We start from the raw sequence: 123,142 nt of genomic DNA, 5'->3' as shown, positions 1-123,142 counted from the left end.
GCAAAATGAAACAGCGCTTTCTTTAAAGAGTAGAATTAGGGATCCCTGGGTGGCGCAGCGGTTTAGCGCCTGTCTTTGGCCCAGGGCGCGATCCTGGAGACCCGGGATCGAATCCCACGTCAGGCTCCCGGTGCATGGAGCCTGCTTCTCCCTCTGCCTGTGTCTCTGCCTCTCTCTCTCTCTCACTGTGTGCCTATCATAAATAAATAAAAAAATTTAAAAAAAAATAAAGAGTAGAATTATAGTTTGCAAAATTACAAGGAAAAGGGAAGGATTTGTTCAAAATAATTGTGGTTGGTTGTGGTTGGTAATCTCAGAGCTGGGAATTGAGGTGGGGATGAGCTCAGTGAGGAATGGTTAACAGCAGCTTCCAAGATTTGGGTTCTTTTTCTTAGCCAGGGTTCTGAGAAAGTGAACGTTTTTTATTCTGATTCTTTAAATGGGATGTTGGGTTCTTACACACGCTCTTGCATATATGATGCATCCCACATTTAAAAATAAACATTTTCCGAATTTCAAAAAGACTCCTTTGGATGTAGGGTAAAATGTTACCAACGGGAAACCTGCATGAAGAGTATATGGGTCTTCTGTGCGTTCTGTGGAGTTCTTGCAACTTCTCTATAACTTTGAAATTATGCTCAAAAAGTCTTAAGATGTATTTAAAAAGGACAGAATCACAGGTTTCAAGAAGCTGCTATTTTCCTTTACTGCAAAAAGTATACGGTGAAGAGACGCAAGTAAATGTTTCAGCAAATTATCCCGCAGCGTGATGAGGTTCCAGTTACTGGTCTTTGGTGGGTCTCTATTCCCTTCCCCCATCTCTGAGAAGTCCACTCAGACCCTGAGTAGGAAAGAGGTGCAGAGTGCAGGTCCCTCACACAAAGAGCCATTCCCAAGACCAGAGGACTCTTCCCCTGAAGCAGACATCTCTGACATCTCTCAGGGCCTCATGGAGCCAGCTGCGTACCAAGTCAAGTAGGGAAAAAAAAATGTTGCTGATCCCTTTCTCTGGCTCTTGTCTGAGTTTATAATTACATGTTCATTAGTTGATTATGTGATTAATATCTATTTCCATCGCCAGCCTATCAGCTCTTCAGGGGTCCCTTTTTGCACTCTACTGTATGCCAGGCCCAAAGTGCCACTCAATAAATAATAAGAGCAGCAGGGCTGATGTAGGCATGCCCGCGTTCCAGGGCTCTGCAAGAATGAGGATGGCATTACTCCGGCAATAGCTCCAGGAGTGAAGCACCAAGAGGAACTCTTTTTTTTATTTATTTATTTTTTTATTTTTATTTTTTTTTTTTTTTCGAGAGGAACTCTCTTAAGTGATGAAGAAGTAGAGATCAGAGGTCCAGCAAGTTGCTCGGGCTGAGGAAAGCAGAGTTAGGGTTTCCCCAGTCCCTGCCCCAAGCCTCCCCTACTTGTTCAAGGAGACAGGAACTCCTCATCCTCAGCCCGATGCTGACTTTAGTACATAAAGAAATGAAGAGAATGTCCTGCCAAAAAGGGCCCCCACTCTGAGACGGAGTGCAGTCTCAGCGAATCCACAGAAGGATACCCCACATTTCCTGGGTGACAAAACTCTCTCTCCAGTGACAAGGCTGCTGGGAGCCCTGGGACAATTTGTAATTATGTATACATAATTGTTTATGTCCTATAACATGTCGTGTTATATAAATATGTTACACATTATATTATAAATATTATGGTATCTATAAACTACAATATGCTACATTATATATTATGTTCTGTATATAATATTATGAATGCTATTTTTATATAACATGATAGGCTATTTTTATATAAAGATTACTATAATGTATAATGTTATCTTATATAGTTTTTTCTTATTAGTTATATAATATATAATCATTTGTGGGGTTTTTTTTTAATGATTTATTTATTTATTCATTCAGAGAGAGCGAGAGAGAGGCAGAGACACAGGTAGAGGGAGAAGCAGGCAGAGGGAGAAGCAGGCTCCATGCAGGGAGCCCGATGTGGGACTCGATCCCGGGTCTCCAGGATCACACCCCAGGCTGCAGGCAGCGCTAAACTGCTGTGCCACCGGGGCTGCCCATAATATATAATCATTTGTAATGTATGATGAAATACAGAAATGTATAATAAAATATAGAAATGTTTAGGAGAATATATTAAAGTGTTAAATAGATTTAATAACATTAAATTGAAATAATTTATTAAAATGATAAATAATTATTATTGAAATAATATTATTAATATAGGAGTGTCTGGGTGGCTTAATTGTTGAGCATCTGCCTTTGGCTTAGGTCATGATCCTGGGATCCTGGGATTGAGTTCCACATCAGGCTCCCCACAGGAAGCCTGCTTCTCCCTCTGCCTATGTCTCTGCCTCTCTTTGTGTCTCTCATGAATAAATAAAATCTTTAAATTATAAATTTTAAATATAATAACCGATTCATTATAAAAGAACCATATGCTATATATAATGCTGGTATAATATATAATATTATATTTGTAATTACATTTATAATTTATAATTAAATATAGCAACATTTAAGAGAATCAAACTCAGAATATTAACACATTTATATTCATAAGCCAGCACAAAGTCCCCATTTAAAACTTTGTTTTGAGATCTTATTTTTAAGTAATCTCTACACTCAATGTGGAGCTTAACTCACAACTCCCAAGATCTAGAGTCACATGCTCTACCCATTGAGCCAGCCAGGGACCCCTAACTTTGAACATTTTTAAATGTTTGAGAGACTGGCCTTTGAGAAGTAACGGATAGGGTTCAGCTTTTCCTACATACCTGAAGAATGCACTCAAGTTGTGATTTGGGGGTTGAAGTAAGTACTTGGGTCTTCAGGAGGCACAAGGCCAGCCCTTTGGCCCAGGGGATGAGAGCCCTCCACCCAGGTCTTCACTCCCCAGGTGTCATCTGCTGCTGTTCTCCAGCTCCTACCAGCATTCTGTTTACAGTGAGAGGACAGGGGCTTTCCAACTGGTCTCTGGCCTCCTTCTGGAACCCTCAGGGTGCACATCCCCTCCCACGGTCTCCTGGAGGCAATGGAGGCTTTTCCAGGCATGAACCTGGGAAGTCCTTAGCCTCTCCCTGACCCCCTGCCCCAGAGCCACATGCTCTTCTTTAGGAGCATGCTCCAACAGCACCTGTTCCCAGGTCCTGCACTCTGTGCCAGTCTGCTGGCTGCCCTAACAAAGCACCACACACCGCACTCTGAGGGTTCTGGAGGCGGGAAGTGCAGGGTCAGGTGTCTCAGAGCTGTTTCCTTCCAAGGACTGAGGGAAAATCTGTGCCAGGCTCTCTCCTGGGCTCACAGGTGACTGGCCACTGTCTCCCTGTCTCCTCCTTCATCCTTGCCTGTGTCCTGATCCCCCATCCTCTAAGGACACCAGTCACTGAATGAGGGCCCACCCCATGACCTCATTTCCACTTCACCACCTCCATACAGACTCTCTCCCAATCAGGTCTCGCATTGAGGTCCTGGGGGTTAGGATTCCAACACAGACATTTGGGAGGGATGTGGTTCGACCCACAATGTTTGTGTTCAAAACTGCTATGTTTTCCTGTCACCTTCTGTGGGTTTGTTGATATGTGACTTTAGGGCTGCTTAAGTAGCCTGCCACAGGTTTTTAGAGAGCATGAGGCAGTCACTTTTCTCTCTACCTCAGGGCGCACAATCACATCCAAACAGACTCCAGATCAAAGCTGTTAAATTTCCAAATCTTTAATCCCGCACCGACCGTAGCAAGGTCAGACCCAAAGGTCTCCCCTCCCCCCTCCCCCATATCCCCAAGATTCAAATCAATTGGAAGAAGTCTCTCCCACAAGTGAATACATCCAGATCTGGGAAATGAATCGGTCCAACTCCCTCCCAAGACCCCCGATTTCATCCCTCCACTCCACCCCCTAGGTACCCCATCAGTCCCCTCCCAGCCTTCCCTGGGGACCCTCTTTTGCAAAAAGCCTCTCCCCATCCTACCCCCCCACCAGCATCCCAATTCAGCTATAGTAAAGAACATGTTCACAAAGGGAAACAATGAGGCAGAAGAGGCAGGTTTGTGCAAACCACGTGAGCCCCACAACAAGGAGAACACAGTTTTTCCAGGGGGTGGGGGTTGAGGGATAAAATGGAGAAAAGGAAGAGTTTAGAAGGAGCTTTGAGAAGGCACAGTGGTTGCTCTAGGTGTCCCGGGGCCCCTGCTTAAGACAGAGTGAACCCCAGGGCCAGGTCGGCAAGGTGAGCAGGAGAAAGCAGCCAGCTCCCAGCAGCAGAACGAGGCTGGCCCCCACGCCACAGCCCAGGGACCAGGAGTAGTCATAGGTCAGGGCAGGGGCTGGGGGGTTCTCATCGCTGACTCTCTGCAGCAGGGCTTGCACGGCATGCCGAAATACCTCCAGGCTGACCAGGAGCAGCAGGCCTGTGGGGAGAGGATGGACATGGTGCTCAGGGGCCCTCAGGATCCCTGACACACCCCATCTTGTGCTTGCTCGAACGGAACCCGGGGGTCACCCCAGGACTGCCCCCACCTCATTCATTTAACAGCTTCTTATGAAATACCTACTGTATAACACGCACAGTTTGGGAAGCTGGAGGTAAATAAGGGAACCCAGCACAAATGTTAGAGACGGAGGGAGGATGGTGGCCACCAGGGGTGGACGGGCCAGGGGAACGGAGGCTGAGTTTCAGCTGGGGAAACAGAGAAGTCAAAGAGTCGTGGAGATGGGTGGTGGAGATGGCTGCACTACAGTGTGGACGCACCAAATGCCACAGAACCAAGCACAAAAATGGCTAATGGTAAATTTCATGTTATGTGTCTATTGCTTAAAAACAAAAACAAAAACAAAAAAAACAAGCAGGGGTGCCTGGGTGGCTCAGTTGGTCAAGTGTCCAGCTTGATTTAAGCTCAGGTCTTGATCTCAGGGTTGTGGGGATGGAACCCTGTGTTGGGCTCCATAAGGCATGGAATCTGCTTAAGATTCTCTCTCCATCTGTCCCTCCCCACCGCAAATACATACATACATACATACATACCCCGGAATCAAGAATAGCAAAAATCAATTAAAGACTCCATTTAAAAAATGTTTAAAGAGGGATCCCTGGGTGGCGCAGCGGTTTGGCGCCTGCCTTTGGCCCAGGGCGCGATCCTGGAGACCCGGGATCGAATCCCACGTCAGGCTCCCGGTGCATGGAGCCTGCTTCTCCCTCCGCCTGTGTCTCTGCCCCTCTCTCTCTCTCTCTGTGACTATCATAAATAAATAAATAATTTAAAAAAATGTTTAAAGAAATAAATAAATAAAAGGGGTGCCCGGCTGACTCAGTCAGTAGAGCATGTGACTCAATCTCAGGGTCATGATTTCAAGCTCCACATTGGGAGTAGAGCCTACTTAAACAAACAACAAACAGACAAAAACAAAAATAAAAAATTCCAGCAAGGCTTTGGAAAGAGTGATGGTGGAATCTGAAATAGTCAAATTCATGGAAGCACAGAGGGAGTGATTGCCAAGGTCTGGAGGGAGAAGAAACAGGGAGATGTAGGGCAAAGGGCACAGAATTCAACTATGCAAGGTGAATGAGTTGAGGGGATCTGATGTACAACAAGGTGACTATAGTTAGCAACACTGCATTGCACACTCAAAATCTGTTACAGACTGGATCTCAGAGTTCCCATCACACACACAAAGACAGCCATGTGGGGTGATGGATAGGTGGTGTTAGCTAAGCTGACTGTGGTGATCATTTCACAACATGCATGTATATCAACACTTCAGATTGCCCACTCAAAGATCTACAATTTCCACTCATCAATCACACCCCAGTAAAGCCTATTAGTCATACCCCAATAAAGGTGAGGGATCACAAAACAAAAAGAAAAGCAGTCAAGTTGCCGTGCAGTTTGATTGAAAACAACAAAAGCCAGAAAAGAGGAAAGAACAAGACAGACAAAGACCCTAACCTCACAGAGCTTATATTCTACTTGGAGGAGACAGGTGGGAAGCAAATAAACCAAGGCTTGTAAAACTCAAATTCCATGCAGGAGACTATGAGAAAGCATAAATCAACGAGGCAGGTGAGCATGGTGGAAAACATGACAAGGAGTAGCCAAAACTCAGCTTTGGCTGACAGCTTTCAGACATGGGGGCTTCAATTGCCAAACCTTCTGATTTTTCAAGGATAGCTGGAATTTTTTTTAATGATTAGTATTTTATAGAAATTTACCCAACCTTTAAATATTCGCTCAGAGAACTCTTTTTGCACTGTCCACCAAAGTGCATTTGTGGGTCACTGCTGGTTATGGGCTGCCAGGTTGTAACTTCCAAATAAACACATGAGAGGACAAGATAATTTCAGAGAGTGATGTGTGCCGGGAAAGGAGATAAAAACAGGGTGATGGGAAGGGGAATGACACCCAAGGGGGGGGGGGCAGGGACTTTAAGATGATGTCATCAGGAAACACCATTTAAGCTACGACCTAGATGATGAAAAGAAGCCAGCCATGCACAAAACTAAGTGATGGCTGTTTCAAGCAGAGGGAACGCCTGGTGCAAAGGCCCTATGGTAGAATAAGTATAGTGTGTTTGGGGGAAAAAAAGAAGGTCAGTACACCTAGAGCAGAGGATGGGAAGGGGAGAGTAGTGGATAACAGAAATACAAAGACAGTTTGGGGACAGATCACATAGGACCATCTGATGGTCATCCATGAGTCATGAGTCCTATATGCCTCGTCTCTCAGACCCTGGGGTCCGGCCCCAACCTAAGTTCTAGACTCTCCTGCATCACAGCAGTCCACTTCCCTATGCAGTTTTTAATCAAGGGCCTGGAGAATGCAGCCAGGAGTTGTGTCCTGTGAGTCAGTGGCTCCCTCTGAGGCCTCCTTGGCCCCATGCAGCTCAGCTTAGGACACTGGAGGTGAAGAGCATCCTGACAAGGGGGAGATACTCTCCAGTCCCCTTTATTCCTTTGCTAATTCATGCATCTTTGATTCATTCAACAGATCTCAATTGAGCTCTCATTATAAAATACATAAATAAGACTAACAAAGGCCTGTCCTCCTGGAGCTTCATCCCAGAAGGAGAATTGGACAATAATCAGGTAAATGTATTGCTGTGGGCTGAATTGTGCCCCCAAAGGTTCATACATTGGCATCCTGACCCCGTAGTTTCTCAGAATGCGACCATATTTGAAGATAGTCTTTAAAGCAAGAATTAAATGTAAATGAAGTCAATAGGGCTCTAACCCAATATGTAGGGCAAAATGGCTGGTGTCCTTACAAGAAGAGGTGACCATGACACAGACACCCAGAGTGATGACCACTTGAGGACATGGGGAGACGATGGCCATTTACAAGCCAAGGAGAGAGGCCCTGGGGGGGAAAACGGTCCTGCCCTAACCTGGATCTCAGACTTCCAGCCTTCAGAACTGTGAAAAAATACATTTCTCATCTTTAAGCCCCCAGTCTGTGGCAGCCTGAGCAAATGAATACACATACAAATATGTAATTTGGGGTAGTGATTGATTCTATAGGGAAAAAAAAAGGCAAGGTAGGGACACAGCAGGTACTGGACCTACTCTAGACAGGTGGTCAACAGTGGTCTCTCTGAGGAGGTAATATTTGATCAGAGACTTAAATGATATGAAGAAATAAAATGTGGGAAGCAGTGCAAAATGCTCTGAGGAGGAAATGAGCTTGGGTTGTCTAAGGAATAGCAGAGAAACCAATGTGGCCAGAACAGAGGGAACAAGTGGTAAGAGATGAAGTCCCATGTAGCCAGGAACCAGGCCACATAAGACCCTGGAGTCATGTTATTTTAGTGGTAGTAATTTATTGTTAATTTATTGGCCTTTTTTTTAAAGATTTTATTTATTTACTCATGGGAGACACAGAGAGAGAGAGAGAGAGGCAGAGACACAGGCAGAGGGAGAAGCAGGCTCCATGCAGGGAGCCCAACGTGAGACTCGATCCCGGGTCTCCAGGATCACACCCTGGGCTGAAGGCGGCACTAAACCACCGAGCCACCCAAGCTGCCCTTGGCCTTTGAATCAAGTAGGAACCACAATATGATTTATGGTTTTAAAAGATTACTAACCCCAAAGCATAGAAAGGTAGGATTTGGCCATGGGCTGTAGTCTGAGGACCCCTGGCCTTGACACACTAGCTTTGCGCCAAGAATCTAACTAGATGCTCTCACTTCTCATCTCTTCCCACCAGACCTTGTGAGGTATGTATTATCATCATTCCCACTTTATGGATGGGAACATTAAAGACTGGAGAAAAGGAGCTTGGGTTTGAGCACAGCCTGGCCTACTCTATAGACTATTCCATTAGGTATGTCACTATACCTCCTCCCTGATCAAGCCTGACATCGTTTGTATGACCTAGAAGGGCCCACGTGACCTGGCCCCTGACTGCTTCTTTATCCTCTTCTTGGCTGCTCTATAATAGTAGGGAGTGGAACTTCCTTCAGTCTTTAAATGCACCAAATTCTTTCAAGCCTAGAGACCTTTATGCATCCCTATTTATGTTACACTTCATCTGAGAAGCCTTCCCTGAGTGCTGCCACTGAAGTCAATATCAGATCTCCCAATTATACATTTCCCTCATACTCTTTTCATTTATAGCTTTTATCACAATTGATAATTATTAATATATATTAATTTATATATTAGTATTGCCTGTTTGTCCAATTTCTGTCTCCCTCACTAAACTACAAATCCACAAGGGCAGGAAGCTTGTCTATCTCATATTTCTAAAACATGAACAATGCCTGATGTATTTATTTTATGGAGAGAAACAATATAACCCAAATCTGTCCCTTTATCTAAGGATAACTTAAAAACACAATCTGCCCAGTCCTTGATACCCAATATAACCAAGGTACTTACAACATCAAATCCACTCCCTCACTTTCATTTGGTTGCACAATTTGCAGAAAAACTTCATGCCTGAGACTTCTATAAAACACTTTTATATCCACACCTTCATGGTACCCCCTGGAATAACCCAAGTATGAGTTCAATAATAACAGCAGCACCAAATTCCTACCAAACTATAAATTCCACAAGAACAGAGACCATCGTACTCTTATTATTCATAATTTTATCCCCAGTGGTACCTAGCACAGCATCTAGCATTTACTAGATATAAAAATATACTTGTTGAATGATTAGATGGATGAACAGATGGAAAACAGATGGAGGGAGAGAGGGAGAAAAGGAAGGAGAATGGAAAAGGAAGAAGAGAAGGCAGTGGGAGGGAATTAATGAATCAGTGGATGGATGGATGGGATGGATACCTGACAAATGGATTCTTGGATGAGTGAGTTCATGGACATAAGAATACTTGAGTTCAAAGATCAAAAATTTTTTTGCCTAAGATCACATAACTCTTCAGAAGTTGGGAATTCAACATAGATCTTTTGATTCCCTGTTGATTCCCTGATCCATCTTTTTAAAAAGATTTTATTTATTTATTTGAGAGAGAGAGAGAATGATCAGGGAAGAGGGTCAGAGAGAGAGAGAATCAGACTTCCCACTGAGCAAGGAGCCTGACGTGGGGCTTGATCCCAGGACCTGGAGATTGTGATCTGAGCCAAAGGCAGACACTTAACCAACTGAGCCACCCAGGCACCCCTCTGATCCATGTTTTAGACCAGTATCCTCCTTACTCTCCATGCTCCAGCCACTCTGGCTTTCTTTCAAGACCTTAAATTCACCAAACTCTGTCTAACTTGGTAACTCATGGACACCTTCTCTAACTCTCTGCTCTAAATCAAGTGCTTTCATTATGCACTCTCACAGAAATCTACTTTTCTTTTTCCTTTATATTACCTAGAAGTTTGTAATTGTTGGTGATATTTCTGTGTCCTTAAATTTTTTTTAAATTTTTTATTTATGATAGTCACAGAAAGAGAGAGAGAGAGAGAGCGCGCGCGGCAGAGACATAGGCAGAGGGAGAGGGAGAAGCAGGCTCCATGCACGGGAGCCGGACGTGGGATTCGATCCTGGGTCTCCAGGATCGCGCCCTGGGCCAAAGGCAGGCGCCAAACCGCTGCGCTACCCAGGGATCCCGATATTTCTGTGTCCTTAAACAGATGATAATCTCCATAAGGGAAAGCACTTTTCTATCTTATACACTCAGGTGATATTACATATACATATATGTACAAATATGTTGTGTATAATGTGTCTGTGTATCAATGAATAAAATGACCACATGAATTAATGAGAGAAAGGGAAGGAAATGACTGAATTTTTTCCTTTATTTAGGAAGATCTCTAAAGCAACAAAATAATAAGACTTGGCCATTATTGTTTTCCATTCATATGTTCATGCTCTTGAAGACTCATTATGTCTCTCTTATCTTGCATCAGGCTCTATCTCACTTGTTAGTTAAGACTATGATCTACATTTGTACAAGAGTTGGCCTGCTTTATGCTGTGATTTTCATTCTGTTCCTCAAATGTGTCAAGTCTTTTACAGCCTCTATATATCCTATTCCATCATCATCACCATCATCACTACCATCACCACCAACATCATCACTACTATCACTACCATCATTGTCACCATCACCACCACCATCGCTGCCACCACAACAAACATCACCAATACTGCCACCTCCACTGTCACCACCACACTTTGATTGGATGATTCCTATTCATTCTTCAATTACCAGCTTAAATATCACCTTCCCTGAGTTTCTCTGACACACCTTCACTGCTATGCATACTCTTAATATGCTTTATCATAACTCTCACCACAATTACAGTTGAATTATTGTACGTGTAATTACTGGTTACTGTCTAATTCTGCCAGAATCTAGACTCTGTGAGGGCAGACACTATTGTCTTGTTGTTAGTCTTATATCTCCAGCCCTTAGCACAGGGCATGGAACATACACAAAGGTGCTCAGTAAATACACAAAGGATAAATAAAGAAAGCTTATATAGTTAATGACCTTTCTATCTACCTTAGAAAACATTGATCCAATGAGGACTACATTAACAAGATGTCCTATATCTGTGGACCACTAACTCCAAGAATGCAACAGTCCTTGAAGACCTCAGTTCCAAAAAAAAAAAAAAGAAAGAAAGAAAAGAAAAAGAAGACCTCAGTTCCAAATCTAAGAGCATTTGGAGACCTTCCAATTCCCAGCTAATAACAGGCCTTAGAACCCCCACATTGAACCTGCTACAGCCCTTGTGCTTTCTAGCATGCAACAGTGGTTGGTGATGTCCTTCAACTTCCCAGCATGCAACAGTGCTTCAAGGTCCCAGGTTCAAACTGGAAACCCCCCAATTCCCAACCAACAACAGGGCTCAGAATTCTCCTATATTTGAGACCTGTATAACCCTTGAGCTTCCTCCAACCACCAGCATACAACCCAGCATGCAACAATCCTTGGAGACCCTTGGTCCAAATTTAAAATCGTGTTTGGAGATACTTTAATCCCTAGGCAACAACAAAGCTTGGAATTCTCCCATTTTTGAGCCTATTATAGCCCATGGGTTTCCCGCAGCTCTCAGCATGCAACAGTGCCTGGACATCTTATCTCCCAGCATGCAACAGTACCTGGAGATTCAATCTCCCAGCATGCAACAGTGCCTGGAGATCTAACCTCCCAGCATGCAAAAGTACCCGGACACCTTACCTCCCAGCATGTAATTCCCTCAGTCTCCAGGCTCCCAACCCTCACCTGAGAGGCCAAAGCAGACAGCTCCAACTCGGAGTAGGAACTCTGCGCCTTTGCTGAGCACCATGATGATACAAAGGCACCCCAGGGCCATGACTGCCAAGCCTAGCACTGCTATCACCGCAGCTGCCAGATTCACCTCTGGAAGGAAGAAACAGAGAACATGGGATGTAGGAAGTGGGGAGAACTCTCCTGTAGGGACCCAGAGCCAGGAAGATGGAAGATTCAGAACTGGACAAGAATTTTCAGGTAGATCATCCAGTCCAATTTTGCTTACACTGATGAAAGAACTAAGACTCAGAGAGGGCCAGTGCTTTGCCTGAGGCCACAGAGCAAAGAGGAGACACAGCCAGGATTAGAAGGTAATGGAAACTGCCCATCATTACTTATGATCCGGTCCCTGTTTGCTTACAGGTGAAGCAGATGAGGCAGCAGGTGTGTGGGTGACAACAGAAAAGGAGGTATGTTAGAAATCACTTATATGAAGTGCCCAGTGCAGCATTTAGCACACAGCAGATGTGCCGAACAGGTGCATTGTGATTATTTACTCTCCCATAAAGGCACGGTGACTTGACCAAGCTCACTGAGCACAAAGAAAGAGAGAAAGGAGTGGAAAGGGTGGGAACCACTGTTTATTAAGGGCCTACTATGTGCTAGGCATCACACAGTCTGTTTTAGCTACATCATCTCATCAATTCCTTACAAAGACCAGATAAAAGTCATGACATGATCACAATACCTTTACTGGTGGGGAGGGATGCTAAGGTCCTGGGGTGACGGAGAGGCTGTGGTTATAGCAGAAAGGGTAAAGTCTTAAGAGTTGCACTATATGTGGCAACCATACTGGTTGCCACTAGCCACATGTGGTCTTTTAATTTTAAATGGATTACCACCTCACATCACACCAGTAAGAACGGTGAAAATTAACAAAACAGGAAACAAGTGTTGGAGAGGATGTGGAGAAAGGGGAACCCTCTTGCACTATTGGTGAGAATGTGAACTGGTGCAGTCACTCTTGAAAACTGCGTGGAGGTTCCTCAAAGAGTTAAAATTAGAACTGCCCTACGACCCAGCAATTGCACTGTTGGGGAGTCACCCCAAAGATACTGATGCAGTGTAACGCCAGGACACCTGCACCCCAGTGTTTATAGAAGCAATGTCCACAATAGCCAAACTATAGAAGGAGCCTCAGTGTCCATCAAAAGATGAATGGATAAAGAGGCTGTGGTCCATGTATACAATGGAATATTCCTCAGCCATTAGAAACGACAAGTACCCACCATTTGCTTCAATGTGGATGGAACTGGAGGTTATTATGCTGAGTGAAGTAAGTCAATCTTAGAAAGACTAACATTATATGGGTTCACTCATACGGAGAATATAAAAAATAGGGAAAGGGATTAAAGGGGAAAGGAGAGAAAATGAGTGGGGAAAATCAGAGAAGATGACAGAACATGAGAGACTCCTAACTCTGGGAAACGAACAAGGGGTAGTGGAAGGGGAGATGGGTGGGGGGATGGGGTGACTGGGTGACGGGCACTGAGGGTAGCACTTGACAGGATGAGCACTGGGTGTTATACTATATGTTGGCAAATCAAACTACAATTTAAAAATATATAATAAATAAATAAATAAATGGATTTAAATTAAAACAAAATTTAGGGGCGGGATGGCTGGGTGGTTCAGTGGTTGAGCATCTACCTTTGGCTTAGGGAGTGATCCTGGGGTCCTGAGATTGAGTCCCACATCGGGCTCCCCACAGGGAGCCTGCTTCTCCCTCTGCCTATGTCTCTGACTCTCTCTCTCATGAATAAATAAAATATATTTTTAAAAAACACAAAATTTAGGAGAGCCTGTATGGCTCAGTGAATTGAGCATCTGACTCTTGATCTCAGCTCAGGTCTTGATCTCAGGGTCTTGAGTTCAAGCCCCATATCGGGCTCCATGCTGGACAGAACAAACAAAAACCCCAAATTTAAAAAACAGTTTTTCCATCACACCAACCACATTCCAAGCACTCAGCAGCCACACTAGGCTAGTGGCTACCATATTGGTCAGCACAGAAATGGAGCATTTCCATTTCACAGAAGATTCTATAGGAGAGCATTGCTTTAGAGGCAGGATTATTTGGGTTTGAATTCTGCCTCTGCCACTTCCTGGGAAAAGTAAATGTAACCATTTCTGGGCTTCTGTTTTCTCACATGGGAGATGAAAATAAAGCCCCTGCCCTGTAGGGTCATGCAAAGGACTGGAGTTCTTATAAATGAAACAGGCAGCCCTATGCCTAGTCTGTGGCAGATGCACATGCTTAGGATGTTAAAGTGCTATCTACAGAAAGCGGTTGTGACTTGTCCAAAGCCACATAGCATGTGGCAAAGGTAGAGCTGGGGCAAGAGCATCAGGCATGGAGCTCTGGGGAACCACCTGCCCCCAAAGATGGGACCTCCCCAGGGCAAAACAGAGAAACCAAAGCCATTAAGAACTCCACTGGTACAGTCAGCATACCCCCCGCCCCGCCACCCCACTGCAGTGTAGAGTTCTCACCTTTCTTTGTGGTTCTCTGGAAGATGCGTGCATTCTCCCCCGTGGTAAAGAATTTAAAATAGGTACAGTTTGCTTCTATGGGAGTAGTAGAGAGAAAGAGGTTATGACATGGAAGTTGCTAGTGTAAGCTTGGGACTGGACATTTAACATACTCATACTCATTTAACAGTCACTAACATTTAACAGCTTAAAAATAGGACATCCACATCCCTGACAAACACAGCAGAAAAATGATGCTCAGAGAAGCAAAAACCATCTGCCGTCACCCAGTTATATAGGAGTTAGGATTCCAGTCTGGAGCTTTGAGGTCCATATCTGCAGCCTTGTGAGGGCTATTGACCTCTCTTGTGCCTCTGACTCTCTCTATAAAATGAGATAAGAGTCTCTTTCCTGGCTCCATCATATGAGTTTGCCAAGGGTCAAGTGGGATTAGAAACGATGATCCTCTTTATTCAACAAAGGACACCAAAATACAGGGAACAGAAGGCTACCAAACTCAGAAGAGATTGTCATCTCAGAGAGAATTCCGAACTAGAACACACAAAGAGCTTCTGCAGGTCAGCAAGAAAAGAGAGGGAAACCAATTGGGGAAAAAAAATGGGCAAAGGACGGCAATAGTCAATTCACAGAAGAAGTAGCCTGAATGACTTACAAGTATATGAAGAGATGCTCCACCTCACCAGGGATCATAGAAAAGCAACTTAAATCAGCAGGGAAGAGCCACTTTAGATCAATTAGATTGGAAAATATTAAAAGGATAATATCAAGCACGGGAAGGATAAGAAACAGCTGGAAGCATAAACTGGTACTAGTCTTTTTGGAAAGTGCTCTGATGTACTTTATGAAATAAAGTATGTATATACCCGATAACCCAACAATTTCTTCTCTGGGTATGCATCCAGGCAAAAACTACACGCAGGAACATATATGTGGATATTTGCTGCAACACTGTTTGTAAATAACAGGAAGTCAATCAACCCAAGGATCCATCTCTAGGGGAATCAAGTCGATGGGATGGATGCCCTCTTGTGCAAATCTCTGCAGCATGTGGTAGCCATGAACTAGAATAACAGAAAGCAGTATGCGGAGATCTGAGAAAGTGTTGAGGGGAAAAAATCGTAAAACAGGGGGAAAAATCCACAGCATGATATCATTTATGTAAATTAAAACACAGACAGATATAAAATAACGCTACATAATTTCCAAGTTAAAATATATATTCGTGGATGCATATCAGACACAAGTAAAGAGCCGAGTTAGAAAGGAAGGTGTGGGGCGGGGGGGGGGAGAATATCATGTAAAATAACTCACGAGAAGGCTCTTGGAAAGGCCGGTGACAATTATGATGGAAACCAAAGAAGAGTAAGAGTTGTCCAATTTTGTGAACGTGAAGTCTAAGGATACCTAAACCTTATAAAGACGAGGGCACTTCCTAAACCTCATTTTGCAACCAGAACTTCCTTTTTTTTTTAAGATTTATTTATTTGTTTTTATTGAGAGAGAGAGAGAGAAAGAGGCAGAGACACAGGAGGAGGGAGAAGCAGGCTCCATGCCGGGAGCCCAACGTGGGACTCGATCCTGGGACTCCAGGATAGCGCCCTGGGCCAAAGGCAGGTGCCAAACCGCTGAGCCACCCAGGGATCCCTGCAACCAGAACTTCCAAAAAATTCACCTAGCCCAATACTCTCTCTCCTTCTACAGATGGGGAAACTGAGGCATTAGAGGGGTGGAGGAGAGAGGTCAACAATAAGATGGGTACAAGAAGCAGAAGAGGGACCGGGTGGTGTGTCTGGAGAAGAAGAAAGGAACTTTCCACATTGAAGGAGGATGTGGAGGGGTGAGAAATAAAGTGCTGAGTCAGGGGAGGTGGTGGGATGCTGCATCCATGGCCCAAGGGAAGGCAAAGGACGTGAGGGGTCCCATCAAAAGCAGTGGGACGGGAATCCTTACCCTGCAACAGCAATCCTGCAGCAGCAAGAAGTAAAGGATGCTTCATGCAGAAGAGCAAAGGGTGAGGATGCTATTGGTAGCAGTCAGTGGGGGACACATGGTCTTCATCCATGAGGGAAATGTGAAGTCCCATCTAGAGAGTAAGAAGGTGTGGTACATCTTTCTGAGAGAGTGTGGGTGTCTGGCCTCCCATTTTGGCTAATAATGATTTAGAAAATCTCGTCTCTGACTCCAGATGGCATATCCCATTCGGGAAAAGAGTAGAATGGGTCACACACACCCTCCCTTCCCCTGTCCTTGCAGCCCAGGGTGGTATGGGATGTCCTTTGAGGCAGAGCAAAGTGTGGAATATTTCTGAGATAATGGAAGTGGTGATGAGCTTCTGGAGGGTCCTTTGGGGTCCCTTGGCAGCAGGGTCAGGAGTGTGGGATGATGGAGATGGTCCTCTGAAGACCCATAGGAGGATAACAAGGAATGTGAGGAGTCCTGCCTTATGCGGTGAGGTTGGAATGGGGGCAGCCTCTCCAGGGCAGCAAGGACCTTGTGAGATGCAAAGCAGTATAGTTGTTAAAAACAGAGACAATCAGGGCTCAAATCCCAGATGACTGGCCTGGGAACATAGATTAAGCCACTAAACATTCCTCACTCCTCATTTCTCACTTCTGTTAAAATGGGGATGATAATTAGTGACTATTGATAAGGTTGCTATGAGGATTAACGAGTTAATGCATATGAAATACTTTGAACAGAACCTAGGCACTACAGAAGCATCTCAGCAAATTACACAAGCATATGATGACCAGGGCATCCCATTTTGCAAAAGTTTGGGAACTTCCTGCTTCAGGCTCTGAGGAACAAAAAATTAGCCCGTCTGTAGAAGTGGTATTTAATCTGGATGCTGAGTGGGTGGGTGCCTCACACTACAGGGACATCCCACTTTGCTATCAAGGATTTGGGACATCCTATTGGGGATCCTATGGATGTAAGATGTCACATCTGGATAATTGAGGAGGGAAATCCCATCCACAGCCCAGGGATAGAAGATCTTCTTTGAGGGACACTGAGGTTATGGGATGTTGTTTGGAGAGCAGTGTTGGAGATCTCATCTGCGTGACCAAGCCTGTGACATCCTGGATGGACCATGAGGGGTGTTAGTTTCCTTGGGTCAGTAGATGTGGAGCAAGAGCCCATTCCCATTCCCAAGGGGTATAGGATGTCCCACTGGTATACGTAGAGGGCATGGCATGTCCTGTCAGGGAGAGTGAGAGGTATGGGATAGCTCTCTGGCATAGCCAGGGGTGAAAGTCCATTCTGCACAACAGTGACCGGTGTGGGGTATCTGGAGGAGAAAATAAGGAAGACTGAAGGGTTCAGTCTGGGCATTCAGAGGTGATGGGGCAGGAAATGAGCAGCACATTTCTTAGAAGCACAAGGTCTCTGGTGGGATGTTGAGGGGTGGTTGGCAAGAGGTCTGCTTGGTGGAATCAATAGTGGGGAACAGGCACAGATTCCATTTTGGGGAAGGCATCAAAATGGTCTGTCTCCCCAGGGCTCACAGGATGGGAGTGTGGCCTGCCTCCAGTGTGGGAGAAGCAAGCTGACCCCAGGAATCCAAACGCTCTCTCTTGGGGCACAGGCTGTCTCAATAAGTGCGGGTGCTTTTAGGGAATGCAGACTGAGGGCACCAGCTGAGTGTGGAGGACAGGCTGGGTCTCAGGACACAGGCTGCATGCAGAGGTACAAGATTTCTCTAGGGAACACGGGCTCTCTCGGGATACAGGCTGGTCTGGAGACGCAGAAATGACTGGGATCACATGCTGTGCTAGAGGTACAGGAGCTTTGGAGGTCAGAGCATGGTTTGGAGCACAGGCTGGCCTAGGGGTAAGGCTGGTCTAGGGACACAGGCGGGTCTAGGGCACAGGCTGGCTTCCAGCTACAAGTGAGTCTAGGGTACGGACGGGTCTAGGGGTACAGGCAGGTCTAGGGATACAGGCTGGTGTGGGGCACAGGCTGGCCTAAGGGTACAGGCTGGTCTAGGGGCACAGGCAGGTCTAGAGCACAGGCTGGCCTCCAGCTACAAGCCAGTCTAGCGTACAGGCAGGTCTAGGGATACAGGCAGATCTAGGGATACAGGCTGGTGTAGGGGTACAGGCAGGTCTGGGGCTACAGGCTATTCTGGGGGTACAAGCTGGTCTGAGGATACAGGCTGGTCTGAGAGTTACTGACTGTCTGGAGGCAGAAGCTGGTCTGGGGATGCAGGCTGATTTAAGGGTGGGCTAGCTTTAGGGTACTGACTAGTCTGGGGGTACAGGCAAGTTGAGGCACAGGATGTAGCTGGAACAGGCCACTTGTGGGGGGGTACAGGATGGTCAGTACAGACTAGTCTGGAAGTACAGACTGTCCTCTCTCTCCTTCCTACCTTCTACACCCCCACCCCCCCCAGCCAACACACACAGCTTGTGCCTGGGGCAAAGGATATTACAGGGAGCACGGGTTGATGTGGGTATGGGGGGGGGGGGGGTTCTAAGGGTCCAAGCTCTCTTCCTGGGACTCAGGCTCTCTCTGGGGTATGGGTTTCTCCTACCCCCACCACTCTCACTATCTTGGGGCACAACTCCCGGGCTGGGGGCGTGGCCTCTCACCTCCAGGCAGCTCTGCGGGGCCACAGGTATCTCTGCCCTCCGGCACGTCGGCCTGCCACAGCCGCTTGGTGCACATCTTCCACAGCCCCAGGTGGGCAGCCTCGCAGACGGCGCTGCCATTGGTCTTGTACGTGTTGAGCTCCACCCAGAACTCGGTGCCCACGGCCAGCACAGCCAGCGTGGCGCCCACGGCGCTCAGCAGGAGCCCCAGCTTGATCTTCCCCTCCCGCTCGGGGGTCAGCTGATGCTGCCCTTGAGCCCTCCGCCGGCCCGCAGCTTCCCGCCGCCTCCGGTCCTCCTCTTGCATGAAAAAGTTGGACCACATCATCATCCCAGAGGCTGTGGCCCCGGTGAGGCTCAGAACAGGTGCAAAGGAGGCAGAGCTGAGGAGGGGCCCTAAGGTGGGGAGTGGGGACAGGCTGGGGTCCTGAAGGAGATGAAGGGCTCAGTTTCCAATGGATTCCAAGAAAGGAAGATCTGAATCTTCCCTGGAACCTCCAGTGGGGGAGTCTAGGTGCCTCTGCAGCTTAGAAGAGGAAAAAACAGTGCCTCTGGCCGGGAAAGCCTCTAAATCAGTGGAGGGCCTGGGAGGCCACAGAAACTCAGCAATGAAGGTGGACCCAGAGGAAAAGCAAGGTACCCCAAAGGCCCAGAGCTAGAAGCTGGGTGTCTAGGAGGGGGACATGAGGGCTCCAGAGGAAGGAGGCCTGGGCACTAGCTGAGTCACCCCCTACTTGGGCTGCCACTGGGAGGAATCCCAGAGGGAAGCTGGGTGTCCTGGGGAAAGGGATCTGAGGACCCCACGAAAGCTTAGAGTTTGGGGTACCCAGGGAAGGTTGCTGAAATCCTCTGAGTGTTTGAGAGGAGATGCCTCCGGCTTCCTTTTGGGCTCAGAGTGTCTGGAGGGAGAAGGTGGGTCCCCTCTGGGGTACAGAAGAGGAGATCAGAACTCCTTTGGAGCCTCAAAAAGGCAGTGGAACCCCCACAATCACGGAAGGGGACAGCAGAGTCCTGGCTTGGCTTCAGGAAAAGGGGGTGGGTGTCTCCCCGGCCATTCAGAGGAGATCAGAGAAAGTCTCCTGGGTCTCAGAGAAGGGACTAGTGGCTCAGAGAGAGTGGGGTCCAGAAAAGGGCGCTGGGGGGATGCCCCCGGCTCAGGAGGGGGACCTGGAGTCCCTGCGGGGTCAGCGGGAGGGGCTGTGGTCCCCACTGAGGTTCAGGAAACAGGGGCAAGGCCCCCCCCAGGATTCACAGGACAACCAGGACCCCGGAAGGGACTCTGCGTCCGTCCCTCGGGGGTTCTTCGGCTCCCCTCCCCCGGGCTCCCAGGGCCTGCGGGGCCGGGACCGCTCCAGGCTCAGCCCCAGGCCCGCCGCCTCCCGCAGGCCGCCCACCTCGGGCTCCCGGGCAGGGCCCCCTCTGGCTCCCCTGGCTCCCCTGCCTCCGCGCCGCCCCGGCTCCAGCTCCGCGACGCCTCCGAGCCGCCGGGTCCTGCACGCAGCCGCCTGCTCCGCCCGGACGGCCGCTCGGCCCCTCTGCTCGCCTCTCCCGCCCACCCCCTGCCCTCCCCGGCTATTTCAGGCTTGACCCGTAAATAACACCCGCACCTGTCGCCCAGCGCCTGTTGCCATAGGGACCTCGGGTATTTTAAGGGGACGCGGGCGGAGGAGGGAGGCTGTCCCGGGAGGAGGGCCTGAGGGCGGGATCCTGACCCGACTAGAGCCTGAGCGCACTCTTATTTCCTTAAGGGGCAAGCGGGAGCCGAGGGTCCCATCTCCAGGGTGGCAGGAGACGGGGCAGGGCAGGGCACCTGGAGTTTCGGTCCGGAGCAGGCCTGGCTGGACGCCTGAATTGCTGGGTCTGAGGGAGGAGGGGCTGGGGCCTGGACTCCTGAGTCTGAAGGAGGAGGGGCTGGGGTTCAGGACTCCTGGTCCGAGGGATTTGGTGCTGGGGGCCCAAATCCCTGAGTCTGAGGGAGGAGGAGCTGGGGGCCCACAGACTCCTGGTCTGAGGAATGAGGCTGGGGGCCTGAACCCTTGGTCTGAGGGAGGAGGGGCTAGAAGCCCAACCCCTGGGGCAGAAGACTGGGGCCCAGATCCCTGGGTCTTGATGACTGGCAGAACTGATTCTGGTTTGGTGTCTTCAGCACCCCAGAGGTGAAAAGGGCAGGCGTCAGGGAGAAGCTGGGTGTCAGGGGTACTGGAACCAGAGTCACAGTCCTCGTCATCGAGTTTATTAGACAGGGCACCTCCGGGGGACCTTCCATGCAGTTTCAGCCCCCCCGGGGGCAGGGACGGGGACAGCCATGTGGAATGGCAGCAGGGCCTGACCTTCCCCCCCTTCACCCCCTCCCTCAGCCCTTGTGCAGACGGGCCAGGTGGGACCCACCTTCCACCACCTTCGTCTGTGGTCAGCTGCTCTGCTGCACCCTGGCCCTGTCCACCCTGCTCTGGACGCGCACAGCGCCCTGTGTGGCTTGCATTGGAGCATGAGTTGCCCTGGAATGTGACTGTGTGTGCAGCTCTCCCACCAGCCTGGGGCAGGGCCGGGGTACCAGAGGAACTCATCAATGTCCTCAACATTGCCCAGCCCAGGACTGGGTACACAAGAGCCTTGGGAGATGTGCATCAGGTGACTTAAAAGGGTGGACAGATGGATGAAATGGGATGTGACACACAGACACGTCCCCCCTCGCTGGGGAAGGTGCTCCCTTCAAAGCGCGCCTCCCTGTACATCCTACCTGGCCTCACTACCTGTCTCCTGACCAGCAGCTGTGAGATTGTATGGCCAGGCTCCTGGAAGGAGTGACACCTGTTCCTTCCTTCCCCCACTGGGACTTCCCAAACCTTAACGGGACCTAAAGGGGCACCAGAGTGTTCTGAGCAGACAAGGCTCCGTGCAGTACACTGCCTGTCTCCTAAATCCTTCCCCTCCTCACCCGCTTGCCCACCTGCACTGAGATGCAGGATTATCTTCCATCCTGTTGCTCTCTTTTCCCAGAAAAGGTATGAACTTTCTTTGGAATGAAAGCTCTCGTTATTTTCATGCCAAAAACATGGCTCCTACCTTTTTCTTTCTCCTTCCACACAAGCAGGGCTCTGGTCCCTACCATTGCACTGAAATGACCTCTCACCAGGTCAAACCTTGCTGTCCTCTGGCTCTTGGGCTCTCTGTCCAGTTCTCAGCACCTCTGGCTACTTCCTCCTGGCCTCTGCCTACCTCGTGGTCATCCCCTGTGACTCCCTCTGATACATCCTCTTCTCCTCTGCCACGGATGTGGGTGAGGCTCCTGCCAGGGTCACTTCCCTGTCAGCATTCTCCTCCTAGGTCACCTCATCCAGCCCCATGGCTTTCAATTCTCCTATATGCTGATGTTTCCAAAACTTACATTTCCAGCCATGGCTTCTCCCCGAAGCTCACATATCCGCCTAGTCACCGGATACCCCGCCTTGCTTTCTGGCAGGCATCTACAACTTGACGTGTCCAAAGGATGACTTGGTCCCTCCCGCCCAAATCCTGATCCCTTGCTCCGGGTGCCCTTCCAGGCAACACACTGCAGCTTGGTGCTGCACAAGCCTAAGAGTTCCTCTTTCCACCACTCTGGCTTCTCACTTCCTGTCCTGCTGCCTGTGCTCCACTTACCCCTGCTGTGGGTTCAGCCCCCAAGCCCCCAGACCTGTTCCTCCATTTCTCTCCATCCTCACCAACTCCACTTTGGTCCAGGCCACAATCAGCCCGGAGAGGACAAGGACACCAGCCCCTAACTCTTTATTTCCACTTTTTACTCATAATGTAGTCTCAGCACAACTATACAGTGCTGTTATTTTGTTGTTGTTGTTGTTAAAAATAAAAATATGATGTCGTGCCTGTGCTCAAAACCCTGCGAAGGCTTCACATGAGATCTAGAAAAATGTAAATTTCTTACCAGGACCCCCCCAATGGGCACTCAGCCTACACTCTGTCCTCACCCAGGTTTGCTCACCCCATTATTGTGCCTGCAACGGGGGCTCCTCCCAAACCCATGACTCCCACAGAGCTTTTATACTGCCTTTGGTGGCCCGAGTGCTTGTCCTGTCCCTTCTTTCCTTGTCACAAGTCCCATATCTGTTCAAACGTTGCCACTGTGGGGAGGTCTTCTTGGGACACCTCATCCAAAGCCATCTCTGCCCCATCACTGTTCACCGTCACCACATCCTGCCTAGTGTTAAAGCACTTCTCAGTAACTGAAATGTTTCTTATTTGTCTGTCCTGGGCTTCGAGAAGAGCAGGACCTTGACCGTCTGCCCACCGCCATGTTCGAGGCCCGGCCTGGGTCCAGACCAGGTTGGCATGGCACTCAATAAATACTTCTCGAATACTAATACTGAAAACAAACAAAAGAAGTGGGTCGTTCTTATCCTGTCCGTTGTGCTTGCTTCCGAGTCTCCAGGGTTCCCTCTGGGCAGATCTCTGAATCTTTCTCCATTTCTGCCTCTCCGGCACTATGCAGTCTTGTGTGTCTCTGAGACATCTCTCCTCTGATTTGTGCACCTCTGCTCCCTCTCTGCCCCTCTTCTTGTCCTCTCTGGGTCACCCACAGTGTCTTCAACTTTTCCTATTTTTGTAAGTCTCCCAGTTTTGGTCTCTTATGTCCTCATCCTTCTTCCCCTCCCTTTCCTCCCCCAGCTCCCTCTTCCCATTGCCCCTCCTCCCCAACTCCCCCTGCCTTGTACCCATCCTCCACCTCTTTCTTGCTCTCTGGCCTTTGGACTCTAGAATCCACTCCCCCCACCAGTTCTACCTCCTCCTCCACCAAAGAATCTCCCCTCCTACCCAACTTGTCTCTTCTGGCTCTGCCTCTCTTCTTCCTGTCTCTCCATTTAGCATCCCTACACTCAGTGCTCCTGTCTTGTATTCCTTCCCCCACATTTTCTACCCACGCTCCCTGAAACTGCCCCCAGGGGATTCCTCCCTGGTCCCTTGCCCTCCAGGCTCTCCCCATTTCTTGTCCACCCACAGGGCCCCTGAGGGGACCTCCCAACACCCAGTCAAATCCCATCCCCCCTCTGCTCTGCTCCTTTCTGCTGCCTCAAGTCACTAGGGCAGAGGCTACCAAAGCCCCTGTACCACCTTCCTTCCCATCTGTGTCTGCAGCTGTCTCCCCACCAGACTGGGGGCCCTAGAGGGCAGGGCAGGGTCTGAGGCATCTCCAACCCCCAGCATCACCAGGCACAGGGCCTGGCACACAGGAGACCTTGGGGAGTATTTACTGAGCAAATGAAGGGATGGCCACTATGCACCGCCCCTTCTGAATCTTCACTGGCCTTCAAAACCATCCCCCACCACCCCCACAGCCCTTGCTTTGCTCACCTACAACCTTCTTCTCCCCTATCCCACAGCATCAGCCCCGTTCACCACTTTCCCAAGTGGCTCCTTCTAACACCCACATCGGGTCCTGCACTTCTGCTGCTCAAAACTCTCCTGTCTCTCCTCACTAGCCTCAGAACAAAGCCCAAACTCCTGAGCCCAGAACTCCAGCACCTTTCAACTAGGTTAGGTTCTGCCCAAACCTCCCACCCTCACCCTGTCGTCTGGGGTCCCAGAACTGTGAAGCCTGTCCCAAATACAGCACGCTATGCCACTCCCCCTGGCCTTTGCCTGAGTCACCCCCTTCATCACTCAGCAGATTCCTATGCATTCTTTTTAAACCTTGGCTGGGCATTGTTCTCCAGAAAGTTTCCCTGAGTACAGCCCACTCCTGGAGCTCGGTTACTCTGTTCTCTGGTCAAGGTGTCCATCATGGTCCCTGTCAAGCACCAGTAGCCCTGCCTGGATTGCAGTTTTTGACTCCTCCTTCTCGAGAGCAGGGGTAAGGTCTGTTTCATCCCTAGGGGATCCTGATTCCAACACACTGCCTGATATGGTGCCAGAGGCACAAAAACGTCAATGAGTGAAGGGCTGAATGAATGAATGAATGAATGAACACAAATGCCTAAGTCCCACAGAGCTTCTCTTGCACACCAGACACCGGGCCTGTGCTTCAGTGTTTTATGTGATTATCTGCTTCCTCCCGGGGAATGTGGGTTTCAAGGGCCAGTGCCTGTATTTGATGCTGAATTTCAGCCTCTCTCATCTTTGATTTCCTGCCTCCCTTTTGTACCCTATTCACATTATGCTTCTGTGTAAAGCCATTCTGTGGCTCCCTGCTGCCCTCGGAATGAAATCCAAACTCCTGACCTAACCTACAAGTCCCTGGGCAGCCTGGCTCTGTCTACATCTCCAGCTTTGTATTGTCCCAGCTGCACCTGCCTCACTACACTTTAGCCCTCCCTGGAAGCTCTTCCTGCCCCAGGGCCTTTGCATATGCTGTTCTCTGGCTGAGACACTTCCCCCAGCTTCACTTGGCTGATGTCTGGTCATCCTTTCAATGTCAGCTAAAATATTCCTTCCTTTTAAACTGGGTTACACCTCCCTGACAGAGCATTTCGGATTTCTCTTGTGTCCGAACTGTTACTTGCTGTTTGTATATACTAGTTGCTGTTTGATTAATGTCTGTCTCCTGCACAAGATGCAAACTCTATGAGGACGTTGAGGACCCCGTCTGCAGGCTCCCTTCTGTAGGCTCGGGATCCAGCACAATGCCTAGTGCTTATGTACACAAATACATTTCAAATAATGAATGAACGAGTCACACTCAGTGCCCGTGATGTTCCCTCCCTGGGGCCCTCCTGGTACACAACAGGCACTTAATAAACCCTTGTGGAATAATGAATGAAAATGAATGAATGCCCACGTCCGTTCCTTGTTACTTTGCCTTTCCGCAAGCCTTCTCTTCACCTTTCCGCCTCTTTACATAGGGCATATATATAGTTTGTAGGTAGAACTATATATTCGTGTGTTAAGCGCCCCTCTCCAGGAGTTGGGCTGGGCTGGGAGTCCCTCCCTCCCCCCGCCCCGCCCCCACATGCACACAGCAAAACATTAAAAAGAAAACATCTCAAAACTGCAAAAAAACTCCACAGCCCTCCCCCTCCCCCCATCCCACAAAAAAAATAAAACACGACGCCCCCCCCAACGGCCCCCGCCCTGGGGGGTCCCGAGCCGAGCGCGGGGCGCGGGGCGCGGGGCGCGGGGCGCGGGGAAGGCTCAGCAGTCTCCAGCGCGCTCGCGGGGAGGGAGGGGCGCCCCGCCCCCCTCCCGGCAGCCTCGTTGCACGCGCGCCCGCGCACGCGCCCCGGACACGCCCCCTCGGCGCCCCACGGCGCGCCCCTACACCGGCGTGGTTTTCCTGTTGAGCGTGTTGGTGTTGGAGGCGGCGGCCTCCTTGGCCAGGGTCCCGGGGGCCGGCGCGGCGGGCGCGGGCGGGGCGGGCGCGGGCGCGGCCGGCGGCCCGGTGACCGTGACCGTGACGCCGCCGCCCGCCTCCTTGGGGAAGGCGTTGTGCAGCGTGAGGAAGCCGGGCGCCCCCCCGCGGTCCCGCTCGGCGCCCGCCCCGCCGCCGCCCGCGCCCGCGCCCGCGCCCGCGCCCGCGCCCGCGCCTCCGTACGCCGCCGCCCCGCCGCCGCCGCCGCCGCCGCCGCCGCCGCCGCCGCCGCCGCCGCCGGCCCCCGCCAGCCCCGCAGCCACGCTGCCCTTGGACGGGTCGCGGCTGAGCGTGTACATGGAGATGTCCGTGGAGGCGAAGCCCGGGCCCCCGGCGCCGCCGGGAGAGGCGTCCCGCGACGGCGACGGCTCGCTGGAGCGGGAGCTAGAGCGGGAGCGGCGGCGGTAGCGGAAGCGGTAACTGGGCAGACGGAGGATGGCCGAGGGGCCGCTCCCGCCACTGCCGCCCGCGCCCCCGCCGGCCTTGAGCAGGTCCGAGCGAGACTGGCAGTGCGCCTCGCGGCTGCGCTCGATGTAGATGTTGACGGCCAGCACGCCGATCACCTCGGCCAGGATGAACGACAGCCCGCCGAAGTAGAAGGACCAGCCGTACGAGTAGTGGTTCTTCTTCTCCTCGTCCCGCTTCGGGCCCGGCTCGCCCGCGTTGGCCGAGATGTACACGATCACGCCGATGATGTTGCTCAGGCCTGGGCGGGGACGGTCAGACGGGAGCCTGGAGGCCACCCCCGGCCCCGCCCCCGCCCGGCCCCGGCCCGCCCCGCGGCCCCGCCCCGCGGGTCAGAGCTGGGGCCCGGGGGCGCTAAGCACCTCCACAGCCGGCCCAGGCCGTGCCGAAGGGGTAGTCTAGGCTCCACCGCCGGCTGGTGGAAGCCCCACCAAGGCCTCCTGCCACGTCCCAGGTACTCCAGACTCCTCCCCCGCCGATCCAGCCTGAGCCCCAAGCGGGCCTAAGCTCCAGCTCTCGGTGGCATAGGCCACGCCCCAAATGCTCCCTGTCCCGCCCTGAATGGTCCACGTCCCACCCGAGACGGTCTAAACTCCTCTACAGCTGGCCCAGGTCCCGCCCCACGCGGGTCTGAGCTTCAACCCAGGGTGGTGAAAGCCCCGCCCCCAAGTGATCCTTGCCCCCCCATACGTCCTAGGTGCTCTAAACTCCTCACCAGCTGGCCTAGACCCCACCTCACACTGGTCTAAGCTCCACCCCTGGGTGGTGTAAGCTCCGCCCCAAGTGCTCCCCTTCCCACCTCAGGTGATCTAAACTCCCCCCCCAGCTGGCCCAGGCCCCGCACCATGTTGGTCTAAGCTCCACCCACGTGTGGTCTAGCCCCCTCCTAATGCTCCTTGTCCTGGCCTGGATGGTCCTTGTCTGGTACCAGGTGTTCTAAACTCCTCCGTGGCTAATCCAGCCCTGCCCCAAGATAGCATAGTCGGGACTACCCGCCCCCCTCATGGTCCAGGCCCTAGCTGGCCCAGACCTTGTCATGCACAGCCTAAAGTCCTTCCCAGTTGATCTAGGCCCCCTCCTAAATGGCCGAAGTCCCACTCCCAGCTGGCCCAGGCCCCACCTCCACCAGTCTGGTCTAAACCCGGACCCCGCTGGTCCAGATCCTGTTCGGTATGGTCTAAACCCTGACCGTGGGATCCTTGGGTGGCGCAGCGGATTGGCGCCTGCCTTTGGCCCAGGGCGCGATCCTGGAGACCCAGGATCGAATCCCACGTCGGGCTCCCGGTGCATGGAGCCTGCTTCTCCCTCTGCCTATGTCTCTGCCTCTCTCTCTCTCTGTGACTATCATAAATAAATAAAAAAATAAAAAATAAATAAACCCTGACCGTGATGAGTGATCCCCGCCTGGGTTTCCAAGCCCTACCCTGACTAGTCTAACTCGATCCTTAACGTTATAAACCTGGGCTTTCTCCCGGGTCCCACACTCGTTTCAACCCTATTAATGTGGAAATGTCGCTCTGATTCTCCAGGCTGGGTCCCTTGCTGATCTAAACTGTTCTTTCGGGTGGCTCAGTGGTTGAGCCTGCCTTTGGTGCAGGTCATGATCCCGGGTCCTGGGATGGAGTCCAGCATCAGGCTCACATCAGAGAGCCTGCTTCTCCCTCAGCCTATGTCTCTGTCTCTCTGTGTCTCTCATGAATAAATAAAATCTTTTTAAAAACCCAAAAATTAAAAAAAAAAAAACAACCCTCTTCTTTCATGACATCAATCCAGACTGGTCATCTAGTCTAGGCCCACCCCTGCTGGTCTAAAATTTGCCCTCACTAGATGGGGTCCCCCTTGTACCCTAACCCCACCTCCCTGCCGGTCCAGGCGCGGCTTCCCTGCTTGTTCGCCCGCCTTTGAGTCTGGGGATGGCTCAAACCCATCCCCAGAGCACCCCTAGCTCTTTATGCTAAATCCTTCTCCGGACTCCGCCCCCTGGAATTTCCCAGCACTACTCATTTCTTGTAGAAAAAGGGTGCGGGGGAGGGCACGGTGGGGAAACCTCACTTGAAGTTGGTCTGGATGGTTTCCCAGCACCAGCCTCCTCTTGGAACCACAGGGGTTCACGAGGCCCCGCCCCCTAAAACAAGTTCCTCCCTCCTTCTGCGGCCAAATCACTTTCTCCCTCTTCTACCTTCAAGACCTCAATTGTCTCGAGGCCCCACCCCTCCCAAGCCCCGCTCTTCCAGTCTGCGGAACCGCGGGCTTTGGAACCTAAGCTCCCGCATCCCGGAGAGCGCGCTACACACCTGTCAGGGCTCCTTTAGATCCCCGCGAAGACCGCGCGAGGGCGTCACCTACCTTGCCCAGAGGGTGGCGATGGAGCTTAGGAAGAGCCCGGGAAGGCTCCAGACCCCAGCAGGCGCCTGGGGCAGGATGGCTTTGCAAACGCGCAGGCACGAGCGCGCGCGCACACACCACACACACACCACACACACACACACACACCACACACACACACACACACACACACACACACGTGCGCCGGCGTAGGTGGGCCGCCCCAGAAGGCCGCCCCCTCCCTCTGCCTCTCACCTGCTGCCACGAACAGGATCCCTGCTCCCAGAATGATGTTCCTTTTGGACTTATAGACCCGGGAGGCGGCCACGCACACACCCCCGAGCAGCAGCAGGATGGCGCTGAGGATGGGGAAGATGCTGGAGGCCCGGACCACTCCTGCGAGGGAGAGGAGGAGGAGGGAAGGAAGGGTGGGAGCCAGGGCGTCAGGTGCGGCCCTTTCCGCCCCTCGCGCGCTGCGCCTCTGCCCGCTTTCCTCTCCGCTCCTCTCCCTAGAATCCTCCAGTCCCCCCGCTCTGCCTGTGTTCTGCCCATTTCATTTTTTGTTTCCTTCTCTCTCCTCTTTAAAATGTCTCTATTTTTGTCTGATCTCCTCTCCTCTCCCGCCTTTTTCTTCCTCTTTCTTCTCCCTCAGCTTATTTTTTTCTCTCTCCGGGCACACTTTTCCTTTTTATTTCTTAAAACCACTCTTTTTCCCTGAACTTCAGTGGACCCTCCCTCTTTTTCTCTTCTTCCTTCTCCTCTCCGTATTTTGTTCCTTCCTCTACATCAATCAAGTCTCCCGATATCTCACTCACCCCCTTTCTGCCTCGCTTCATCTAGCTGTCTGCGCCCCACCCCCTATCCTTCTGCCTGGCTCCATCTATTGCTCTGGGCTTAGCTAATGTGAGTGTGGCTGTCTGTCTGTCCGTCTTTCCCTCTGCAATCCTTGCCACCCACCGTCCAGACCCCAGCAAACGGATTTTGCGATTTCTGAGCCCCGCTGAGGCCGCAGCCAATCAGCACTCAGGATTTGCCGCGTTCTCGGGGTGGCTACCAATCGCACCGCCGGCTTCCCCAGCCAGCTCCAGGGAGTGCCCAGTCCGCGCTGCAGGTTGCCTCACAGCCCAGGGCGCAGTGGCCAATCACAGCCCAGAAACCGACAACCAGTCACGGAGCGGTGACTCTGCGAGCCCGGGCAGCAAGGCGCCCAACCACCTCCCGGGATACCCCCCCAACCTCAACCCGCCCCAAGGTGAGAGGAGGGGGCGGGTGAGGGATCACCGAACCAATTGGGGTCCAGAGGATCTCAGCATCTGGATGTGGATTTGCTGGCAAGTGCATCCCTGAGCGTCCATCTAAGTGCCTCTCTCCACTGTCCGCGCCCCGGCCCCCCGCCCTGGGCCCAGCAGTCTCCCCCACCCCACTCTGACTCAGACCCCCACGTACGGAGCAGATACTCCGCGCTGTCATGGTCATAGTCCGTGTCCTCCGGGAAATGGTTGATCTTCACGCAGACGCCTCTTTTCAACCCTGGAGGGGGATGGGGGGGATGGTGGGGGGGACTTAAGAGTTGGGGGAACCCCCAATGAGAGAAGACCCCCCCTTACCCAAACCTCTCCTCTTTTTGGGCCTATTGGGAGGTGGGAAATCCTGACTCCTGAGCCTGTCAACATCTGGGACAAACTTTAAGCTTCTCTGGCCTCGGTTTTCCCAACAGTTAAAAAAAAGAAAGGAAAAGAAAACAAAAACCAAAACCCATGCAATAGTCACTAAAAGGCCACAAAGGCCTTTGCCCTGTAACCCGGGCTAGGACACTCCACATCTCTGGCTTTGTTTCCCCCCGCTATAAGAAAAAAAAAAAAAAAAAAAAAGCGCTGGTTTCAGCAATGTCAGGGCGCTCTGCAACTCTGAACTCGTCAACCGGTCTGGAAATGCGTGGGAAACGAAGGCGCGCACAGAAGGCGAGGACTACATTTCCCATGAGGCCCATGACTTGTTGAGTTCAATTGTGAGTGCAGCCCGAGTGGACCATGGGAGTTGTAGTCTCTTCAGTTCTGCCTATAGAAAGAGGGATTCCCAGTCTCTTACCTGGAATTCTCTGGAAGGAGATGGAGTGGCTGGAGCAAGTAGAGGCATGCGAGGAGGTATACCTCTAGGCGTCATGCAGTCTTACCCCCTTCTTCCATCCCAGAATCCTCACATTTCTCACACCCTTTGGGGAACCCATCTTCTCACTTTTGGGGACAGTTCCTATTCTACTATCTCTACCATATAACTGGAGATTGAGATGTAAATAAATATAAATATAAATACATTTAGTTTCCTCGATTCTCCAGGCTCCTTCCAACCTGCAGGGTTTTGCCCATGCTGTGGATTCCGTTCACATTCTTCACTGATGAAAAACTTACCCTGCAAGTGGGCAGCTCACAGGGTACCTGCTTGAGGAAGCTTTCCCTGTGCACCCACGTGCACACACCTCCCATCAAAGTTAGGTCAGTTTCCCCCTCCAGAGTGGAGCAGCAACCTGTGGTAACCCCTACCCTTTGTGTGTTGGGGGTGGGGGGGAGTGCATAGGGTTGCTTTAGGAGTTTCTTCTTCCTCAGCAAGCTGGGAGTTCCTGCCACAGGAAGGCATGGAGTCTGATTCCTCTGTATGTCTCTAGCATTGCCTGGCACAAAGGAGGCCTTCAGAAAAGGATGTTGAACGAATGAATGAAATTAGGAATGAATAGAAGGATAGCAGAAGGGGAGGTTGGAGGCAGAAGATGACAGGGAAAGTAAAGGGGATAAAGGAAAGGATTGGGAAGAAGGAATTTAAGGCAGTGAGTGATTCCACTAACAGCTAACACTTGCTAAGTGCTTCCTAGGTGGATTAACTCATCCAGAGCTCCCAAGAGTCCCATGAAATAGATAATGTTATTGGTGTTGTGCAGTGGCCAAGCGTTGGGAATTAGACTCACACTGCTTGATAATAAAACCCAACTCCATCATGTCCTGATTCTGTGACCTTGTCGGTGTTACTTAGGCCAATTTGCTTCAGTCCTTTAACCTATAGAAAGTGGATAGGAGGGCCTACGTCATGGGGTTGTTGTGAGGATTGATTCCAGGTAAACAGATTTAGCACTTTGCCTAGAACATAATGAAGTGCTCAACTGATATCAGTGGAGCTACCCATTGTCCAGATGAGAAAACAGAGGCACAGAAGGGATTAATCAATGCACAGCTAATGTGTGGTGGAAGCAGAAATAAAATACACAGCAGTTTGCCCTATTGGAATATAAGATTATGGGCTGTTCACCACTGTATTCCAAGCATGTAGAGTAGAACAATGTCTAGCACTTAGTAAGTGCTTAATAAATATTTTTATGAGAGCATGATTGAATGAGTCAAGCACATGAAAAGATGCAAGACATCACTAGCCATTAGGGAAATCCAAATGAAAACCGCAATGAGATACCACCTCACACCCGGTAGGATGGCTACCATAAAAAGAAAGCAAAACAGAAAATAACAAGCATTTGACAAGGATGTGGAGAAACTGGAACCCTTGTGCGCTGTTGGTGGGGTTGTAAAATGGTGCAGCTGTTACCATTCTAAAAATTAATTAATTTTTAAAAAAGTTTTAAAATAAAAAATGTTACTAGATGACCCAGCAATTCCACTTCTGGGTATACACTCAAGAGAATCCAAAGCAAGTTCTCTATGAAACACATGCACACTCATTTTCATAGCAGTATTTTTCACAACAGCCGAAAACAACCCAAGTGTCTGTTAGTGAATGAACAGATAAACAGAATGTGGTCTATACATACAATGGAATATTGTTCAGCCTTAAAAAAGTAAGGGAATTCTGGCATTTTTAAAAATGAATGAATGAATGATTATACACCTCTCAAGGGCAAACTTTTATCCATCAGCACATCCTTTATGGTGTGGTCGGTAAGACTGTGGGTTCAAGTTCTCTCCTTTATTGAATGGGATCACAGTACTTCTCTCAAAACATTAACCATAATTAAATGAGATTGAGCATATAAAGCGCAAGGCACATAGACCCCCCTCAACAGATTAGTGATGATAGCAGTCATGATAACTAACACCTCCTGAGCACTAATCACACACCAGGCACCTCTCCGAGCATTTGACAGGGGTTAATGCACTGGGTAACTATGGCAAACTTAGGGATACTGGACAAAAATGAGAAAACTGAGCATAGAGTTGGAAGACACTCAGGCCCATGTAGATGACAAGTCATAGGGAGTAGATTCAGTGTAGCTGGGCTTCGGAGGTGAGCATATTTAAGGCAGTGGAGTAAGGTGGTTATGGTAGCCATGAGCATGGTCCCTGGAATCAAATTCTCTGGACTCACATGCCAGGACTGCCGCTTCCCAGCTGTGTGGCTTTGGGGCTTGAATGCTCCCGAGCCTCAGCTTCTTCATTTGGCAACTGAGGACAATATGACCTCATAGGGTCTGATAAGAGTTCAATGAAACAGAGACCAGTGCAGAATACAAGGGGACTATGCAACATGCTTCTGTGTATTATCTGACCTGACTAGGCTGAGCCAGGAGCTTATTATGTCCAGGGATAGCAGCGATGTGTCCCTGGGTCTCCCCAGAGCCTGCCTAGCACAGACCTGAGTAGGGGGGAGTGGAGGGAAGTGTGTGCAGCAGTGAGGGTGCACGTGGAAGTGAATTCCAGCCCACCCTGCTCCTCACATGCTGGCTGACCATGTGGCTGACTCCCTTCCTTTTCTGGCCATCAGCTTCCCTCTCAAACCGCTCCTTCACCCAGCACAATTGGGAGGACGATTGGGAGGATTTGGTGAGATAAGACGTGCTAAGTCCTGGGGCACCTGGGTGGATCAGTGGTTGAGCATCTGCCTTCTGCCTTCGGCTCAGGTCATGATTCCGGGGTCCTGGGATGTGGTCCCGCATTGGGGTCTCTGCAGGGAGCCTGCTTCTCCCTCTGCCTATGTGTCTGCCTCTCTCTGTGTTGTCTCTCATGAATAGATGAATAAAATCTCTAAGAAAAAAAGAATGTAAAAGTCCTGAGCACAGAGGCTTTAGATAACCGGCTTGACTAAATGGAGCTGAGTCCAGGGTCTTGATTCCTGAGGAGGGGGCTACACCCACATGGATGCCACCAGCCCCAGGTGGCTCTTGGGCACTTGAAACGTGACAATTGAGATGAGGTATAAGCGTAAAATACGCACCGAATTTCAGACATAGTACGAAAAAATGCATACTATTCCATCAATAATTTTTATATTGATTACATATTAAAATGATAATATTCTGGCTATGCTTGGTTAAATAAAACATATTATTAGCCTTTATATTGATTTTTTATATTGTATAAATTCTATGTATTAAACTATATTCGATGAACCTTCTCCTTTTTCCTTGTTTGAATGTAGCTACTGGAAAAATTTAAATCATACATGTGGTTTGTGTGATGTTTCTTTTGGGCAATGCTGGGTAGGAGGCTGGGATTTTTGGGCTCTCGAGGAAGGGGGAGCTCAAGGCAGTCACCTGAATTCTGAATAATTAGAACAACAACAACAAAATAGAAATGACATAATCTAGCTCTCGCTCTGTGCCCGTTAGTCTTTTAAATGCCTTACAGTTGCAGCTCATTGAATCCACACACAATCCCTGCGGGTTAGGGGCTATTGCCATCCCCAATCCTCGGATAATGGAAACGAGGCACAGAAAGCTTAAATGTGTGGCCCGAGGTCACCCGGCTGTGTGGGAGGTAAACCCAATTCCAATGGGTCTTGTCCCAAAGTCTGTGTCTCAGTCACTCCATCTACTGCGTCTGTTGGGGCAACTCACAGGGACATGGGGATGGAACCTGAAAACCCCAGGGACACAGTGCCCTTCAGGAGGCAATGGCTCAGGGGTCTCGGTTTCTACATTCCTGCGTCCCTTATGGGCTGCAGGCAGGTGGATACATTGCTTTATTCTCCTAGGAAATAAAACAGACCTGGATTCAAATCCAGACTCTACTACCTATTAGTTGTGTGACCTTGGGAAAGTCACTTCACTTTGTCTGAGCCTTTGCTTCCATCTCTAGAAGGAGGAGATAATAGTGGTGCATATTACACAAGGCCACTGTGCACATTCTGCAGCACATGCAGGACAATTACAATAATCAGGAAGCCGGCCTTCATTTTCACCCTCCTGACAACATTTCCTTTGGCTTCCAGGACACCCACTTACCTCATTTTCCCTAACTCTCATGGCTCCTGCTTTCTGAGCTCTTTTTGGTGGGTTCTCTCATCTCTCTTTTAATAATGGACTAGCTAAGGTTGTTCAACTAATTGTTTGGTATGTTTCTCTCTTTGCATTCTCTAGGTGACCTCATTCATCCATATGCAATAACACCCCCCCCCCCAATTTGTATCTGCAGCTCAGACTGTCCCCTGAACTCTGGCCTCATACATCATATCGCTCACAGCCTAGATCAGGGGCCAGCAAACTACAACCCGTGGGCCAGACCCAGCCTGCCAAATCCAGTTAAGAATGGGTTTTACATTTCCTAAGTGATTGAAAAAAATATCAAATGAGAGTATTTCATGGCACATGAGAAAGATACAGAATTCAAATATCGGTGTCTGAACACGAGTTTAACTGGAACACAGCCACGCTCATTCACTCATGTGTTGTCTTTAGTTGTTTTCAGGAGTGACTGTGACAGGGACAGGTCCACAAAGCCTGAAATATTGACTGCATGGCACTTTTCTATGTCCTAGGTGATATCCCTAATAGGCATTCTGAATTTAACGTGTCCAAAACTGAGCTCATGATACCTCTCCTCACAATAAATTAGACCAAGGAAAATAAAATAAAAAGCCCGCCGAGCCATCCTCCGGATGCCCCCTGCATCCCCACCCCTGGCATTCTCAGGCACTCAGGCCACAGCCTTGGGAGAAGTGACTCTCAACCAGGGGGGTGCGAATTTATTCCCAGACTAGAGACACTTGACAATTTTGGTTGTCACGACTTGGGGACTGCTCCTGGCATGGAGGCCAGGATGCTGCCAGGCACCGTACAACGCTCAGGCTGGCCCCCACGGCACAGAACTATCTGTGCCATGTCAGCAGCGCTGAGGTTGAAAGATGCTGTTTTAGAGACACCCTGACTCCAATCTCTCTCACATCCCGTAGCCACCCTGCCAGCAAAACCAGCAATCCCCACTGCCACTGTAGCTTTGGGACACACCCTGAATTCAAGTCACTTCTCCAGCTCTCCTGCTCCCAACTGCAGACTGGCCACGGCCTATTGTCCCTCTTGCCTGTCCCTTGAGTCCTATCCACAGAATGAGAGCACTCCTGTCCGCAATGCAAGTCAGCTCTTTCTACACCTCGGCTCAGCTCAGGAACTCTGGGCAGGAGAGTTGCATTCCAGCTCCAGCACCTAGAATGTGTGAAATCAGGGCCTGTTCTCTCTCGGATTACACTTCCCACCACGTCCCCCTCGCTCATTCTGCCAGTGGCCAGACACACGGGCTCCCACCTCAGGGCCTTCATGGTAGCTGTGACTTTCCTCCAGGGAGCCACATGGCTCCCTCTCTCACTTCCTTCAGACCTCCACTCTGAGGTCACCAGCCCAGTGAAACCCAACCTAGTCTCCTCACCTGCAACTTCACACATGTGTCCTAACGCATTCCATCTTCTCCCCTGTCCTTCTTAGCACCTAGTGCCAGCTAACACCCTGAAGGTTTTGTTTACTTATCTTTCCTATTATTTGTCTCTCCCTCTTGAATATAACACACACAAAAACAGGGATCTTTTGTTTTTTCACTGCCGTAGCCCTGCAATCAAAAACAGTCCCGGCACATAGTATAAAGTCAATAAATGTTGGGCATATGGAAGGATGGATGGATGGATGAATGAATGAATGAATGAATGAATGGCATTCTTATTATATGCCATACGCTAGGGGTCTCAGGATGCAAGCCCCCACATGCGGCTGGTGACTGGTGTTGGTCAGATCAGTGAATGGACATGGACTCGAATGCCCGCAGGAGGAAGGAAGTACCATAATGAAAGAGTGGACAGATAGGAGGCGATAGGGAGCAGAGGTGACTGTGGTGGACATGGAGACTGCATGCCTGATCTGAATGAGCAGCTGCTGCTTGGACTGGCCAATCGTAGACCCTGTAGAATGAGGACCTGCGTTGTCAGATCTTCCACTAGTTCAAAAGAAGCCGGAAATCAGATTTTCAATGTGAAGTCTCCCTATTTTTAAATGTTGGCAACGGATTCAGATTTTGGTTTCAGTTTTAAACACTTGGAACACCAGACAAAGCGTATCTGCACATCCCATCCTTCAGACCTGAGTTTTTGGCTCTGCCCCAGTCACAGCTGGGTGACCTTGGGCAAGTGGCTTAACCTCTCTGAGCCTTGGTTTCCTCATCCCCGCCAGGAGGGCATGCCTGGCCTCACAGGATTAAAGGAGACAATTGCACTCCTCACTCACCAGGAGTGCTCAGCAAAAGAGGAGGAAAGGATGGGAGAGACTGGATGGAGAGGAAGTGGAGGGATCTCGATCTTTTTGATGCTGGAGGAAAGATCTGGGATTGCGTTGTTGCAGATGAGAGCTGTGAGGCTCTGTGTGGGAAGTAACAGATAGCCATCACACAGGGGACAGACCCCAGGTGGGCCTGGGACCCAGGTTTCCTGCCTCCAGCTCAGCTGCCCAGGGCTGTGCAAAGACGCAGCAAAGATGAGTGGGAGGGAGGAGGAGCTGGGGAGGGAGAGGGCAGCAGTGGGCAGGTGAGCACAGGGCGGGGGCAGAGAACTGGAGCCAGAAGGGGGGCTGCAAGATGGACAGCAGGACCCAAGGACAGTGCAGGGATGGAGGCTGCAAGAGGCAGTGGCCTTAGGGTCCGGGAGGGAGGTATTGGAGGAGGGAGAGACGGAAGGAGGTGTGAGTGAGGGAAGATGAAGTAAAGCCGTCCAAAGAACAGAGGAGGCCTAGGGCCGGCAGTGGAGGCTGGAGGACATCCTAACATCCTAACGGAGAGAGGGGGAGAAGCAAACATGACTGGAGTCTGAAGGAGGGAAGACAGGGCAGCGTCAGGAGCTCTGACCAGACAGGGCACCATCATGACGTCTGGGGGATAAAGCCCCAAAGAGGAGGAAGAAGGGGCAGGGGAGCAGGGGACTAGGGGACTAGGGTAGGGTGTCCGTGGAGAGAAGGTGAGAGGGGGCCTGAAGGAGGAGAGACTGCCCAGGAGAGGAGGGGGGGTCCCCAGAAACGGTGAGAGGGAAGGAAGACGAATGCAGAGGGCTCCGTGGAGGGAGGAGGAGGCAGAGGGAGGGGTGGAAGGGCAGGGGGCGCCCAGGAGGCCGGACCAACGCGGCGGCGGAGGCCGGAGGGCCAGGGCGTGCAGAGGCCAGGGCAGTGTGCAGGGGTAAGGGGGACGCAGCGGGGATCGGGATCCGACGAGAGGGGAAGGGGAGGGGGAGGAGTTAGAGGGAGAGGTTTAAGGGGCAGGAGGCGCCCAGGCGGACTGGGCCGCGGAGTGTATGGGGCGGGGCGAGGGGGTTGGGGGGGCTCAGATAAGAGGGGACAGGGAAGGGGAGGGAAGCAGGTAGGAGGGGGAGGAGGAGGAGGTAGAGGGAGGGGTGGGAAGGGGCAGAGGGGGGTGCCCCCCGGAGGCCGGACTGGGCCGCGGAGGCAGGGGCAGAGGGCAGATGTGCGGGGCGAGGGGGGGACTCCGCGGGGCCGGGACCCGACGGGAGGGGAGGGGAGGGGAGGGGAGGGCGAGCAGCGAGCAGCGAGCAGCGAGGGCCACCTGGCCGCGGGGTCCGCAGGGGAGGAGGGGCGCGAGGCAGGGGCCCCCCGCACCCTACCTTCCAGGCAGCAGATCCTCCAGAGCCCCGAGTGCGTGAGGCCGCCCGGGTCCTTCTTCTCCGAGGAGCCGCTGCCCCCGCGGTGGGGCGGCGCGTCGTCGCTGGCGGTGAGGTTGGTGGTGTTGCAGATGAAGGCGCGCGTGTACAGCCAGTAGTCGGTGCTGATGGCGATGGTCATGAGGCCGAAGGCCGCGAAGGCGCCCACCGTGGTCAGCAGCACCTGCACCCCCTTCTCGCACCAGAGGCCTCGCTCTTCGTTCCAGCGTTTCAGCGACTCCAGCTTGACCACGGGCAGCCGGGGGGCCGTGGGCCACCACCGGGGCAGCGGGGGCGGGGCCGTGCCGGCGGCTGGGGGGGGCACAGCGCAGGCAGAAGTGGGGGCCCGGGGCCTGCCGGGCTGGGCGGGGGGCGGCGAGGAGGAGGAGGAGGAGGAGGCGCGGCCCGGGCGGGGGTCAGAGGGCGGCCATGGTCGCCGGCTGGTGGGGGCGGGGAGCAGATAAAGGAAGTCAAGAAAGACGGTGCCTCCCCCACCGCCCCCAACTCGCGAAGATCCCCACTATCTCCTGGGCTGAAGAAACTCCTTCCACTCCGGCTCTCCCGGCCTCCCTTGCTCTGAAAAAGTCTCCCTCTGCCCAGGGCAGTCTTCCCACTAAATCCCACTGGGAGAGATCCACCCCCCCTCCCACCACCGTGCCTGACACTGTAGACACTCCTCCTGTGCCCTCCCGCTCCTCCCCCTGGTCCTCACGTCTTCCCCACAGGGAAGGCCATTCCGCCCCCCCACTTCCAGCCCCAGGGCTTCCTCCTTCTGGAGCCTCGTCCTCCCCCTCGGTCCTACAAGACCTCTAACCTGTAAGACCCCCCCATCACCATTCTCATCTCTTACAGTTCTGCTGGTTCCCATGTCCCCTGCAAGTTTCCCCTCCTCACCTACTGTGTCCTCTACTCAAGAAAAATTTCTCAACCTCTCCTCAGCTAAGAAAAAAAAAAAAAAAAAAAAAAAGTCTTCCCATAGAATCCTTACTGTTTGCAGAACTAAGAACCACATGGTTACCACCACTACCATCCCCACCGCCCCCCCCCCAGTCTCTTCTAGAAAGGAACCCCCTTCCCCACTCAGACACCTCTGTCTCAACCTAAAACACATCTTGAAATCACCAAAAGATCTTAAAGATCAGGATACCTGATCTTCAGAACACCCCCCCCCTGAGCCCTACCTGAGAAATTCTGATCTCAATGGTCTGGGGTGTGACCCCCAGCATTTAGGTTTTTGAAAGTTCCCTGGGGGGGGGGGTGGTTCTAATGCGCAACCACCACGTCTGGTTTCAAAAGAATGCCCCCATCTCCCTCATACCCACTCTACAGCTTCCAACAGTCTCCCTTGGACCAACCCCCATCCCCTACTACATCTTGGACTCAAGCAAAATCCCCACCCTCTGCTTTGCTTAAAGAAGTCTTCCGAAATCTGGCCCCCACTGTCTCTACAACTTAGGCAAACTCGTCATAGCCATCACTTTCTCCTCCTCCATTAAGAAAATTTTCCTCCATGAGCTCCACAGAGGAGCTACTCCCAGGAATTCCTTTCCCCAGACCCTTAGTTCTTCCCCATTGAGAAATCTGATGTGTGACCAGGGAAACCCCCCACTCTGCCCAGCGTCTCCCGCATCCCACTCCTCTGCCCTTCCACTTTCTCCCAATGCCTACAAACCCCGCAATCGTAGCCCTGGTTCTGTTATCTCCATCACACCGATGAACCCCCCCCCCCCAACACTAGATCTCCCCAACTCACTTGGACCTCCTACTCTCTTTGACTTACAAGAACTTCCCCCTACCCCCTTTCCTGGCTTCCCTTTTGTCAGCAAGAATCCCCTTCCTCCACCAACCTCTACTCCTGAAGATTCCCTTCAGGAGCCTCCCCTCCAGCTACTCTTCTTGGGAACCCACCCAACTCCCCTTACTCTTTCACCTGTGCAGGAGCATGCTCTGCAGCCCTACTTTCTTCCCAATGTGAATGAAGCCCCCCATCATAGACAGTGCTCCTCAGAAAATTTTTATCCATGAGGCTGCAAACTCTCTTATTAGTTAGGAATAATTCCCCCTCTGCAACCCCCATGTCTGTTCATTCCCTCCCCAGAATCCCCACCACCACACCCCCAGCCCTGCCGTCTCCACCCCAACCCTCCTCCTTCCAGGCACTCGACCCTGAACAGCTTCCACCACTCACTGTTTCCTAGACTTCTGCCCCAAGCCCCCTGTTACTGTTCAGAGCCTGGAAGCCAACAGGAAACCACCCCCCAACTGGGTCCTGGTACCAGGGTGACCTTGGCCTTCTCCACCCTCATCAGCTGGCCCAGCCTGGGTCGGCTCCTATGAGGGGTGGCTGAGAAAGGTTGTCTATGGGGGGTGTCTCCATGGCAACTGGGCCTAGTGCCCCACACAAGTGTTCCCTCCCCCACCTCCACTAGCCTGCCCACATGCACCGCAACCCGGCCCCATTCATCAGCCCGCTGGACCCTGACATCCCCCAACCCCATCCCTGGGTCTGGCCCCTTCCTCTCCAGACTCTCCTCTCCTCCTCTGCTGGCTTCTTCTCCCCCATCTGTGCCCCTTGCCACCGGCACAACCGCCTCCACTGTCCTAGCAAACCTCTGCTTCCACCCAGGGACTGAGCCCGTGACCCCGAGGTGCACCCCTCCCCTGATGGGCCCCCCACGACCCAGGATAAGCAGGGGAGAGAAACGGATGAGTGAGGGAAATTCTCCATCAAAAAAAAGATTTGGAGATCTTTTCATTTTGTCGATTTGAGGGGCAATCTGTTTGGTTTTAGGGACTCTTCTTTTAGTCCATCTGTCAGCGGCAGCAAAGGAGGAGGGAGCAGGGGACCCCCAATTCTAAAGCTTCCGGATTTGAGAGGGGTCACCAGCCCTTCTCTCTCTGAAGGGGCTGCCTCCTTCCTCCAGAATTAGGGGGGGTCACAGAACCTTCCTTCTACATCCACCCACCTCCGATTAATAAAAAGATCTGTCTCACCTCTGTTAACGATAGGTCAACTCTCCGATGCACTGGGGAGGGGACGATGAGCCCCCCTGTCTGCACCCCCCCAGGAAAACCCTTGTGGCTCCCAGTTCTCACTGCTCCCCCTCCCCCAGCAGCGAGGGACCCAGGCGTCCGACCTGGTTGGGGGGTGGAGATGAGGAGGCGTATGGGGAATGAGGGTGCTGAGGTGGGAGGGGGGCTGAGGGGCAGCTCTGAGCTCGCGCCCCAAGGGAGTGGGGGTCGGGATGGGAAAAAAAAGGTGAGGAGACAATTTGGTTCTCGTGTCGCTGGGTAAAGTGCGGAGCTGGAGGACGGGAGAGGGAGGGAGGAGGGAAGGAGGGGGAGGGGAGACGCTGAGGATGGGGGAGCCACGGAGAGGAGGTGGGGGGAGGGAAAGGATTGGGGGGCAGGGTCTGGGTGGCAGAAGGAAGCTGAGGAAAAAGAGAGAGAGACCCAGAGAGGGAGGGAGAGAGACAGGGAGAGACAAGGAGAAGTGGAAAAAGAGAAGCCCAGAGACTGTGAAACAGAAATGGGGGAGGGAGAAATTTGGGGGAGGCAGCGGCTGGTGGCAGAAGGAAGTTGGAGAGAGACACACACACAGAGAAATAACCAGAGAGGGAAGGGGACAGAGACAGAGTCACAAAGAGAGAAACCCAGAGGCTGGGGGACTGATGGGGGATGGGGTACGGGAGCGGATGGGGGGTCAGAATGGGATAACAGAAGGAAAGAAGAGACAGGGACAGAGTCATCCAGAGAGGAGGAGGAGAGACAGATGGGAAGAGACAGAGACTGGGGAGGGGGGAGAGAAAGGAAGATAGAAATGGGGGGGTGGGGGCAAGGTCTTAATAAAGAGAAGGATGCTCTAGAGAGAGAAAAAGATGGAGAGAGAATGGACGAGAGTAAATAACAAGAGGATTTAGGGGAGAGGGCTCTGATGGGTAGAAGGTGGCTGGACATGGAAAAGCAGGTGCAGAAGGAGAGAGAGGCAGAGACCCAGAGAGAGAGAGATAGGTGGAGAGCGCCTGACTGGGAGAGACCCTGAGAACGAGACACAGAGACACACTGAGGAGGCATCAGAAGAAAGAGGGGCCAGGCTGCGATGGACGAAGAAGGTCAGAGATCTAGGACACCCGCACCCTCTCCCCCACCACAGCCCGCGCCCCTGCTCCCTGCCCCCATCCTCATTTCAAAGCCACCACCCCACCCCCACTAGCCTCCATCTCTCCACAGCATCGCCTGCCGCCGCCACCGCCTCTTCCTGTCGTCATAGCAACAGGATCCAGGCGCCCAGCCAAGGCTGGCAGCAGCGCCGGAAATGAGGGGAGGGCCTTTCCAAAAGGACCCCAGGAGCTGTCCCCTTTCCCCAAATCCAAGGGACAGCCCCACCTCCCCGGGCCTTCTCCCCCACCCCCTCCACCACTGCCAAGGGCAAAGAGCCCCTGAAAATGAAATTCTCTTCTATTCGAGTTAGGAGGATACAAGCTCTTAGTTTCACCAACATTTCCTCTCCCCCCTCACTCCAGGAGTTAGATTCCACCCCGAGATGGGGACGGGAAGGTGGGGGGCGGGGGGCACATAAACCGGAGGTGAGAGTCTTGGGTAGCAATAAGTCTTAAAAAAATCTGTCTAGGGCTGGGCAGGACAGCTCTGAAAGTTTTAAGACTAATGACTGTTGGAGTTCCAGAACTCGCCAATGGGCAGGGGGTGGAACAACTTGAAGTGGAAAATCTGAGATGAGAGTCAGAAGTTTGGTCTTGGATTCAAATCTTAGAGATGCCTGTAGCCAGTGTGTGACCTTGGGCAAAGCCTTTCCTCCTTTCTAGAGTCAGTCATTTATCATGGAAAATAAACTGCCTCCAATGAATCAAGAACACTGATGAGAAAAGGCCTAGAACACTGCTCTAGGCAGGCAGTTATTTCAGGACCCTGTCCTCCTGCAAATGCCATCCGAAACTAAAAGCTAGCCATGACCATAGACTTGGGCTAGGTAGTTTATATGTTTCAACGACTGGTCAAATTCTTGCAGAATCCTTGTAATGTGGGCACTGAAGTTCCCATATTACAGATGAGCAAACTGAGGTTTGGAGCAGTATCGCGATTTGCTCAAATTGCTCAGGGACTAAAAGGCAGAATTGGAGATGAAGCAGCCTCTTGGTGGGGCTTGATGGGACGGTCAGCAATAAATGAACTTCAGAGCCACTTAACATGCCATTTTGGGGCCAGCTGCTTCCTTTGGGGGACTGGCAGAGACAGAGAAGACCTATTTTCCCCACACACCCAATCCCCTCCTTCTGGAGGGGCCACATCCTTCTGTAGCCAGCATCTCACATTTCCACTGGAGTTTCTAGAGATCAGTTTACTTAATTCTCACCATGGCTCCCAGCATGGGGCGGGGGGACGTTTAGAGAAGCATTCTGACACCCCTTGTTTGGAAGCAAAGAAGCACCAGCCTCAAGGGAAGGGGCCTGGAATTCATTCATTTGAGAACTATTTGTTCCGCCTCTGCTCTTTTGCCAGGGAGAGGGACACAGCTGCGAACAGGCTCGGTAACCGATATACATTGAGCGCTGAACAGTACAGACTCCAAGTCATTTGTGTGTAGACTGAGGCAGAGAGAGGCAAGCACATCACCAAGGTAGGAGGTGATTACATCGGCAAACAGAGTCCAGGCTTCGGATCTCAGAGCCTGTGCTGTTTCCTCTGCTAAAAATAAACAACAAAACCGGAAACTTTCAAAGGGTGAAAACAAAACTCTGAAGATAATAAAACAAGCCAAGGTTTCTAAACTTGGGAACTAGTGACACTCTCTGGGTAATTCTCTGTGGTGGGGGTCATCTGGCGCGCACTTTGGGGTGTCCAGCAGCATCAGTGGACTCTACCCGCCAGATGGAGGGGGTCATAATAAGAATTCAGTCTGTCCTATCTCAAATCCTGTTCCTTTTCTTTTTTAAAGATTTTATTTATTTATTTGATAGAGAGCACTGGACAGAGCAAGCACAAGTGGGGGGCAGAGGGAGAGGGAGAAGCAGGCTCCCTGCTGAGTAGGGACTGGATCCTAGGACCCTGGGATCATGATCTAAGCCAAAGACAGATGCTTAATCAACTGATCCACCCAGGCACCCCTCAAATCCTTTTCCTTTTTGGAAAAGCCTCTTAACGTTTGTGTTTAGCTGTTTATTTTCTTACTTGCCTTTCCATCCCTAAATAATAATTATTTTCTGGATGTGTCAGCATTATACATTATAGATTCTTTTTCTCAGCAAGATAAGGATTTAGCTCATGTAGACCTCACTTTTCCCTCCCTGTCTCCCCATATAAATATTTTTAGTTCTTCTATCAGTTAATTTTGTGGCAGTAAGTGATAGACTTTACATCATGATTGCTTGTTTCAGAGGGCATATATCTGGTTTCTTTTTAGTAGCTTTATTGCAATAGGATCCACATACCATAAAATTCACCCATGTAAAGTGTACCACTCAGTGGCTTTTAGCTATAATCACAGAATGGGGGACCCATCGAGTTTAGATCCATTTCAGAGCATTCTTGTTAGCCTGAAGGGGATACCACACACCCCTTAGCTGGCCATCATCCCCCACCACTGAACTAAGCCCTAGGCCAGTCACAAATCTATTGATTTGACTATTCTGGACATTTCATACAAATGGAATTATAGTTTATTTGTATCTAGCTTCTTTTACTAAGCATAAAATCTTCAAGGTTCATCCATGTAATAATATGTATCAGTACTTCATTTCCTTTTATTGACGAATATCATCCCATTGTATGAAAATATTACATTTTACTTATCTGTTGTATATTTGGATCATTTCCCCATTTGGGCTATTGTACATAATGCTGCCATGAACATCTGTGTTTAAGTTTTTACATGGGCATATGTTTGGGTTTTCTTAATATTTTATTTTTTTAAAGGATTTACTTGTATTTTTTAAAAAGATCCTATTTATTTATTTGAGAGAGAGAAAGAACAGGGAATAAAAGGGTGGGGGCATGCAGAGGGAGAGGGAGAAGCAGATTCCCCACTGAGCAGGAAGACTGACATGGGGCTTGATCCCAAGACCCCAAGATCATGACCTGAACTGAAGGCAGGTGCTTAACTGACTGAGCCACCCAGGTGCCCCTAAAGGTTATACATTGTTAAGCAATCTCTATACCCAGTGTGGGGCTCAAACTCACAACCTTGGGATCAAGATGTCACATGTTCGTTCCACCAACTGAGTCAGCCAGGCACCTTGGACATATGTTTTCACATCTCTTGGGGATATACCTAGGAGTGAAATTTCTGGATCCTATATTTATCCTTTTGCGGAATGAGATAGCACCTCTGGACTTTGTGTTGTAAGACAGAAATGTTAGACCCACTGATCAACCCTTCAGTTCATAGAAGTACCTTCAGAAGGGACGTCATAGAAGGTATAGGTGATGACCCCTTTCAAATCTCATTCCTAGATTTGCTCATGAATTCATGTCACATTATCCAAAGTCTCCCATGGATTTGACCTAGAGACCTAGAGGCTGCAGACTCAGATAAGTCTGCTAAGCTCCTATGCTTGAGGAGGCCCTCCACCCTTACTTCTCCTGGTCCCATGTGGTTAGCAGAACTCTAAAATGACTCCCCAAATCTTCCCCCCACCTTGTACACACCCGTTGAATCCCCTCCTCTTGAGTATGGGCAAACTTGTGAATAGGGTAAGGTGTCATCCCCCTGAGTAAATTATATGGCAAGATGAAGAGATTTTGCATAAGTAACTAAGATCCCTAATCAACTGACTTGTAGTTAATCAAAAGGAAGGTTATCCTGGATGAGCCTAACCTAATCAGACAATATCTTTGAAAAGCGTCAAGAAGTGGCAGAGATTCAGAGCAAGTGATTCTCCTGCTGTCCTACAGAACCAAACTGCCCTGTTACAGAGAAGGCCATGTGGTGAAGACCGGAGGATGGCATCTGCTAGCAAGAACATGGGAATGTCAGTTGTGCAATCACAGGGAAATAATCTCTGTCTCCTGACAGTGGATCTCTCCCTAATCAAACTTCCAGATGAGAATGCGGCCAGCCAGCATCTTGACTGCAGCCTTGGGAAACCCTGGATCCCAGGGCACTTTATTAGGTTCCTGAGTCATGGAAAATGTGAGATAATAAGTACATGCTGCTTTAAGCCATGGCATCTGTGGTACTTTGTTACACAGCAGCAAATAACTGATAGACTCTGTACATCACATTGCACTGTGAAGGTCACACAGGTGCTGCTCAGCCAGTGTTGCATTAATGCCCCCTCTCCATGTCTCCCCCTCTCTCACTCCCACCACTAGCGTTCTTATGTGCGGGTTCCTCTCTTCTCCCTCTTGGATCCCTTTCATATCCATCTCCTTCCTTCTGTCCTCTTGCCGGGACTATGCCACCAGACAATGTCACTGGTCTCCCTCCAGCCTGATTTTCCCTCAGCCTCTAAAGACACTCTAACATTCAGAACTGACCTTTCCCTGTCCTCAAAATTCTCCTATGGCTCCCTATTGCCTTCAGGAGAAAATATAAGCTCTTCACCCCTGTTCTTTGCCAAGAGTACCAGTCTTGTCCTATGCCATCCCCACTGCTGCCTCCTGCAGACTGGAGTGGTTTTCCCCACTCTGCTCAGCTCCTTTGCACTTCTGAGGCTCCTGGGTGTGGCTCCCTCACCTGGAATCACCTTCTACCTCTTCTGTCTCTTGGGATCTTCTTCTATCTTTCACATAAAGACTCAACTAGAATGCTCCTTCCTCTGGGAAGCCTTCCCTGACCTCCCAAGGCTGCATCAGGGGCTAGAGCTGTAATTGCCATGCCCCTGTCAGAGCAGGGTAATACATAGCCTGCATAGTGATTGCATGTCAGTCTGTCTCCTCCAGCAGAATGGGGGCTGTTTGAGACAGGCACAGGGCTGGTTCACTTCCATATCCTCTAGTGCCCAGTTTTGGTAGATAAGAAGCCTCGGTCTGCAGGTGCTGAATGGATGGATGGAGATGGATGGAGAAAACATTGAAAGATTCAGGGAGCAAGTGGATACATATTCTAGAGTCCTTTGGCAGCCAATGACAACCTCCCATCCCTGTCCATCCTCTCCCGCCTCATATCCTGAGTGTGCGTTCTCCCAGGTGCTTGAGTGTATCTCATCAACAACAGCTGGGGCCTTTGTGTTTTCTCAAGAGGAACAGAGTGGTGGCGGCGTGTTTTCCCGCTGTACCAGGAAGAGAAGATCAGCGTTTCTAAAATGTCCTCATTCAGGGTGAAGTGGAAAGATTCCAGTGCTGAGAAATCAGGTGGTCTGAGTTCTAATCCTTGTTTTTCCTTGCCTCCCTAAGTGATCCAGAACCAAAAACCCCTGTGCTCTGGGCACTTTGTCCTGTTGTCTGTAAAGGGGATGGGGATGGGGATGGGGTATGGGTAGTGATCTCACTCCAGAGGGGGATGTCCTGGGACTATGATTCAGAATCATACATCCGGGGCAGCCCAGGTGGCTCAGCAGCTTAGGGCTGCCTTCAGCCCGGGGCGTGATCCTGGAGACCCGGGATCGAGTCCCACATGGCACCCTGCATGGAGCCTGCTTCTCCCTCTGCCTGTGTCTCTGCCTCTCTCTCTCTCTCTCTCTCTCTGTGTCTCTCATGAATAAATAAATAAAATCTTTTAAAAAAACAAAAACAAACAAAATCATACATTCCAGGAATTCTGGCAGGGTTTTGGGAGGGTGTCTGTGAAGCTCTGAAAATTGCCTTTGACATTTAGTGAATGTGGGTACTCTTTTCTGGAGGCCCATAGCTTTTATCTGGTTCTTTTTTCCTTTTTAAAGATTTTATTTATTTTTAATTAATGAGAGATACAGAGAGAGAGGCAGAGACACAGGCAGAGAGAGAGGCAGAGAGAGAGAAGCAGGCTCCATGCAGGGAGCCCAATGTGGGCCTCGATTCCGATTCCGGGTCTCCAGGATCACACCCTGGGCTGAAGGCAGGCGCCAAACCACTGAGCCACCCAGGTGTCCCTTATCTGGTTCTTAAAGGGGCTAGAAATCCCCTACCAGTTAAGAGTCACTGCCTATCGACAGATTTAACAAAATCTCATCCATGTCAATAAAAAACAAACAAAAAAGCCAGAGAGAGTGTGTGATTGCATATTGTCTAAGGCAGATTTCCTCAACCTGAGCACCAGTTAGTTACATCTTGGACCAGATCACTATTTGTGGTGGGCGTCATCCTGTGCATCAGAGGAGGACAGAGCAGCATCCCTGTCCTCTACCCACCAGAGGCCAACAGCATCCCCTCCCCAACTGTGATGCCCAAAAGTGTCCCCAACAGAGAGACATTGCCTGATGTTCCTCCCCCGCCCCCCTGGGGGCATAATCACCCCCATGAAGAACCACTGATCTAGAAGAAACTGAGAACAATCACTCTGTCTGGAAAATGAGGCTGGGGTTGGGATCCTTGAGAAGATGAAAGGCATTTTTTTTCTTTCCATCCTTCTCTGCTGCTTATTTTGAAATTTAAGGTTAGGTATTAAATTTTTTTTTAAGATTTTATTTATTTATTCATGATAGACACACACACAGAGAGAGGCAGAGACACAGGCAGAGAAAGAAGCAGGCTCCATGCCGGGAGCCCGATGCAGGACTCGATCCCGGAACTCCAGTATCGTGCCCCAGGCCAAAGGCAGGCACCAAACCGCTGAGCCACCCAGGGATCCCCAGGTATTAAATTTGTAATAAAAATGGGTTTATTGCTCCATTCAAGGCATACACACAGCTAATGAAAAAATGAGTTGAGTCCCTTTATCTGATGTGCTGCTGCCTCCGTGACAAACAGCAGCAATGCTTAACATGTCTGGTCTCAAAAAAGAAAAACAAAAACAAAAGGACATCTGGTCTCAGGACCCCTCTATATGCTTAAAAATTTGCAAGGGATCCCAATGGTGTTTGTTTATGTGTGTTACATCTATTGATATGTAACATATTCAAAATTCAAATAAAGGAGACTTAAAAATCTGTATTAATTTTGATAAAATGATAACAAACTCATTGCATGTTTACACAGACAACTTATTTAGTGAAAAATAATTGTATTTTCCCAAACATGCAAAAATAAAGTGGTGCTGACTTATAGTTTTGAGAATCTATTCAGTGTTTGGGCTACTAGAAGAAAGTAGGTTTCTCATATCTGCTTCTGCATTCAGTCTATTGTGGTACCCCCTGTTGTGAAGCCCCAAAAAGACTCTGGACCTTATACATTCAGTTCATGAGAGACTACAAGTGAAAAAGGCAAATGATATCTTAGTATTCTTGTAAAAGTGGTTTAGGCCTCATGAACCCCTTAAACAGGTCTCAGGCATGTCCCAGGGTCCCTAGGCCACACTTTGAGACCACTAACGTGTGTAGTATGATTCTATAAATAAATTAACTGAGTAACATGGTATAGAATGATGATAGTTGGGGCACCTTGCTGGCTCAATCGGTAGAGCATGCAACTCTCCATCTCAAGGTCTTCAGTTCAAGCTGGAGGCTTCTTAAACAAAAACTGATGATATGTAAATAGATGGAACTATGTGGCTTCAGCATACGTGGAGGCATTTAGCTTGGTGGTTAAGCATGGTAGGTTCGGAAGATGCCCAGGATTCAAATCTTAGCTTGACCACACTTACTAGCTGTGTGACCAGGAAATGATTAATTCACCTCTCTGTGCCTCTAGGATCTCATTTATAAAATAGGGATGAAAAGAAAAGCACCAACTTCCTTGGGTTATTGAATGAAAAGTGGCTGACACATAGGAAACAGTCAATAAGTTATGCAATTAATTTATGCAAACTGTCATTATTAAGCATCCTTGAAAAACAATAAGGTAGAATTATATAACTGATACTAAATACTCTCCATAATACATTGCCATGTGAAATTGGGAGGTGCAGAACTGTGTGTATACAATGATAAGTGCTGTGTCAAATAAACATATATGTGCTACATACTCACCTGTGTGTGGATTTAAACACACATGTATATACTTCATTATGCAAATAGATTCTTGAAATTGTGTATGGTAAGATGATAATATGTGAGGGTGATGGGGACTTCTGGATGTCAAGAGGTCAGAAGTAGGACTGACTCTTCACAGCATTTTTTTAAAAGATTTTATTTATTTATTCATGAGAGACAGAGAGAGAGAGAGAGAGGCAGAGACACAAGCAGAGGGAAACAGGCTCCATGCAGGGAGGCTGACGCGGGACTCGATCTCGGGTCTCCGGGATCATGCCCTAGGCTGAAGAAGGCACTAAGCCGCTGAGCCACCAGGGCTGCCCTTCACAGCATTTTTTTTTAATATAAACAAATTTTTAAGATCGCATTCCATTTTTGTTTTTTAATACTTTATTTATTTGAGAGAGAGAGAGAGAGAGAGTGAGAGCACAGAGGCAGAGGGAGAGGGAGAAGCATACTCCCCGCTGAGCAGAGAGCCCGATGTGGGGTGATCCCAGGACCCCGGGATCATGACCTGAGGTAAAGGCAGACACTTAACTGACTGAGCCACTCTGGCATATTCCCATTCCATTTTCAAAATGTAAAAAAGCAAAACACAACCAAACAGTAACAACAACAACACCCCAAAAAAACAATAAACCTAGGTTGATTCTTTTTTAAAAGAACATAGACTTTAGGACATTAGATTGCTAAATTCTGGAGAAATAAGCAGATGTCCAGCACTTGTACCAAAAGTGCCATTTCTGCAGGCAAGACAGACAGCACCAATTAATCAGGCTGGCAGACAGCACCAATCAACCCAAAAAATGGGGACATCCTCTTCCACTGAGCAGATAGATATTCAAAATCCATCTCAATATCATGCTCCAGGCAGCCACTAGGAATCGATTCGTCTTGACAAAGAAGCTGAAACATCTTTGCCATCCCAGATCTCAAGCATGACCTCCAGAAATTCCTGAAACCATTGGAAATGACTCAGAATATTTCCCTCAGGGAGTCAGTTCCTGCTGAATCTTATTCTTTCCTGCTAACCTGCCTCCACCACTCTTCTGGTTCCAGAGGGATTTGGAGTCCTTCTAGCCCATCCTCCCTCCTTTTTATAGAAAAAGAAACTAAAACCCCAGAGATTAAAAGACTTCTCAAGGTCACAGGATGAGTTTACATCAAAGTCATGGTGGCTGAAATATGGTGGCTGAGAGAGGAGGTTCTGGAATTGGACAGGCCTGGGTGGAAATTCTCCTTTGCATCTCACCAGCTGGGGGATCTTATCTCCCTGAGAGTGCCAGTTTCTTCATCTACAAGACGGGACTGTTTGCAATGCCTAGCTCACAGGTTTGGGAGAATCCAATGAACTAACAACATGGAAAGCGCTTAGCACAGTGTCTGACACCTAATAATAGCTTGGTGAATGTGGTCATGATTGTGGGAGCCGTTCTGATTACCCCCCAAGAGCCTAAATCCCAAAAAGGCAAAGAGCCAAAGGGCTAGCATTGTTTCCTTTTCAAGACACTTCAAGAAGCTTATTAAACACTCAGGCTGTTTCCAGCCCCTCAGTGGAGTAGGTGAGTTCTCAGATCTTAGGGCCTGCTTGGGAGCCTCTGATACCAGGCTGCTGGGAACATCTCGTGAGATCACGTTTGGGATGAAAGTGTGCAGCTCATAGTAGGTGTGCAATAAATGGAGCAGTGATTTCTCAACAGAGGGATGGATTCAAACATTAGGAGAACCACTGCTCTCCAGTGCAAAGGGGCGGAAGGGGGTTAGAAAGCTCAAGTTTTGGCACCAGATAAACCTACTTTCAGCTCTGCCTCTGCCAGTTTCTACCTATGTGACCCTGGGTGAGTCATTTCGCCTCCATGGCCCTATCTGCAAAATGACTTCAGTAAATTCAACACGTAAGCTTGGGGAGAAAATCAAATGAGGCAATAAATGTAGAAGGAAGGCAAGCAATAGTAAGAGTACTCTAAGTGGTCATGGTAACACCAACAGTTAATTTTTATTGATCCTGACGGGTGTCATTTGCTGTCCTACATGCTTTACACGGACTGAATTATAAAGTGCTGCTGTTAATAATTATGATGATTAAGCAACTTAACAAAGACCAATCTGACCTTATTCTGCAGGACTCAAGGCCCCCACCCCAGGGGCAGAGACCTGGACGGACCCAGTATCCAATCCCCTCTCCCTGGGCAGGCGGAGACGTGTTTGAAATAAAGTTTATTGAAGTTTCTGTCGGTATTTACATATGATACACGGCAAATAACAGAGCCAGGGCCCCCCACCCCACCCCACCCCTTCCCCACCCTCAAGCCCCCCTCCCCCCAGCCTCGTTAAAAATCGCTGCGTAAGGACAAGTTAACTGCTGCGGTCCCCCCTCCCCCCTCCCACCTAAGATGCAAACTAAAAGCCCCCGTCCCTCCCCTGCCCCCCTCCCCCCACCCCGGGGGCCTTTCCGGTTCCGTGTACAGCACTGTGCTACCTCACCCCCTCTGCCCTAATCAGGGGGAGGGCGAGTTTCCGGTGATCTTCCCCCCAAATCTGTCCCAGGGGGCGGACGGACCCTTGAAAGAGGCCAGAGTTGGGGGTCTGAGATGGGAAGAGGGACCTCAATGAGGGGGAGTGCCAGAAAATGGAAGACTTCGAGGTTTGGGGGGTTTCGACCCCCGCTACTACCTCTCCCTCCCCCGACGGGGCCTCGAGGGGGAAAAGGCCGGCACAGGTGTGGAAATGGCACGGAGGACTTTCCTCCACCCTAGGGTCTCCATCCCTGTCGCGGGTGTGCGGGGCTAGATGCACCTAGGGGCTTTGGATGAGCGGGTAGAAAGGAGGAAGAGGAAAAAGAGAAGAAGCCCAGGGCAGCTGAGAGAGGAAGGACATCCTTCCGACGGCGCCCCCTCAAAGGCAGGTGACCTTCAGAAGGCCAAGAGCCCAGCCGGCGAGGAAGAATGGGGCCTCCCGGGGAAGCAGAGAAGTGTGTGTGTGTGTGTGTGTGTGGTGGGGACACCAGGTTAAACCATGCCCGGGCCTCCAGCCCCTCACCCCACTCTGCAGCTGCGGACGCAGCAAGAACACTGTCCGCTGCACCCGAGGGCCCCCAGGCTCCGGAGAGGAGACTGGGCGGAGGAGAGACGTCGGGGCCGAGGGGAGAAGAGAACGGTTTGGCATTCCAGGCGGCTGCCGAACCTACTCTCCAGCCCGGAGCTCCCGCGGCGAGAGGGGAGGCCGTGGGGCGCAGCGTGGGAGCCCCCGGGCGCGGGGTGCGCACGGTGGAGAGGTCAGCCGCCCCGGATCCGCAGGGGAGGGGCTGTCTGCGAGGGACCGGACCGCGGAGGTCGAAAGGCCCGGAGGGGGGGAGGAGCCCTTGGAAAGTAGGAGGGGCTAGGGCGAGGGGCGGGGCCACAGGGAGGGGCGGGGCTAAAGCTTGCGAGGCATCCTCCAGTCGGGATGGAGAAGCCCCGAGGGAGGGAGCCCGGCTGGGGGCCCGGAGGCCCCTGAGGAGGAGGAGGAGGAGGAGGAGGAGGGGAGGAGGAGGAGGTGGAGGCGCTCCGAGGAGGGGCTGGCCTCAGCAGGGCGAGGTGGAGATGTGCAGGTGGTCCGGGTACTTGATGGCGGGAGGGTAGTTCTGCGTCATCTGGATGGAGACATCGCTGGAGATGTCGGAGGGGCTGCGGCCCCGGCGCCACGCCTCGGGCTGCAGAAACTGGCCCGAGTAGTCGGAGCAGTCGCTGAGACGCGGGCGGTAGAAGGCCGGGTGCGGGCGGTACATCTCCTCCTCTGCGTAGCGCTTGGTGAACAAGTACACCGACATCACGCCAGCCCCCTGTGGCAACGCAGGATCAGAGTCCCAGAGGCTGGCTCGAGCTCCCAAGGACGCCCAAGGCTCCAGACCCCCAGCCCCTCCTCTCTCAGACCCGGGAGTCCAGGCTATCAGCTCCTCCCCACACCCAGGACCCCGAAGTTGGGAGCTCCCAGACCGCTCCTCCAGGACCCAGAGGTGAGGCCCTCGACTACCACCTATCTCTAAAACCCGGAGTCTACACCCCCCAATTTCCTCTAACTCCTGGATCCAGGAATGAGACCCCTCCCCATTCATGTCTGGGCCCCACAGACATCACCTCTTTGAGTAGGAAGGATGAAGCAGCGAAGGCAAAAGACCACCCGTAGCGATAGTGGAAATACTGCTCAGAACTGCTGGGCCTGTTCATGACCTCATCATTGATGCTGGAAATGTAGAGAACCAAGCCCACCACCAAGGAAAGGCCTGGAGAGCAGAGGGTGCCCTTGATCCGTTAGCACTGGGTCCCTCTTGCCAGTCCCAGTCCCTCCCCCATTTCACAGCCATCCCCTCCCCTCTCCTCTCTGCTAGGTCTTGAACTAAATTCCATTTTTCGAAGCCCCTTGCGTGCTGGGCCTTGGCTGGGTGTAGAGACCCCAGAGATGAAACCACTTCCTCTGTTTTCCCCCCTTCCCTAATCTCCAGTTGGGGAGTCCACAGTGTAATTGGGGAAGGCAAATATGGACATTGGTCATTAGTCACATACATGGTGATATGTGCAGTAAGGAAAGTAGTAGCACAGTTCCAGAAGAGGCACCAACCCACCTAGGGGAGAGGCAGGGACAGGGACAGGGGGAGGGGCAGGGGAAGTCGGGAAGTCAAGGAAAGCTCCCTGGAAGAATGGCCTTCACCCAGGTCCTATAGGATGAGACCTGAGGAGAAGAGTACACAGTTATACCACCACAGGCAGAGGGAACAGCATGGTCGAAGGGTTGGACGGGGAGCACTGAACTGATCCATCTATACAGCCAAAATATGGGCCACAGCCACAAAACAGGTGCCCAGAGAAAGGGGCAGAGACAGAGCCATGATGGGCCTCAAATGCCAAGGGCACTAAGGAGCCATTGAAGGTCTGGAGCAGAGGAAGGACAGGGTCAGATTGGAGTGTTAGAAGAACACTTGGGGAATGGTGGATTCTGGGAAGAGATTGGAGGGAGAGACTAGTTGTGATCCTCCAGGGGGAAAAGGATGAGGCCTGAGTTGAGACTAATAATAACAGCAACAACATCAATAATAATATTAAAAATAATAATAGCAACTGCTTATACAGGTCTAGTCCTGTGCCAGGCACTGTTCTCAGGGTTGTATATGCATCAACTTATTCAAACCTCCCAATGATCCTTCCACATAGGTACCATTTTTATAAACTGACAGTTGAGGGAGCAGAGCCATTGGAGAAGGGGGATAGGAGACGTCTGATTTGAGAAACTTTAAGAGGCAAATATCACTTCCTCAAGATGAGCTTCTTTTAAACAGTTAAGCCATGTCAAGTGTGGCTTAAGGAGGTTATGAGGTCCCCTACCCTACATCAATCTAAGTCATCCTTATCAGCATCTTCCCCCAGAATCCTAGAAATACACATATGTGTGCCCATCACACCCAGAATAAATCTAAATTCCTTCCACTGCCTACCACAGGGGTCAGCAAACTATGGCCCATGGGCTCCATCCAGCCCACCTCCTGTGTTTGTAATGGCCTACTAGCTAAGAAAGGCGTTTACACAATTAAATTGTTGAAAAAAATTAAAAGAAGAATGATATTTTGTGGCATGTAAAAAGTATATGAATTTCATTTGGCAGCTCCTCCAAGTGTTAAAGATAGAATTACCACATGACCCAGCGATTCCACTGCTAGGTATCTCTACCCAAGAGAATAGGAAACATATGTTCACACAAAAACTTTGCATGAATGTTTGTAGCAGCATTTTTCATAATAGCCGAAAAGTGGAAACAACCCAAGTGTCTATCAACTAAATGGATAAACAAAATGTGGTATAGCCGTATAAAGGAATATTATTCAGCCAAAAAAAGGAATGAAATACTGATTTATACTGCCACATGGATGAACTTGGAAAATAAGCTAACAGAAAGAAGGCAGATACATACTGTACGATTCCATTTATATGCCATGTCGAAAATAGGCAAATCCATAGAGAGAGAAAAGTAGATTAGTGGTTGCCAAGGAGTGGGGTGGAAAAGGGAGATTCCCACTGGCTGTCGTTAAAGGGTATGAGGTTTCTTTCGGGGGTGATGAAAATGTTGCAGAATCAGGTAATGGGGTTGACTGCACAGCCTTGCAAATATACTAAAACCACTGAATTATATGAATTTTATGTTTTGTAATTTATAATATCTCAGTTTAAAAAGCACATGGATTCCTGATGTCAGGGTCTATAAATAAAATGTTATGGGCATCTAGCCACACCCCTTTGCTACTGTGTAGCCGACACCTGCAGTGGCAAGGTTCGAGAGTTGTGGCAGAAACTGTATAGCTGGTAAAGCTGAAAATGTTAATTATCTGGCCTTTTACAGAAAAACTTTGCCTACCTCTGGACTGCAATGCCTATGCAGTCTGAGCCCCACCAGATTCATCCCTGGTCAGTTTCTCCTTACTCTCTCTACTTAGATCACCCTTCCTCACCTTCCCTGAGCACCTCAAGCTTACTTCTGCCCCAGGGCCTTTGCTTCTGCTGTTCCCTCCAACTACAATGCTTTTCTTCCAGATTTCTCCATGTCTCTAACTTCATTTATATCTCTCCTCCTTTGTCTCTCCTTTAGAAAGGACTCCTTGTTTATCTTATTATTTTTTTAAAGATTTATTTATTTATTCATCAGAGACACAGAGAGAGAGGCAGAGACATACGAAGAAAGAGAAGCAGGCTTCCTGTGGGGACTGTAATGTGGGACTCGATCCCAGAACCCTGGGGTCACAACCTGAGCCTAAGGCAGACACTCAACCACTGAGCCACCCGAGCCACCCAGGTGCCCCTGAGCTCCTTGTTCAAAAAGAAAAATGTGAGGGCGTCTGGGTGGCTCAGTTAGTGAAGGGGTCAACTCTTAATTTTGGCTCAGGGTCCCGGGATCAAGCCTTGCCTCAGTCTCGCATTCAGCAGAAAGTCTACTTGAGGATTTTTTCTCTCCCTCTCCCTCTGCCCCTTCTTCTTCATGCTCCCCTCCCCCAAGTCTCTCTCTCTCTCTCTTAAACAAATAAATAAATCTTTAGAATAAGAAAACTGGGGGATCCCTGGGTGGCACAGCGGTTTGGCGCTGCCTGCAGTCCAGGGTGTGATCTTGGAGACCCTGGATCAAGTCCCACGTCTCTCTCTATGTCTATCACAAATAAATAAATAAATAAATCTCTTTTTAAAAATGATTTTATTTATTCATAGATATGCAGAGAGAGAGAGGCAGAGACACAGGCGGAGGGAGAAGCAGGCTCCATGCAGGGAGCCCGACGTGGGACTCGATCCAGGGTCTCCAGGATCGCACCCTGGGCCAAAGGCAGGCGCTCAACCGCTGCACCACCAGGGCTGCCCTAAATAAATAAATCTTAAAAAGAGAAGAAAAGGAAGAAGAAGAAGAAAGAAGAAGAAGAAGAAGAAGAAGAAGAAGAAGAAGAAGAAGAAGAAGAAGAAGAAGAAGAAGAAAACTGCTGATGGAAATTGTGAAGAGATATGATTTCTCATTGATCGGGTCATCAAAAGTTAAAAAGCTTCACATCGTATTCTTTTGGTGAGGCTGGGGAAACAGCAGCTCTTATGCGTTGCTGATGAGGATAAAAATGGCCCAGCCCCTGGCTGAATCTAACAAAACCACACATGTATCTGTCCTTTAGCTACACAATCTCATTCATTAGAATTTAAAACCCTGAAGCTGTCTGTCCAACCACACAAAAGCACACAGGCGCGTGTTAATTCACCGCATTACCGGTAACTGCAAAATATTGGAAATGACCTACATGAACTTACATAGAGGATTAGTGGGATAAACTGTAAAACATCACAGAACAGAGTCCTGTGCCACTGTGAAATAAGAATGAGGAAGTTCTCCATGAACTGGTATGGAGTTCAATGATAGTTCCAGACTATATCACTAAGTTTAAAAAAAAAAAATGCATAGGGGATCCCTGGGTGGCTCAGTGGTTTGGGGCCTGCCTTCAGCCCAGGGCGTGATCCTGGAGACCCAGGATCGAATCCCACATCGGGCTCCCTGCATGGAGCCTGCTTCTCCCTCTGCCTGTGTCTCTGCCTCTCTCTGTGTGTCTCTCACGAATAAATAAATAAAATCTTTTTAAAAAATGCATAGAAGAGTAGGCAGGATGTTAGCTTTTAACCAAAAATAAATAAATAAATAAATAAATAAATAAATAAATAAAATACATATATGCATCTGCTTATTTTTGCAAAAACAGACATAGTAAGGAAAACAGCAAATGAGGCTGATCACCTATAGGAGGTAAGTGAGGACAGGAAGGAACTGGCACTCCTCTGAATACATATATTTTTGCATGATTTAGACAATATTTTATATATTCAAAAGCTAAAATCAACAAGGATGGGGGAAAAACTAAAATTGAATACCAACAAAAATAAATGAAGTAACTTTATATCAGATGAATAATACAACCACAGGAGGGGGTAAAAGTAGTATTCCAAGTAACCTACAAATACAGTATTTTGATTATATATTTCACTCTAAAGACAAAAGATCTGCAAAGAAATCTTGAACTTTACTCAGTAAATTTTGGGGGGGGAGTGTTTGGAGGTAGTTCTTACTCAGTGTGGGGTTGAGTAAATTTGCAAATATACTGATATTTAGGGAGCTGGATTCTGGTTTTGAAAAGAGGAAGAAATGGATAGAATTGGGTAAGATGAAGAAGACCCAGGACATCAGCAAAAACTCCTGTTTTACAAGCACATAATTCCCCAGTTTGTGTCTTGAAACATCCCAGAGACAGTATGTATGACACCCCAGCAGCAATGAGCCAACCTAGCAACCAGCTTTTGGTCTCTGATACCATCTCCCACTAAATTAGAAGCTAGGGCTTCCAAAAGAAGTAGATAATTTGAAGCCTGGGGGAGAGGCAGTAAAAGTGTACTTGTGCCACAAAGGGAGGAAAAACTCAAAAAAATGATGGAGACAAATCAAAAAAGGATGCAGGGACTAGTTTGAAGGGGGTTCCTGATAGTCCAACTAAGGACAATTTGAACATTGAAATGAATAATATAAGTAATAGCATGTATTGGGACGCCTGGGTGGCTCAGGTGGGTGGCTGACTCTTGATTCTGGCTCAGGTCATGCTCTCAGGGTCATGGGGTCGAGCCCCAGGGTGGGCTCCATGCTTAGCAGGGAGTCTGCTTTTCTCCCTCTCCCTCTGCCCATCCCCTGGCCAGCGCAGATGCCCATCTGCATGCTGCACTGTCTCTAAAATAAATAAATAAATAAATCTTTTTTAAAAAGAGAGAAATGGCATATAATACGCTGAATTTTTCAAAACACAAATCCATACTGACATACATATTCTTTAATAAATAAACAAATAATAAAAGAAAAGAGAAAATTCTTCTTTTTGGTGGTATACATGTAGATGGAACAGCAGATTTAGAAAACCCCATTTTGGAACACTAGGAGTAGTATTAGGATACCGGCCAGTACCATCAGTGGCTGTTAAATCACTGCACGATAGAAACTCCTCCTGGAATATTTATTAATTACAAAGAGATTTTTTTAAAAAGCTTCCTTTTTTGTAAAGGAACCTAACATACTATCTCAAGCAAGTGCCCAGAACTAACATCACCAATAGCAGTGCGGATTGACACCATTACCTCCTCATGCAAGCATGCCACTACTCCATTTATGCAGGGTTCCTGCTGAAAATGTGTAACCTGAATCTACTCCTAAGGTAACTGTGGGCATTTTACTAGATGACTGGCTGCACTCTTCAAAAAAAGTCAACATGAAAGGTATTTCTTTTTTAAAAAGGCACAAGAACTACATAAAAGATAAAAGGCAATGAAAGAGACAGGACAAGGACATACAAAGCATGATCCTAGATTGGACACTGAATGGGGGGAAAGATGACTATAAAAGACAGTATTGGGACAATTGGTGAAATCTGAGTGTGGGCTGTGCTTTAGCTATAATATTGTATCAATGTCAAACTTCCTGAATTTGATTATTGTACTGTGGTTAGAAAAGGGAATGCACTTGTTTTTAGGAGACACTTGCTGAAGCAGGGTGAGGTGTTTGCAACTGATGTTCAAGTAGTCCATGTATTTATGTTTATAAATATCTCAGATACAATAAAGAGATACATATAGAGAGAAAGAAAGCAAATGTGGCAAAATATGAAAATTTGGTCCAGATGAAGCACACATGAGAGTTCACTGTGCTATTTTTGCAAATTTTCTTCAAGTTTACATTTTTTTCCAAAATAAAAAATTTCAATAAAATAGGTATCCCCAAAACAGGATTTTACCTCCCTAAGGTACCTAAGTATTACCCTGCAAATTACTTATTAATTGGAAAGAAGAAAATGTACCTTTTCAGTGAACAGCCCTGAAGCCCACCACTTTTATCAAGGGTTCAAACTTTGTCCCCCTCCCGGAGAACAACCTGACAGTATTTGCTATGGTACCACCACTGCCCTCTGCATCTGCTTACCAAACCCATTTGACCTGAATTTAATAAAGCCTCTAGTCTAGACAACTTCTGGGTTATAGAGAATTCAAGGAAGGAGGAACAAATCTAGGATGTAGGCATTCCACATGATACCCTGGCCTCCAGTCTTCAAAAGGACAGTGATGTGGGTCAAGCTGGTAACACCTGAATCAGTGGTCATCCTTAACATCTCAAGAAGAGAGACAACCAGGCGTTCTTATGTCTCTGGATGCAATGTGGTAGGATGTCAACAGCACCCCCTATCTATGAAGTATTTTTTGCCAAAAAAAGCAGAAACCAGAAACAAAATCCCACACACCTGGATGGGATTAATGACAGTTTTACAGGAAAACACAGGAATGAATGGATGAAACCACAACACGAGAGCATGGTGGGAAAAGTCAGTAGTGTGGGAATTCTATAAGACAAATGACCAGATTTCTTCAACAAATAAATGGCAAGGAAAAAATAGGAAAGACACTATTAGAGATTAAAAGAGGCTTCAGAGATCTATCAGCTAAGTGCACAAGTGGAATCTGAATCCTGATTTGCAATAAACTAACTATAAAAAAGCATTTATTTATGACACAAGGGGGGAAATTGAACACTGACTAGATATCAAATGATATTAAGTAGCCATTCTTAATTGTGTGGGCATGATGGTGATGTTAAATAACAAAGTACTTATTTCTCAGAGATATACTGAAATATTTGTGCATAAAATGATTTAATGGCTGAGTCTGTCTTAAAATAATGTACTGAAGTGCAGAAGGGAGATACGGCAGCACAACTAAAAAAAGATTCGCCATATGTTGATAACTACTGAAACTGAGGGAAGGATACATGGGATTTCATTTATTTATACTATTCTTTCTATATTTTTATAATGAAATACATTTTAGAAGTCAGTGTTGTAAAAAAAATAGTGGGGAACTAGAGTAAAAGAAACATGAACTAAATGCTGTGTGTGAAACAAGAATGAATCCCAATTTTTGGGGGGGAGAGCTATAAAAGGCATTCTTGAAACAATGGGACAGTTTGCAAATGGAATAGGTTATACTATGGAATACCTGTAAAATTTCTTGGTGTGGTAATGGTGTTGTGGTAGAGGAACATCCTTCCTCTTAAGAGATGCATACTACAGTGTTTACAGACAATCTATCATGATGCCTGTGACGTACTGTGAAATCGTAAAATCCCAAAAAAGTGTGTGTGTGTGGGGGGGGTTGTGGGGAGACTATGGCAAAAAAAAAATCACCAAAATGCAGGATTTAGGTGGAGGAATGTATACCAGTGCTCATTGCACTCTGCTATCAGTTTCAAAATTTTCATTAGAAACTGGAATGATTGAGATAAAATAGTGGCCCCCCATCACTCTCCTTCCCCTCAACCTGCTTTACTTTTTTCTGTAACTCTTATCATTCCTTAACATGTAATCTGTATCTGTGACTCTTCCCATCATACATTTCCCCCACCAGGATAAAAGAACTAGCCTACCTTGTTCCCTCTTGAACCCCTACCATCTAGCACAAGATCCAGGACATAATAAACACCAGTTGAATAGATAAGTATACTCACCAAGCAACTGGAGCTTCTTGAAAAGCTCATTAGTTGCTTCTCCTTTTTGAACCCCCCTCTTTTAAAAAAAAAATTTTTATTTATTCATGAGAGGCACATTGAGAGAGAGAGAGAGAGGCAGAGACACAGGCAGAGGGAGAAGCAGGCTCCACGCTGGGAACCCAACGTGGGACTAGATCCCGGGTCTCCAGGATCACACCCTGGGTCAAAGGTGGTGCTAAACCTCTGAGCCACCCAGGCTGCCCTTGAACCCCCTTCTAAATCCCACCATTCCTCCATTTCCTCAAAGAATCAACCTTTCATTGTTCTGAACTTCCGTGGCACTTTGAATTTCTAGTATTCCATAATTTGGATATTCAAAAGAGGGCCCACAAAATGTTACATAGTTGGAATCATCTGAGATAGGTGTAGAAAGATGAGTAGGCTTAAAGAAAAGAGATAGCAAAGGGCAAAGGAATCTCAAAATCCACACTCACTCAGGTACCCTAGTCAAATGCAGGGGAGTCATCCTGATTTTATTCTCTCTCATCCAGCAAAGATGCTCAATCATCAAGTCATGTCTATTTTACTTCTTGTATCTCTCATAAATCAAATCCCCTTCTTGCAATCAAAGTCCTCTGACCTTGTTAAGGCTTATTGTCTATGTTTGTACCATTGCCCTTAAATCCTCATCTCCCTGCTTTAGATCCTGGTTCTTTCTAAAACCCACACAAACTCCATCCTCCTGTTGTCGAAACTCTCCCTTAGCACCCTACTGTCCAGACGAGGTTTTCAGTTCTTCAGCCTGACATTCCAGACTGTGATCTGATTCCTGCTAACCACCCAACCTCACCTTTAGGTTCCACGTTTCACATTACAGTGCTAAGGCAAGTCAGGAGTAAGGATGGATAAGGAAACAAATATTTCCAAAGACAAAGAATCTTTTGCTGTTCCTTTTTGCTTTTGTTTTGTTTTCAGTAATTGGAAATCATGTAAAAATGATAGCAAGGAGCACCTGGGTGGCTCAGTTGGTTAAGCATCTGCCTTCAGCTCAGGTCATGATCCTGGGGTCCTAAGTCCAAGCCGTGAGTCAGGCTCCCTGCTCAGCAGGCAGCTGGCTTCTCTCTCTCCCTCTACCCTTCCCTCTGCTTGTGCTCTCTCTCTCTCCCTCTCAAATAAATAAATGAGGGATGCCTGGGTGACTCAGAGGTTGGACACTTACTTTCGGCCCAGGGAATGATCCTGGGGTCCTGGGATTGAGGCCCACATCAGGCTTCCTGTAAGGAGCCTGCTTCTGCCTCTGCCTATGTCTCTGCCTCTCTCTCTGAGTCTGTGTCTCTCATGAATAAATAAATAAATATTTAAAGAATAAATAAATAAATATATATATATATATATATATATATATATATATATATATATATATATATATATAATAAAAATTTTAAAGATAGCAAAAGGTTGTCTTCTGCTCAGGGTGTGATCCCGGGATCCGAGATCAAGTTGCATATCGGGCTCCTTGTAGGAAGCCTGCTTCTCCCTCTGCCTGTGTTTCTGCCTCTCTGTGTGTGTCTCTCATAAATAAATAAACAAGATATTTAAAAAATAGCAAAAGGTAAGTTATTCTTGTCATCTGTCTACTTCCTAGACATTTAATAGTGGCACTCTGGTTATCCAAAAACAATAGTCTTTTCCCCTTTATCTCCCTTCCTCTTTCTCTTCTTCCTTTCCCCTTTCCTTTCTCTGTAGTCCAACTCCCACTCCCTCTCCCTCCTCACCCCACATCTGTTTCAAGATTGCTCGGTAGGCAAGAATCACCTACATTCCAAGCTGGATAGAAATAACTGGGCCTTAGAACAATAGGGTTTCAGGACCATGGAGAGCTGCACGTGCCTCTACCTGTCTCAGCAGCTTTCTAGGGCATTAACACATGCTGTGAATTCCACCTCCATACAAGGCACTATTCTTTCTTCACTCTAAAAAGCCTCCCTCACTCACCCTTTCAACTTCATCTACTCAGATGTCACCTCCTCTTGGAAGCCCTCCCGGGTCATTCCCCTCCCCTTGCCACCACCCTACTGTGCCAAGCTAATGCATCTTCCCTTTCCCAAAATGCCCTAAGTTGTCCTTATTATTCCTCTCTTATACAAATATTTCAATGTGTACTTTGTACCAGCAACTCATCTAGGCTCTGCAGACAAAAATGAGAGCATGCTTGTAAAGGCCCATGTATTTTGTAGTTTACATTCTAGTAAGAGACAGAAAACGCGTAAGATGACGATAGCTATGAAACAAATATAAAGTGTGCAATGTTAATAGTATAGTGGGGACAAGGCAACATTACATACTGTTGTCAGAGAAGGAAACTCTGAAGAGAGAAAGTTGAAGCCCTTTGAGTATCAGGAAGAAGAGACTTCAAGCAGGGAGGGCTATTGAGTATAATGTCCTCATGTGGGGCTGAAATGAGCATTTTCAAGGAATAGCAGGAGGCCACTGTGGCTGAGGTTGTAAGCCATGGGGACAGTGTTAGTGGGTTAGGAAATGAGGTCAGAGATCTGAGCAGTAGCCAAATCACAGAAAACCTTGTAGACTAGCATGGAGACTTTGGATGTACTCTATGTGCAAATGGGAATCCACTGAGCATGGAAGGGAATGAAGCAGGTGTGTATTTTTGATTGACAGGAAATTGAGGTTGTTTTGTAATTGACTGGATATAAGCTCCCACTTAGGATTCAGCTACATCTTTAGTGCTCAGTGCAGGGCCTGGCATGTAGGATGTCTGTGTAAATGCTTGATGAGCAAATGGATGAGCATATGTATAGAACATGTTGAGGATCAAGGGTTAGCATGGGCTTTGTATGGGAAGCATGCTTCTTGGGATCCCTGGGTGGCGCAGCGGTTTGGCGCCTGCCTTTGGCCCAGGGCACGATCCTGGAGTCCCGGGATCAAGTCCCACGTTGGGCTCCCGGCATGGAGCCCGCTTCTTCCTCCTCCTCTGTCTCTGCCTCTCTCTCAATCTCTGTGTCTATCATGAATAAATAAATAAATAAATCTTAAAAAAAAAAAAAAAGGAAGCATGCTTCTTATGGCCTGGATTCTTCCAGGAATGAAAATCAATTATCATTCCAGCCTCCTCCCTGCTTCTCTCACCAACCATATCCAGTCAGTCATCTGGTTCCATTGATTGTTCTGTCGATATCCTTCTCTGTCAAAGCCATCCACTTGACTTTATCTTTCCATCACCAGCCCCAGCTCAAGCACCAGCTGCTCTTGCCCAGACCACTGCATAAGCTTCTTCCTTGGTTTGCCCATTTCCCATGTTTCCTGCTAGTCCATCCGTGAAGGATGCTTATGACCCTTTCCCTCCTCTGCCCCAACCCTCCCCCTGCTTTCTCCAGAATTGAATGCCAATGTCACTATTCACCAGCCCTTAGGCAACTCCTGTCTCTCTCTCCAAGTCTTGGGACATGAAGTAGTTGGACCAAATTATTCTGTTCCCAGATCTAAGATGCTTCACCTTCCCTCTCCTTTTAAATCCCCTCATGTTTATGATTTTTTTTAAGATTTTATTTACTTATTCATGACAGAGAGAGAGAGAGAGAGAGAGAGAGAGAGGCAGAGACACAGGCAGAGGGAGAAGCAGGCTCCATGCAGGGAGCCTGACATGGGACTCGATCTGAGGTCTCCAGGATCACACCCCAGGCTGAAAGCGGCACTAAACCGCTGGGCCACCAGGGCTGACCTATGATTTTTTTTTAAGTAGGCCCCACCCAGCATGGAGCCCAGTTCAAGACTTAAACTCACAACCCTGAGATCAAGACCTGAGCTGAGGTGGCTCAGTCAGTTGAATGTCTGCCTTGGGCTCAGATCATGATCCCAGGCTCCTGGGATCCAGCCCCACATCGAGCTCCAGGCTAAGTGGGGGGCGGGGGGGGGTCTGCTTCTCCCTCTTCCTCTCCTCCTGCTCATGCTCTCTCTCTCACTCACTCACTCATTCTCTCTCTCAAGTAAGTAAATAAAATCTTAAAAAAAAAAGACCTGAGCTGAGATCAAGAGTTGGATGCTCAACCTACTAAGCTACCCATGCACCACCGTTTTTATGATTTTTTAAAGTTTTTCATAAAAATTAATTAAAAAAAAAAGTTTTTCATTTTTTACTTATTGTCCTATTTTTTAAAGTAATCTCTATGCCTAATGTGGGGCTCAAACTCACAACTCTGAGATCAAGAGTCACATGCTCTACCACCTGAGCCAACCAGGCATCCCATTTTTGTGTGATTTTCAATTGTGGTGGGGCAGTATACTGCCACGGTGAAAGCCTCAGTGGGAATTCTGCTTCACCTTTGGAAAAACTTCACCCCTGGGTCCTTCTATTTCCTCAGCTGGGGAATGACAGTAACAATGACATCTGACTTATGAGGTAAAGAAAAAAAAAATAACTTAATTTGCATAAAGCACTTAGAACGTCCCCAAACCGTGGCACTCCATCAAGTGCTTATTATTCTGGCTGTTGCTGTCACTACTACTATGTATGTACATATATTTGTATTTAGCAGGCACTGGGTCAGCCCTCCGCATCTATGATGGAGATCAGAGGTCAGCAAACTACCATTTGCCCCCGCACCTGTTTCTATCTGGTTTTCCAAAAGCATGGTTTTTACATTTTTAAATGGTGTGAGGAGTGGGAGAGGGGGAGGAAGGCACAAAAGAAGAGTATTTCATTGCTCACAAAAGTTACATACAATTCAAATTTCAGGGTCCATAGAATATCACTGGGACACAGCCACACTCACTGCTTCACCTCTGGTTGCTTTGGCACTACAACTCTACGGCTCACAAAACAAAAAAAAAAATATGTACTAGTTGGCCCTAGACAGGTTTGCCACTCTTTGACCAAGATTGTCCTCTTGACAACTTCACAGAGGAAGGCTGTAGCCCATGCAGTGAAGGGGAAGAACTTGAACCCAGGTCTTCCTAGGTTCACAGCAACATGAATTGTCAGCCACCATACCCCACAACCTTGAAAGCACACGATTGGACTCCTTGAGGTGGGGCACACAGGCCATGTCTGCCATGTCTGTAACGTGAACTCGACAAAGGGAAGTGGAGTTCAATCCCCCACAAATTACTCTATTGTTACATCACAAGCCTGACCTCCAGCCCTGACAGCACCATTGATCCTCAGCCTGACCTTGGGAAGTCAGGTTCTGGGGCACTGCAGGAGCATGAGTGCGGGTGTTGTGAGGAAAACACCGTCTGTGTGCACCACCCCTCTACCACTCAGCTGTGCAGCTCCTTGTGTAAGCAGCAAACAATGGGATTTTCTTTCTAGTGGTCTGGGTGGATTGAATAAGATCTCCATGCTTCCTACCCTTGTCCCACTTTCTCTCTCTCTCTAGGCCACTATTTTTCTGTATGAAAAATGATGAGACCTTTCTGCTCTGACGCTCCGGGATGGTGATATTCTACACGTCTTATTTTAGCTCAGTGTCTGGCTCTGCATGCCGTGATTCAAGTTTACAGGGAGGTTGCACCCTGGTTTCTCTGGAAAAGGTCTCATCAGGTTAGGTTGGAGGCATGGGGGAGGTTTAGCTGAGTGAGGAACAGCGATGAGACTGGAGATTGTCAAAGATCCATCTTCAACTCTTTGCATAGCCAACTCTGAAGACGGATCCGAGTGCAGGCCCCAGGGGACAGAATGGAAATGAGACATCAGCGGGGTTTGTTCATAAAATTATCCACAGAATGATAAGAATTAGAATGGAGTTTAACAAAATGATGTTGAATTAATTTGAACTGGGTTGCAGAATGGAGTCAGAAGGGACCAGTGTTAGTCGGACTGGATTGCTGAGTGAAATGTGTCAGGGCTGGGTTGACCTGGCCTGACCTGACTGGAGAGGGAATGAACTGGACCAGACAGTGCTGACATTGGAGGTGGGTAACATCTGAGAAAGAACTCTGCTCTGGAGCTCATGACACTCGGTCCCCCAGCACCGGTTCATGCTGCTGTCTTGGGCAACTCCCTGCACCACTATGGGCCTGGGTGCCCCCATTTTATCGAGTGCTAATAATAACTCCATGACAGAGATGTTAAGGGAAGGGTGTGAGATCACACATACAAAAGAGCCTCGTATCTCAAAAGAAAAAAATAAGAAACAAAAACAAATACTGAGAAGTAGCTAATGACAGGCATGGTGATGTATTGATGGTGAAGTATACACCTGCGACTCACATTGAACTGCATAAAGAAATAATGATAAGGCGGATTGATGGCTACGCAGAAATATAGACAGATTGACAGATAGTCTAGTCATAAGGTAATGGTTGACACTAAGTGGTGAGTACCTGGGTGCTCACTCCAAAATTCTTTCCACTTTTCTGTTTGAAAATTTTCAAATAAAATTTTGCACAGAAAATAAAGAGGGTGCCTGGGTGGCTCAGTCAATTAAGCCTCTGCCTTCAGCTCAGGTCATGATCCCAGGGTCCTGGGATGGAGCCTGGCTTCCGGCTCCCGGCTCAGTGGGGAGTCTGCTTCTCCCACTGCCCCTCTTCCTGCTCCTGCTCCCTCTCTCTCTCTCAAATAAATCAATAAAATCATAAAAAGAAAAGAAAGAGCCTTGTTATATGTTAACTGCTAAAATATCAGGAGCAGTTAAAAAACAGCCTCTGGGGGTGAACGGCGAGTATGAGTCCCAACTCTCCCTCGTTGCACCAACCTGAGCTAATGACTTCAGGTCTCTGAGAGTGTTTCTCTATTTGTACAATGAGGCTATTAATAGCATTTCCCTCAGGGGGTTGTCCTGAGTATTAGGACAGAGCCTGGTACCTAATCAGCACCCACGACTGGGTCTTCCCAACAAGCTGTGAAATGGGTGCTGCTATCTCCATTTCACAGAGAAAGAAAGTGGGGCTCAGAGAGGCTCTGCAACCCTGCTAGGATCACACAGCAAGGAAGTAACTTTCTTAATGGAGGAGGGAACCACAGGTTCCTGGAACCAAAAACCAAAAACCAAAAACCAAAAACCAAAAACCAAAAACCAAAAACCAAAAAAAAAAAAAAAAAGGGCCTTAAGTCCTTTCCTCGGGCTCACCAGATAGGATGAAGAAGATGCCAGAAACGAAGGCCAGAATGGTCCTCTGAGGGCGGATGTGGCCGATGTTACTGATGACGAAGGCCGTGAACACTAGGAAGAGACTGACCATGGGGAACGGAGTGGCCGTGCGCACCGTCTCTGAGGGAGGGATAAAGGGTGAAACAAGGGGTGAAGGTGTACCCTGGGGAAGATGACGCCTCCCCATTCCCCCGGACCCGTCCCTTTATGCAGCTCCTCCCCTTTCTGATACTTCCATTGCTGACCCCACCCCTTCACCCAGGCCACACCCTTTTGGTTCGACCCCGCCCCATTCCTGTGGACTCCACCCATTGCCCCGCCCGCTTCATCAACCTGGCTCGTCCTCTTTACACCACCTCCGCCTTCCTTCTGGCCTCCACCTCTTCCCTCCCACCCCCCTCCCTTTCTGGGGCTGCCCTTCCACCCAGGACTCGCCCCTAATTCCTGCCCCCTTTTGTCTAGGCCCCCAGCTCCCCCTCACTCAGAATATTCTCCGTGTTTTCCGTCACCAAGTTGATCTCTGGTTCAAGGAAATATTCCGAGGCCACACAGCGACCCTTCTCCCGGCCTGGGGGTAAGGCAAGAAGGCAAAGCTGGATGAGAGGTTCCTGAGCTCTGGAGAGGCAGTGAGGGGCAGGTGGTACAGTAGGGAGACCTCAGGATGGGTACATGAGGCTTCATCCAGGGGTTCCCGTCTATACAGGGGGTCACAGAAGGGGCTGCACAGGAGGTCTGGGAGCTCCCCTCTCGAGCTCCCCTGAAGACCCGTGGTTGGAGGACACGGCTGGAACCCGGGTCCCCATGAGGAGGGGCAATAGGCCAGGACTCCTGAATCCCTAAAGAGGATGGGGGGGGGGAGGGATTCCTAGAAGGGTCTCCGCGGTCACTGGGGGGCATGAATTTTTTATCCTGCCCATTCAACACCAGAACTGTGCAGGGGACAAGCTCTGATGCTAGACTATTGCTTCTAGATGGGGACTCGCAAGGGATTAGGAATTTGGGGATCCTGTGAGCATCGCGACTCTTGGATCTGGAAATAAAGGGCTAGGAATCAGGTCTCCAGGTAGAAATTTGCGTCTCCAGGAGAGAAACAGGATCAGTTTCTGGGTTTCTGGAACCTAAGAGTTGGGACTATGGTTAAGGACTCTTGGGTCCCGGGCAAAGCAGGGACAGTTGAATGGAGGACAGGTGGGGTCTGTACCTGCGAAGAAGCAGACTCGCCAGAGGCCAGCGTGCAGTGCCATCTTGACCTCCGTGGTCTGGTTCTGCGGCAACACCGTTCCCTCCTCCATGTACAGCCAGTAATCAGTGCTGACTGCGATGCCCACGAGCAGCAGGCCACACGCACCAAACACGCTGCTTAGCAGGGTCAGGGCGCGGCTGCTGCAGTGACTCATTCTCAGCGGCGGGGGGCGCCCTGCGGGGCCTGAGACACAGGAAGCCGCTGCCTTGGAGAGCCATGATGGGACTAACTAGAGTCCCCAACCCCATGCAGTCACCAGGGACACTGAATCCAAGCCAGAGACACCATTTCTCAAACTGAAACTTCTCAACTGACATTTGTGCCCTAGCCCATGACCCCATTTCTGGATTTGGACCGGTGACATCAACAGTTGACCTCCAACCCCAGGACTGGTCTTCCCAAGCCTGACACTTGTGTTCTGCTCTGGGTCCTGATGACAGATTCCACACTAGATCCCTGACCCCAGGATAAGATTTCCAACTATCACCTACAGCCTAGATCTAGAGATGAAACCTTAGCTCCAACCATGTGTCTGGACCTACGTCCCAAATATCCTGACTGCCTAGAAACTCAACTTCCATATTCTCAAAGTCAGAACCAGGCCCTCCAACCCTCCCATTATGCCCTGACCAGAGACCTTCACCCTGAACCAGCCCTCACCAGAATCCTTAACCTTGAACCTAAGCTCAGAAACTATTACACGGATCAGGCATTTCAACACTAGAGCCAGGCTATCCCCCCAATCCTGTCTTCTGGCACCCTGACCAGAAGACTTTGGACTTTGCTAAATAATTACCAGATATCTCCCAGGTGGGTCACTAACCAGAACCCTAACTAAGGGTCCTACTAACCAAGGACCCACTAACCAAGACCTGAGTAGAGGTCCCCATCTAAATTTAAACCCTTGGACTCTTATCTTGACCTTTAACACCCAATTCTAATACCAGGACCATGACCCATCACCTTCTAACTTAGATCCTGTGACTTGACCTTGATTTGGTACCCCAATCTGAGATCATGGCCCACGACTCAGCTCTAAGATTCCAGAATTCTAATCCCCCCACCATCTGAGATCCAGGCAGGCCCAAGACCCTGGGATGTTGGAACTCCATCTCAGACTACTGGATCCCAGAACCCTGGGACCCCTAGACCTAGAGCCTGTATTTTGCGAGAGACTCCAGAATGTCAAAACCAAGATCTGGGACCCCCTTCCCCTCCAACTCAGCACCCTAACCAGAGTACTCTAGACCATCCTTGAAACTAGGGATCAGTGCTCTGAACCTTAAAATCCCAAATCGGGAAGTCCAGGATTTCCATCTCTTTCATGTGCCATCACAATATCCCTAAATTCCCTACCAGAGATTCTGGACTCCAATTTCCATGCTAGGACTTCCAATTACAGACCGTCTTTAACACCTAGCCTGGAACTCTGACCTCTCTAACCCTGGGCCCTCAAAACAAGAGATCCCCAGTTCATAACTCTGGCCTTCCAAATTCCAAGCAGGGATCTAGAGATTCGAACTAGGGAGCTACTAATGTCTTATCTACCACCCTTGCTCCCCAACCCCATAACTTTTCCATAAACCACAAAATCCCATGATTTGGGGGACTCAACTTGGGATCCCCCATCCTATCTCAGCCAAAGACCTCTCTACATCCCTGAATACCAGCAATCCCCATCATCTTTTTTTTCACCATAAAGGTTAAGACCCTAAACATTGCCCAACAATGCAGCCAAGACTTGAGACCCGCCTTTCTCTAATCAGAATTCTTGGAGCCTTTAAAACTGCCCCAGGCCAGGATCTTGGAGTCAGACAACTTTCATCATCCCAGACCCCCGATGCACACGCACACACACCTCAGCGTCCAGAGCCCCCATCCCGCCAGGCCCCACCCCCAGCCTCCTGGAGGAGTCAGGAATCCGAGTCTGGCAGAGCTCTGACCAGCTTTTCCTCCCATCCCCCGTCCCAAGGCTCCAGGGCTTGACCGCCAGCTGCCGGCTCCTTTTCCAGCCCGCCCAGCTCGGAAACAAGCATCAAAACCCCAGTCACCCTGACTGCCTGAGTCCCAGGTAGCTGACCTCAGCTCCCCCCACCGCCCCACCATGGCTCCTTGGACTCCCAGCTGGGACCTTGTCCATGGACACCCTTCTCATTTGCCCTTTGAACACCAACCCCCCGCCCCCTTTGCCCCCCCCCCCCCCCCCCCCGTTTCTTGGCTCCAATTCCGCCCCACTCCAAATGGCCCGCCCGGATCTCCTCTTTCTCCTCCAGCCCTTCCTCCTTTGGGACCCTCCCCCAGGCCTGGAGCCACCTTCTTCTCCCTCTTTATATATCGCAGCCTCTGATGGATTCAGGCATTCGGATCCCGGGGGTCCCATTCGCCAAGCCCCAAGTCCAAACTCCGTCTCCCTCCGATCTCCTGGGGAACGTATTCCTCGTTTCTGGGGACCCCTTCTCAGACACATCCTGCCCTCCCCGGGCCTGGGCCTTCCCCGCTTCATCCGGGATCGCCTCCCCCAAGGACCTGGCCTGCACCCTCCTCAGAGCCCACGGTCCCTAAGACTCGGACATTCAGAGTAGAGTTGCCCCACTCCAGGACCCTAAGACCCGGTGCTCCTGGATTCCCTAGGCCCAATGCCCCCCACCCCTCCATTGCCTCCCGAACTCAGGCGTCCTGACCGCCAGAATCCCACATTCCGGGGCCACTCGGGCTCCTCCTAGCCCCCACCCCCGGCTCCCCGCCACCTCCGGGGGAGCCCCCACTCCTTCCAAGACCCTCCCCTCTCGCTCACCTCGCTCAGGGCTGGGCGCACGCTCCGGGCCGCGGGCCCCGCAGCCGCATGACCGGCTCCGCGGCTTCCCCCGGCCGCCACCGCCGCCACCGGGGTCGCCGGTGCCCGCGCCCCCCGCCCCCGCCCCGGAGCCCGGCGTCCCGGCCCCCTCCCGGCCTCCCACCCCCCACCCCCCGCGCCCGCGGCCTCACTCGGCGGACGGCGCCGGGAGCTGGGACCGGCGGCCGCTCATTGGCTACTGCGGAGGAGGGGAGGGGCGGGAAGGGAGGGGGAGGCTGCAGGGAGGGAGGGAGACGGGCCTTGGGAATGGGGGAGGCAGGGAGGGAAGGAGAATAGAAACAGAGGCAGAGAGCCCGAGAGGGGCAGGGGCACACCGAGAGGCCGAGAGCCCGAGCGGAGGAGCTCAAGTCCCACCGAGACCTCGAGGCTGAGAAATTCTGAGACTCGCAGGTCTGGAGACTGGGGGACCCACAGAGCTGGCCTAAGAGAGACAGAGAGAGAAGGAGAGGCAGAGATCAAGTCTAAGACCCCCGCTGCCCTCGGGCTCAGAGCTTCTGGGGCTCTGGAAGTGGACAGGTCCGAGAGACAGAGACAGAGAGAGACAGGGAGACGCTCAGAGGCCCCGGGCTGAGAGATGCTGAGACCCAGAGACCTTGAGCCAGCGAAAGAGACAGACGAGAGAGAAAGAGACCCTGTGAAGGAGAGAGAACAGGGGCAATCCTGGGGCTCCCCTGATGCGGACTGGGGCTCTGGGCAGGCCTGGGGCGGAGCCTGGGGTCTGGGCGGCTGGAGGAGGCGGGAGGGGGCGTCCCGGGCCGGGGTCCCCGGAGCAGCAGGCGGGCGCAGAGCGGAGCCGGGTCCTGCAGCCGCCGCGGAGCCGGGAGCCGGGCCAGCCACCCCCCACCGCCGTGATGTCAGCGGGGCCACTCTTAAAGGGGCAGGCCGCCCGCCGAGGGTCGGAGCGGGGGCTGGGGGCCGCGGGCAGAGCATGGGGGTACTGCCGCGGTGCTGGGGGAGCCACGGGGAGCCCCAACATCCAACTGGACCGAGTACCGGAAACCCAAGAGCCTGCAGAGACGAAGAGACGCCAGGGCTCCCCGAGGGAGCCTACGAAGCTTTGGGGCTCAGTCCCCTCCAGACACACAGACGTAGGCACACCGATTCAACTGGCCTGCCCCGGTCCCGGGACTACATTTTCCATCAGCCTTGGCGGTGAAAGGCCGCACCTGGGGGAAGGGTCCGCCGCGGTGTCTGCTGGGAACTGTAGTCCGTTGGGACTACTTTCCACTCCACCCCCTCGCAAGTGGGCTAAGGCAAAGAGGCCGGGAGGGCTCGTCAGCCCCTCTACGGCCTCGGTGGCTGGCTCTCAAGCTCACAGGCTCTGTTTGTTTTCTCTGTGGTGGGGTCTCCCAGGTCTCTCAACGGGAGGGTTGGTTGGCTTTCATCTCTCAGGACTGCCCCAACCCCGTCCCAGTCTGGGGGGACTCAGTGTGAGTCTGTGAGCTTGTGTCTTGCTCTGGGTGAGTAGGTGCATGCTAGTGTCCCTGTGCTGGGGGGTCTCTACCTGACACCCCCCGTGGTCTGTGCGTTCATGCGTTCATGCCTACCTCCTCGTGCAGGTGCCCTCTGGTCCTCTCTGGGGCACTTATGCCTCCCCCCCCCCCCCCCCCGTCTCGTCTCTGCTCCTTCCCTCTTGCTCTGTGGGTACCTTCTCCCCACTTTATGCATCTCGGTGCTTTCCCTCTCTGTGCCCCCTCCCCAGCCTGTGTGTGTGTTTCCGTGTAGTGTCCCACCTCCACACCCCCTTCATTCTGCAAGCTTAGAAGAAAACATCCAAACACTTCAGCATCAGCATCCCAAATTTATTCTCCAGCATCTGTGGCCGGGTGGGAGAGCCAAAGAGAAGAGTGGGCGCAGGGGGAGGAGGAGAGAGTCCCGAAGAGTGGCAGGCACGGGCTGGGGGGGAGGGGGTTCCGAGCAGGACTGGAGCCATGCACCTGGCAGGCGAGCAGTGATGGGTTTAGGGTGGGGGCGTCTAGAACAAAAGCTGATTGAGAACAGCTGGGGTAAGAATCCTTCATACACCCCAGGAATTCCTAGAGTGTAGAAGAGGAGTGCTGGAGCATGGGGGCACAGCCTCCCATTTAGTCCAGAATGGAGTGGAGGTGGAGGGGGGGAAGGTCAGAGGTAGGGGTTTGTTCTGGAATCCAAGTCTGGAACAGCCCACCCCATGAGACTATTTCCCAGAAAGAAAGAAAGAAAACAAAGAAAAGAAAAGAAAAGAAAAGAAAAGAAAAGAAAAGAAAAGAAAAGAAAAGAAAAGAAAAAGAAGACGCACAGATTCTACCAAAATGGAGTCTAGAACCCCATGGAATTGAGATAGTGGTGCTGGTTCTGGAACCTGGTAGAGCAGAGTCCAGAACACCGAGGTGGGTGAGAATCCAGGGCTCAGCACAGCAGAATCTAGAACACGGTAAGGCCCTAGAGACTGCATGGAGTTTAGAATGCCAGGAACGCTTGGGAGGGGCATCTAGCATCCACAGGGCAGAGGCTAGAATGCTGGGGAGCAAGATCTAAATTGGAAAGGGGGGGTGGGGGGGGTGCTAAGGCTGGCGCGGGAAGGGAGTGCTGGGGACACCTCGTGGCGACAGGAGAGATTACATGACGGGCACAGCCGGTGGGCTGATGGGGCTGCGGGCGTCCGGGTGCACGAAATCCGGGTTGACGTAGGTGAAGCCTTGGAAATCGGCCTGGTCGATGCTGGCCAAAACTAGGCGGTCTGGCGGGGTCAGCGCTGGCGCGGCCCGCGTGAAGAATTTGTCGAAGTTCTCGCCGCTGCGTCCACACTGGGAGACATGAGGAGGGAAAGATGAAGTTCTCCTCCCTCCCTGGGTGTCCCTCTGTGGCCCCTCCATCCATCACCTGTTTCCTTTGGAATCTCTGCGCAATCTTCCTGGCAGAGGAAGGCCCCCTCCCCCGCACAAACGGGAACTGGAGCTCCTGGGCACCCCCACCCCTGGGGACCAAGGCTGTCTCCGCAAGGTGGCTGACCGGGCGGGGTCTGAACGGAGGCGCGATCTCCAGTCGTTCCAAGCGCTCCCAGTCCATCCAGCGGAAAAAGCCGTGAGCACGGATGGCAGGCTCCCCGTCTGGCCCCGAGCCCAGGCGCTTCGCTGGGTGCTTGGTTAGGAACTGTGGAAAACACAGAGATAGACAGACAGACAGAGTCCCCGACAGGGAGGCATACAGAAGGAGCAGGAGAGAAAGACAGGAACAGAGACACGGCAGAGACCCAGAGAGAGAACAGCAAAGGGGGAACAGGGGTGGGGAGGCAGGCAGAAAGAATGGGGGAGAATCAGTGAGAATGAGATAGGTGAGCTCCAAACCCAGAGACCCAGGGACAGAGAGAGAAAGAGAGAAGGATCAGGGCATCCGTGTATGGGGGGCAAGAACCCCAGAAGGAGGAAGCGGACATGGGAAGAATCCCCAAAAGGGACAGAGGAGAAGGAGGAGAGGAGAGAGAAAAGAGAGGGATGAAGGGAGCACAAGGGAGAGACAGTCATTGGAGACCCAGAGAAAGGGGCATAGAGATCCCAAGATAGGGGGAGATAGAGACCCAGGGAAAGTGGGAAATAGGCAGATGTTGGGGGGGGGGAAGCAGAGATGCAGAAAGAGAGGAGGATGGAGACCCCAGAGGCAAGCCCCCAGAGAGAAGGGTAAAGAAGGCGGAAACTCAGAGAGAGAGGAGAGGAGTTCCAAAAAAGAGGACAGAGACCCAGAGTATGGGTGTATGGGAGTTGGGGGTAGGAGGAGAACACACACCCAGCGACAGGTGGACAGAGATCCCCAGAGAAAAGGTAGAGACACAGGAAGCCCCATCAAATGGAGATGGAGGCAGAGGTGGGAGACAGAACCCAGAAAGGGACAGTCAGAGAGAATAGAGACAGGAGCCAGAAGCAGAAGTGCGCTAAAGCCTGAGAAGCTGCCCCAGGCTAGGCTCTTACTCCTGCATTAACTCCATCACCCCAGTAGGGGAGGGAGGCTCCCAGAGTTTAGGTTGCTTGCCCAAGATCCCACAGGAAGAAAAGTGGCAGGAATTAGGTTCACCTGACCCACCCGGTTCTGGAAACCCACCCTGCCCTTTTAGTACTCCCTGCAGGGAAGTGGGTGCCGCAGAGAGGAATGAGAGGTCATCCTTAGACCAGAGGTAGCAACAGGGCAGTCATTTAGTGTTCTGATGACTTCTCTGTATCCTACAAACGTTCCCAGCAGATGGAAGTGAAGTAATGTGAGGGGTGGGAGCCTGGTCCTCATGTGCACAGAGATACTGCATGGTATCTGGATGGTTGAGGGTGGGCACAGGAGTTTGTCTGGAGAACCTAGGGGTCAGGGGGCTCTCACCCCCTTGCAGATCGCCACAGCTTCCCGGGAAAGCGACTTGGGGTAAGTGACTGTTTGTTCCATGATGGCCTGAAAGAGCTCTTCCTCATCCTCCCCATCAAAAGGGGGCTGAGGAAATAGAGGGATAGAGTCAGAGCTTGACAAACTGCCTCTCCCCACCTTCCACACCCTCATCACCAACCATGAACATGAACACCCCCCTCTGACATCCTAGGGAAAACTTTAAACAAGCCATCAAAGCTTTATCTCTCTCTCTCTCAGACTCTCTGGTTTCCTAACTCAGATGCACCAGCTCTCTGCACCTCTTTGCTGTTCTGTCTTGCTCTGCTATGCAAATCAGCAGGGTGTTAATTAGACAATATGTCATTTAAATAGAAGAGAGACAAAAAAAAAAAAAAATACAGGAAAAACTGTAAAAGCATTTTCTTGTTTGGATGAGTGGCTTCCAGTCTTCTGGGATTAGGAAAAGCAATACCAGTGCAAGGATTATTATTATTATTATTTTTTTTTTTTTTTTTTAGAGAGAACGAGTGAGAGAGTGAGTGAAAAAGAGTGCATGAGTGCAGGAGTAGGGGAGAGGAGAGTAAGGAATAGAGGGGGAGAGAGAGAGAATCCCAAGCAGGCTCCATACCCAGCATGGAGCCCAACATAGGGCTTGATCTCACAACCCTGAGATCATGACCTGAGCTGAAATCAAGAATCCAATGTTTATCTTACTGAGCCACCTAGGTGCTGCCCCCCTCAAGGCAAGGATTCTTAACGTGGGGTCTAGGAGGTCCGTTTATACAATTGAGGGGGGAAAGTACATCTTTATTTTGTAAAATCTCTAATTGAAATTTACCATTCCCTTCAATTATGATGAATATATGCAAAAACCACAATAGTAGTACTTGTGACTTCATCACCAACAGAAATCACAGATATTTTCCTAGCACATTGGATTTGCAGCTATCTCAAAATATTAGTCATCTCAACTTGAAGATTGCTGGTAGCCCTTCCTGTTTACTTCCCATCCCTGTGAGATATTACTATTTAATTCATTAATAGGAAATCACATATAGGTCCACATCCCAGTGTTTAATATTTACAAAACTGTATACTTTTAAGTTAAATTTATTTAGTTGGCTTAACTAAGTTAAATTAAAATCTTAAAGGCTTGATAATCATTACAGTGTGATTGATTTCCCTTGTCATCCTATTATTTTATTTCATGCATTTAAGCATATTGTTCTGAGGTGGGGTCCTTGGCATCAAAAAAGTTTAAGAACCTCTGGCCTGTGGGAAAATAATGGTTCAGGACCAAGGACAGCATTATCCAGGCAGGACATTCCCAACTGCTTAGCACCCCTCCTGAGATGCCAGATATCCCTTCCTAACCTGCTCCTTTGAGATAAAGGCCATGTAATGGGTGGCACCCCATGCCGTGTTGCCTTTAGCCAATCCAGCCTGTCCCCAGCTTCCCTTACCTGTCCCGCCAGCATCTCATACAGCAGAACCCCAAAGGACCACCAATCAACAGACTTCCCGTAGGGCTGGTAGGCGATGATCTGAGGAGGAAGGATGGAAGGCAGGAATCATGGTTTGTGCTTTAAGAGGCCTAAGATCCCTTCTGGCCTCATGCCTGGGAACTGTACCCACTTTAAGTGTTCTCAACACAAACTCTTCCCATTCAGAACTCTCAGGTCAGAGTTCCATCTTTTTGGGAAATTCAGAAACAAAATTTACCTACTTAGAACATTCCTTTGGTCCCCAAAATAAAGACTATCTAAGGACCAAGTCAAAAGTTCCGCCCAGCTAGAATAATTAGGTAACTGGACACTCTCCTTACAATAAGAAGAGAGTGCATAAGATGCGTAAGTGCTACATTTCAGAGACCAGAGAGTCTTAAATCTGGATGTATTTAAGATTCATCTAGGGGGCTGTTCCTAACCCTAAGAATTCCAGCCTCGTTAGGTCAGCGTCAGAGTCAGCAATATGTGTGTGTTTTTCAGAATCTCCGCAGATGATTCTGATACCCAGCCATGTTTTGAAATCATCGACATTGATTACCTGGGCACTAGCATTATATCACCCTGAATGATTAATAATGGCACCACCAACACCAGGACCTCCTTCAACTAAAAGAAGTCAGGACCCTCTATCTACTTACATACAGTCAGATCATTAGCTCCAACTCCTTAACAGTCAGAGCATACTCCCCCCACTTGAAATATTCAGGAGACAGCATTGCACACACTCCGTACTCTGGAGGGACTGGCCCCACATGCTGAGAGGATACCAGATGTAGCCTCCACCTTCCAGAATAGTCCTGTAACAGGTCCTGTTTTCTGAGAACACTCATGGGCTGGGCCAGTCCTTCTGGGGGACACTCACCCACCTCTCTGCCCATGCCCATGTTGCCAGCTTAGAGACCTTGCTTCACCCACTCAGAATGCAGGGTGCACTGGCCTCTCCACCCCACTTGCTGCTAGACTGCCCACAACTCACGTCAAGACCCCAGGGTTAGGACCCCCATATTTTGGATGTCAGATAACCAGCCACACCCACCAGGCAAATTTGGACCACGCGGAGAGCAGCAGAGGAAGGGTTACCTCAGGGGCTATGTAGTCTGGGGTCCCGCAGAAAGTGCGGGTTGTGGTTCCGGGAAAGACGTTTTCCTTACACATGCCAAAGTCAGTGATTTTGATGTGTCCTTCGGCATCAAGCATCACGTTGTCTAGCTTCAAGTCCCTGGGGGTGGGAGGTAGAATGGATAGGATTGAGGGAAGGGTAGAGTTCAACTGGCTGGACCAGCAAGGTTTTGTTTGTTTTGTTGTTAAGTAAGCTCAATGTCCCAAGTGGGGGCCAGCCAGGTGCCCCCTAGAGCCCGAATCTGATCCCTTTCCCTCTGGGGCCTGACGTCCTCCACTGAAAGGCCCGGACAACTCCTCACCGGTAGATGATGCCCTGATTGTGCAGGAAGAAGAGCCCGATGGCGATTTCGGCAGCGTAGAACCTGGAGAAGGAGGCAGGAGCCTGAGGTCAAATGCTGGGCTCCTCCTCCCCACCCCCTCCTCTCTTGGCCCAGACTCACGCTGCATGAGGCTCCTTAAATTTGCCCAACTGCTGAATGTGGTACATCAAGTCGCCTCCGGTGACATACTCCATCACAAAATACAGGCGATCCTGGGGCGGAGGGGGGAGGGCGGGGCTTAGAGGCGGGGACACCCTGGGCAGAGGGCAGGACATATCCATCACCGCCCACTGCAGACCAACTGGAAAGTGTCGGGACCCACCCAGTCAGAAATCCGGAGCAGCGGGGAGGTCCCGAGGACCCTAAGCCAGGCACCCTCCCCCGGCGGCTCCGAACGGCTCCCACCCTCTTGGAACAGAAGACTGAAGCCCACCATTCCCTGGTCACCCCATGGGGCACCACCACCTCTTCCCCGCACGTCCTCACACAAACACAACCCTGGCCATCTGTTAGGAACCAGAAGTGTTTCGGGCCCCACCTGCAAGTGACAATAATTTTCCTTTATATCCAGGAAGCCGGCTCTGTTTATCCAGAGCTTTCTTAAGTAGTCATGCCCTCTCAAACCTCTGATGGTTCTCGCTTCTGGTTCTGTCCCTCGACCTCGGGGACACGCCCCGAGTCTATCCAGACCTTCTCTCAGAATCCGAAGGTGACGACCTCCTTAGGTGGAGCCCATCTTTTGGCAGGCCACTCGGCAGCCACCCTCCTGCCCGCGCGCGCCCTTTACTCGGGACTCCTTCGCTCAGGGCACCTCCACTCAAGCCCGGGCTCAGACCACGCCCAGCAGGCGCCCACACCCCACCTCTGGCCACGCCCAACAGGCACCCACCCCTCTGGCCAGGCCCAGTCGGAGTGCAGGCAGTTCTTTGGCCTCGCTGTCCGCTCCGGATTCCCCAGCAGATGTCTGACCAGAGCCAGTTTCTGCGCCCCCTGCCCCTTACCGGGGTCTGGAAAGTGGAGTGCAGTTGGGTGAGAAAGTGGGGCCGGCCTCCCGGGCCTCGGCCCCCCAGGGCCAGCACTCGCTTCTCCACCAGGGTGCAGTCCACATCATCATCCTGGACAATCACATCCTTCTTCAGGATCTTGATGGCGTAGAGCTCATCTGAGCCCCTGCGCTCAGCCAGCATCACCTAGGGACAGAGGCCCATTTTGGAAACCCCTCCCTTTCAGGGACACAGAAAGGAAATCCCAGGTCCTTCCTGTCTCTCTCTCTCAGAGGACCTGGTGCCCTGGTTTTGCTGAGCACTGTCTTAAAGCACTCAAGGGTCCCATAGAGTCATCTTTGGGGGACTCAGTAGCCTAGAGTCCCTCCCTATGTACCTCTTCCCTAAGGACAGAAATCTGATCTCCCCCACCCCCAGACATCCTTCCCTTCCCGAGAGAAGCCAGGGAGGCCAACCTTCCCAAAACTGCCTTTTCCTAGAACCATGAGGAAGCTGAAGTCAGAGATGTGCAGACGTCCGGGGCTTGTCCCAAAGAAACAGCGCTTGGAGTCGGTGGGACTAGGGGATGGAGAGGGGATGGGAGAGGAAGAGGGACCCATCCGCACCCGCTGTGAGAAAGGAGAGAAAGCCAGAGGCAGTCAGATTCCAGGCAGGGATAAGGAGATGCCCCTGAGAGACACAGCATCCAAGAATGAAAGGGTCCGGGAGTGACAGAGACAAAAAGAAAGTTGTCTCTGCCCCCCACCCCTTGGCTTCAGAACTTGTACTGATTTTCCAGAGCCTAGAGGGCTGATCATTTAAGACTCAGATTACAGATTACTATATGACATTAGATAACTCTGTTATCACCCCCATCTTATTTTTTATTTTTAAGTAATCTCTCCACCTAACGTGGGGCTCAAACTCACAACCCCAACATCAAGTCTCACACTCCACTAACTGAGCCCACCAGGTGGTCCCACTCCCACTTTAGAGAAGAGGAAATTGGCACAATGACATTAAATAACTTGCCCAAAGTTACACAGCAGATGAAAAAGCAGAGCCAGAAATCAAAATCCATTAAAGCCGAGACTGTGTCTCCCTCTTTTCTGTGTCTTCAGCATCGCCCAGCACAGAGGGTGTTGAATGGATGAAGGTCTCTCAGGACGCAAGTGCTGAGCACCCTTCCTATTGCTCAACCTTCAGAGCACACCCAGAATCTGAACACCTTTACCACCACTTCCTCCCGTTCCTACCACCTGAGTCTCCACAGAGCCTCCTTCCCCTTTCCCCTCTGTCTCCATCATCTCTTCTCTAAACAAAGCAGTGTCTTGTTCAGATCTAAACCACCTCAGGCCACCTTTGATGCTCCCACACACCCCTACCACATCTTACCCAGTTTAAAAGCTAAAATCCTTCTAGTGAATGACAAGTCACACCCCTTCCCTCTCTGACTTAACTTATTTTTTCCCACCCTCTACCCCCTTCAGCCCCACTGTTCTCCTTGCTGTGCTACAGATACTCTCAGCCTACTCCCACCACAGGGCCTTTGTGCCTGCTCTTCCCTCTGCCTAGAAGGCTTTCCATCCTTCAGCCTAGCAATCTGATCCCCATCTCCTGTGCCTAGAGAATCTTGCACTTCCTCTGGGACTCACCCCCCAACCCCAAGCTTTGTCTGGCTCTCCCAGGCTATGCCAGGTGTTTCTGGTACTCCCCAGTGCCTGAGGCTACTACCTCCATTATCAAACACATTCCTTCCCGGTGGATGTCTCCATCTATAACTTTCTCCTACTTTGAAATTGGAGCTCCCTAGGGAATGGACTGATTCTTCTCCCAGAAAGGGTTTGGCTTATGTGACACATCAGAAAATAGGTGTGGAGTGAGTGAGAAAACAAACGGAGGAGAAAAGGCCACAGTGATAAATAGAAAAACTCAAGGATCCATTCAGGTGTCACCTCCTCAGGGAAATCCCTCCCTGACCACTTCCCCCTGCCCCCAGGCTGCCTTAGCACCTCCTCTAGGCTTCTCAGAGTCCTGGGTTACCTCTAACATAGAATATCATACTGGGATTTCTGACAGTATCCCTACCTGGGGGACTTGCTTAAGGGTCAGGTTCACCTCCAAAGTGCTTGGTTTACTCAGCAATCACAAGACCTGTGCACAGGTCTGTGCCCAGCCCATGTGTGTGGAAATGAAAACAAGTATCAGAGGAGCGAGATGTGGGGAGAGAGAGGCAGACCACCGGAATGAGACGGTCTCCATTCCAGGCCTGAGCTCTACTCACTTCATACAGTTCCAGGGGGTAGTTACAGGCCTGAGGGAGAAGAAAGCCAGAGTCAGAGCCCCCAGAGAGGTAGGAGGCTGCCCTACAGCAGAGGGTGGGGACTCCAAACCCCCAAGCCCAGGAATGGATAGGAACTCTAATTCTCATCATACCCTGGGGCAGGAGTCCCTTAGAAAAGCACAGGGAGGAACCCCAGGGTCTTCTGGGAATTGTAGTCCCGGGACCACTGGGCAACCAGCCTCTCTGAGCTGTGGGCAGCAGGGCTGGGCTTCCCCTGGGGGAAGCGGGACCTGAATACCTCAAACTTCTGGAGGAGGCTGCAGTTGTCAGCATCAGCCACGGGCACATTGTAATACTCGCCCTCCTCCTGGTTCAGTAACTTGTACCTGACGTACAGACGGAGACCAGAGCAGGGCAGGAGGCGGGGAAGAGGGGAGTATACGAAGGAGAGGCAGAGGGATCACAGTGGGGGTGGGTGGGGCGGGAGAGACGCAGAAAGAAAGACAGAGATGGGGAGAGAAAGAGTGAGATAAGGAGAGAAGGACCAGGTAGGGGGAGACGGGAAGACAGGTACAGGGTGGGGAGGATGGAGGCGGGGCAGGGGAGACGGGGAAACAGATGACAACGGAGACCGGGAGACGGGATGGGGAAGAGGGACAGGAGTGGGGAGACAGGGGAAAGGGACAGGAGCAAATGGGGTGGGAGGAGAGGCAGAGGGGACAAGAGAGGGAGGTGGAATGATGATGACCTGGAAGACAGAGAAAACAGCCAGAGACCGAGAGACCCAGGTACAGCCTCCACCCCTGCCCCGCCCTCACCAGCCATCCACGGGTGCCTTGAGCAGCTCCGAGACCCCGAAGGACATGGCACCCATGAAATCGTTGCGGGAAGTCCGGTCCCAGTCCCACACCTCCACGCTGAGCCGGCGCTCCACGTCCCCCGGCTTCAGGTTGCTGCAGGAAGGGTGGGGCAGAGTGAGGTCCAGCTCCGCCTTCCCTGCCTCCCCTCTCCTCAGTGCTGGAGGATTCCCTCTCTCAGGGGGAGCTGGGGTCTGTTCCTGCTCTCTAAAGTGTCCTGTCATCTCTGATCCTCTCCAAGAGGGCCTCCCCCAATAATGGAGATCATGAGTAGATCCAGAGGGCTCGGTCTCTCTCCCTTCTACCCACATCCTGGGCTCCTTCCCATCCCTGTCCCGTCCTTCTCTCCAGATCTCTCTCCTGAGTCTCTGTGCGTGCTTTCTTCTGGGTTTCTGTCCTTCTGTCTTTCTGTTAATTAGCTTCTCTTTCTCTTCCTGCTACCCACCCACCACCACCCTGCTTACACTCCACCCCCTGCACACTGTCTCTGTGTCTCTTTGGGTTTGCGTCTCCTCTTCTGAGCGCCCTTCATCTCTGTCTCTAAAGTAGTGGGCTTTGATGGAGATTAAATGTGCAGATATGTGTCTCTCGGCTCCCACCACCTTCCTCTGCAAGTTTTTGGGTTCCCTCTGTCCTAACACCTCCCACTATCTGCTCTCCGGGGTCTTGTGGGTCACCAAGACCCTCAGATCATTCTCCGTCAGCCATCACTGCATCCCCTGCACCCGAGGCTCACAACACGAAGGTCTCGTTCCACACAGGGTTTAGCGTGGCTTTCACCGTCCGGGTCTTCTGCTTTGTCAAGTTCCGAGGGTCTGGGATGAGCTTCAGCTTCACATAGGGATCAGACAGACCATTGGGATCCATTGGGATGAGGTTACGGGCCTCGCCAACTGAGAGGGGAAGTGGAGGGGAGACGGGGTTAGATCCAGGAAGAGGCCCCTAAGTCTCCCTTAGTCAGCAGTCAAAAGTCCAAGGTCTCAGCCTTTCTCACGACCCACGTACCCAGAAGACAGGGCAGGAAAGCCCTTTCCCCAGCCAGGGACCCAGAAATCAGACCCAGAACCCCCTCCCTCCAGGACCCCGGAGTGAGGACCGTGGCCATATTACCAATAGCAATCCCGAGCCTCTCCACCCCCCCCACCCCCCCCACCCCCCGCCAAGTTTTCTCTCCTCCCTCCCTCTCAAGGACCTCGATTAAGAAAGGCCATAAAGAGGCTCTGGAAGTTGCTAAGAGTCAAGGCTGGAGACCCCGCTCCGAGCTGGAAGGGGCGTGGCGAGGTGATGTCAACCCTTGCAGGTGGGGTCAGGAGTGTGGGCCGGACCCGCAGGGGGCGTGGGCAGCGCAGGGGAACAACACTGGCCTTCCCCCTGGGTTTAAGGGCGGGGCCAGACTAGGGAGCGGGGTCCCACCTGTGACATGAATTTCATCTGCAGTAGGTGCTCGGATTTCCAGCTGCAGGCGCCCACGGCGCTCGGTGTGGTCCACCCCGCACAGAGAAGGCACGCTGCGCACACAGCGTCGGTGCACGTTCATCTCGCAGCCTGGGGAGTACAAAACGCGAGGTAGCGCGTCCGGCCGCCCCCAACACCAGACTCCATCCGCTAGCATTACCCGGAACCCAGACACTGCTCTTTGAAAGGGCCCCCCCCCAAAAAAAAGAAAGGGGCCCCAGAGCTTCAAGCTCTGGCAGGAGCAGCAAGCAGGAGCAGCAAGCGTAGCAGACTCACAGGAGCATTTCATGCCCTGGTGCACCAGCCCGTAGAGCAGGGAGCCACAGTGGTCGCAAAAGGTGGGGCTGCTGTAGCTGTGTAGACGGAACTTATGCTTGTTGCGGGGGTCCTGGAGGCAGAGAGGAGACATCAGAGGGGGTCAGAAGAGAGGGGTGCCCTAGACCTTGGGAGAGGAATCCTTTGAGCTTTTCCTCCTCCTCTGCTTTGCTCTCCCCACTCATTCACCCTACAGCATTTACTGACTGCCTGCTGTGTGCTAGGTACTGTTCTTGGTGCCAGGACCCACTGTGGTCCCCATGGAGTTCACTTTCTAGTGGAGGGAGACAGAAAATAAACACTGTGAATAAATAAAATAGTATGATGGATGGTAGGCAATAGGTGCTTTGGAGACAAATGCAGCAGGAAAAGGGACTGCCAGGGGTGGGGATTGAAATTTGCAGAGAGTGATCAGGGAAGGTTTCACTAACAAGGTGGCATTTGGGCAGAACCTGAAGGAGGTGGAGGCTCCTAACCTTCCACAGTCCCTATGCTCCCCACACCTCCCAAAAGCTGTTCTCCAAGGACTTAAGGGCCACGATGAATGCCAAATTGTTCACTGTCAGCCTCTAGCAATGTCTTTCCACTGATGATCCACCTTCTCTGAGCCTCTTGTGAGATGGAGAATATGACCTCTCAGTTATAGGGACCTCTCAGCTCGTGAAAGACCAAGTGTAGGGGCACCTGGCTGGCTCAGTGGATGGAGCATGCGACTCTTGATCTCAGGGACATGAGTTCAAGTCCCATATTGAGTGTAGGGATTACTTAAAAAGAAAGAAAGTATAAACTGCATAGCAGGGCCTGGCATGTTAAATGTGTTTGGTACTGTTATTCGTGCTGCTGTGGTTACTATTCATGATTTTATTGCAGTCTCCACTATTGCCCTGGGTTTAAGTAGGAGCTGTGCCATTGACCAGCTGTGTGATTTGGGGCAAGGTAGTGCTCAGTTTTGAGCTTCAGTATCCTCTTCTGCCCAGTGGAAATAAACAGTTAATATCTTGAAGTGATGCTAAATATCCAGAGTCCAATTAAACATGAATTTAGGACACCCGTAAAGCATTCCTTCCCCACTCCTGACAATGTCTGAATGTTAAATAATTTGGTATTTGCCTTTTTCTAGGGAGGCATTGCAAGAGTTATCACTAGGGTGAAAATTCAGGATATTCTTGGGCTTTTATTTATTTTTGCAGTTTAGCGGGGATTCTACTTTGAATGACATATGGAGGGAGGGGGTGGGTGTGATGATCTCTTTCAACACTCTGGGCCTCTAAAGATCTTCAGCTGACCCTAACTCAAAGGGTGCCTGATGCACTAAGTGATATCCTATGTAAAAGGCCTCAGCAGGATGCCTGACGTGCAAGCTCTACCACTCCATGGAGAAAAGCTGCTTTTATTCTCAAGGTGAAATCACTATTTAAAAAAGAGACAGTGCTGAAGCTCTAATTAGATAAATTAGCATCCACATTTTGACTCTGCCCACTACCCAGCTCCATGGCTTCTCCCCTTGCCACCCTTTGCAGAGACTCAGGCTTCCTTCCTCTAAGATGGGGCCACGAGGCCTCCCTGAAAAGGAATCTAATGGAAGTCATGCTGGCCAAGCCCTGAGTGCTTCTTTAGCCCTCGATCCATGTAACTTACAACAAGATCAAAAGCATTAAGCAAGGGGAAAAAAAAAAAAAAGAGTGACGGAGAGGAAGACCTCCTCCTCATTTTTTTCCATGTTTCTTCATCAGTAATACCAACAACTTTCCAAGGATAATAATTGATATATTGTTTCTCACCATATTCCAAGTACTATCCCAAGTATTTGACTCATTTAGTTCTCAAAACAACCCTGTAAGGTAGGCATGGTCAGCATCCCCATTTTACAGATGAAAAGCTCAAGAGGTGCAGAGAAGTAAATTAATTTTTGGAAGGTCACAGAACTGATAAATGGTGGAACTGGGATTCAAGTCCAGGCGTTCTGGCTCAGGAGCCCGTGCTCAGATGGGGACAAGAACACCCCACCTTCTGTGTTGTGCAGATTCACTCCTGTCCTGTATGCAAGATACCTGATGCATGCATGCATGCAACCAGCATTGGATAAATCAGAAGTAATGGTGGTGGTGGAGGTGGACAGGCGAGGCGGCTAATCAATGATATATATGGGTGCTAAAACACAGTGGTGCTCAACATATGTTCTGTAAAATCATCACGTCCTCTTTGTAAACTTTAATTTTCTTCACCTGACCGACTGACAAGATGTCCCCTGGACTTGCCCCTTTCTCTCTCTCTCTTCCTCAATTTCTCATTCTGTCTTTCTCCATCTGCTCATCATAAAACTGTCTCTAACTGTATGTCAAGACCTGGGCTAGACTCTTAAGCCACTTGGCTGCATTGAACTATCAAAACAAGCCTGGCGATGTCAAGATTTATGCTGTCCCAACCAGTAGCCACTAACCACATGTGGCTATTTAAGTTTAAATCAGTTCCAATGAAAGGGAACTTAGGGGCACCTGGGTGGCTCGGTGGTTGAGCATCTGCCTTCGGCTCAGGGCATGATCCTGGGATCCTGGGATCAAGCCCCGCATCAGGCTCCCTGGAAGGAGTCTGCTTCTCCCTCTGCCTATGTCTCTGCTCCTCTCTGTGTGTCTCTCATGAATAAATAAATAAAATATTTTTTTTAAAAATAAATAAATAACAATAAAAAAATAAAGGGAACTTAGATTTCCATTCCTGGGTCAGAGCAGCCCCTCTGAGGTGCTCCTCTAGCTAGCTAGGTGTGGCTGGTGGCTGTCAGACTGAACAGAGTAGATCCAGGATATTTCCATCATTGCAGAGGGGGGACTGAGCTCAGAGAAAAGCCAGACAGAAAGTGAAGGAGGGACCAGGAGCGGGCCACAGGGTCCACCATTCTTGTAAGATGACCTGACATCCCCGCTGATGGGAGGTGGAGGTAGGGAGGGAGGCTGTGTTTATGTGTGTGTGTGTGTGTGTGTGTGTGTGTGTGTGCATGCGCGCGCGCGGGCACACACACGCATGGGGGATCTGTACACGTGGATCCTGGAGGACATGTGAATGCATGTGCATGTGTGCGTGTGCATGACAGGGTCTCCCTGGGTCTCCCTCTCTGCATCTTCAAAGTCGTTCTCCATATCTACCATTTTCCATTCCAGCTTGTCTCTCTGGGTATCTGCAGCTCTGTTTCTCTGAGTTTCTTGTCCCTGTCTCAGGCTTGCCTTTTCCTCCCTCCTGGGCTGCTCTGTTCCATTCCTCCCTTGTTCTGTCTCAAATCTATCTTTTTCTGCATTTCTGAGATTCTCTCTCTCTGTCAAATGTCAGTGCCTGCATCAATAGTTGTCTCTCTCTGTCCCTCAACTCTTCTCTTTTTAAATTTCTTGACCCCTGGATGACAGCCCACCCCTCCAATGCTCTCTCTTCTTTAGTCCATTCACCCTTGCCTCCCCTCTGTCCCCCACCTGTGTCACCAGTCTGTCTCAGCCCCCCTCTCATTCCCCCTTTCCAGGCCAAGGGCAGGGAATCTGGGCCAGACTAGCTCTCCCTATCTCTCCAGCCCCCCTCCCCTCCCAGCCTTAAAATAGCAGGAGAAATTGGGACGGACGCCGAGGGGGTGAGGGCGGGGGCGCGGCCCAAGGAGGAAGAATCAGGTGTCCGGGCACTCACATCCGTCTGGGGGCCCTTCCCAGCGCCTGGACACTCGAAGGTCACAAATTCGTGGCATCGTCGATGAACCACAAAGCTGCAGACTGAAGGTGAGAATCATAGAGACACAGAGACAGAGAGAGAGAGCCCAATACACAGAAAATCAGAAAGAGAGAGATCGCGACAGAAAGAAAAACAGAGAGGGGGACCCCCAAATCGAGAGTTCAAAAGAAAATCAAAGGAAAGCCCACAATATGGAGTGGGGGAAGGAAACCAGGAGATAGAAATTCAGGAGATGGACCCAAAGCCAGAAACAGAGATGCAAAGCATCACAGAGCAGAGGGACCCCAGTGCCCACACACAGCCACAGGGAGACACAGAGACAGACCATGAAAGACAGAGGGACGGGGACCCAAGGAGGAAGCAGGATCCCATGGACAGACACAAACCCACAGAGACGAGAATGCAAGGAAAGAGGCAGGCTGAGGAGGAGAGGAAACAGAAATGTCCTCCGACAGAATGGAGGGAGCAGTGACTTGGGCAGAAGTGAGTCTGGGGGCCGCTGCCGGCCTCCCTCTCCCTGACTCACTCTGTTCTCAGCAGTGGCAGCTGGTGCTCTAGGATTCGCCCCCCTCTCCCGCCCCCCATATCTGCCAGCCCCGCCCGGCCCCCACCCGCCCATCGGTGACCCCACCCGGCCTGCCCCTGCCTAGGACTGTTGGTGTTGTCATGGCGACAGCAGCTTGGGGGGGGGGGCTCTGACTTCGCATCTCCAGCCCCCCCTTGAGCTCCCCTTTTCCAAATCTCCCTGTTCCCATGGCAACAGATTCTCCAAATATCTGTCCCCACCTGGAGCCGGCCGAGGGAGGGGCCCTCAGTACCACCTCCGCGGTGGCCCCGCCGTCAGAGCTCCCTCCCCACCGCAGGCTGTGTCTCTGCCACACCCCCCACCCCGGGCTCCCCCGCGCCTCTCTGGGGACCAAAGAACACGTGTGTCAAGCCTCCTGGGCTGTGGGGCCCCAGCCTCCACCCTCCTGAGGGTCCTGGGAGTCCTGGTCCCCAGCTCTTACCTTGACATTGCAGGCCCTGTTTTCCAATGCCCCTGCAAGATCAAGGATCAGAGGTCAGTGCAGCACAGGGTGCCTGGGCCTCCCACCTCTGCGAGCCTCACTGCACCTTGTTCCCTCTGCGACCAGGCTCTGCACCTTGTTCCCTCTGCGACCAGGACCCCGGAGTGGAGCCCCAGCTGCCTCTTGTTCTAGAACCCAGAAATTCTGGCCCTCAGCCCTTCTCTCAGACCCATGAGTCGGGGGATCCCCCAGCCCTGCCTCCCTCGGACCCAGGAGTCCAGGCCCCCAACCCCTCTTCCCTCAGATTAGGGAGTCTGGGGCCCCTCGCCCCTCCCCCCTCAGACCCAGGGGTCCAGGTCCCCCAAGCCCCTCCTCTCTCAGACCCAGGAATCTGGGCCCCCAGCCCCTCCTCCCTCAGACTCAGGAGTCGGGGTCCCCAGCCCCCTCCTCTCTGACTCAGGAGTCTGGGTCCCCAGCCCCCTCCTCCCTCAGACTCAGGAGTCCAGGTCCCCAGCCCCTTCCTACCCTAGGACCAGGAGCCAGAGCTGCAGCCCTCTTCTTCTCCATCACTCAGGGGTCTGGGGTGACATGTCTCCACCCATCGTTCCCTCCTCCCTCAGGCCCCCAGCCCCTTCCCTCACCAGATGAAGTCGGTGCAGTGGCTGCAGAAGGTTGGCTGCTTGAAGAAGCGGGCGGTGAACTTGTGACTCTTGACTTCGTGGACCACCTTCTGCCTCAGAGCCCCCTTTCTGCAAAACAGGGGCCGGGGTCCCCCCTCTGAATCGCCTCCGCCGGGGCCCAGGCCTGCCATGGCCCCAGGAACGTTGCAGGGACCAGGATCCTGCCTTTCTGGGGGAAACAGGTGGAAGGACGAGGAGCCGGAGACTCGAGACTCGAGACTCGGGAGAGCACTGAGCCACGGGGAGATTGCGAGGAAGGAAGGAGAGGGGCGAGGCACCTCCAGGCGCGGAGTGCAGGGCAGGGAGCCGCACCCCGGGGCGCGCCGGCTCCGCCAGGGGGAGCGGGCGGGCAAGGCGGAGAGCCGAGGGCAGGGGCGCCGAGGAGCCGGAGGCAAGGGCGGCGGCGGCGGGAGCTCCAGCTCAGGCACCTGCTGAAATGTGGGAGCCCCAGCTGGGGGGAGGCGTTGCCATGACGCCCGGGGGCGGGGTTTCAGCTTAAAGGCGTCCCCCCTCCCCGAGACTCGGGGCAAATGCCCCTCCCCCGGCACACGTGCGCACACCCACTCCGGGGGCTGGCTGGAGGGAGGGGGCATCCTCTGCGCGGTGCCCTGCCCCCACCGCCGGCCGGGGCCTGCTCCCCACTGGGGTACCTGTGCAGGTCCCGGCAGCCCGCTGAGACTCCGCTCGGATCTCTGGGCTTCTGCCTGTGTCACTCTGCTTCATTGCACAAACTTTGTATTCAGGGCTGGGGGCCCAGTGGTGAACGGAGAGGCCTGGCGTCTCACTCTGCGGCTCTTCAAGTCTTGACTTCCCTCTGGGCCTGGGTCACTGTGTCTGCCCGCGCTCTGTCCCGGTCCCAGGGGTCCTGGCTTCCTGTCCCTGTCCCAGGGTTCCTGGCTTCTATTTCTCTGTGTGTCTCTGCCTGTGCCTGTGGCCATGCTGTGACCCTCCCTGGGTCTTGGTGTCCCTCGGCTTCTCCCCAGATGTCTCCATCGTCCCTGACTCTCTCCCTCTTCCTACCTCTGTCTCTGTGGCTCTCTCCCCGCCTCTCTCCATAGGGCAGTGACTGGGGGTCCCAGGAGCCCCCTCCCTCTGTGAGAATCTGTGTCTGTCGCCCCACCCCTTCACCCCTCTGGGTCCCCAGTCTGCGAGCCTCCTTGTCTTCGCCTCTTCCTCCTCCTCTGTGTCCATCCCTCCCTCAGACCCACTGTCTGGCTCTGCCAGCGTGTCCCTCTGTCGCTGGGGATCTCTCGGACTGTCTGAACTCATCTATTTCTCCCCCCAGCTCGCCCCCCATCTCTACCCCTTCGCACCCGCTCTGGCTGTGAACCTCTCCTCCCCCTCCCCCCACGTCCCTCTCTGGCCCTGGAAAGCCCCGTGCATCTCCGTCCCTCTGAACGTCGGCCCTGTCGGGCTCCGCGGTCCCCTCGGTCGCTCCGCCCGCGTCCCTCCCTCGGTCAGGTCGCTCTGCGACCCTCCCCCGACTCGCGAGCGCGCAGGGTTCCCAGCTCCCGGAGACCCGCTCTGTTGCCAAGGGCAACCACGGTCAGCCGGTGCTGCGAGGTGCGATGCATCCTGGGACTTGTAGTCTGAGCTTGCGGACTGCCTGTTGCGGCGACGCGGCCGCGAACTTCCTCTCCCGGCGCGCTCCGCGAGGCTGGCCGGGGTGCCGCGGCGCCGCGGGGGGAGCCGGCCCGCCACGCCTTCTCTGTTAATTGTGGGGGTCCGGGTCCAGCTTCCCAAAGCCGAGGGGGGCGGGGTGAGGGACTCTGACACTTCTCCAAACCCCTCAGATATGGGGTGCTCTTGCCTGCCAGCCACCTCCAGGTGTCCGCCCTGCCCAAGGGCGAATATGGGGTGGGGGTGGCCCTGGGAATCCCACCTTGCTCTGCTTGACTGCTTTCCCCGCATCACCAGCACATCACCCGCAGGTTCTAGAGCTCTCCTCTCTGGTGCCTTCCAGAAAGGCTTCACACATGAGGTGGGGGAGGGGAAGGGGGCGAGACGCCCTTGGAGGAGGCAGGCATTGGTGTGAGTCTGAACTCTGGGGTGGACATTGCAGAGATGAAAAGGAGGCTTCTCCAGCTAGCCCTTCCCTCTCATCGGCGGCGGAGGGGAGGGGTTCCCTCCCTCCTTCGACATCTCTTCCCAGTTGCTTTTGCGGATGGAAGTGCAGAACATGAGTTGCATGACCCTGGGATGGTTGCAGATTTGTGTCTATGTATTTGTGGTTCTCCTCGAGCTGCAGAAACAAGCAACAGGACCTCCTGTGGGACAGAGCTTCTTTGCAGGAGGTAATGATTCCTTTGCTGTTTATAGAGGTCTTCTATGGACCAGTTGTGTCAGGGAGCTTAGAACTGAGGATAAGATGGAGCTGAGGGTGGGGGTGTAGGTAGGGTCTGATCCTGGAGGCCCAGAGTGAGGAGCTGCGGTATTACCTGTAGGCAGATATGGATATGAGCAGGTGGGGGGGAGGGGTCACTGTCAGACCTGGGTGCTAGAAGCTTCCCCCTGGGGCCAGGGTGAGCAAGAGGTGAGCTAGTCAAGGAGGGGGCTGGAGTGCTAGTTCAGGACAAACAAAAGGATACCTGAGCTGGGTCAGGAGCCTGGACCAGGGGACAGTGAGGAAGGACAGACAGTGTCTAGTGAGCAACTGACAGAGCAGATGCAAAGAACCACTGCCTGGGTCCTCAACCCTGAGAGCCTGTTATGGAGATGGGGAACCTGAGAAGTTAATTTTGGGAGGAGATGTTGCACTCAAGTGTAGAGTATTTCTATAGAAACACTGTACAGTATTCACTGTATTTCTGAAGTGCTCTTGGGACTCCAAGGAGGGATAAATCTTATTCATTTTAATCCTAACTCCGTTCTCCTGGTGTGAGAGTAAATTGGGAGATCCAAAGGCCAAACTGGTCTTGGCCCCAGGCCCCCTCTCCAACCAGACCCAAGAATCCAGATCTTCCCCCTCTCCTGGAGCCCTCCCCAACAATAAAGCAAACACAGCTTTTCTTTGATCTTTATATTGATGTAAAAAAAAAAATTATGGATGTGGGAGTGAGGGAATGGACAAGTCCCAGCAGGGATTGATGGGAACCAAAAGCTCCAGGGAATTTAAAAAAAAATAAAATATATATTTATACATTTATATATATGATGTTATGCATGTGAGTCCCGAGAAGCAGGAAGCAGCTACAGGAAGCAACTAGCATGCAGAAACACACGTGTGTGTGTGTATGTGTGTGTGTGTGTACCACACTCAAGCAATGCAGTTCGAGCAATGTAGTTCGTTCCTCTATGGCAACAGCAATCCCCACCCACCCACCCCCAAGAAAAAGACATTGAGAAAGAAACTTCTCCTTTTAGATAAGGGCCACCCAGTAGGTTTTGCCCTCATGACCAGGAAAAGGAAAAGATAAACAAACCCAGGCTGACGTTGCCTTTAAGGCCGGCAGTGGCCATCCTCTTCTCCCAGCAAAGGCAGTATATGCTTTTTAACACTGAGGCAGGAGAGCCACATCCCTGCCCCCCATAAATACTTCAGACAGTTGTCCTTAAGCCCATACAGTTCTTTGCCAGCCACTTTTTCAATAACCCAGAGAGCAGCTGGGATGGAAAGCATCCACCCTTTTCTTCCTTTATGATGGTCTCTGGGCAATGGATTTTTAGTAAGCTTAGCCAAAATCCTGGAGCCAGTCTCTGGTGAGGCTGGGTGCCAAGACAGGGCCCAGGGACCCAGGGTCTGTGCTTTAAGCCTCATGCCCACTGGAAATCATTGGCCTCCAGATTTTTTTTTTTTAATCTTAAGGGGACATGTAATGTACACCCCCCTCCACCAGGAGAAATGGAGCCCATCCCTAGCTACCCATCCCCTCCCCCCAACACACACATACACACCAGCTAAGGCACAAGCAGGGCGGGCTTACATGCTTTGGCAATGAGACCCCTCGGGAGGCCCAGAGTATGAACAGCTGCAGAGAGGGGTGTGGGTTGTGGAGCTCAGCACCTTCGGAGGCAGGGGGTGTGGGTAGGCAGTGGAGTAGGGGCAGAGAAGAAAGAAGTCTCAGAGCTCCCAAGTAAATCATAAGAGAGAAATTGGGACAGAGGTGGCCAGGAGACAGGCAGGTGAGAAAACAAACGAGGACCAGAAAAAGAAGCAAGGAACAGAATAGGTAAAGATGGAGCAAGAGGAAACAGGAGAGTGGAGTAAAGAAACAGAAGGGGTCAAGACGAATCAGGAAGGAAATGAGAGAGGTAGGAGAGAGGTAGCCAGGAAGAAGAAATAAGAACTCAGGAAAGAAACCTCTGCCAACAAAAGGGAATCGAGAGCCTCCTTTGTGGGAGCCTCAAACCCTAACAAAAACCAGGCGGGCCGAGTACACCAGGTCAGCCACGTAAGCCAGCAGGTTGATGGCTGTCAAGATGGCCACAGCCAGGCGGCGGTCCCAGGTACACACGTAGTAGGTGTGCCTGTCGGCGCAGCTAACATCCCTCGACCGACGGGGCTGGCCACCATACTTCTCGTTGAACTGGTAGAGCGGCCAGAGAACCAGAGCCGTGGCATACAGCAGGACGGAGAGCAGGGCCAGGCCCGACAGAAAACTGGGGAAGGAGATGGGCAGCATGTTGGTGCAGTCCCCCAGGTTCAGTAGGATGGCCACAGCCGCCAGGATGAAACAGATGGAGTAGACGGCCACACACCACTCCAGGGCCGGCTGGTGCTGGTATAGGGAGGGGCTGCTGATGAAGGCGAAGATGATGCAGGCCACAAAGGTCTCCAGCACCTTGAGCAGGCCCGGCACGGTGGCCATGTAGCCAGTGATCTCTCCGGGACGGGCCCGGGTCCAGGCCACTTCGGTGGCATAAGCCACACAAGCGATGCAGGAGAAGGCAGTGGCGGCGATGGCATGGTCCCGGGAGCGGCCGTGAGACAGGAACTGAACGTAGGTGGTGGGGTAGATGATGGAGGCCGACAGGCAGAAGAGGGCAGCGTAGCAGGCGTAGGTGATGGGGAAGTTTCTCCAGGACAGGGGGAAGCGGGACTGGAGGCCACCTAACTCGACTATTAGGATGATGAGGGTCACAGCGAAGCAGAAGCACCATGTGAACATGGACCAGTTGCCCATGGCCCCGGTCCAAGCACCCACACTGGCCACCAGGGAGAAGGCCACACAGGTGGACAGCAGCTGCAGCAGACGGAGGAGGCCCAGGGGCTGGGTCAGCGCCCGAGGGGACCCCACGATGGTTGGGGAGCCCAGGCCTGAGGATGATGACGTGGTGGTTGTGATGGTCGTGCGGGTCACCGTCACAGGCATGGCTGGGAAGAAGGGAAAGGAAGTGTCCTTAGAGGGCTCCATACGTGGGAATCCAGGCTCTCAGCCCTTCCTGCCTCCTGGACAAAGTAACCCAGACTCTGGCTGGGAGGTACCCAGGGGTCAACTTTTCAGTCTTCAAAGTGGGACAGTTGTGGGCCTATGGGGATGAGGTGGTCACCCAGGTCCCAGCCCCCTCCTTCCTCTGGACTCAGGTTTTCCACCTCCCATGTCAGAACCCCAGAGTCTAGGCCACTTCTCTCCTTTCCTCTCTCTGCAACCCAATGACTATAAAGCCATCCATCTTTCTTCCCCGCCAGACACTCAAAGCTGCCCTCACTCCCCCACGGACTCAGCCACCCAGCAAATCAAGACTCCCCTCTAAAACCTCCCCAACCCTGCTGCATCAGAATAAGAGCTCTGCTTCAGAGAGCTCCACCTCCCTTTGGACACCCAGGCCTCTGCACCTATCTTCCTTCTTTCACAGGCATTTCCAATCTCCAGACATTCAAGAGTCCAACCTCCACATGCGAACGTTCTCAGGGACCCACATGTAATCAGAGCTTCCAACCTCCCAGCCTGTTTCTGGAACTGGGTCTGAGGTCTCAGGAGCCCATCTTCTCATGCCCACCCCCAACCTCAGAGATCAAGAGCCCACGCCCTCAAATCTGAATCCCACTTGGGATTTGGGGCTGGTGCATTTCACCCAGGGACACTGAACTTCCACCTGCCTGTGCCCCTCCCCACCATGGAGTCCAATCTCCAAATTCCCCGACTTTCAAGAAACTCAGTGCTCCAGATTCTTGACTGTCCAGTGCCCCAGTCCCTTCCACTGAAATCTCCAGGCCTCTCACGTCCAGTTAACATAGTTTCAGACCTCAGGACTCTGGGCCCTCAGCCTTGGGCACACCAGACACCTGTAGTCTGGGAAATCAGCTTTTTTCTTCTGTATCCTCTAGAACCTACACCTTCTGCCTCCTTGTCCTAAAGACCCTTAGGGATAGAGGGCCCAGCCTCTTCCGGACCAGGTGTCCAGATCCTCCCTAGGACATCTAATCTCAGCTGCCACTCCTAAAAAGCTCATAAGACCTGTTAGCCACAGGGGGGAAAAAAAACTTCCTCCTTCCAGGGTCAGACACACAGGAAGGCAGTAAAAGAGGCTCTAACCTTGCCTCGCTGTCCCTGCAGAGACCCTGAGGACACAGGAGCCCAGTTCCTGGACACACCTCTTTCTCAGGTACAAAGGTGTCTGGGTCTCTTTCCTTGGAAACCAAACTCCCAGGTCCTTCTCTCCGGATCTAGGAGTCCAGGTCCCCAGGTGCTCCTCCCAGACCCAAAAGTCTAGGTGGGAAGCTCCCTCCTCCCGCAGACCCAGGAGTCCCGACGCCAGCCTCTCCTCCCTCAGGCACGGGAGTCCAGGCTCACTCACCAGCGGTCTCTGCGGAGAACCCCGACGGAGAAAGATCCGGCTCCGGAGGTGGTGTAAGCCTGACGCCGGGAAAAGGCTAGTCGGAACACAGGAGGGCGGGACGGAGTCAGCGCCGGGTCCAAGCCCGGCCCCGCCCCCCCGGGACCCAGGCGACCAACCGCCCGCCGCGGGGGCTCGCCCAGGACGCCCGGCCTGGCCCTGCAGCCCTGGGCGCCGCGCCAGCCAGGGCGGGGACTTGGCGGCGAGTCGGGAGAGGTCCGGGAGGTGACCTCAGGGAAGCCCCGCCCCTTCTTCCTCCCCAGTCCCCAAGCTGCGGGGGCGGGAACGGAGGGCAGCTGGTGAAAGTGCACGCCCCGCGCAGGCCGGCGTGGGTGTGGGTGATCTTAACCCTGCCCCGGCCCGAGAAAGCCGCGGGCGGGAGGGCCCTGGGCGGTGGCTGCGGGGCCGGCGGCCAGGCCCGGCGCGGCGTCTCCTGCCTTATAAGGCTTCGAGTCGGCCCAGCCATCTGGAATGTGGTCCGGAAGGCGGTGCTGGGACCTCCGGGATGGCCCGCCCCCCTCGTGGATTTAGGAGACGGGGGGGGGGGGGGGGGGGGTCCACCTAGGAGGACCTGAATTTCTGGGTCCTTCAAAAATGTGGCTTCTGGGTCCCTAGAGCGGGGCCTGGGAGCCTGTACCCCAAGAGAGTCTCTGAGAGCGAGCGGCTCCCGCGGTTTGCCTAGAGGAACACCCCCACCCCCACCCCAAGCCGGAAACTGCGGTGCTGGAATCCAGCGCAAAGGCTAGTAGCCACACCTCCCACCACCCCTCGGAAGTCAGGTCTCTCGGCGGGGGCTGGCCACCTGGGAGGGGCAGGCGGGAGTCGGCCGCCTCCCGCCCCCACTCCCAACGCCCTTCGAAAACCCGTTAGGAGGAAGTCAGGACCAGCCTACACTCGCACACTTTAGAAAGCGGGTACTGCCGGCCCCGAGCACGGAAGGGGTAAGAACGCGAGTCACAATTCCAGAAGTGCCCCAAGGAAGGAGGTGGGCTGCGCTGCGCTGCGCTGCGCCCGCCCGGAGGGGAGGGGTCCGGCTCCACCCGCCCGGCTTCCAGCCGCCGCCTGAGGTCAGAACTCAGGAATGCACCGCCGAAGACTGCCAAGGAGAGGAAACACCCCTTCGGCTTCCCTGCGCAGCTAAGGGCTCCCCCCCGGCCACGCCCCATCGTCTCTCGCCACCTCCAGGCCGAACACCACACCCCATCACTCAGACTGAGAATCGCGTCCCTAAACCCCAACCTCCGGTATCGGCAACCCTAGGGCGCTGGCCTCAGCCTTGGCTTCTCTCGGCCTTAGGATATCAGCTTCCCTGAGCCGTCCTCGCTTTAGGGAACACGATGCTGGGTCTCAGCCAGGCCCAGAGTTCGAATTTTGTTCCCAGAATGGAGGGGAGGGGACCGGGGAAGGGTACTCTCTTTCCCAAACCCAAACCCAAACTCCTCCCCTCCTGGATACCTTGTCATACTGGGTATCAGCCCCCTTCAACCAGGACACAGAGGAGTCCCCATCCCTCTTGGCTCTCAGACCTAGGAGCCCAGGCCGCAGCCCCCTCTTCCCTCAGACCTGGGAGTCCAGACCCCAGCCCCTCCTCCCTCGGACCCAGGAGTCAGGGCCCCCAGCCCTTCCTCCCTCAGACCCAGGAGTCCAGGCCCCCAGCCTCATCCCTCAGACCCAGGAGTCCAGCACCCACCCACCCCCGCCTCCTCCCTCAGACCCAGGAGTCTGGGCCCCCGTTCCTTTCTCTTTCAGATGGATGACCTGTATGAGTGCACGTCCCAAGCACTCTCCTCTCCAGAACCCGAGTTCTGATCCATGCCCAGTCTTTCTAGAGATTCAGACATTCGGGACCCCACCCCTCTCCTCCCCCTGCGCCCAGGAATCCTGACTGCAGCTTCCGCGCCGGGGGGTCCCCGTAGGCAGCCTCACCTCTTCGGCTGTGGCGGCTGCTGCAGAGCAGAGGCGGCAGCTGCAGACTGGGTTTGCTTACTGGGTGGGGTTGGCGGGCTGGGGTGGGGGCGGGGGCGGGGGCGGGGCCGGGGACCCGGCCCGAGCGCGGGGTTTCGGGCTGAGACTCCCTGGACCAGGGGTATCCCAGCCCCACCCCCGAGGCGGGGCCGATGAAAGACCACGCCCCTCCCGGGGAGAAACGGACCTAGGCTCTTCTGCCCAGCCGGCGGTGGGGGTGGAAGGCTGAGGTCACCGTTGCCGTGGTGACAAAACAGGAAGACACAACAGCTGGCGGTGTGGGGGCTCCTGGGGGCTGCCCTCCCCGACTCGGCCCTAGCGCAGTCTCCAGGCGAGGCCCAGGATGGCCGTTGCCACGGCAACCCGTCTGTTTAGCATCTGTTTAGGACAGAGCCCCCAGCCCAGGTCTCCACCCCAGTCTCACCTCACTCAATTCTTCCTCTCCCTTCCGGCCCCCTCCCCTCCCCGTCCGCTCCAGCCCGACTCTTCCAGGATGGATGCAAGCTTGGACCTCTGGGTGGCAGCAGGGTGGGAGACCAGGCCTCTCAGTTAAATGGGGTCTGTGGGCTAAGGTCTCTCTGTCTCTTGGGTCTCGGAAAGGGGGAATAGTTGAGGCTGCCGATCCCTAGGCTCTAAGAGGTTTGTGGGCTGAGGTCCCCGACTCTTGGGCCCCCAAATCCTCATTTACACTGGGATTCGCGGTGTTAGGGATCGGTGGGCGAGACTCCCAGGTCCCAGATGTCACCGTCGGTGGGGGCAGGGGCAGGGCTGTCGTTAGCCAGACGCCTGGATCTAGGGCAGTGGGAGTCGGAGGCACGGACTCCCAGGTTCCAAATAACGCCTAGGCTGGGGGCCCAGGCTCTTGGCGCAAAGAGCGATCAAAGCGCAGACTCCTGGGTTTTCATCCGCTCAGATGTGATTGCACGCCGAGCCGCCTCGGTCTGGAACGGAGAGATATTTTTGGCCTGCATTCCTGGCTCCCCGATAGAGGGAGGGGCTCAGAAGCTCCCTGAGGACAGGGCTGGGGGGCAGGGGGGCGTCAGATTCCAGGTTTCTGCAAGAAGAGAGGGGCCCAAGGAGCGGGTCTGCCCGAGGCCCAGAACAGGGAGGGTCTGCGGGGTCCCTTCTCAGGGCGGCTCTGGGGCCCTAAACTGATCGACGGCGTCAGGAAGCAAGCAGAAGCAGAAGGTCGGGAAGCCTGCCCGGGGTAGGGGCGGGGACCGGGACGCCTGGGTCCCTCCCCGCTGGCCCTGCTCACTCACCGCGCTCTGCAGTCGTTCCTGGCGAGGCCTTGCTCTCGGCTGCCTCTGGGCGGGGCCTGGTGGCGGCTGCGGATGCTCCGCGACGCTGAGCTAACCGGACGCTGCTGCCGCTGGGTGCCTCCCAGGAAGACAACTAAGGAGGCTTTGAGACTCAGCCCTACGGTGGAAGACGCGCGCGTCGCGACGGAGTAGGGTGGTCTGTTGGGGTCCGTGAGCCGGGTCTACCAGGCTGCGTGCCCTACGGAGGTGGGAGGGGCTGGGGGGCCTGGAAGCCCGGAGCTAGGCAGTATGGGGGGGTGGGGGAGGGATGAGGAGCGTGCATGCCCACTTTTGTGCCCTTGCAAAAGGGATAGGCACAGACCCTCTCAGCCACTCTGTGCTCTGCTTAGGGGAAGGGGTCTCCATGAGCCTGGCATCCCACCCTACCTGCTGAGTCAGGACATGGAGCCAGTTGGAGGTTCTCCAGCGCGGTCCCCAGGTTCTACTCACACACTTCCTTGGCCCCCAGTGCAGAGGCTTGTCTCTCCTGCTTCCTGCCACAGTCATCAAAGAGGTGACTACCCTCTCTGCCTGACCGCATCGTGGCACTCCTGAGATACCCCAAATAGTCCAGGGGTGGCCTTCACTCACACAATTTGCTCTCTGATGGAAGTGTTTTCCTTGAGGAGCCAAAATCCCCAAACAGCAGAGTTCAGGATAACAAAAAGGGGAAACAAAGGTAAAGAATGAGTCATCGGGTGTGATCTTGAGAAGTGATACCTTGGGATTCCTGGGTCTGTGTGATCTGGCACCTAGCATGTGCGCCCGGTTCAGTGTTTACCCTACGCAGCACCCAAAACCAAGGATGTTGTCTTCAACCTGGCACCATAATGCAATCTCAAACAGGCTGTACCTCTGTTCTGTGAAGCTCGCTGCTTTGGGCTGATGGAGTACGTGGGCCTGCCCACCGACTTCCTAATAAACGGAGTTTCTTGATCAGAAGCAATATTGTGTGGGTCAACATGATGGTGAATAGGGCCATTCAGTGGGTACACAGATGCTGCTGTTGGCAGGAGTGGGTAAGGCAAGAAAGCAAATAACAACCCAGATTTAATTATTCCAGGGAGGAAAAAGTCATTGCTCAATTCATGATAGAGGGAGCCCAGCATAATTCTCAGGTGACCAGATATTTGGCTGATCTCCCTAGGAAACCTACCACACTGGGGGCTCACCAAGACAGGCCTTTATCAGTGACACAGCTGGCTAAACTTTGGTGAGGCAAATCCATGTATATAGACTTTGCTCATGAGCCCGTTGAGCCAGCACTGGGGAGGCTGATGGAGAGCCACAGTGAGGTCATCTGATCCACCAGATGGATTAACAGCATTCTCTATAATAGAGGTTTTTGGGGAGGAGTTCACCTGGATACAGATTATGGGCTGTTTTTCACTCCCACTGTGTCTGACACTGAATGTGTGGGGCTTTTTTTCACACCAACAACCAATCTGTAACCCTCTAGACACCAACTACTGAGTGTCCAATGATTTTTTAAAAGTTATATTTTTAAGTAATCTCTACATACAACACAGCGTTTGAACTCACAACCCCAAGATCAAGAGTCGTATATTCTACTGACTGAGCCAGCCAAGCACACCAAAAATCTTCAAAACAGATTTAATTCTGTTTGAATCTGGGTACACTCTTGACCTGAAGTTATGCAGACCCCACAGTCCCACAAGACACTCCCCCCCATTCAGATTCCAGATCAAATCCCAGGTGTTCCATACTCGTGATCAACTGATCATAAATCAGGGTCTCCCATAACCCCCTTTTAAGGTTCCATAATTTGCTAGAGAGTGGCTTACAGAACTCAAGAAAGCACTTTTATGGAAATTCCCATAGTGGATGGTTGATTAAATCATTGGCTGTTGGTGATGAAGCTCAATCTCCTACCAGGAGGTCAGGGACTAAGGCTGAAAAGTCCGACCTTCCAACCACGGGATTGATTTCTCTGGCAACCACCCCCCATCCTGAGCCACCTAGGGGCTCACCAAGACTCATCTTATTACCATAAACTCAGGTATGGTTGAAAGGGGCTTATGTTGAATAAAAAAGATTCTCCTCTAACCGTTGCCACTCAGGAATCACAAGGGTCTTAGGGAACTCTGTTTTATCAATATCACACAGATCTTTCCATACTCCGGGTCCATTTGAAATTTGCATTAATTCATCAAGTATTTATGAATGCCTTCTACGTGAGCATCAAGCAGGCTAAGGAATACCTCCTCTTGGAGATTTTATCTCATTTGTTGTGGCGAATGAGATGTAGTAACTTCATCTGGATGGCATATTCCCACTGTCCTCAGACTACCCGATTCTCAGTAATTTCCTTGAGGTGACGAGTTCCCCAATTTTCATGGTGTTTATCTATCATGCCCTGGCATGTGTCTGTCTCAATAAGACCTACCGCGTATCGGTCTGCTCCTTCCTGCTTTTCAGGTCTTATCAGCATTACATCATAAACGTGGTTAACCAGAATGGAACCTATGGGGTATTAGAAGATCAAGGTTCTTGAAGAACAATCAGAGAATTAATGTAACCCCAGGGGAAGGTGTGACAGTACTACTATACACCTGTATTAGATTCCTAGGGCTGCAGTAACAACCATCAGTCTTGGTGACTCAGAACACAGAAATTTATTCTTTCACAGTCCTGGAGGCCAGAAGTCTGAAATCAAATTATCAGCATGGCCTTACTCACTCTTCTTAGAATGGGTTCCTTGCTCCTTCCAGCTTTTTGTAACTGTGGGTTCCTTGTCTTGTGGCCTCATCACTCCAGGGTCTCCCCTCTGTTGTTATGTCACCTACTCTTCTCCTCTTCTGTCTCTGATCTTCCCGCCCCTCTTATTAGGATATTAGGACATTTACCATTGGCTTTAGGGCCCACCTGGATAACCCAGGATGATGTCCTCTCCCCAAGATCCCTAAGTTTATCATATCTTCATAACTTGATAGGAACCCACAACAGCCCATCCTGTCTTTCCTATGGGTATGACTGCATGGTCCATCATTTATTTTCTTTCTTCCTTTCTTTCTTTTTCTCTTTCTTTCTTTCTTTCTTTCTTTCTTTCTTTCTTTCTTTCTCTTTTTAAGATTTTATTTATTTGAAAGAAAGAGAACACACATGTGCATACACAGGCAGGGGGAGGGGCAGAGGAAGAGGGAGAAGGTGACTCTGCTGGGCAGGGAGCCCGATGCAGGGCTCCATCCCAGGACCCTGAGATCATGACCTCAGCCAAAGGGAGATGCTTCACTGACTGAGCCACCCAGGGGTTCCTCCATGGTCCATCATTTCAATAACACTCTTGCCATGTTATGCATCTGACGCTCCTTTGCCTTTCTGCCCCCCCCCTTTTTTTTAAAGATTTATCTATTTGTTTATTTTAGAGAGAGAGAAGGGGGAGATGCAGGTGAGGAGAGAGAGAGAGAGAATCTCAAGCAGACTCCCCACTGAGCTCAGAGCCCCACCCAGAGCTGGATCTCACAATCCTGAGATCATGACCTGTGCTGAAATCAAGGGTTGGGACACTTAACCCCCACCCAGGCGCCCCTGCCCTTCTGGTAAGGGGCCCTCTGGCCCCAGTCTGGGAGAAGAAAAAAGGCAGGTTGTTGTTTTTGTATTTTTTCCCCCTGAGCTTGTCTCTAAGCAACTGGGCATTCCCAAAGAAAATCACCTTACAGATGGAGTGGTTCCACCGTGAATACATGATGGCTGAACTCCACTGCTCTCAACATTGCCCACAGTCCTGCTGCTATCATCTGGTCAACACATTGTCATTTCCATGGTGACAAGTGCCCTATTTTTATCCTCTTCCACCTCAGACACACTTTCTGCCTCTAGCCCAACCCATTCTCAGCCTATGATCTGCCTCCTTTACTTGAGAGATGATAGAAGCCATCCTCTGGGAAGCCCCTCAATCTCCTAAAACCACAGACCTGACTCTATTTCCAGGACGGCCTTCCTCTAGCAATTACTTCATGTCAATCCTTCTTAGCTGTGTGATTTTTAAATACATCCTTTTACTCATAGCCTTGCTATTCCTATTACTATTCTTCCTCTTTCTGGATAGTCTGTATCTCTTACTCAAAGAATTTTTCACTGACCTTTCAAGAAATAATAGTTATTTTAAATTGTCCTAAAAATACATGTAACATACTGTTAAATGTTACTGTTTAACCATCTTTTTTTTAAAGATTTTTATTTGAGAGAGAGCACACAAATGCACGTGTGACAAAGCATGAAAGTGGGGGGAAGCAGAGGGAGTGGGAGAAGCAGACTCTTAGCCGAGCAGGAAGCCTGATGCAGGGCTCAATCCCAGGACCCCAGGATCACAACCTGAGCTGAAAGCAGACGCTTAACTGACTGAGCCACCCAGGAGCCCCTTTTTAGACCATCTTTAAAGTGTACAGTTCAATGGAATTAATACGGCCACACTGTGACCGTGTGAAGACACAGGGAAGACATGATGGTCTATGAGCCAAGCAAGAGGGACCTCAGAAAAAAACAACACTGAAGACACTTTTATCTGGGGTTTCTTTTCTTTCTTTTTTTTTTTTTTTTAAAGATTTTATTTATTTATTCATGACGGACAGAGAGAGGCAGGGACATAGGCAGAAGGACAAGCAGCCTCCATGCAAAGAGCCCGATGTGGGACTCAGTCCTGGGAGTCTGGGATCATGCCCTGAGCCAAAGGCAGATTCTCAACCACTGAGCCACCTAGACGTCCCTGATCTGGGGTTTCTAACTTGCACAACTATGAGAAAATAAATTCTGTTTATTTCTGTAAATTCCGTAAATTTCTATATCACCCAGTCCATAGTGCTTTCTTAGGCAGCCCGAGCAAACTAATACAGTTTCCTACCATATTGAACAATTTTGTGTTGTGTTTTGTTTTGTTTTGTTTTCAGTTTTTAACTTTCTGATCTCTCAAGTAACTGATGCTATTGGTAACTTCTTCCAACCCGAAACACTGTCCTCTAGGATCACATGACACATCATTCTCCTGGTTTTCCTTCTGCTACATTGGGTCCCTTCTCTGACTCTCTTACAAGCTCATGGTCCTTTGAATAGTAGAGTTCCTCAAAATTCTTCCTTGAGCCCCTGCTCTTCTCATGACCAACTCTTGCCGGGGGATCTTGTACACACCTGGCTTTGGGTGGCACCAATGGGTAAATGATCCACGTAGTAGTGAAGATGCTAGATCAGCAAAGGCAAAATATCAGTAACTGGAAACCAGGGCTGACCAATAAAATAATAATAATAATAATAATATGAGCCATGTGTGCAATTTAAAATTTTCTAGTAGCCACATTAAAATGATGTAGAGGGCAGCCTGGGTGGCTTAGCGGTTTGGTGCCGCCTGCGGCCCAGGGCCTGATCCTGGAGACCTGGGATCGAGTCCCACGTCCAGCTCCCCACATGGAGCCTGCTTCTCCCTCTGCTTGTGTCTCTGCCTCTCTCTCTCCGTGTCTCTCATGAATAAATAAATAAAATCTTAAAAAATAATAATAAAATAAAATGATGTAGAAGGAAAGGGTTAATTAAAAAAGATTTTATATATTTATTCATGAAAGACACAGAGGGAGGCAGAGACATAGGCAGAAGGACATAAGCAGGCTCCATATGGTGAACTGGATGCGGGACTTGATCCCAGCACCCCAGGATCACCACCTGAGCCCAAGACAGATGCTCAACCACTGAGCTACCCAGGCATCCTGGAAAGGGTTAATTTTAACAACATATTTAATTTAATTTAATTTAATATTTATTTATTTATTATTTAATAAAAAATTTTAAGGTGTGACACTAGCCACACATGTCCAGTGTTCCATAGCCCCATGTGGCTAATGGCTACCATATTAGACAAGGCAGGCCAAGACAAGGTAATGATACAGTTCTCTCCCTTGTAGCAGTCCAAGAGTTAGCAATCCAAGGTTGATATGATACTTCCATGGTGTCAAGGAACCATTCTCCCTTGTTGCTTTGTCATCTTCAATAGGACTTCTGCCTGGGATCCAGCATGTGATCCAGATCATACTACTATGTTGGCATCGCCTCCAGGAGGAAGAGGGGAAGAGAGAGAGGTTGGCATGATTCCTTCTTTTTGATGGTGTAATCCTGAAATTATACACATCCCATTGTCCAGAGCTTAGCTGCCTGATCACGCAAAGCTGTAAAGGAGACTGGAGGATCTAGTCTTCGGTTGGGGAAAACTGAAGAGAGATATGTTGAGATATCTCTATGTCGAGATAAACCTTCTATTACAGAGGAAAGAAACTGGGAGAAACTCCTGGTCACCTCTGCTATGACTCACAGGGATAGACCATAACCCAGATCTCTCCTCCAAGCTCCAGATGTATGTATCCAGGCACTTGCTGTGCCTCCACTTGGATGACACAAAAGTCCAAATGAACTGATGACCTTTGCTCCAGGACCTTGTCATTCCCAATGCAGTACACACCATACCAGTGAGTATCACCAGCCCTTATCCAGTTGCACAAGCCAGAATGCTAAGTCATCACTGATAGTCTCAAGGCCTGCATCCAGGACACCATCAAGTCCTGTCACCTATCAGGTTTGCTTCCTGTATTCCCTCTCCAACTCATCAGCATCTACATATCTCTGTACTAGTCACCTATTGCTGGGTAATGTATTTCCCCAGAACTCAGTGGGGATTGGATTTTTTTAATAGTTTTTTTTTTTTTTTTTTTTTTTTAAAGAGAGAGAGGTGGGGAAGGGCAGAGGGGGAGAGAGAGAGAGAGAGAATCTTAAGCAGACTGCATGCCCAGTGTGGAGCCTGATGTGGGGCTCAAGTGACCCTGAGATCATGACCTCAGCCCAAGTCAAGAGTCAGGTGCTTAACTGACTGAGCTCCAGGTGTTCCAAAACTCAGTGTTTTTTGTTTTTGTTTTTTTAGATTTTTAAAAAAGATTCTATTTATTCATGAGAGACACACAGAGAGAGAGAGAGAGAGAGGCAGAGACATGGGCAGAGGGAGAAGCAGGCTCCCTGCAGGGAGCCCACTGTGGGACTTGATCCCAAGACATGAGACTTTGAGACTCTGGGATCACGCCCTGAGTCAAAGGCAGATGCTCATCCACAGAGCCACCCAGGCATCCCTTTTTAAAAACATTTTATTTATTTATTTAACAGAGAGAGAGAGAGTAAGAGCACGCTCACAAGAAGGGGCAGAGGGAGAAGCATACTCCCGGATGAGCAGGGAGCCTGATGCTCGACTTAATCCCAGGACCTGGGATCATGACCTGAGCCAAAGGCAGACACCTAACCAAATGAGCCATGCAGGTGCTCCAAAACTCAGTGTTTTAAAGGAAGGAAATTCTGACACATGCTTACAACACAGATGAACCTGGAGGACATTATACTGCGTGAAACAAGCCAGACACAAAAGGACAAATACTGTATGACTCCACTTACATGCAAGACCTCCCATATTAAAACCTATGGATACAGAAAGTAGAATAGTAATTACTAGGGGCTAGAGGCAGGGAGAAATGGGAGCTAGTGTTTAAGTGATACAGAGTTTTAGTGTGGGTTGTTGAGAAAGTGCTGGAAATGTATAGTGATGATGGTTGTACAATAATGAGAGTGCAGGGGTGCCTGGCTGGCTCAGTCGGAAGAGTGCTTAACTCTTGATTCTGGGGTCGTGAGTTTGAGCCCCATGTTGGGTGTAGAGATTACTTACATAAATAAACTTAAAAAAAAAAAAAAAAAACAAGACTTACTTACGAAGCCAAATAATTGGGTGAGTGTGGTGTTGGCACAAGTCTAGATAAATAGAACAATGGAACAGACCAGAACATTCAGAATAGAACAGAAGAAAATGGAAGAGGAAGCACTCCGAACTTCCCTTTTTTTTTTCTTTTTAAGGAATGTTTGAGTATTGCTGTATGATTTGTAAGAAATCTATAATTAGTCCAATGATCAAATATATATTCCTCATATCATCCACATTTCCGGGATCACAGCTCCTGAAACCCTTGGGATTTCCTGTGAGAAGGATTGATAATTGTGTCTTTTGTTGTGTTAAGGAGGTGAATTTTGGACTCCACCCAAGGGCAGGGGCTGGTGGCCAGGAGGACCAACCCAGTGATTAGACGGTTGGGACTTTCACTCCCCTGATCTCTGGCATGGGGAGAAGCTGCAGATGGAATCAGCTAACAATGAGTTAGTCAGTCCTGCCTATTTAATGAAGCCTCAGCAAAACCTGAGAGGACTGGCTGGATTCTGAGAGCTTCATTTTGGTGACCTTCCAAGATGGTGACATGGGGATGTCTTGATAAAGTGGTGGCTTGAAAGCCCCAGGCCCTTTCCTCACACCTGGTCCTATGTATCTCTTCCATGTAGCTACTGATAAATATCCTTTATCATATCCTTTAAACCTACGTGGTCCCCTGAGCCGCTCAAGCAATTTAAAAGAACCTCAGGAAAATATTGTTGGAACCTCCAATCCATAGCCATTGGTCAGAAGCACAGACAATAGGTTGGGTTTTGCAGCTGGCATGTGATGTGACGGTGGTGGTAGTCTTTGTAGATCTAACCTTTAATTTGGGATCTGGGGCACCTTGGGGGCTCCGTGGTTGAGCATCTGCCTTTGGCTCAGGTCATGATCTGGGGTCCTGGGATCAAGTCCCACATGGGGGTCCCCCCCCCCCCCGCAGGGAGCCTGCTTCTCCCTCTGCCTATGTCTCTGCCTCTCTCTGTGTCTCCTGTGAAGAAATAAATAAAATCTTAAAAAAAAAAAAAAAAAACAATTGGGGGGATCTGGTACTCTCTCTGGGTAAATAATGTCAGAATTGATCTGAAGTCTTGGACAGTAGCTGGTGTCCAGGAATTGCTTGCTGTTGGGGGGAGGGGGGAATCCCCTTCCACTTTGGAATAGGTCCGAGAACCCTTAAAGAGTTGGTGTCAGTAGAAGTATGGTGAATAGAAGTACCCAAGTATCACTAGGATGGACTTTTGCCAGGTCCACACTTGTTGGACTGGATTGGCCTAAAGGAATCCTCAAGGCTGACTGTCCCTATAGTCGATGACGGGAAACCCACCCTCAGAAATACGCTCCGGAGTTCTCAGCATCTCTGGTTCTCAGACCATCTAGTGCCAAAGCCTACAAATGAAATTCTGCTTTCCTCAGAGCAATACCATCCAATAGAAATATAATGTGAGGGATCCCTGGGTGGCGCAGTGGTTTGGCGCCTGCCTTTGGCCCAGGGCGCGATCCTGGAGTCCTGGGATCAAATCCCATGTCGGGCTCCCGGTGCACGGAGCCTGCTTCTCCCTCTGCCTGTGCCTCTGCCTCTCTCTCTCTCTGTGTGACTATCATAAATAAATAAAAAAAATTAAACAAAAAAAAATCTGAATTATGGAAAAAATAAACATAAAAAATATATATATAATGTGAGGGGATCCCTGGGTGGCGCAGCGGTTTGGCGCCTGCCCTTGGCCTGGGGCGTGATCCTGGAGACCCGGGATCGAGTCCCACGTCGGGCTCGAGTCCCACGTCGGGCTCCTGGTGCATGGAGCCTGCTTCTCCCTCTGCCTCTGCCTCTCTCTCTCTCTGTGACTATCATAAATGAATAAAAATTTTAAAAAATCTTAAAAAAAAAAAGAAATATAATGTGAGCCACAAATGTAATTTAAACATTTCTAGGGCGCCCGGGTAGCTCAGTGGTTGGGCATCTGCCTTCGGCTCAGATCATGATCCTGGGGTCCTGGGATCCAGTCCTGCATCAGGCTGCCTGCTCTGCGGGAAGCCTGCTTCTCCTTCTCCAAAGCCCCTCTACCTGCCTTGTGCTTCCTCTCTCTCAAGTGAATAATGAAATTTTTAAAAAAGGAAAAAAGAAAAAGGGACACCTGCATGCCTCAGCGATTGAGCGTCTGCCTTCTGCTCAGGGAGTGATCCCAGAATCCGGGATCGAGTCCCGCATCTGGCTCCCTGCGAGGATCCTGTTTCTCCCTCTGCCTGTGTCTATGCCTCTCTATGTGTCTCTCATGACAAATAAATAAAATCTTAAAAAAAAAAAAGTAAAAAAAGTAAAAAGAGACAAGTAGGTTAACTTTAATAACTTGTTTAACCAATTATTAATGAGATGTTTTTATATATTATATTTATGTATATTTATATAATAAATATATAATATATTTATTAATTAATATATATTTATATATTATATTACTAATATATATATATTTTAGTAATCTCTATACCCAACGTGGAGCTAGAACTCACAACCCCAAGATCAAGAGTCCCACACTTCACCGACTGAGCCACCCAGCTGCCCCTACATCATTTTTTGGGAAATATTTCCCAATAAGACCTAGCTGTTGACCATGGTGATGATGCTGGCCTGTACTCCCTTCAAAATCCAGGGGCTAGGGCAGCCCCGGTGCCGCAGTGGTTTAGTGCCACCTGGGGTGTGATCCTGGAGACCTGGGATTGAGTCCCACATCGGGCTTCCTGCATGGGGCCTGCTTCTCTCTCTGCCTGTGTTTCTGCCTCTCTCTCGCTCTCTCTGAATGAATAAATAAATAAATCTTTAAAAAAAAAAAATCCAGGGGCTATTTTGCATTTAGAGCACTTCTCAATCTAGACGCTGAATTTTCTTTTTACTTTCTTTTTTTTTTGTTGTTATAGCACAACTTATAAATTTCAAATGGACAAAAAAATTAGTATCATTTACAGTATCTTAAGATAAATTGCATTTGAATGGGAGCATCCTTTCTAGTACCTTGACATCTACCAGACGTGTCTCGAAAATGTACTACTGTGGAAAATGACTGCTCAAATCTAATGAGGGGAAGGGGAAGAGCCTGTGATTTCATTTTTTGATTAATTGCTGTAACTGTCCTTTGGGTAGCTGAGGGAGTTTCATGTTTTCTTTAGACATTAGGCATGGGAGCTCTTGCAGGATAATTTTTTTTTTTTTTTTTTTAGGGATAGAGGGCCCTTTTATGTATTTATTCATGAGAGACACAGAGAGAGGCAGAAACACAGGCAGAGGGAGAAGCAGGCTCCCTGTGGGGAGCCCGATGAGGGACTTGATGCCAGGACTCTGGGATCACGACTTGAACCAAAGGCAGACGCTCAACCATTGAGCCACCCAGGTGCCCCTCTTGCAGGGCAACTTTGATGCTATATGAATTCTGCCATTTTGCTAGCACTGACATGGCTCTTGGGTCCACCACTCCATTAGAACTATTAACTCCATTCATATTCATTTTTGTTACAAATCTTACAAAGTGAGGGATGTTTCTGGGTATTTAGGTCCACATTCTATTTTAAGGCTGTCTATTCGGTTTTCATAAATTGTCCAAGCCCATGGTGGCTGCCATCTCAAGTCACTCTCACCCTGGATGCTAAGGTTTCAAGGGAGATAGATGCTTCGTATCTAGGTGGAAATCATAAAATAGCTATAAAAGTAAATCCATATGCCCAAGTTGTCCAAACATACTTAAAAGGTATCTAACCGGATCAAGTATCAGCTTTTTTTTTTTTTTTTAAGATTTTATTCATGAGAGACACACAGAGAGAGAGGCAGACACACAGAGAGAGGCAGAGACACAGGCAAAGGGAGAAGCAGGCTCTATGCAGGGAGCCTGATGTGGGACTCCATCCCCGGTCACTGGGATCACGACCTGAGCCAAAGTCAGACAGTTAACCCATGAGCCACCCAGGTGTCCCAAATATCAGTTTTTAGATTAAATTAAATATCAATAAAATGTTCAATACAGTTCTTTAGCCCCACTGGCCACATTTCAAGACACTCAGTATGGTTATCATATATCATATATATATCATATATCATATATCATAGTTCATCCTTAGTTTCTTTCTTTTTTTTTTCTTTAAGATTTTATTTATTTATTCATGAGAGACACACACAGAGAGAGGCAGAGACACAGGCAGAGGGAGAGAAGTAAGCTCCCTGCGGGAACCTGATGTGGGACTCCATTCCAGAACCCCAGGACCACAACCCTAGGCAAGGCAGATGCTCAACTACTAAGCCACCCAGGCATCCCTCATCCTTAGTTTCTTATGCTCAGAGTGGAACTCCCAGTTTTTTGGAGTGTGCCAGCTTAAATGAACAGATTCCAGCAGCATTTTCAAAAATAATATATTGTGACCAGGTGGAATTTACCCTAGAAATGCAATATATAATGGCTGAATATAGAAATGGCTAATATTGGGGATGCCTGGGTGGCTCAGTGGTTGAGCGTCTACCTTTGGCTCAGGGTGTGATCCCAGTCCTGGGATGGAGTCCCACATGGGGCTCCCTGCGAGGAGCCTGCTTCTCCCTCTGTGTCTCTGCTTCTCTCTGTGTCTCTCAGGAATGCATAAATAAAATCTTAAAAAAAAAAAAAAAAAAAAAAAAGGCAGCCCGGGTGGCCCAGTGGTTTGGCGCCGCCTTTGGCCCAGGGCTTGATCCCGGAGACCCGGGATCGAGTCCCACGTCGGGCTCCCTGCATGGAGCCTGCTTCTCCCTCTGCCTGTCTCTCTCTCTCTGTGTGTCTATCATGAATAAATAAATAAAATATATTTTTAAAAAGTATCAGCATTTCTTTAAAAAAAGAAAAGAAATGGCTAATATTGGGGCACCTGGGTGGTTCAGTCGGTGAAGTGTCTGCCTTCAGCTCAGGTCATGATCTCAGGGTCCCGGGATCAAGCCCTGTGTCTGCTCCCTGCTCAGTGGAAAGTCTGCTTCTCCCTCTTTCTCTCCATCTGTGATCTCTCTCATTGTCACTCCCTCTCAAATAAATAAAAATAAAAAATCATAAGAAAAAAAAAGAAATGATTAAAATTCAGAAACCATTAATGGGATCACATTAGCAGAGCCAAGTAGGAAAAAAAATCATATAATGATCTCATGTATGCAAAAAGAATATTTGGCAAAACTGAATATCTATTAGTGCTTAAAAAAAAACCTGAAACACTCAATATATAGGAAGTTATAGTTGTCAAAGCTGTTAGACCCCTGTAGCCCTCCAAGGCTGCTGCTCTGTGAAGGGATTTCCCTGGTGTCTGGTGTCAGGATGGATGTCTACTGCCCCTACTTCTCAGAGTGCTCTTTGAAGGATGTCAGCCTATATGAACACTATAGACAATGCCAGATATTTGGAGGGCTTTCCAGTATCTAAACCTCCAGTTTTTTTTGGAAGCAGATCGTCACTGTAGGTACAGTGGTGGGGGCTTATGCCTGATTTTTTAGGAAGCCTAGGGGAGCCAGACCTGCCTTCCTCCTGTTCTCCTCACCCCCAAGATTCTATTTTATCATTAATTTTGGGACTCTGATTAGGCAGGAAAAGAGGCAAGGACAGGGAATTTCAGAGTGTAGGGGGAAGGGGAGCAGGCATCATTCATTGGGCAAGTGTGGAGAGGAGGGAGTGTCCAGTGGAGATGGTGGTTGGTGGCAGCCTCCCAGCCCGCTGTGGTTACACATGACTTTAGGGACACTCTGCTATCTGTTCTTGGCTTCCCACCAAATTCCTAAGCCTAATTGTCTAGGCTTCCCATGCATGATACGATTAACCCAGGGTCCTTCCCATAAATTCCTCCTCTGCTTCTTAGATTCAGTAGAAACGTCATTTGCAAACCAGAACCTCAGTAGGCAGGACCTCCCAGTGCCTGCCTGCAGAAGACCCTCAGAAATTACCCTTCATGGGATCTGAAAGATGTCATGCCCACGAGACCGATTTTCCTTTTCCTCTGTAATGCAGATTGGATTAACAGATGGTGACTTTCATCCTCTTTAAGTAAAACAGACTGGAGTCTTCTGTTTTTAAGACGTAGGCTGCATTTGTTGGGAGGGGGTGGTGAGGAAGGAAATCTATTTGATTTGTAAAACTCTTCTGCTAAAAGTTCTTATCAAATGGGAAATGAATCAAGTCCCCAGCTATAGGGGATTGGTGGTACCTCCAGACAATGCAACAATATGTATATCTTTTTAAAAAATGAATTAGAAGAGCTCTATTTACCTAAATGGAAAATTTTCAAAAAAAAAAAAAAAAAAAAGAAAGAAAGAAAAGAAAAGAAAGAAAGAAAGAAAGAAAAAAGAAAATTTTCCGGGGTATGGACTTAATGAGGAAGGCAAGATGCAGAACAGAACAGTATAAGAGAATTTAACCTTTCGTGTGCGAATATGTAAAAATAAGAATAGGTCCATCTATTTGGTGATGTTTGTTTAAACACCGGAGGATACAGCAGAGATCCCTAAAAGCAATGGCCTGTAAGAGTGGGCAGAAAGTGAGATGTGGGCTACAGGGGTGGAAATGGAGCTCCTTCCTGAGTATGGATAAATTTTCTTTTTATTTATTTATTCATGAGAAACACAGAGAGAGAAGCAAAGATATAGGTAGAGGGAGAAGCAGGCTCCCTGCGGGGAGCCGGATGGAGGATTCCATCCCTGGACCCCAGGATCACAACCTGACCCAAAGGCAGCCGCTCAACCACTGAGCCACCCAGGAGTCCCTAAATTTTCCATTTTAAACATATTAGCCGATCATTTGAAATTATATCCAAGTGTAGATTATAGGACTCAATGCATGTGAAATGCTTACAAGGATGGTTCCACATTAATACATGCTAATTATGGCACAGTACATAACATATACTAATATTGTATAAAATATGTTGTAGAAAGTTCTGGAAAGATATGGAAGAAATCGGGTCAGACCAGAGGGACAGGAGAACCAGGCAACTGGCACTCGGGCAGGGGTGAGAAACTTATTTTTCACTCTCTACCCCTTTTCTGTGCTTTCTGAATCCCCTGCTGCGGTAAATACGTTACCAAGTCAAAACACGTCAGTACATGCATTTTAACGGGCTATTTTTAATCTGCCAGGCAAGGAGCCTTATGATGATAAATGAATACAGAAGCCTTTTTCTTACTGCGCTCCTTTTCTCAGATTAAAATAGTGGGGATCAAACACACGGTTGGAAGATTTGGAGGCCAGGGCTGATTGATCCCAGTGTCGGTGACCTGCAGACATGGGACGCATGCCCTACCTGTACCTGCCCGGCTGTGGGGTGCCAGAGCTCTGTGAGGCTGGGGCCACCTGGCCCAGTTAACCTCTGCATGCCCTAGGGGACCTAGCATGGGGTCCCCGGAGTCAATAAAAATATCTCATTTTGGGTCAGCGAGGGCCGAACCTTGGCTTCCATCTAAATCTGGGGTTAAAAGGCGCAGTTCAGTCAAACTCACAAAAACAACTCCAGATGGCCTGTGGGGCTGAGCCCTGCGGGTGCATCCGTCATAGGCCGCCCTCTAGGGGACTGCAAGGGTGGAATGCATTCATCCTGGATTTGGAAAAGGAGCTTTTTTCTTCTCATTTATTCCAAGGAACACAGGGGACTCGGCTAGTGAACAAGACACTAGGTCCTCACTGCTCAGTGCACACATCGGAGGGAGACACGGTGAACATGCAAACGCCGTCACCTGCGGTTTCTGCCTAGCAAAATAAGACACGTGGAGGATGTTGAGGGTCTGTTTTAGGTGGAGTGGTCACAGAGGACCTTTGGCCGGGGTGACACTTGAGTTCAGTGCTCAAGGACGAGGGGCAGCTGCCTCCCAAAGATTGGAGGAAGACAGCCCATTCCAGAGCAGGTGCAGATGCCCCGAGGGAGACGGAAGAGCCGGAGGGTGAAGCGGCTGAATCTAGAGTGACAGAGGAGCTGGTGGGAGGGAGGCCGATAACGTGGTACTCTCACAGATGGATGAAACACAGACACACACAGAAAGTCACTTGGCTTATGAACAAACATACCGCATTGCAGTGGAGAAAGCATGGGTTCTTTTTTTTTTTTTTTTTTTTTTTGAGTCTTGCTGAGCCAATGCCCCTTGAATGGATTCAGACCAAGTCTCCCCAAAAAGATGCCACTTTGGCATGTAGACTATTTGGAGCTGAAGCCAATCCAGACCCTGCAGGCTCAAGAGAAACTTGGCCCTCCCTTAACTCCCTAGAAGACTCTACATTGGGGGTCTTTTCCAGAATTAGAGCTATTCCCTGAGATAAGTTTTATCTGAGCGCCCCGTCTGTACAGCGGGGCAAACATTGACTTACCAAATCCGTGTTCTCCTTGCCCTGCTCCCCTCTGAAGCCCCAGCCCCCGTCCCACTGCTTAGCTCAGGCTGGCACGGGTGCCTCGTCTTACCTTTCTGTCTTGGAACTTCTTGTGTCGGTGGGGATCCTGTATGCACAAAATTAAATTTGATTTTCTCCTCTGAATCTGTCTTGTATCAGTTGGATTCTTAGACCAGCCAAAAAATCCTCTGAAGGGTAGAGGAGAATTGATCCTCCCAAAGAATCCCCACCCATGCCATACCCTCAAATAAATTTCCAGAGGGATGGCTCAGGTCATGATCCTGGGGTCCTGGAATCAAACCTCACGTCCAGCTTAGCATGGAGCCTGCTTCTCCCTCTTCCTCTACCTGCCGCTCCCCCTAGTTGTTCTCTCTCTCTCTGTCAAATAAATAAATAAAATCTTTTTTTTTTTTTTTTTTTTTTTGTAAGAGGACATTGGTGGGGCACCTGGCCAGCCTAGTCAAAAAAGCATGCAATTCATAATCTCTATGTTGTGAGTTCGAGCCTCTCATTGGGAGTGGAGATTACCTAAATAAATAAATAAACTTAAAAAAAAGAATATGACATTGGAAAGCATCTTTGGGATATTGGGATTGGCAGAGATTTTTTTTTTTAAGGTTTTATTTATTTACTCATGAGAGACACAAGAAGAGGCAGAGACATAGGCAGAGGGAGACACAGGCCTCCTCTGGGGAGCCTGATGCAGGACTCCATCTTAGAACCTCGGGATCATGACCTGAGCTGAAGGCAGATGCTCAACCACTGAGCCACCCAGGCGCCCCACACAGATTTCTTAAACAGGACACAGAACATCGTGTAAACACAGAAAGTGTCAGTTAAGCTATCTTAAAACACAACTTTTGTTGCTTTAGACTGAATGTCAGTGCCCCTCCTCCCATATATTGGAATCTCCAGCATGATGGTTTAGGGAGGTGATTATTATTATTATTTTTTAAAGATTTTGGGCAGCCCAGGTGACTCAGTGGTTTAGTGCTGCCTTCGGCCCAGGACCTGATCCTGGAGACCTGGGATTGGGTCCCACGTAGGGTTCCCTGCATGGAGCCTGCTTATCCCTCTGCCTGTGTCTCTGCCCCTCTCTCTCTCTCTCTCTCTCTGTATCTCTCAAGTATAAAAAAATAATAATAAATAAATAAATAATTAAATTTTTATTTTATTCATAAATAAATAAAAGGTTTTATTTATTTATTCATAACTATTCATAAATAAATATAAATTTTATTTATTTATTTATTTATTTATTTATTTATTTATTTATTTATTCATAAATAAATACCAGTCTCTGCCCACGCAGAGACTGAGGGTACTGTCGACAAGAATGTGGGGATGGCAACTTGAATTATAAATGACTTCTCCCATCCAGATCCCCTGTACAGATGTTCCTAGGCCTTCTCATTCCCTGAGTGAATGTATGTCCTGTCCATGTGGGTCTGGCCCCCAGACTATCTGTGGCCCACTTTGCCCTTCCACCCTCAAGTGGTTTTCCATTATGTCAGGTATACTGAATGTCTTTGGAGTCTGGAAACACAAAACTCTGATGGCTAACTGAAGAGAATTTAACAATTTGCAAAGGTGTGGGGGTGTTAAAAAGGAGACAGCAAGCCCAGAATGGAGCCATTTTTACTAAAACTCCACATTGGCAAACCAAGACTTAACACCTAAAGCTAAATGCAATTCCAGCCCCACAAGAAGATGACTTTTAACCAGTCAACTTGGAATTATCTGGTAAGCAGCAGTGTGGTTGGGCCCTCGGTTCCCCTCAGGAGGGCGACCTTGCCTGAAACAATGCATTCTTTGCTAATAATTTATTTTTCTGCCATTAAAAACTTTTTCTGCAGCTCGGGGGAGCTCCTTTCTTTTTGCTACATGGAATGCTGCCTGATTCATGAATAGTTGAATAAAGCCAATTTGGTCTTTTAAGTTTGCTCAATTGAAGGACTCTTTGGTGGCTCAGGGGTTGAGTGTCTGTCTGCCTTTGGCTCAGGTCATGATCCTGGGGTCCCAGGATCGAGTCCCATGTTGGGCTCCCTGCATGGAACCTGTTTCTCTTAAAAAAAAAAAAATTCTTCTTCTTAAAAAAAAAAAAAAAAATTTACTCAGTTGAATTTGTTTCTATTTTTTTTTTAATTTTTTAAAAAGTAATCTCTAGGTGTAACATGGAGCTTGAACTCATGACCCTGAGATCAGAGACATGTTCTACCAACTGAGCCAGCCAGGTGTCCCGACTCAGTTGAATGACTGTTATTTAATTGGATGGAGCACAGGAAAATCTTCAGGATCTATTTTCTAGTAAGATAAGCAAGAACAGACTAGGATTACGTCATCATTTGTGTGAGGAAAGGTTTAAAAATGGGAATATATTTTCCTATCTCCTGGGTTTTGCATAAATACTGGAGGATTGCATAGGAAACTCATCAGAGTGGTCTATAAGGGAAGGACACCCGGCAAGTGTTCAGGTATGAAGACATGGATAAGACCTTTTGATATGTACCTTTTTGCATTATTGGGATTCCTTAAATCCATAAATGTATTTCCCATTTAACAGCCATGTATTAATTATGAAGCTCAAATCAAGGAGAGCATTTAGAACAGTGCCTCCACATTGTGACATCTTGTTCCTTGCTAACCATTAAATATATTCTTGTATATGCAGTGAATTTCTGGAGAAGATAATGAAGTGATAAGTGGTAAGTGGGGAGGGGGATTGAGAAACCGGAAAACAGGGCTGGGTGGGGGACTTACTTCACTTTAAAAAATTTACTTTCATTGAGATATAACTGACATATAACATTGTGTAAGTTTAAGATATACACTGTGTTAATTTGATTGACTTTTTTTTTTTTTTAAGATTTTATTTATTCATGAGAGATACAGAGACACAGGCAGAGGGAGAAGCAGGCTCCATGCAGGGAGTCCGATGTGGGACTCAATCCTGGGACTCCCGGATTACACCCTGAGCCAAAGGCAGATACTCAACCACTGAGCCACCCAGGTATCCCTGATTTTTGTTTTTAATTTAAGTAGGCTCCACACTGGGTATGGAGCCCATCATGGGCTTGAACTCAATCCTGAGATCAAGACCTAAGCAGAGATCAAGACTCCAATGCTTAGGGGCACCTGGGTGGCTTAGTGGTTGACTGTCTGCCTTTGGCTCAGGGCGTGATCCCAGGGTTCTGGGATCAAGTCCCACAGCAGGCTCCCCCTGCTTCTCCCTCTGCCTGTGTCTCTGCCTCTCTCTCTGTGTCTCTCATAAATAAATAAAATCTTGAAAAAGAATCCGGTGCTTAACTGACTGAGTCACTCGGGTGCCTCTGATATATTTATATATTGCAATATTATCACCCATTTTGATACATTTATATATTGCAATATTGTCATCTTAGCATTAGCTAACATCTCCATCATGTCGTACACTTACCATTTCACTACAGTGAGAAAAATTAAGATCTAGTCTCTTAGCAACTCTGAAGTTTATAATACAGCATTGTGAACTATAATCAGGATGCTGTGGGTTACATCTCCAGAACTTGTTTATTGGCTAGTTGCAAGTTTGTACTCTTTGACCAGCATCTCCCCACTTTTCCCACCCCCTGGTAACCGCCATTCTTACTCTGAGTTTCTAGGAGTTCAGCTTTTTTAGATTCCACACATAAGTGATATCATATGATATTTGTCTTTCTCTGGCTTATCTCACCTTGCATAATGCCCTCCAGCGCCATGCACATTGTTGCAACCTTCTGTTCTCATATGTTGACCATCTTGCCCTTTGTACAAAATACTTTGCAGTTTATCATGTAAATGATTACTGAGTCAAAGCCGGGTACGCATTTTAATTTGGCCAACAGAGAGCCTTATGATGGAGAATGAATGCTTCTGGAAGGAGATGGGTTAGTTTGCCCCTGGGGAGAAGATACTTAGCTCACAGCAGAGGTAAAGAGATTGATAAATAGTAGCAGTTGATATGTCCCCAAACAGGCAGCTGGAAGGAAGGCCAGAATTTGACCCTGATGGTTTGTGATCTCTAGACTCAGGCTTCTATCCTGGCATCTATGGCTGGGACCCAGTGTTCTGTGAGTCAGTCGGTGGCCGCCCCAGCAGACTGGGAGCTGCTCCAGGGCTGGCACCACATCTAGTTCTTCTTCTGGCATGAAGGTCCGAGCAGGTTTCCAGAACCACGTCTCATTTCCCAGATAAACTGAGAGCTGGAGAGTGAGAGTCCAGGCCTGGCCCGGGGGCTCTCACCCCTCCTGATGTCTCCTGCTATATTCTTTGACAGGAATCT

The 123,142-nt window shown here is 50.3% G+C and overlaps 5 protein-coding genes and 1 long non-coding RNA gene across 9 annotated transcripts; 1 reads left to right on the top strand and 5 right to left on the bottom strand.

Moving 5' to 3' along the window:
• Positions 1-3,953: 3,953 nt before the first annotated feature.
• On the bottom strand, positions 3,954-20,744 carry CACNG6 (calcium voltage-gated channel auxiliary subunit gamma 6). 2 transcript variants are annotated; one of them, XM_025985302.2, is made up of 4 exons: positions 18,834-20,744; positions 14,242-14,316; positions 11,701-11,838; positions 3,954-4,425 (listed from the first exon to the last, which is right to left on the bottom strand). In XM_025985302.2, exons 1-4 carry the CDS (start codon positions 19,162-19,164, stop codon positions 4,187-4,189), a joined length of 783 nt encoding a protein of 260 aa, XP_025841087.1. In that variant the 5' UTR covers positions 19,165-20,744; the 3' UTR covers positions 3,954-4,186. The 2 variants fall into 2 exon arrangements, with proteins under 2 accessions (XP_025841087.1, XP_025841088.1); XM_025985303.2 differs by lacking the exon at positions 11,701-11,838.
• Positions 20,745-21,050: 306 nt separating this feature from the next.
• Positions 21,051-42,724, bottom strand: CACNG8 (calcium voltage-gated channel auxiliary subunit gamma 8). Its single transcript, XM_025985300.2, has 5 exons — positions 41,857-42,724; positions 38,827-39,302; positions 30,412-30,495; positions 29,221-29,361; positions 21,051-26,881 (listed from the first exon to the last, which is right to left on the bottom strand). The coding sequence occupies exons 2-5, from the start codon at positions 39,002-39,004 to the stop codon at positions 26,082-26,084; spliced, it is 1,203 nt and encodes a 400-aa protein (XP_025841085.2). The 5' UTR covers positions 39,005-39,302; positions 41,857-42,724; the 3' UTR covers positions 21,051-26,081.
• A 124-nt stretch (positions 42,725-42,848) lies between these two features.
• Positions 42,849-53,138, top strand: LOC112909336 (uncharacterized). Its single transcript, XR_003233107.2, has 2 exons — positions 42,849-42,974; positions 44,380-53,138. It is a non-coding gene; the product is annotated as an uncharacterized lncRNA (long non-coding RNA).
• On the bottom strand, positions 52,836-75,255 carry CACNG7 (calcium voltage-gated channel auxiliary subunit gamma 7). Its single transcript, XM_025985221.2, has 6 exons — positions 74,065-75,255; positions 71,229-71,453; positions 70,509-70,595; positions 70,007-70,147; positions 54,980-55,125; positions 52,836-54,684 (listed from the first exon to the last, which is right to left on the bottom strand). The coding sequence occupies exons 2-6, from the start codon at positions 71,422-71,424 to the stop codon at positions 54,427-54,429; spliced, it is 828 nt and encodes a 275-aa protein (XP_025841006.2). The 5' UTR covers positions 71,425-71,453; positions 74,065-75,255; the 3' UTR covers positions 52,836-54,426.
• Positions 75,256-75,905: 650 nt separating this feature from the next.
• PRKCG (protein kinase C gamma) lies at positions 75,906-93,556 on the bottom strand. Of its 2 annotated transcripts, XM_025985206.2 has the most exons (19): positions 93,355-93,556; positions 92,666-92,773; positions 92,025-92,056; positions 90,976-91,058; positions 87,274-87,385; positions 86,956-87,087; positions 86,279-86,435; positions 85,504-85,638; positions 84,984-85,071; positions 84,686-84,715; positions 82,878-83,030; positions 82,420-82,608; positions 81,539-81,630; positions 81,398-81,460; positions 81,057-81,195; positions 79,932-80,012; positions 78,466-78,573; positions 77,116-77,256; positions 75,906-76,910 (listed from the first exon to the last, which is right to left on the bottom strand). In XM_025985206.2, exons 5-19 carry the CDS (start codon positions 87,284-87,286, stop codon positions 76,722-76,724), a joined length of 1,710 nt encoding a protein of 569 aa, XP_025840991.1. In that variant the 5' UTR covers positions 87,287-87,385; positions 90,976-91,058; positions 92,025-92,056; positions 92,666-92,773; positions 93,355-93,556; the 3' UTR covers positions 75,906-76,721. The 2 variants fall into 2 exon arrangements, with proteins under 2 accessions (XP_025840991.1, XP_025840990.1); XM_025985205.2 differs by lacking the exon at positions 93,355-93,556 and having other exon boundaries at positions 92,666-93,282.
• Positions 93,557-95,708: 2,152 nt separating this feature from the next.
• MYADM (myeloid associated differentiation marker) lies at positions 95,709-102,974 on the bottom strand. Of its 2 annotated transcripts, XM_072758468.1 has the most exons (4): positions 102,709-102,776; positions 101,408-102,387; positions 99,443-99,518; positions 95,709-98,018 (listed from the first exon to the last, which is right to left on the bottom strand). In XM_072758468.1, exon 4 carries the CDS (start codon positions 98,014-98,016, stop codon positions 97,048-97,050), a length of 969 nt encoding a protein of 322 aa, XP_072614569.1. In that variant the 5' UTR covers positions 98,017-98,018; positions 99,443-99,518; positions 101,408-102,387; positions 102,709-102,776; the 3' UTR covers positions 95,709-97,047. The 2 variants fall into 2 exon arrangements, with proteins under 2 accessions (XP_072614569.1, XP_025841010.1); XM_025985225.2 differs by lacking the exon at positions 101,408-102,387 and having other exon boundaries at positions 102,709-102,974.
• Between the last annotated feature and the right edge of the window lie 20,168 nt (positions 102,975-123,142).

The sequence above is a fragment of the Vulpes vulpes genome, chromosome 1, assembly GCF_048418805.1.
Source record: "Vulpes vulpes isolate BD-2025 chromosome 1, VulVul3, whole genome shotgun sequence".
Taxonomy (NCBI): domain Eukaryota; kingdom Metazoa; phylum Chordata; class Mammalia; order Carnivora; family Canidae; genus Vulpes; species Vulpes vulpes.
The sequence above is the reverse complement of the archived record's forward strand: the minus strand, read 5'-3'. Positions and strand labels throughout refer to the sequence as shown.

Excerpts from the sequence above, each read along its gene's own strand:
- CACNG7 (XM_025985221.2), bottom strand. The coding sequence starts at position 71,424 with ATGAGTCACTGCAGCAGCCGCGCCCTGACCCTGCTAAGCAGCGTGTTT. Across the intron at positions 70,596-71,228 it reads GCGAGTCTGCTTCTTCGCAG|GCCGGGAGAAGGGTCGCTGT; the intron begins GTACAGACCCCA and ends CCTTACCCCCAG. Across the intron at positions 55,126-70,006 it reads CATCTTCTTCATCCTATCTG|GCCTTTCCTTGGTGGTGGGC; the intron begins GTGAGCCCGAGG and ends TCTGCTCTCCAG.
- CACNG8 (XM_025985300.2), bottom strand. The coding sequence starts at position 39,004 with ATGACCATCGCCATCAGCACCGACTACTGGCTGTACACGCGCGCCTTC. Across the intron at positions 30,496-38,826 it reads GAGGATCTGCTGCCTGGAAG|GGTTGAAAAGAGGCGTCTGC; the intron begins GTAGGGTGCGGG and ends ATCCCCCTCCAG. Across the intron at positions 29,362-30,411 it reads CAGCGCGGAGTATCTGCTCC|GAGTGGTCCGGGCCTCCAGC; the intron begins GTACGTGGGGGT and ends TCTCCCTCGCAG.
- MYADM (XM_025985225.2), bottom strand. The coding sequence starts at position 98,016 with ATGCCTGTGACGGTGACCCGCACGACCATCACAACCACCACGTCATCA.
- PRKCG (XM_025985205.2), bottom strand. The coding sequence starts at position 92,835 with ATGGCAGGCCTGGGCCCCGGCGGAGGCGATTCAGAGGGGGGACCCCGG. Across the intron at positions 78,574-79,931 it reads ATGAGATGCTGGCGGGACAG|CCCCCTTTTGATGGGGAGGA; the intron begins GTAAGGGAAGCT and ends CTATTTCCTCAG. Across the intron at positions 77,257-78,465 it reads CTGTGGCGATCTGCAAGGGG|TTCCTAACCAAGCACCCAGC; the intron begins GTGAGAGCCCCC and ends TGTTTTCCACAG.
- CACNG6 (XM_025985302.2), bottom strand. The coding sequence starts at position 19,164 with ATGATGATGTGGTCCAACTTTTTCATGCAAGAGGAGGACCGGAGGCGG. Across the intron at positions 14,317-18,833 it reads CCCCGCAGAGCTGCCTGGAG|AAGCAAACTGTACCTATTTT; the intron begins GTGAGAGGCCAC and ends CTACTCCCATAG. Across the intron at positions 11,839-14,241 it reads CCAGAGAACCACAAAGAAAG|AGGTGAATCTGGCAGCTGCG; the intron begins GTGAGAACTCTA and ends TCTTCCTTCCAG.